Source organism: Archocentrus centrarchus, chromosome 9, assembly GCF_007364275.1.
Source record: "Archocentrus centrarchus isolate MPI-CPG fArcCen1 chromosome 9, fArcCen1, whole genome shotgun sequence".
NCBI classification, from domain to species: Eukaryota; Metazoa; Chordata; class Actinopteri; order Cichliformes; family Cichlidae; genus Archocentrus; species Archocentrus centrarchus.
Genome location: NC_044354.1, coordinates 4,489,830 through 4,611,101, shown reverse-complemented (window position 1 = coordinate 4,611,101; position 121,272 = coordinate 4,489,830). Strand labels below are relative to the sequence as shown.

General features: G+C 41.0%; 3 protein-coding genes and 1 long non-coding RNA gene across 6 annotated transcripts; 2 read left to right on the top strand and 2 right to left on the bottom strand.

Annotated features, from left to right (window-relative positions):
* Nucleotides 1-19,445: 19,445 nt before the first annotated feature.
* Nucleotides 19,446-21,955, bottom strand: LOC115786287 (uncharacterized). Its single transcript, XR_004020408.1, has 4 exons — nt 21,796-21,955; nt 20,815-20,924; nt 20,584-20,711; nt 19,446-20,461 (listed from the first exon to the last, which is right to left on the bottom strand). It is a non-coding gene; the product is annotated as an uncharacterized LOC115786287 (long non-coding RNA).
* Nucleotides 21,956-25,509: 3,554 nt separating this feature from the next.
* On the top strand, nt 25,510-37,737 carry LOC115785762 (calphotin-like). 2 transcript variants are annotated; one of them, XM_030737596.1, is made up of 13 exons: nt 25,510-25,895; nt 26,886-26,915; nt 28,172-28,579; nt 33,224-33,271; nt 34,295-34,339; nt 34,517-34,891; nt 35,020-35,052; nt 35,218-35,268; nt 35,397-35,501; nt 36,175-36,279; nt 36,383-36,496; nt 36,657-36,765; nt 36,897-37,737. In XM_030737596.1, the coding sequence occupies exons 1-12, from the start codon at nt 25,851-25,853 to the stop codon at nt 36,717-36,719; spliced, it is 1,422 nt and encodes a 473-aa protein (XP_030593456.1). In that variant the 5' UTR covers nt 25,510-25,850; the 3' UTR covers nt 36,720-36,765; nt 36,897-37,737. The 2 variants fall into 2 exon arrangements, with proteins under 2 accessions (XP_030593456.1, XP_030593457.1); XM_030737597.1 differs by lacking the exon at nt 26,886-26,915.
* A 1,098-nt stretch (nt 37,738-38,835) lies between these two features.
* LOC115785435 (cyclin-G-associated kinase-like) lies at nt 38,836-65,437 on the bottom strand. Of its 2 annotated transcripts, XM_030737059.1 has the most exons (30): nt 65,296-65,437; nt 60,531-60,592; nt 59,451-59,510; nt 59,164-59,278; nt 58,588-58,730; nt 58,247-58,372; nt 55,106-55,195; nt 54,774-54,909; nt 54,113-54,225; nt 52,297-52,375; nt 50,451-50,568; nt 49,653-49,661; nt 47,748-47,797; nt 47,432-47,580; nt 47,121-47,243; nt 46,873-47,006; nt 46,593-46,787; nt 46,357-46,474; nt 46,194-46,273; nt 45,812-46,005; nt 45,496-45,657; nt 45,209-45,375; nt 44,819-45,077; nt 44,528-44,722; nt 44,108-44,245; nt 43,905-43,991; nt 43,482-43,769; nt 42,920-43,068; nt 41,597-41,773; nt 38,836-41,205 (listed from the first exon to the last, which is right to left on the bottom strand). In XM_030737059.1, exons 1-30 carry the CDS (start codon nt 65,435-65,437, stop codon nt 41,104-41,106), a joined length of 3,960 nt encoding a protein of 1,319 aa, XP_030592919.1. In that variant the 3' UTR covers nt 38,836-41,103. The 2 variants fall into 2 exon arrangements, with proteins under 2 accessions (XP_030592919.1, XP_030592921.1); XM_030737061.1 differs by lacking the exon at nt 49,653-49,661 and having other exon boundaries at nt 41,065-41,205.
* Nucleotides 65,438-78,161: 12,724 nt separating this feature from the next.
* LOC115785439 (acetoacetyl-CoA synthetase-like) lies at nt 78,162-120,567 on the top strand. The gene is given in 19 exon segments (XM_030737068.1): nt 78,162-78,509; nt 79,541-79,644; nt 80,340-80,460; nt 81,615-81,728; nt 87,968-88,065; nt 88,527-88,641; nt 88,783-88,864; nt 88,984-89,137; nt 91,450-91,530; nt 93,232-93,356; nt 107,428-107,492; nt 110,593-110,741; nt 117,604-117,690; nt 117,693-117,705; nt 118,490-118,615; nt 118,909-118,978; nt 119,205-119,263; nt 119,551-119,753; nt 119,836-120,567. Coding segments are annotated over 19 exon segments (2,043 nt in total). The 5' UTR covers nt 78,162-78,370; the 3' UTR covers nt 119,974-120,567.
* The last annotated feature ends 705 nt before the right edge of the window (nt 120,568-121,272 follow it).

Below are 121,272 nucleotides of genomic sequence, written 5' to 3'. Positions count from 1 at the left end.
CAAAGCCTATCTCACCAGTGCCTGCAACAATACTGCTTAGATTTGTCATCACAGATTCAAGACTGTGCCAACTTGGACAACCTACATGGTGTGTGTAGTGGCATAAAGGAAGCGATTGGTCCCAGAAAACTGAGGTGGGTTTTGACCATGACGTTCCACAGTAGATATGGTTTTTGCTCTCTGAGTAGTAGAACAGAATCAACATTTGGTGATGGCCTTTATCGACCTCACCAAAGCATTCAACATGGTGAATAGAACAGCACATTTTACCATTCTTCAGATTGTCGACTTTCCCATGTGTACTGTTATCTATTATTTGCTCATTTCGTGATGGTATGCAAGCCACAGTAACTTTTGAAGACATGGTATTTGACCCTTTTGAGATACAGAATGGCACAAAGCAGGGTTGTGTGCAGGCCCCGACGCTATTTACAGAGACATGCCTTCCCAAATCCATCTGGGATCTCACTGTGTACCAGATCAGATGGCTCTCTGTTCAACCTGGCTAGACTAAAAGTGAAAACAAAGACTCGTACTCTCCTGATACGTGAATTTCTGTTTGAAGATGATGCGGTCTTTCTAGCTCACACTCAGGATGATTTAGAGCCTCTGCGTGATTTGTTTGCGTCAGCCTGCTCTTCATTTCGGTAGAACAATCAGTATCTCAAAAACTAAAGTGATCTATTACTGACTACAAACTCTTCCTGTAATCACCATAAACAATCAGTTGTTGGCGATAGTGGATCATTTCTGCTATATTGGATCTACGGTTGCCAACGTACCGCATCTCAATGTTGAAATTGGAAAGCTCATTGGAAAGGCAGCATCTACCTTTGGAAAGACCAGGCATCTAACAACAAGAAAACTTTATTAAGTACAAAGGTCAGTGTATTCGAGGCATGTGTTCTCTCTAGCTTGTTACGTGGCAGTGAAACATGGCCAACTTATATTAGACAAACGAGTCATCCCAACACATTTCACTTACAGAAGACTACAAAAGAAAGCTGGCAAAACAAGAACCCAGATGTCCAGATGATGAATGTTAACTTTTCCTGAGTTCTTTAAAAACATTTATTTTCCTGCGTTCCTCTCATCACTCATGTTTCTTAGGTAATAACTTTCAGCTACAGCAAGTTCTTGTAGATAAAGGTGGCTGTTTCTTTAAAAGTTATAATGCTGCCATAAATTCTTTTGATGCACCTTTTGCGCATACTAGTAAAAGACACTGATCATCTGACAAAACACACAGAAATTCATATGCCTGCATATAATCATGGATGCAGTTAAGGCTCAAACACTGCTAACAATTAAGAATACTGCATTTTCTCTGTGTATTTCTAACGTGCCTTTCTTTGCACTCGCCCCATGCTTTGACACACTGTACACACCGCCCCTTATCAGGACACTCATAATAAAAACTGCACTCTGCTCCGGCGACTTTCCCCTCCCAGTCTCATACCTGAGCGAAGTCGTGGCTGGACTGAAGGTAAGAGCGCAGACTTGACCGTTTTGCTTCTGATTCCTGGTTTTGAATTTTTTGCTCAGTTACTGAAAACTGATCAATCTGAATCTCAAAACAAAAAATCTCAGATAAAGTTGGAAGTTGTTTGTTTTAGAATTACCGACTGGGCTCCGTTCCCATTGTGCTTGCTGATCATGTGCTCGCCTCACTTACTTCTCATGTGATTGTTTTCTGGTCTTTTGTTTGCTTTTGTTTAATAATTTATAAAAAGTTGTAATGCTAGATCACCTCAAAACTGTACACAGAGTTGTTGTTGCCTCACGATCTTTCAAGTTCCTGATCCAAGAGTCTGGGAACTCTGATCCTTATCTTGTAATTTAGCTCTCTCTCTGCATTACAATTTTAGCAAATGTTAATATTTATATAACTCTGGCAAAAACCTAACTTTGGTAACTGAGCCCACGTTAAATCCCCGGTCTAGCACAGTGACCTACTTAATTCAAGGTTGTTATTCAGTTGACCAACAGCCCTTTTTCACCGTTGTGCCACTTTTTTTTTTTTTTTTTTTGGTGGGGGGGGGGGGGGGGGGGGGGGTGTACCTTAATTTTTGGCTTGATGCAGCACCTGTATTAATATTTTGAGTTTTCAAGCCACCTTATATATAAAATAGATTGAAAAAATGATTATTTAATATATAGGTGTCACATTATGATTTACTCATGAAAACTGAACTGTTTACAGATGTAATACAATGCAAGGTTTGTTTGATACATGCTTAATAAACATAGTGTGAGAACTTCAAGTCTGATGAGATGTACAACACATTTACAGCCAGGTACATTATTGTTTACATCATTTACCATAAAACCAAACACTTGTGCTTGTGGAATCAGTTATCCATCTCACTTCTCTGGCCCACAGTTTCACAGAAAACACAGTTTCACTGAAGTGCTTCAAATAAGCTTGATTGTGCTGAATTTAATTTTCTATCAGGCTTTAATACTGATACCTCTAACCTCCTTGTAATCTAATAACATAATATTCCTGGTCGTGATTAGTTTACAAGTATTGTGGAACAAGTGCAAACATCCTGTCCCTGACACGAACAGTTAAACTAAATGACTGCAAACCATAAAAGGTTACTGTAGTACAACAAAACTGGTTCTAGAAGACTCTTATCTTTCCAGCTACAACCAAGACAGGCAATAAAAGTTTCTTGGTGATTTCATAGTGCCCATGGCAAAACACTGATGGGTTTAAAGTTCAAATGATACATACTTTCCAACTGATACAAGAAGAGGATCTGAGCCGTTAATTTCTTTTATTGAAAGGGTGTTAGCACGGCATGATCTAAAGTAAGTCTATAAAATAAGCATGTAAAAGTCATTCATCTTAAACCTTTAAAGTTTCACCAGCTACACAGGAGCTGTTTTTGAATAATTGATGACAAAAATCAGTGTTTTACCTGTTTGCCTTTCAGGTTCATTCTGTGGTTGTTACTCCATCATTGTTTTGGCCCGTTAAGAGTCCATTCACCAGGTCTAAGGATGTTTATGCAGTACAGTACCTTTTTAGAGTAAGACACATTTCTTTTCATTGATAAATTTCTATGTATACACTTTTCTGTGCTGTATGTATGATGCATTATTGGTTAAATAAATGCTTTTGATTTTTTTTTTTTGTCTGACATTATTAAAACAGCAAAGTAATAAGTATCTTCCCTGCACCACCAGAGAAGTCTGGGACCGAGCAGTTTTAAAACTGTAAAAAAAAAAAAAAGTGTGATCAGACTTTTCAGATGACCTATCCTCCACTTTCTTCACAACTTGATCTTTCACCAAGGGTCTTCCTGGGCATTCTGGGCTTCGGTCTCGCCATCATGTTCTGCACCACTTTCTGCAGAGCATGTAGTCGCCTGAGGGAGGAGCAGATAACAAGAGAGGCCATAAGACGCAGCGAGCAGGATGGGCGCCTACAGTCTATATACTTCATTCCCTTCCCCAGGAGTATGTCACAGCAGGACAGTGAAGACCAGCATGATGGTGATGACCTCAGACCACCACGGTACAGCACAACAGTCTACCCTGGACCCCCACCTTCCTACAATGAGGTGATTATGATTTTGTCTGCAACACTTTCTGACAAAATAATGCACCACACGTACATCAGTGTGCTTTTCCTGTTATTTAATTTTTAACTGTGTTTTTTTCTATTTCAGCTAGAATTTAAACCTGATGATCTCCCACCTGCTTACAATGAACATAGCATCACTATGTATAACATAGAACCCCCGACACCTCACACAGACAGGGTTCATCCTCAGTCACAACCATAAGGCGAAACGGTCACAGTGTGTGTTATGGACACTTTTAATTATTGGAATGCCTCATGGACACAAGTAACTAGAGTTTATAATGTTTTCAGATTGATTTTATTGTCAGCTTAATTTTTTATTGTTTTAAGGCATGTGATGAGATGAAGAGAGTCCAAGCTGCTGAAATGAAGCTTATACACATGCTCATTCTCACACGCCACTGAAACCCTTGAAGACAAAAGATTTTATTCCCATGGATGATGGTTGTTAGATGTGTTATATGACAAGCATTTCACAAACTTCAAGGGTAGAGGTTATTTTTCTGGTTCTGCTTGTTTGCATATTTCTCTGTGTGTTCATTAGCAGGCTATCTAAGAAGCATCTTATTGGTTATTTATTAAATTTAGTGTTAATTCAGATGCAGAGCTGAACTAAAATGCACTTTTTTTTTGTTCTAAATTTTGAGGTAGAGATGCCTTTTTTTCACTGCTTTTACAGACACTTTCACTTTCACTAGCTAAATCTAACAGCACTTAGCATAACAGCAGAAAAACTGAAATGGCTTGATCAAAACTAAATATATAACTAAGGATTTAGATATTTGCCACCCTTTCTTTCATCAAAACAACAGCTTATGTTCTACACTGACATACACATATATATATGTATGTCATTTGTTTTATGTGAATGTAATGATTGCAGTAATGTGGCATTCAAATTAAGCTGGATTAGACCTTTTTTTTTTACAGCAGACATTTGAACTCATCATAGCAGGAAACGCACAGGTGTGATTCATTCCAGTAACTCAGCCATCATTAAGGTTATTCATTACACACATGCTTTTCCTGCTGTGACAAGTCACATTAGAGTTGAAAAAAATAGGTGCACACATTTAAAATAGATTAATGGTTAAAGACAGTAACGTATTCTGGTAATTGTCTCTGTTTTTGCACTCACCCACTCCTGGTGGGGAGGTTAGAGGAATGCTCTGAAGCTAGTCTGTTTCAAACGGTGCAGTCGCATCAACATCTGATTTAACAAATGCTTCAACAACCTTCTCAGTGACGGCTGCCTTTGAGAGCTCTCTGGAAACTTGTTTTAAGACTGAAGGAATGAACCTGGCTGACTGTCTGTTTTCATTAAACAGTGATCGTACTTGAAAGGAAATATTTAAATGAACAACATTCGCAAATGAATTGTTTAAATTGTTCTCAGGAAAAAAAACATGTCAATGATATTTATAGTAGCTGGTCTACTTAACGGTCTCTCAAGTCAAAGACAAAAAAATGTATGTGTCACTCCAGCAGTATCTGTAATATCACCTGGGAAATTATTACATTTGCCATATTTCTATGTAAATGTGTTTTTCATAATTATGATTATGTCATATGTACATATTGTATATATTTTTTTAATAAAGAATAACACCAAATCAAATTTGAATATAATTTTAACAAAGGTGGAAGAAAAATGTTTAAATATGTTAAAGATGAAAAAAATCTTCCAAGACTAATAAGGAACTGCATAAACTAACAGAATTATAAAAGCATTTAGGAAGATTTTTTTTTTGTTAATACTTTCTGAGCTTGAACTCTATGACTGCCTGAAGTCTCAAACCCATGGACCTCACCAAACACTACATTTCCCTGGAGATGTTTTTTCCTTCAATTGCTGACTGTTTGTGGGTCTTTCTGCCTTCAGTTTTGTCTTCAGTAACTGAAAAGCTGGTTCAGGATCAGCTGACTGACTCTGCCATTTCTCTTGGGTTGCTTTTGCAGTATGTTTAGAGTTGTTACCCTGTGAAGTGCTGTCTGAGATCAGTTATGCAGCATTTGGCTGAATTTTACACTTCATAATTCATCCAGCAGCCACACATATGCCATAACATTGCCTGCATCATTTTTGACAGGTGATATGGTAATCCTTGGATCATGAGCTGTTCCTTTACTACTAGTTTACATGTTATTTTAAACTCTTTGTATTTTTATTCATGAAGTCATCTTTTCATTGGAATCTCTTTGAGACGGTTCTTGACTTTGCTGAGATGTTGAGAAAGATTTTAACCAAAGAAATAATTTTTCAGTCATCCACTTTAGTTGTCTTCTGTGGTCTTTTAGGCCTTTTGGTGTTGCCGAGCACACCAGTGCATTCCTTCATTTTAAGAATGTTGCATATTATTGATTTGGCCGCTCCTACAGTTTTTGCTATCTCTCTGATGGGTTTTGTTTTTCAGCCTAATGATAGCTTCCTTTCACTTGCTCTGACATCTCTTTGGAACTCAGCTGCAGTCAAAATCTACCAAATGCAAGTTCAACAGATTTCCAGGTTGTTCATTGGCTTCATTTGTCACGGAATATCAAGGGAACAGGTTTCACCTGTCCACAAAACTGCCTGCCAGTCAATTATCCAAATACTTATGAGCCTCTGAAAATGAAGGTATATGTATAAAAATGGTTTCATTCCTAAACAGTTAATGTACTTTTGTTCAGCCCCCTTGAATTACAGTTGAAGGTCTGCATTTTGATCACATCTTGACTCTTTGATTTAATCTAGCTGTGCCTGACAACTTTGGATACTGATCACTTTTTAAATTAAGCCTTTAAAAATTTCCGCAGTATCTTAGCTGTTCCCAGGACTGCGCTCTTCTGGACGGAGATCTCAGATGTTGTTCCTGGAATCTGCTGGAGCCACTCTCCCAGATTGGGGGGGTCAAACTGTTTCAGTTACCACAGGGACCACTGTTACCTTCACCTTCCACATCCTCTCCAGCTCTTCTCTTAGTCCTTGGTATTCCTCGAGCTTCTCGTGTTCCTTCTTCCTGGTGCTGCTATCACTTGGTATTGCTACATCTATCACCATGGCCTTCTTACTCAGCTTTTCCACCAGTACTATGTCCAGTTGGTTAACTATCACAAGTTTTTTTTTTTCTGTCTCTGGAAGTCCCACAGAATCTTAGCGCTGTCATTCTCAAGTACCCTTGGGGGCGTATCCCATTTTGACCTCGGGACTTCCAGGTTATACAGGCACAGATGTTCCGTATACTATGCCAGCCACTTAGTTATGGCATTTCATGTATGCCCTGCCTGCTAGCATCTTGCAGCCTGCTGTTATGTGCTGGCTTGTCTCGGGGGCATCTCTGCACAGCGTGCACCTGGGGTCTTGTGCTCAGAGGTTGTTACTGCTGGATTTGGGGTGAAACCCTCCATGCATGGTAATGAGCTTTCTTGCCTTGATGTCAGTGGCTCGGATGTTTGGACACACTCGCCCATTCATAGCAATATAATATAGAGATGCAGAGAGAGTGTCTCTTCAAATGGTCTAATTCCAACACTGATCAAACTTAACACTAGGGGGCAATCTAAGTGTGTCAACAGATGTGCCCATTTTCAACTTCTGCACAACATTGGATCTTGAGAGTAAGTGTCTTACTGGAAAGAGACTTAATAGATTTTTAATGCAGCAGTCTGGGATTAACACCTGTCATGTGACATTAAAAAAAAAGCAAGGACCCCAAAGGCCAAAACTGCTGTTGGCCCTGTGTGGGCACACCCACCTGCGGCCCATGTGGAGTAAGTGTGGGTTTGCCCCACCTGCACAGCCCCACAGTTCACCCACATCTACCCGCTGCTCCTCTTCTACTGCGACACCATTTTCTCTTCCATCTGACTCAGATGAACAAGACATAGCTTCAAGATAATATATAGAAACTGTTTGTTTAACTTTACTGTATTCATAAATACATAAAAGTAAAGTATTTTTTTCTTTATTGTAACATTTTGACATGATTAACTGTCTGTCTTATTTGTGAAATCTATATTAAAAGGGCAGATGACTTGCCTACTGAAAACCAAATCTGCCTAAGGAGGCAAATAAAGGAACTTAAACCTGAACCCTCTCTACACTCCTCTCTCTCCTGATGTCAGTACAACCATCTCCCCCCTTTCTTGTCCTCCCTGGGCTGCCCTTTAGGACCCACAACAGGCTGATCCTGCACAAAGCTGTCAGTAACAATCTAAGTTGCTGCAACTGCTGTGACATCCAACCTGGCGATTGGATTTTATTGGGCTTACCAGATTTTAAATTAACTTGCTCTGGGGTTAGGTAATATAACGTACCCTGCAACTTTAAGCAATTTGCTTTCATTGCTTTTAAATTATTACATAACTGATACTTGTATTATACTTCCTTCCATTGTTTAGGAAAAAGTTTAGTAAAACATATAATCTAAAGAACTGAACTGCTGGTTTAAGTAATTTCAAACTGTTTCAGTCTGCTGGTGTTGAGTCTTCACTGTGTTTGCTCTGTAAGAGAAATGTGGAATGGATTTAGAGAAAGAAACTCCCTTGAGGCTGCACGGACAGCATGCAGATAATATAAAAAGGAATGCATGGGGATCCATCTGTGAATGTGAGGGTGTCCATCTCAGGAAAAGAGACTAGAGCAAGGGAGCTGCAAAAGAAAGACATGAGATAAAGTAAAGACAAAGTTCTCTGATGACTGACAGTCATGTACAGTTGATCCATCTCCCCCTGCTTCATTCTCTTTATCTGCTGCTTGTCTAATATGCAGGAGAGTCCCTGGCATTGCTGGCAGGTACTGTCTTAGTGAGTCTTTGCCTGTGCTGCTATCTTTGGCGTCTGTCACCAGAGGACTGTAACTCTTAATGAACACACTCTGCGCTATCTGTGAACTCATTTGCTAGTCACAGTAAATGCCATTCACACTGACACATGCCACCTCCAACTCAGTATGTTGAGCTGTAGGTGATCATTGCCACTATTAAGCTTATGTGGCCCGGTCAGCAAAGGACAGGACTGACACCAAATAAAATTTAAAATGGGTCTTTATTCCCCGACTGAACTCATAATAAAGAATAAGAACAGCGTTAATTCTTTGTTTTGAGGTTAATTAACAAATGTCTCAACTTTAACAATACACTGTGCCCCTGCCTCCTCCAGTCTCAACACCGCTCATGGACACAGAACTGATCAACGGCTGTAGATTGAAACAAAATGGAGGCCTAAGCTTTCCTACTGTGTACAAATCAGATTCCCTATACAGACAACAGCAGTGGCCTCACTTTTCTGATAAAGAAAACAAAGACAAGAAGAAAAGGAATAAAACAATCAAACACATTCACAATATTACAACACGACTAAACTCTATACCCTCAATAAAGTTAATCTAAACAGTGTTTTACAGCAAAACAGTACATAACACTTCACATCATAACACCAGGGAATAGTCGGTGACTTACTCTGACTCCAGTGGTCAGCCTGTGCTATAACACACCACCTCAGCCTATCACTGGATTTCTCCCCTCTGAAACCAGCAAGAGCAAACATAAGCTCAGTCTCTGAAAATAGCGCACACACCATGCACGCTGGATCACACGTATATGTTGTGCCTTTAGTCACTTACGCTGCTCCACTGCTCTGGCTTTTCCACACCATGCGGCAAACAATCGGTTTCTCAAGCAGCTTTGCGGCGATCTGATGGCGTACGGGACATTAGTCTGGCCTCTAGCCTCGATCTGAAATCTCGCGGGATTTCCGCATCCTCGCGAGACTAACCAGCTTCAGTGAGAATGACAACAATGCTCCACCAGGTGGGGCTGTTTAACCCTCTATTTAATCGCTTCCAATTTCACCTGGCTACATTCTCCCCTGCTAAAAGTCAACGTCCTCGGTGACTTCCTACTCCCCCATCCCTTCTCTAAGGTTGGATGTATAAAGGGCCACCCCTGCTAGTATCTGAGAGAACACATCTGGGCTAAAGGACACAGAATTACATGCTGATCTGGGTAGGTGAAACATATTTCTATGTCTCCCTGCAGTCTCTCTCTCACTTCGACGTGGAGGGGGAACGGGTGGCTCCACCTGGGCCTTCCTCTCCTTCCTTCCTCTCGGAGCGGGTACAGGCTGCGGTCCCCCTTTCTCCTCAGGGCAGCTGAAACGCCCTGATGGTGGGGCATGGTCCATGGAGTTGGCCCCCACATCACTATTAGGTGTCTCGCTCCTCCTTTGCTCAGGCACATCCTCACACTCTATTACTTGATGGCCTCCTGCTCTGTCTGCCAGCAGGTTCAAGTTGTCAGGCCCCACGATGGCCTCTTGCCCAGCTTGAGAACACCTGACTTCCTCCATCAACACAAAGTCTGGCTCCATGTCAGACTCCGACTCCGACTCCGAAACTAACATCCCTTCAACAGTGGGGGCAGCCAAACAGTGACGCTTGGTTTGCACTGGTACGGGCCCCACACATGGCCGAAGGTTGGACCTATGGACCCTCTTCTTCGGGCCTCCCTCCAAAGGTTCCACGGTATAGGTAGTCCCATGGACCTCGACAACCTTGTACACTGGAATTGCCCATGCATCCTGGATCTTATTCCTCCCAGGAGGCCTATGTCGGAGGTACACCTCCTGCCCCACCCCAACAGGTGGGCAGTACACTTTCTCCTGTTGCTGCACCACTCTTCCAGCAGCCTTTCTCTCGGCGCACTCTCTTGCTCGTGCGTGCGCATCCCGCAGCCTCTCTTGGTGGGTAATTAACCAGTCAGGCTGATCATCCCTCATTTGCTCTTGGCCCAACAGGGCATCAACCGGGAGGTGTGGATGGACCCCGAACAGCAGGTAGTAAGGTGAATACCCTGTGGTTGAATGTGGTGTGACATTGTAAGCGTACACAAGTTCTGACAGATGCTCAGGCCAACGCCGCTTCTTTTCAGGGGGAAGCGTGCGCAGGAGGTCATGTAAAGTTCTGTTGAACCTCTCACACTGGGGGTTACCCTGTGGATGGTGGGGTGTGGTCCTGGTTTTCTTTACTCCATACAACTTGCATAGCTCTGCAACCACAGCACTTTCGAAATTTCTGCCCTGATCAGAGTGCAGGCGCTCGGGCACTCCATACTTCAAAAACCATTCCCTGAGAAGGGCCTTTGCTGTCGTATCTGCCTTCTGATCTCTTGTGGCAATGGCCTGACTGAACTTTGTGAACACGTCTGTGATCACCAGCACATTCTCACGACCATCTGTGGCTCGCTCCAGCACTGTGTAGTCCACAGCCACCACTTCAAGTGGTCGAGTAGCTAAAAAAGGGGTATATGGAGCCTGGATTCTTGGGTGCGGCATCTTTGTTAGGACACATCTCTGGCACTCTTTAACCCACTGTTCAACATCCTCATGCATACCACTCCAGAAACACCTCTGTCTCAACAGTCCTAAAGTTCGTTCAATGCCCTGATGTCCCATCTGGTCATGCACACTCTTGAGGACTTGCTCTTTGAGGCATGCAGGTAGCAACAGCTGATAGCATTCTCCAAGGTGAGTATCCTCAATCACTCTGTACAAAAGCCCATCTCTTTCTCTCAGTCGGGACCACTGTTTCAACAAGGAGCGTACTGGTTTGGATAAGCCTGCTCTCTCGTGGTAAGTAGGTTTTCTTTGGCGGCCCCAGACCTTTCTCAGCACCCCCAACACTGGGTCAGATGTTTGAAAACACTGTAGTTCTGCTTTAGAGTACCCAGGCAACACAGGTATGTTATCTGGAATTACTTCAGATGCCTGCAACTGCCTGATGTTACCCTGTTCAATCCCTGCTGCTACCAAACTCATATCCAAAGATGTCCCTGTCTTGAGTGAGCTGCATATGGCTACACAGTGATCAAATTCTGCATCTTCACTATCTGGCTCGGGCTCATCAGCTGGCGGATGCCGGGAGAGGGCATCAGCTGCTGTATTGCACCGTCCAGGCCGGTATTTCACATCAAAGTCAAACACAGCTAGCTGAGCGACCCATCGCTGCTGGATAGCCCCCAAATTGGCAGTGGAGAGATGACACAGGGGGTTGTTGTCTGTGATGACAGTAAATTTGGACCCCAACAGGTAGCTCCTGAACTTCTCCGTAACTGCCCACTTGAGTGCTAGCAGCTCGAGTTTCATGCTGCTGTAATTTCGATCATTCTTCTCAGCCCCTCTGAGCCTCCGGCTCGCATAGGCTATCACCTTCTTCCCACCTGCCTGTTCCTGGTACAGAACAGCACCTAATCCTAGGCTGCTTGCATCTGTCTCAAGGATAAAAGGTAAGGTGAAGTCTGCATAGCCTAGTGTGGGAGCACTGGTTAGTCTGTCCCTCAGCAGCTCGAAAGCTTCTTGACACATTTGTGTCCAGACTGACCTGAACATCTTGTTAGCCCTCATCTGGCTAGTCTCCCTGATGCATGCATTCACAGCATCATGAAGGGGCCCTGCGATCTTGGAGAAACCTTCAATAAACCTCCTGTAGTAACTGCAAAGGCCTAGGAAGGCACGGAGCTCCCCTACAGTACTGGGGATGGGCCACCGTTTTACAACACTTATCTTGTCAGGGTCCGGGCCTATGCCTTGGGCTGAGACTGAGTGACCAAGGAACCTGACCTCAGGTTGAAGGAAGTGACACTTCACCATTTTGACCTTCAACCCTGTCTCCCTCAACCTTTTCAGGACCCTCTCTAACCTCACCAGGTGGTCCTGGAATGTTGATGAGAACACCAGCAAGTCATCCAGGTAAATCAGTACAGTCTGAAACACCAAGTCACTCATTGTTGCCTGCATGAGCCTCTGAAATGTGGCAGGCGCATTGCATAATCCAAAGGGCATTCTCTTATATTCATACAGGCCAAAGGGTGTGGTAAATGCAGTTTTGTGCCTATCTTTCTCATGTACTGCAACTTGGTGATATCCGCTAGCCAGGTCAATCGTTGAAAAGAATCTGGCGCCACAGAGTGCATCCAGACTTTCGTCGATGCGTGGGAGCGGAAACGCATCCCGCCTGGTCTTCGCGTTTAGCCTCCTGTAGTCTACGCAAAGTCTTAGACTACCATCCGACTTGCGTACCAGAACAACAGGTGAAGCATAGGAGCTTGAACTCTCCTGGATTACCCCTTTCCTAAGTAGCTCTGAAATATGCTCCCTAACTTCCTGGTACTGGTTGGGTGGTATACGGCGGTAGGGCTGGGAGACAGGCGTCTCCTCAACCACCGGGATCTCATGTTTCACTCGATCAGTGAACCCCAGGTCCTCATCATGCACAGCAAACACATCTGCATATCTCTTCAAGAGCGACTCAAGCTCTACTTTCTGCTCTGGGCTGCCGCCACAGTGCAGCCGATCTAGAAAGCTCTGTATGTCACTGGCTGATTTTTGACTGTCCCTCGGACTAATGCTAACTTCCTCCAGGTCAGCAGAAATCCGCTGAAACTTAACCTCATAGGGGTCATCTTCCACATGATGGCACTGGCTGAGAATGCCTAGCCTGGTTTTTGGGGACAACCAGATATCCTCCTGTGAGAGGTTAATAACCTGAACCGGAAACACAGATCTGTTGGATGAGACGGCAGTTGGAACAACCATCAACCCACAAGGCAGTGGTGAGTCTCCTTGCTCGAGCAGCATAGTGGAGTTGCCGCTGGACTGTCCCTTGCGCCCCCTTGCACGGAGTGTGGCAACAGACATGGCAGGTACACGCACCCTGTGCTTACTAGCAAGCCGGGCCATGGATGTCTTTCCAACTAGCTCCGCCTCTTGTACCCTACGGCAAGCTTCCCTCCAGATGGGATCCAACTTCCCATCCAGAGCTACATCAAACTCTGTGTGTATCAGCTGCCGGCATCTCTTAGCAATGTTCATTCCAATTATGCCAGGTACCGAAGTGTCTGGCTCCTCATTGTCCCCATCTTTGATTATCAAGAAACCACACTCAGGGAGAGCTACCCCAAGAACTTGTATGTCTAGCTCGACATAGCCCAAGTAGGGGAGCGGCAGTTTATTGGCTGCAGTCAGTTTGAGCCATTTAGCAGTACAGTGCATGTCCTCGTCTCCTCCATGGAGGTGGTTTCTGAAGAAACCCTCAGTCAAAGTGCTTACGTTACTTCCTGTGTCCAGTATACACCTAAGGGGGACACCCCCTATCTGAACATCTAATTCAGGACACTTGCCAACAGCCTTTTCCAGAAAACGTTCTTTGGTTAAAATGCTCTCTGAGCCTTCTGACCTTCCTCGCATTGCTCGGCTCACAGCAATGGAGGGTTCCTGTTTCCCGGCACCGTGGAGCTAGGTGCAGCAGGTGACTGACTTTCTGTCTTCCGCGGGGCAGTACACTGCCTGGCCATGTGTCCCACACTCTCACAACGCAGACATATAGGCTGACCATCACTTGTGTACTTGGGCTGGACCTTAGGCCTACCTCCCTGATTAACACTCCCTGAGCTGATATTCTGCTCAGTGAGCCCCCGAACTGCATCAGTTAGCTCAGTGATCGCCCTACCCTGCTGTGCAATCATTTTAACAACTTCCTGCAGAGTTATGGCCAGATCAGCTTGTATTTTACTGGTTGAGTCTGGTTTCTCTAAAGTCTCATCTCTGCTGTCTCCTACCAAGTTTCGGTTTCGTGCTACATTAATGTTACGGGGCCTGTCTTCAAGTGACCACATTATTGCTTCATCTCTGACATCAAATAGGTTAGAGTCGGGTTTCTCTCTAACTAGTTTACGCAATCCGCGTCTCAGGGCTGAGTCCCGAACCCCCTCAATGAACTGGTCTCTCAAAGCCAGTTGTGCGTCAGCTACAGCATTAGGGGATTGTTGGAGAGCTAGATTTAGCAGCTGAGAGAGGGCATGTGAATACTCACGAAAGTCTTCCCCATCCACTTGTCTGCGAGAATAGAAAGCATGTAAAAGCTGTGGTGTGGTGCGCTTCTCTCTGAAGGCTTCAGTCAAATATGAAAATAGGTCACTAGGATGCTTAGGCTGCCCTCCCATCCGTAATTTGACCTCCTCTAGTGCTGGACCCTTTAGATGTGACAAGATAAAGTCTACCTGTTCCTCTCTCTGTAGGCCCCTCACCCTCATTATTCGCTGCATTTCTTCTATGAACTCATCTACAGTGTACACATCTTTTCCAACCTCACCACAGAAAGGTACAACATGTTTTTCTCTTGGGATGTAAACAACAGACCGTGTTTGAACATTACCTAGATTAGCAATACTTGACATTATCTCATCATGCTTCCTGCCCAGCTCTAGGACCTGTGACTGTAGCTGTGCAACTGGGTTACCTCCATCACTGAACAGAAAACCTGCATCATCTCCATGGCTGGTTCCTGCCGTGGGAGCAGCTGCCCCCACTTCCTCTTCGGACATTCTCAGGAGTCTCTGTTTCTATGTCCTTAGTGAAGTCAATTATCACAGTTCTAGCCGTTATGTATCTCCACCGAACAGTCCCAAACCAGTCGAAATTAGTCCTCTCCAGCAGCCTCTGATGACGAAGTCGGCTCTCCTCCAGAACACCAGCAACACGCACAGTTGCCTCCAAGACACCGCGCCACAGCCGTCACCCTCTCTGGCTCTCTGGAGCTGGACCTCCTCTGGCCACTACTGTTGTCTCTGTACAATATGTTCGTGCTCACTCTCAGTACAATGACCTCAAAACTTAAAGAGGAATCCCACTTCTGACACCAAAATTAGTGTGGCCCGGTCAGCAAAGGACAGGACTGACACCAAATAAAATTTAAAATGGGTCTTTATTCCCCGACTGAACTCATAATAAAGAATAAGAACAGCGTTAATTCTTTGTTTTGAGGTTAATTAACAAATGTCTCAACTTTAACAATACACTGTGCCCCTGCCTCCTCCAGTCTCAACACCGCTCATGGACACAGAACTGATCAACGGCTGTAGATTGAAAACAAAATGGAGGCCTAAGCTTTCCTACTGTGTACAAATCAGATTCCCTATACAGACAACAGCAGTGGCCTCACTTTTCTGATAAAGAAAACAAAGACAAGAAGAAAAGGAATAAAACAATCAAACACATTCACAATATTACAACACGACTAAACTCTATACCCTCAATAAAGTTAATCTAAACAGTGTTTTACAGCAAAACAGTACATAACACTTCACATCATAACACCAGGGAATAGTCGGTGACTTACTCTGACTCCAGTGGTCAGCCTGTGCTATAACACACCACCTCAGCCTATCACTGGATTTCTCCCCTCTGAAACCAGCAAGAGCAAACATAAGCTCAGTCTCTGAAAATAGCGCACACACCATGCACGCTGGATCACACGTATATGTTGTGCCTTTAGTCACTTACGCTGCTCCACTGCTCTGGCTTTTCCACACCATGCGGCAAACAATCGGTTTCTCAAGCAGCTTTGCGGCGATCTGATGGCGTACGGGACATTAGTCTGGCCTCTAGCCTCGATCTGAAATCTCGCGGGATTTCCGCATCCTCGCGAGACTAACCAGCTTCAGTGAGAATGACAACAATGCTCCACCAGGTGGGGCTGTTTAACCCTCTATTTAATCGCTTCCAATTTCACCTGGCTACACTTATTTCCTTTTTTCTTTTTTTTTCCAGCTAAACCTCTGTTTTTTATTTTGACTGACTCTCACACTTGCTTCTCTTGTTTTTATATCTCTGGCATAAAATATCAGTGAAGTAAAGATCTTTCTTTCTTCAACACTGAAGTTGTCTTACTGGGTTTCATTTGTTTTTTCAGCCTAATGATAGCTTCCTTTCAAATCTTTGCTGTAAAAATGAATCTTCTCTGGTCCACTCCAAAAATAAGATTTGCAAATGTGAAGGTAGAATCACCGATTGCACAACTGGAAGAAAATGGATGGATGGATGGATGGAACTACAGACTATCAAAAAACCTTACAAAGTATTGAAAAATCAAACCAATAAAGGTGGTATGATGGTGCACATTAGTTGAGAGGTTGACCCCAAAAGACCTGCATTTTAGGTTAACTGGTGATTCTAAGCTGGTCATAGGTGTGAATGTGAGTGTCAGTGGTTGTCTGTTAGCCTCTGGATGGACTGGCGAACTGTTCTGGGTGCACCTTGATTACTGGGAAGTAACCAGCTAAATGTGTCATTTTTGTTCAATACCATTTACCCTGAAATAAACTGACATTGTTATACATGCTTTTATAAAATATCTGTAAATAATTATCCATTATTGCATCTAACTAGTAACCAAAGCTAAATATAGTATTAGGCTGTCTTTCTTTGTTGTGTCTGCGTGTGAGGTTGTGTTTGCTTCCATTAATAGGATCGAGCTGGTAACCATGGAGCCAACCTTCAGAGGGGTGTTTGTTGATGCATAACATTCGAGTGTGTGCCTGATGTGTGTATATGTGATAACCCAGTTTAGCCCAAGTAAAATCTGGGAATCTATTTAAAGATGGTGATTCACTTCTGACCAGCTGATAGCCAAAGTGTTTCAGCTCTTGTTGTGGGGCCCGGTCTGCCTTAAAGGAGACTTCTTGTCCCACTTTCCTGCAGTCATCATTTACCCACTGTCTATGAAATACACTGCAAGGTTTTTGAAGTCCGATCAGCTAATTTCAATCAAGCAGCATCTTCCAGGTCTGAACATTTACGCCAACACAGAAATCCAAAAAACTGCAGTTTCTCAAGTGACCACTTGAGTCTGGAAAAGCAAATCAGTCCATCTATGTTATGGTGCAAAATCTGTTTTGGCCTTTTTAGCTTATTCACTCTATGACAATTATTTTTTTTTTTGGTAAGGATAATTTGATGGTCAGGTGTGCTGACACAGGTGGCCCCACCTTCACTATTTCCAGTCACTGAACAGGACTTCTTGACCATGATTGTGGTGTTAGTGCCGGTCGGACCACTTGCACAAATAATAGCATGTCAAAGGAGTTTATGTTGTAGATTTTCTGAGTATTTTATTTGTATGTTATCCTGTCATCCAAATAAAGTAACAAAATGTTGAGGCTTAAAAATGGGATGTCACAAAACAGACAATAATGTCACTGTGCCTATGGCAGTCTTTTATAGCCTGGAGAGGTGAAAGTATGCACTGGAGAAAAGAGGAATGAAATTCAGAAGAAGCAAGACAGAATACGTGTGTGAATGAGAGGGAGGCAGGTGGAAAAGTGAAAATGCAAGGAGAAGAGGTGGTGAAGGTGGATGAATTTAAATACCTAGAGTCGGCCATGCAAAGCAACAGACACAAGAGAGTGCAGGCAGGGGACAGGGTGGAGTGGGAGGTATCAGGGGTGAGTTGTGACAGAAAGATAGCAGCAAAAGTGAAAATGAAGATTTACAAGATATTAGTGAGACCTGCTATGATGGTTTGGATACCGTGGCACTAATAAAAAGATAGGAACCGAGCAGGAGGCGGGAGAATTAAAGATGTTAAGATTTTCACTGGGAGTCACCAGAATAGACAATTAGATATGAGTATAGCAGACGGACAGCTCAGGCTGAGCAGTTTGGAGGCAAAGTTAGAGGCAAGGTTGAGATGGTTTGGACATATACAGATATACTGGATAAAGGATGTTAGACATGGAGCTGCCAGGCAGGAAGAAAAGAGAAAGATCGCGGAGGAAGTTCATGGATGCAGTGAAGGAGAGCACACAGAGGGTTGGTGTGACAGAAGAGGATGCTGGGGATTGGGTGAGGCAGAGGCAGATGATTCGCTGTGGTGACCTCTAATGGGCGAAAGGCAGGAAGAAGAAGAAATGGAAGGTCTGAGTGAATCTTCCACACTCACAAATTAAAGACCTGACTCTCTACACTCATCAGTGTAGAGGCATTTTTAAAATATTAGCCCTGTGAACAACTTCTATATGCAAATAAAGATATAATAGCTGAGTGTGAAACAAAAATCACTTCAGCTGACAAACTGAATTTTTATGACACATGCTCACAGAAACATAAACAAATAAAAAACTATATATATATAAAAATAAAAAATTATTTAAGCTTGAACTTGAACTGCTGAAACCCCCGACAGGCATCATGAACTAAACTGTTCCTGAATCTGCTTAATCAGCAAAGACAGGATCCAATCCACAACAGGTGATGAATAGCATAAATAGCATCTCATTCATGTATCATTTCACTTCAGTATCAACCCACAACTAACCCGAAATCTTCCTGTCTTCATAATGTGTGTCTGAAATGAGGTCTTCTTGATCTGAGATTTGAATGCAGGCGTGCCTTCAAACTGTGGTTTGCCCTTTTTTGTGCCTTGGGCACAAAAAGTTTAATGATGGAAATAAATCAAGAAATGTCAACTTTGACATTTGACTTTTAGTCTTATCACCAAAAACATGAATCCTAAAAGCTACCAACTGACTCAAACTACTACAACTACACAGTATATTTATTATCCCCTTGGACTTTTTATAATGCAGTGAGTGCAATGAACTTTCAGTTACATTTAGTAATCTGACATTATTTTAAGATTTACTGTCTGGTGACTTGGTTGGTGGTTCCCATTTAAAGCACTGTTTGCACGAGCAGCAAGGCAAAAGTGCCACAGTGTCAATGCAGCAGCGTTTGGTGTTTCAGCTAAACACTAAAATATTTCTCAAATAAGAAAAGTGATCTCACACATCCCCATCACTGTAAAACATATGTGAGGTATAGAAATGTGTTTATGGGACTATTTCTGACACAACTGTACACAAAAAACTGGAAACAATGGGTTCTCACAGCTAATGCAGCACAAGGGGGTGGTGGGCATAGACACACGTACAAGCTTTGTTTCTCTTTATTCTCTGCATGAAAAACACACACAATGAACACTATTCTTTGGCTTCATGATTTTAATGCATTCAAAAAAAAAAACAAAAACAGACTGACAGAGGCGAACACTGTTTTCTGTAGAAAAGGAGTGACTGTAGTTTTTTTCTTGTAGGTTTTCTCTCAAGAATAACTTTGAACTTGTGATATTTTACGTTCTGTTCTGTTCTGTTCACAGGAGAAATTGTACACTGTAAAAAAAAATCCGTTGAATTTACGGTAAAATACTGGCAGCTGTGGTTGCCAGTACTTAACTGTAAACTGCTCTACGGTAAATACTGTAAACAGATTCACGGTAAAGTACCGGCAACCACAGCTGCCAGTATTTTACCGTAAACAGGTTCACGGAAAAGTACCGGCAACCACAGCTGCCAGTATTTTACCGTAAATGGGTTCACGGTAAAACACCATAAAAAGGTTCAGGGTACATTGTTGTAAATGGGTGCAAGGAAAAATACCGTAAACGGGTCCAGGGTACAAAGCCGTGAAAGGGATCAGAGTACAATACCGTAACCAGGTCCACAGTACAATGCCATAAACGGGTCCACGGTAAAATACCGTAAACCGGGTCCACGGCAAAATACTGTAAACCGGGTTCAATGCAAAATACCGTAAGCTGGGTTCATGGTAAAATACTGGCCGCTATGGTTGCCTATATTTTACTGTATAAAATACGGTGACAATTTAAAACCATTTATGATAAACAATTCCAAATACAAATGATATACCTTAAACCTAATTACAGTCGATGAAAAACAGAATACAACTGTGTGATACATAACAGTATTTAATTGTAAAAATCAACATTACATTCGAACAGTGGCAGCTGTTGTTGCCAGAACTTCACCCAGAAAAAAAATAGAACACCAGTGGCTAAGATTTTACAACCAACTGCCCGTTGTTAATTACAGAGAAAATAACATATAAAGCCCATTACAAACAAAGACATTGTTGAAATATAAATAGTTTTTGCATTTAGACATTCTTTGGGAAAAGTATGTAACTGTAGTGTCACCAGTTCTGCTTGAGTACCCCGGTTAGTCATCAGGTGTTTGCTGTGGAATTGCAGGATCCTCTCTGCAGCCAGAATAACAAAATAAAATAAAGCAGTAATAATAAGAATGATAATATTATAGTTCTTACACAAATGAATTAAACAAATTTTCAGTCAACACACACTGAACTGTCCAACCACTTACCTCTATTTATCCTTGACAAGACTGGTTTCTGATCAGGCAGGTAGATTGGTAGGACAGCAAAGTAGTTGATTAAGTCCATCTGAACCACTAGCAGGTCAGAAGATAGGACTGACAGGACCAACATCCTCCTAAGTTAGAGAGGTATCAACACTGTCACTCTGCTCACTGCACATGTAGCAAATTACATTCTAATACATTTCACACTCAAATCCATAAACAGTTGGGCCTCACCTGGTACTACATGCACCACATGTCACGCTGGCCAAGGTTTGATTCCAGTTTGGGCCTTTTGCTGCAGATCATCCCCTCTCTCTGCTGTGTTTCCCGTCTGTCTACTGACACTGCTCAATGAAGTAGGCATGCCACATAAATACAAATAAAATAAAAGACAGAAAGCATAAATAAAGAAATGATAAAAATAAAATAAACAAAATAATTTAAAAATCTTTAACTATAACCATTTAAAAGTGTTAACAGCTGTCTTAGAGACAAACATTAACAGGAGCAGATACACTATGTCAGGGGTGGCCAACTCCAGGCCTCGAGAGCCGGTGTCCTGCAGGTTTTAGATGTGTACCTGATCCAACGCACCTGAATCAAACAGGACTCTGGAGAACTTGAGTGCATACTGAGGAGGTAATTCAGCCATTTGATTCAGGTGTGTTGGATCATGGACACATCTAAAACCTGCAGGACACTGGCTCTCGAGGCCTGGAGTTGGCCACCCCTACACTATGTCCTGGGGTTAACATGAGTTTGGCAGATTGGGTAAACCTAATATCTGGTGTAGCAGTGATGCAGCATGGGAAGAATTTTACACACTGATCAGCTGACATCTGCTGCTGCACTTTGGTTTACTGCTCTTTTGGATATAACTGAATTCAACAAGGTGTAAGCAGACAGATCAGCTCAAACACTCAGGCATTAAGTACCAGTCCAGTCCTTAAATTTAAACTGATGCCTGCTAACATTGGCCATTAACACCACAGCCTGCTCTGCACTAGTCCAACACACTGCATCACCGTACATGTCACCACAATACTTCAAATTAACTACTTTAGCCTGCACTAAACTGCGTGGTATTTCCATGCAACCTTTGAATAACAATTTCAGCTCACAGACACACTGTGGTCCAAACTGCACAGTTTGTCGAGCAGTTTGAAACATTTCAAATCACCTGCCAATTACAAACACTCTGTTTATGCTGCTCACCTTCTATAATGCTAGCAGAGCTCTAGTTACAGAGCTGATATATCAGAGACTGCCGCTTTTCCACTAGTACCTACTCAGCTCAGCTAGACTCAGCTTGGCTTAGTTTTTAGGGTATTCCATTAGGCGCTAGCATAGACGTATATCTATGGGCGCTAGTACCTTGTTCTTGTGGTTTTAATGGCAGTGGGCAAACCAGCTTATAGGTGCATTACCGCCACCCACTGGACTGGAGTGTGGACCAGGAGGTGCTACCACATACTTTTTTAGTACCTACTCAGCCGCGGTTCCAGGTGCACCAAGTTGATTGAAAATGTAGAAAATATGGCATCAACAGGCTGCATGCCACTGATTGGCCAGGCAGTGATGTCACTAGATGAGTCATGCAAGCGACTCCTTCACAAGAATCAAACCTGCCATTTTTGAAACCCACCAGCATGCTGATGTTTTTGTGCTCAGTGCCTGATGACAGAATCCATGGAAAAGAGACAAAATTGACCTCTGTACAGTATTAAGTATCAAACTACCTTTCATATTGATTACTCACTAACTGAAGATGCTCTGGTCCACTTTAACCCTGATTATAACTCCGGTAAAAATTAGCCTTAAATTTCTCCTTATCTACAACATGTCAGCGAATGCACCTAAATAAACAGTTCATTTTGATTAAGTTTGCAGTGAGGAACACAACATTTCAATGTCTTAAACAACTTCCCCCAAAATTACAGCTGAACATTTCCTTAGTTGATACTGGTTAAAGTTAACTCTGGCTTTACCTCCACAATGGTGGCTCAGGTCTTCACTGCTGCTAATGGTATCAGTACTGTTAAGGTAACTTACCTTACCGTGGTGACATAACTAGTTGTTGCAAGGTTGACACAAAACTGTAGTAAACCCTGGGGCAGGATGATGTACCATCGTGTAGTAATGTCGTTTATCCCACAGAGAGGGCAGAAAAGGTGCTAACCTCTGAGTGTAACTGCTCAGTCATGGCTCAGTCTGAAGCTGCTGATTGGATACTGTCTGTGACACATGCATGTATCTCCCTCAGTCTCATTTTATATTAGCAGGTTACTCTGCAATAAGCTGAATATTTTGGGACCACTCACGAGGTGCATGAAAAGAAAATTAGTATGATGAAATCTAAATCCAGTTATTCAGTTTACAGTTCAGACGCAGTTGATACACAGAATAATAAAACAATACAATGTTTTGCATTTCCTTTTCTGAAAAACAAACTATTATTTCAAATAGTTCCTGAATAAATTTCAGTCAACCTGGGAAATACATTTAAATGTACAATTCAGCAATATGTATAATTCAGACAGTAATTATTTTTATGGTATGAGTGTGTCATTTTTATAGAAATTTTACAGAAAAGAAAGATTTTCACAGTCAAAATATGTGATTTCAGCATATTTTGACAGTTATATCTCGGTTCTTGATTTATGGTGATTAAATGTTTCTGCGACGGAGATACACCCTTTTCGATTTTACGGTCTATTACTGTTGCCATTTGGCTGTTTTCCACTGTATTTTTTACAGACTTTTTTGCAATGTAGGACAAAAGATCTTCACAGTGAAAATGTGTGATTTCAACATATTATCAAAGTGAAAATTACAGTTATGTATTGTTTTAGGATTTACAGTAATCACATGTTTCTGCCACAGAGATACACCCTTTTCAATTGCACGGTCTATTCCTGTTGCCATTTGGCAGTTTTCCACTGTATTTTTTACAAACATTTTTTGCAGTGCAGGAAAAAGCCTAATTGAAACTAGGTAATAATTACTTACCAACTGACAGTTTATGTTTCTCTGATCTTTTATCATTTTTTTCAGAATACAACTTTCAGCTTAAAGTTTTTAGGGCCATAGAGGAGGTCAAGGCCATAGCCCTGAACAATGCCAAGATGCTGCAAGCACTTCTGACCCAACAGGCTGCTAATAATTCTGTGGAAGAGCTGGACCCATTGGATGAGCTCACGCTTCCAGCCTCCAGCTCAGAAGACTTAGAAGCTCTGAACCGGGCACTTGAGTTCGGAGCAGTCAGAAAAAAAGTGGTATGCGTAATTTATTCAATAAAACTGGATACAGTATGACAGTAAAAATGAGCCTTTACCTTCTGTGTAAACAGTGACTTTTAAATTTTTTGTATTTCACATTTTAGGTGCACCATCTGGCAGTCATTGGAGGAAGGGATCTGAGAGCTGCTGTTTATAATATTTTGCCAAAAATTGTCACAAACCACCTTGCAGAACAATACAGCCTCTATGGACGGAAAGGCAAAAAGAATTTCTCTGCTCACAAGCACTTGGTGGCCGTGATATTTAGTAAGTACTAAAAGGTCACAATTTAGACTGAAGCTTTAGCCATTGTGCACTATTCTCTATAGCCCATGAAAATCATATTGTCTTGCCTCCTGACACCAACCACGGTACTCCAATTCACACTTCCAATTCTTTTTTGTCTGTATATTTTTCAGGGGCTGTACGAAAGAACCAAGGGTCAGATACTCTGAGTGATACTGAGATCCAGGCTGTGTTGGGAGATTGGCTGAAACATGCGAAGTGTCGTAAAGACAAGTCAGCCAATCGAGGACAGGACAGGACTGATGAGGAGGACGAACCCTAAATCGGGACTATGCAGCTGCAACATTGCTAGTTTGACCTGTTTCTCTGTACTAACAAGTGTTCTACTGTAGAGTACAAGACGTGTTTTTGTTTAGTAGTGTTTAGTGGTGATCCAAAAGCATTGTTTATCATACTAGAAAATGTACATGTATATAGTAACAACAAAATTAAAGCATAATTGTTTATCAAATCATTGCATTGCCTTGGTTGTTATTAATGCTTTGATCTTATCTAGGCCTGCACTTCACACTAGTTTCAGGCAAGCACGTAGGGTCAAACATGGAAAACATTTGCAAGTATTTTGCAGTCTTGAATTATGCAGTTAAAATTTTTTAACATTGATTTTTCTTTAAATGGAATCATAGATCATTACAAATTGAACTGTGCACATAAATCTAAAAATTTTGTGGGAAATAGCTTATTCTGCAAAAAAAAAAATAAAATAAAACTGCAGCAAAATTCTTCCCTACCGGTTAAATTAAATTGTTCTTTGCTGAGTGTTAATTTTAAGTGGCTGGAATCTATATTCACTTTTGATTCAAGTGCGGATGAATCTCACTGGAAAATGGAGGACATATGTTCACAGGCAAACCTTAAAAATACATTCAACATGCCATGTTGGAAATATCAAAAGTATAACGGTCACTGAACATCCTCACAGACGTTCATTGAACGTTCAGTGAACGTTGTCAGTGAACGTTCACCAGACGTTCAGTGAACGTTGACGGTGAACGTTCACTGAACGTCATATGGTGTTGCAGATTTACGTCTGGTGAACGTTGTCAGTGAACGTTCACCAGACGTTCAAGGCGACGTTCACTGAACGTTGTCTGAACGTTCATTGCTAGCTGGGGTCATTTCAACACATTATCACAGTGGAAATTACAGTTATGTATTGTTTTTTGATTTAAGGTAATCACATGTTTCTGCTACAGAAATACACCGTTTTTGATTTTCCGGTCTATTACTGTTGCCATTTCACAGTTTTCCACTGTCATTTTTACGTACTTTTTTTACAGTGTATGGAAAACTATAAAGTGCATCGTTGCCCAAATTTGCGTCATAAGTATTTCTAACTGTTCGAGAGGTGGTGTGGCACTCTGCGGGACCTCTCTCTCTCTCTCTCTGCTTTGATGGAGTGGTTACATAACATAACTCGCCTTCCAGCTGGATAAACCAACTCTAATACAAAGATCTGACTGAGCTCTCGTTCACGTGCGTGTTTGGTGCCCTTTCTCTCTCTCTCTCTCTCTCTCTCTCTCTGTCTCTCCCCCCACGCCCCTGTCTTTCACCCCAGTCCTCCTATAGGTTCGGTACAAAGGTAACAGAAAGACCGTGGGCTTTATAAACATCCACTTTGTTCACTCCGCCTCGCTGTTCGTTCCATTTCTTCGGTTTTTCTTATTTTCCTCAACACGCACCGAAATGCCCAGCAAGAGGAAGAAGAACAAGCGTCGCATGAGAAGGGTGGTAAGTGATGAAAGGCGCACTTTTCCCACTAGGTGTTTATTCTTATAATAACTACAGAGTATGGGGTTGAAATGCTGCTGTTTTTATTTCTTTGTTCAGTTCATTGTAAAATACGTGCGCTGCAAATGATTTTTAACTCCTGTAAAATGCGTGTTTGCGCGTCGTTTTGCGTTTTTCATATTCATGTCAATTTGGTGTTTATTTGACTGCATAGATTCCCATTTTGTCCCACTTCTCTCAGTTGGTGGGAACGCTCCGGGATCCGCGCGTAAAAGCTGGCAGAGAGAAGATTGTACCAAAAACGTGCCAAAACTGCGCCCAAATAAACAGCGTCTAAATTACACACATATTTTTATTTAATTCACACCGATGCTTCTGGCTTTTCTTTTAGAAGCAAGAGACAAAGACATTGTCAGTTTTGTGGTCAACTGTTGTGCGCTATGCACTTTCTCAGTGAGCGCTGATAAATGGTTAGGGGTAGCGATTAGACGTTTATTTACCTACTGAGTTTATTGATCCATAAAATGTTCCACTTTCCAGTATTTTTTCAATGTACCAGAAAAGTAACACTTTCTATATTAAAATATGTCTCATGCTCAGGACCAAAAACACAATAAGGTACACAGTGTAGTACAGTACACAGTGTCTCCATTAATGCAGTGCCTTGCGTTTTAGATCGTTCAGAATAATGAAGCCCCTTTGCCTTTACTAAGCCAATTCAATGAATACAAGTGATAACTGACAGGAGAAATTTTACTTTTGGACATTCAGTGCCCAAAGAAAAGGCGGGTGGGTGTGGCAGAGACCGGAGGGGCGTGTAATCAATGAGAAAGTAACACACAAACTCCAGTTCTTCAAAGGGCAAAGGGTTACTCCATCACCCAACACTATTATTTTACATGGTTTTTGTTGTTGTTGTTTGTCTGTTTACTTCTAATGAATAAAATTGTTATAAACCCTGCACTCTTTTCACTTGCTTCACCACTCTAGTCTTACTTGAAGCCCAGTCACCCACCCCTGGTAAGCCTTTTCAGTGCTTCTTCTGGCATCCTTCCTCAGTGCCCCCACCCCTAACCCCCACCAAATTTAAGCCTCTGCCTGGCTGGTCAGTCCATGACTCTGAACACCACACATCTGTATTTGGTAATGTGTTGACTGAAGGAATGTCTTGCCCCACTTTTGCCAGATTGGACTCTGCACAGCCTCTCATTCTCCCACAGTCTGGCAGTGAAGTCGTTTACAGCTCAAGTTAATCATCAGTTACCTCAGAGTCCAGGAAGAGAATGTGTTTTTGGACGTTTTAAGATATCTAGCTAAGTTATCCTCTTTAGCCACATATGCCTTTGTATGTGTGTATGTGTGTGTTAGTTTCACAAGGCCTGAGAAATACAGTAAAAACCTTTGATTATTGGAAACGTATCACTTTGTGGTAGCGAGGTTTAGACTTTGAGATATCAAGTGATTTAAAGGGCAAACAGCCAAGGTTGTTTTGATGCTCCCTAGGTGGGCAGTCACATATATATGCACTTTCACACACATGCGCTCTTGGCTTACAGCATGGGTACAGCACTGCGAATGCCTTACTGGCTGCCAGCCTAACAAAAGCGTTTTTGGGGAGTGATTGTAACCTGATTATGATGTGATTAGCCCCACTGTCTGGCCCGCTGGGCACCCATCAGTGCTGCTGACTCGCACGGTTTCCGTTCCCGCTTCACCAGACCTGTCAGGACCAGTCTGATTCAACTAATTAGCTCCCATTATCTAACTAGCTTTGCTGTGTCTACTCCCAGTTTTCCCCTCCCTCTAGTGGTCTGCACTCCTAAAACCTCCGTTAAAGCCTCAGGGGGTTTTGTCCAAAGCTGAAAAGTATGTTGGACGTGGCTGGTATGGCATGCCTGGTATTCCTGTGTGCTAGACTGACAACAGCATCATTATCTGAACATGATAAAAGCCTCAGTAACATTCATACCTCATAAGCTCTCATTTGCCTTTCTTTGAATTTCACTTTCATCGTTCATCATCTTGTTTTACATACTGAACATGTCTATGAAACTATTTTGGTTTGTATGTACTTTCATTTGGAAAGGCGAAGGTTCACAGACTTCTTAGCCTTCAAATGTTAATGGTCACTTGTTTGATTAGTTCAAGTTACCCTGAACCAGTTTCTTGCACCAATTAACATGTCAGAAAGGGTTCAAATAACTGTATGACAAGAAACTTCAATAGTAACACACATTCATTAACTCAGATGTTATTGTGTCTTTCCTGCCTTGCAGCAAGCCCAGAGGCGAGCGCTTGAAGAGCAGCATGCAGCCAATCCACCAGTCAAAGCTAGTCGGGGAATTGCAGTGAGTGCACCCCCCGCAGGAACCACAAAGAAAGCAGCTAAAGCTCCAGCTCCAGAAAAGATCTCACAGCCCATTCTTGTTGCTGTCCCTATTGTGGAAACCCCAAAATTAGAACCAATAGCAGAACCTGTTGTGGAGCCCATCCCAGTTGAGGTACAGGCACCAGAGGCTGTGCTGTTGGAGCGGATTCCAGCAGAAGTTGAGATTGAAGTCCCAGCACCTGTCACTGAAGAAGCACCAGTTGTGGAGACTCCATCGGTGGAGCCCTCTACAGTTGAAGCTGCTATAGTGCAGGAGCCTGAACCCGAGATTCCTGAAACAGAACCAGCAACTGAGGTAAGAAAGCAATTTTTGTTATACCAGTGTTGATGTTTAATGTTGACTGAAGGGTGAATATAATTGCTTTGAAAAATAGATTTCAGACTCAGACTGTTACAAATCACAGGAACCTTTTTTCAAAACTGACCAGTAAAGAAATTCCAGATGTTCTCACCATTTGTCTCCTATGTGCATCTGTACCCACAAATCTGAACTTAAACTGTATGAATCAATGTTTCAAGCATTTTACATACAAGTTTCAACAGTTGTAGTGTTTCAAAAGGTGCAACTGTTACTTTAAAGGTGAACGGTTGCCGTTTCCAGGTTGTGTCGCACTTTTCACAGTTTCACTACTGCTTGGTAAGTAGTTTGCAGACAAGCCAGCGTCTTCCACGCAAACTGCTGGAGACCACGGCAATCTGCTAGAAAGTTTTCAGTGGAGCATCGTATACATCTTTGCAACCTCCAGCAACCATTTGCCAACTGGTCACAGATTACGCAGATTTCCCTAGTGACCAGCAGTTGCCAGGGCATTGCTGACCAGTCTCTAGGCCTAAGATAATGGGGTTTTACCAATCAGTTTCACAAAGACTGCCAGAAACCTCCAACAACCACCTGCCAACTGGTTGGGGAATCCATATTTTTCCCTATAGCAATGGTGGTCGCCAGATGGTTGCCAACTGGGCTCTAGGCCTGAGAGACTGAGGGCTTAATTGCCAAGTTTCTCTCTTTCAACAACTTTGCTGCTTTCTCCAGCATCCTTTTATTTTATAGAGAGAAATGGGAGCATTCTAGTATACTGATTACAACTAGTGGCCATGCTTGTATCACAGAATGAATCAGAATTACTGGCATAAACACTGATATATATATATATATATATATATATATATAGCTCTGTGCACCCATGAGTGAACGAGGTCCAGTGAATGCTGTGTTGGGTTCAGTCTCCTAAATGAACATCGCTGGAATCAAAATTGCATATAGTTTGTGAGAGATTATACAGAAACAGGCTGTTTTTGTAGGTGGTTGCTCTCAAATTTTCAGATGTTGCCAGGTCAAATAGTATTTGCTGTGTTTGGGGCCATGTGGGAAAAGGGAGCTGGAATTGGTGGAGGTACTGAAGCGAATGGAACAACATGTTCCATTTAGCAAAAAGGTGGAACGTAGGAGAGAGACTGAAAGATACATCACTGGCACATTGGGAACAGCTTTTTTTTTTTTATCAGCCATTATCACCTACACTAAAACATAACGGTGTCCCTCAGCATGCGTCTGTTTGTTTGTTCTTTTTGGAATAGGCTGATTTGTTAACACATATTAAGTTTGGTATTATAGGCATAATCAGGATGCTGCAGTACATTATTTATTTATTGTTGCAAGAAAATATTTAATATGTTACAACACGAATGTTTATAGCTTTTGCATTTTTACCCTGCAGTAATATTTTCTCAACTTTTTAAAATCTCACCTACAATTTATTATTTGCAATTTTAAAAGGCTAGATAAGCTTTGAGTCTTGCAACCATCTTGTACATATTTTGTGAACTGGATGTTCTGTTTTAGCCAGTAAATTGCACATACATGCAAATCTGTGACTTCTATTCCAACTGAGGAGTGCTTTTAGCCCAGTATTAACTAGTATAGACTTCAGTCCTACTCTACCCTAGTTAGATAAGCAATTAGGAAAATGCTTACATATGCTTACATGTGCTTACATGAGCTTATGCTTACATGTGTGCCAAGCCTAGAATAAGAGGAAAGAAGCAGTGCTGTGGTATTAATAGCATGGCCTTTTGTTAAGACTTCACTCAGTGTTATACTGTTTTCCAGTATTCCTGTGGGTCCTCATCCAGCTCACTTGTGTCATTTAGCTAGGAGTTGTAGACACAAATCTTTACATGCATGCAAGCACTGAACTTTACAGGCGCCATACAGACATTTGTATAGAAGAATGGCTGACTGCCATTATGTAGTTTTATACTGTGGTACTGTGGCCATATCCACTCTCTCCATGCCACTCACTCTTCTTGTTCCGACTTTCTTTCCTTTCTTTTGCTTCGCCACATCGTTGCTTGTAGATGAATCAGATTCAGGTCAGATGACAGAAACGGCACACATTTATGCACTTTTGCAAAATAAAAAAAAAAAACATCAGTACTGACTGTAATTCTATTACTGTTGTATTTTATGTATATATTAGGAACTTTTCTTAGTTTGGATCAAATTTCCAAGTTATGTTGTTGAGCTGTTGAGCTTTATAAACCTTTGCTCACAGACAACTTTTGCATTTGGCGCTGCACAAACTGTGACTCGTACCTGTAACACCATGTGTCCGCTGCAGACGCAGATGGTGACAGTTGGTTGATCAACTGGCTTCATAGGGCTTATATTCAGGTGGCTTTGGGGCCAAAGAGATGCCCCCACTCCCTCAGGATGTGATTACAGAAACTCAGGTGAGTATCAGCCCACAGCCCATTCCACAGACTGGCTGAGTGCATTTGATTTTTGTGGCCTGAAGCAACAGTGAGTGCAACTCACCCACTAGTGAAGCTGAACTTTTGGTACCTGCTTCCTCCCCTATGTTATTGCAGCCTTGCACTCCTCCTCTGTGCTATCTGCTGCCCCTCTTCTCCTGTCAAATCTGCACTTTCTTGTACAGGTCTTTCTTCTGCCTTTGCTATTCTCTCTTCCAATTTTCTCTTCTTTCAGTTCTGCATCCTACTCCTCCTGACCTCTCTTGGTACCCTGTGTCAGGCTATGAACCCTTAATAACCTCTGTGATTTCCACCTTTACTTGTTGTTTCAGTCCATATTTAATAGATTCTTTGCTGATGAGTTGAGAGGAGTCAGGGCTGTAGAAGGCTGATATTTAGCTCAGGGAGGACAGTTGCCTGTTTGAAGTGTGTCTGTACATGTGTGTAGTTTAGACTTAAAGATTTTATACATACAGATGTTCCAGCTTTTGTAAAGGGACCCATTATGCTAGTTTCTAACTTTATTTATCTGATATTGGGCCTTGCTAAAGCCCCTTCCCATCCCTGTAGGCCAACTTTCTTCTGATTGGATGCACCATTAATGCATAACCAGTGTACCTGTGATAACCATATTAAGAATATCTGCCCTCAATTACATTATGCAGAGCCAGGAGTAGAAAAAGTGGTGTGAAAAGGAAAGAAAATAAGGAAATGAAAACGATTGATCCCCTTTACAGCCTGTAACAATATTTACCTGAAGGATCTTTTAGTCACAGTGAAAATTCTCCATTTTGAGTCACTTTTAAGCAATTTAGAAAGACTGTCGATCTGTGTGCAAATCCATTTAGTACTCGTTCTGCTGGTGTGTATATACAGTGTGTAACCCCTGCTTTCTCTCCCCAGTGGCTATAGGTGGAGTTTATATGTACGTTTCTCAACTATATGTGCATATTTGCCCACTTGACTGTTAATTAGTAAGATATGTCACCCCCTAATAGCGGCACAGAGAAAAAAGTGGTCAAACAACCAGGCTGTGTCGCTCTGTTCAAACTAAATAGACAGGTTCGGGTGATTTGGGCCAAAAATGACTCTCATATTCCTGATTAGCAAAAGCAGCTTGCATGCACAAGGTTTTGCCCTACATTGAAGAAGAACTGGCACAAGACAGACTAAATAATTGAGTCAGACTGTGAAGATTTAAAATATTTATATACCACTCCCTGCGATTGTCACTATAGCTCAACACACTCGATTGCACAGTTGGTGTGCCACTGGCCATTGGCAGCATGGCTGCAAGATGGAAAAATATGGATGACTTCTGTCATTATGGGGGCATTTTGGTGAATCCTTGTCTGGATAATAACCACTGGTATGAGTAATACTAATAATATTGTGATTTGAATAATAAATAGTTGCACATGAGTATAAACTGCAAAACATTTATTTATTGACTCATTTAAACACATTTCAGTGGTACAAATATTTGCTTGTCTTTCCAGTGGCAAAATATAAAAGATACAAAAGATGAAATCAAAGATGTGAGTTTAAAATTTTAGTGGGTTTTGTGGATGAAGGATTTGGGGGAGAACACAGATTTAATGATGTGAAGAAGTTTTCTGGTGTTGGGTTATACAGAGGGAAGTGGAAAGAGGGAATAACTGCTTTTCACTGCAGTGGTTTCTAATGGTCCTGTAATTGCCCAACTACAGCAATGCTCACACCAAGTGTAGGAAGAGTGCATCCATTGGTGTTTGTTTGGACTTCCAGTCCAAATTCCAATTCTAATTTTGCCAAACATTTCCATTTTTGGACACAGAAAAGACTCACTGCAGTTCCTGTGTTAAACTCCTCGGGCCCGTCACAGCTACAGATTGGCAGATGAGCCGTTTTTACAGAAGATCATTTGGCTCTGGGCCCATTTTTAGTACTGCTATGTGTGTGTGTGTGTGTGTGTGTGTGTGTGTGCCCCTCCCAATGCTCAACCTCTAAAAAGTCAGTAAAGGCTGCAGTGCAACACGAGGCACATATTTTTCACTGCCTGAAATGCTTGTTAACGTATCCCAAAGTGGCTTTTTTCACATTATGTTCGTTTTTCCACCTACATTCTGTTTTATTTCAAGCATGTGTATCTTTATGAATGTTTTGCTACCTTGTAAATAAACTCTTCAACCTCTTGTGCTCTTAGGTCATACCCCCATCTGAAGCTCCAGTGGTGGCTCCTTCTGAGACTGAGGTAAGCTAAACATGTATTTTTATCTGCATGCATCCACTTTTCTCTCCATTTAAACTGAGCATAATTGCAGAGTCTATCTTTATAGTAAGCCAGAGGCAGATTAAACAGGTGGGAAAGTGTATGAGTTGGACAAAAGCTCAACATGACGGTTCACACGTGAGACCGGCTTTGATTTTGGAGCTGCTCATGTTTGTGCAGCAGCAGTCAGAAGCTCTGGTGCATCGTGGAAATGTAGCACTTGCATTACAGCTCTCTTTGGAAGCATTAGTTAAAACACACAAACACGCTTTATCAGCTTTTCCTAGACAAATAAAGCACACTGGTTTCATTAACTGGTTGCAAAATTTACCCTTTAAAAAGTAAAATGCATTCATTCAATAGAAAGTTTGAACTTTATGGACACATAGGTCTGTGTGTGTGCTGCTTTTGCTGACAGCGGTTGCAGAAATGATGGCATGCATTAAAAACAATTTCCACTCAAGTTTTACAAGTTCATAGCAGCAGTCACTGAGCAAGAAACAATCCTTTCAACAGAAAGGTGCTGAAAATTCCTGCGACTTTAGCCTCGCATCGAACAAGCAGCAAGCACACTTTCCCCCAGGAAAGTTTCCTCTTATGTAAGTGCTCAGATCACAGTCTGGCTCGACCACTCCAAACGTTTTCATGAGAAAAGAATCATATTTTTTCTTAGAGTTTCACCGATGTGCAAACAACTTGCAAACAAGGATATAAAAGATATCAATGATTTTCATTACGTTGCAAAAATGAATCAAAACAACCCAAAATTGCAATTATTATGGCCTTTTATATATCATAAAAGCAGCAATTAGGCAACTAATCCTTTGAACCACAGAAGTAAACATTCTTATAAATGTGATTTTTATAAGATTATAAGCTTTAAACTGTGTGCACAGCTATGGCTTTTTGTTTGTCTGTTCATCTGTCGTCCATGTTTTAATTTATTTCATTCCCAGCCATTCATAATGAAAATTGGCTATTAAGAGTGTTTTTGCCACTTTCCAGATTCACACAGTTGATTCTGCAGTCATAAAAACCGAGACTCAACAAGTAAGACATTAAAATTACATCATCATACGCACAAACATTATGACATCGTATTAAGTGAATGTATTTTTGCCCTGTATGAACTGTAAAAAACTTTGAGAATCGCTGTTGCTGCTCTCTGCTGTCGTGTTGTAAATGTCATGTTTTTAAATGCGCGCTGTGTTGATTTCGCACGTGCAGACGGAGGATGTCTACGAGGCACAGGACGAAGTGGACGCTGCGGCCCTGGCAGAGAGAGACACTGCGACCGAGGCCGCAGTGGAGGTGGCTGTCACAGAAGATATCGCTGCACCAAAACCCGTAACGGAAGCCTCTGAAAAAACAGCGGTAGAAGCGCTTGGCAGTGACCGAGTTTCTGCTGAAGCAGAAGCCGCTCCAGACAAGGTGGTTACAGAGACTGCTGCTGAATCAGTGGTGGAGGTTATCACAGACGTACCTGAGCATGGGCGACTGACTGAAGCGGCTGTCGGTCCTGCAGCCCCAGCTGCTGAAGAAGATGGTAAAGAGCTGCCGGCTGAGGAGGATGCACCTGCTGAGACTGCTGTAAAAACAGAGGTGCCACCTGATGAAATATTTCATCATTTCATGCATGTTTGTGTCATTTTTCAATCTATTTTTGTCCAAACTTTTAATAGCGAAGACTAAAGACGGTGTGTCCTGTTCTGTCTTTGTGTTTACATCAGCACGCGCCTGCTGAGTCTGTGGAGATGCCAGCAGTGAGTATTTTTACCTTTCTGCCAATTAAAAAAAAAAGTAGAGTAAAATTTCACTTATTATTATTATTATTTGGTAATTTCTGTACAAGTAATTCTTAAAGGGAAAAAAGTACAATCTCCATAAATGGCAAAGCAATGATATTTCAGCACCTGTGGTCTCACAAGGTGCCCGACACCAATCCCGAGGCTCCAGTACAAGAGGCTGAAGCCAACGAGGTAATAAGGTTTTCAATTTAATCCTCAATGCAGAAATTTAGGGGATATGCTATTCATATTATTAATTTAAATATCACGAATGCTTACTGTGGGAGAACATTTTCCTCTCGTTCTCCTCTGACATCTAGGGCACTGTTGCTGCGCTGCTTGCTGCCTCGCCACTCGATGAGTTTGTCGTCACAGCATCTGTCTCAGCAGTGGAGGTCGCCACTGAGTCTGCTGCTGTCCAGCAGGTGAGAACTAAGCCAACAGAAATTTAACATGGTGCACTGCACAGCAGCACAGCACTTCTCAAATATATCAACTGCAATAAAAAGGGATTCACAAGTGATTGAAGAAAATCACACATTTAGAGACTAATTCTAGGTGGAATTTATGGTATGTCCCTAACACTGTTCTGAAACCCCTCACATTGTCCCCACTACTAATCTGGAGTCTATCCCAGCCTGTCACAGGCTGGGATAACACAGAGCAACAGACAAGCATTCACACTCATATTCACATCTATGGGCAATTTAGAATCACCAATTAACCTAACCCCAGTAACTGCATGTCTTCGGACTGTGGGAGGAAACCCACGCAGACACAGGGAGAACATTCAAACTCTACACAGAGGCCCGGGCCAAGGTGGATTCAAACCCAGACCTTCTAGCTGTGAGGCAACAGTGCTTGAGTTGTAAATGATTGGGTAGTTGGCTCCTCAGGGCATGTGTCCACCAGGTAGCAGGTTGTAACATATAAAGCCTGATGCGTTATTGTCATTGTAAAAAGTCATTTTTCTCTTTCACTGTGTCTGATAAATGGAAACGGGCAGGAGGATTTTACTATGTTTACTTCAGAAGCTCCACTTGTGTAACCATTCTCATTCAGTCTTTTCTAACGTACCCCACCCTCTGTGGCATTTAGGAAATTTTGCCCACGAGTGACATCTCGAGCACACAAACAGGCTCCATGGATGTGGCAACTTCTGGAGCTGAACCTAGTGCTGCACCTGCAAAGGAAATGGTCATTGTAAGCGAATCTCTGAACACTGTAGCCTTATATGGCACACTGTCTTCTGAAACATATATTTTGCCCACTTCCTTTAGTTTTTCCTCCCGCTCTTCCTTCACAGGATCCTGCTGAGCCAACACGTCTGGATGGGCCGTCAGAAGAGTCGAAGTCGGACACCTGTGACCTGCAGTGTCAGATGCAGATCTCTGTGGACTCTGTGCAGCTCAACTCAGTGGTAAAAAATAGGGAGAAAAAAAAAAAACATTAATTTTTTCAACCTTTATTCAAGAGTCTATATGTGTATAAAAATAAAAATTTCCAATGTGGCTGTTCAAAGATGTGTGCCTGCCTAATTCTGTTATTAATAACAGTATCTTGTTAATACTTCTGACCAGGAGATGCCAGTGGAGACGGCACTGAACGCACACATTGTTCCAGAGGTCTCCATTGAGGGCTAGAGCCTCATCGCGCAGCTCAGAAGATCTTTTTTTTTTGTTTTAATTTGTAAGTTACTCACAATCCATCATTTACCAAAGAAAGTGGACTCTTATTCTTATTTTTCTTTTACTCTCTGATCCTTTTAAATGACTCAGTTTACACTGTTTCCAACAGTCTGTAATCTTTGTCTCTTTCAGTGTCCCCGTTTTGTCTTTTGGAGGACTCAAAAATTTGCAGGGAGGCAACCAGCTGACCTTTTCATTTTTTAAGGATTAGGATCGAACTGCCAGGAAATCAAAGAGACATCCACACTTTGAAGTGCCTTTTCCTGCCCTGCTTTCTGTTAAAACATCAAACCAGATGTCAACGTGCAAAAACTTCTGCGTTCAAGGCAGCAGAATAAAACACATTGTGACTCCTTTTATTCAACTTTTACCCCCAAAACCACGTACGCTGATTCTGTTTTAGCGGTGAAAGTAGAAGTGCTGAAGAGACGGGGTCTGATTTTTGTTAGCATGTTCCCGTCTCTTTAGAACATCTGCCTCCACACATGCATGTGAATACTGTAGCATTGATGAATGTGCCTGCAGTTTGTACTTAGGCCCGTTATCATAAGGAAGAGACGACTTGATGTGTTGGTTTTTTTTGTTACTTGTTTCAAAATAACTGATTTTGCTTACTTGTCTTTTTCACCATGCATTACATATACAAACTTCCACTTAGTGTCACTTTTCTCTGTCTTTGAATTCTCGCTGTACCAATGCTAAGGTTAGTTCGATGCTAAAACTACACCCTGAAGCCAGAATTTTAGGTTTTATGGCCATCGTACACTGGCAGAGTTTGAGGGAATGAGGTCAGAGGTCATTTCCTGTTTCTTTTTTTCCACTTCTTCCTTTTGTAATTCATGCGTGTAGACCACGTGATGTGCTACAGTTTTGTGTTAAAGCCCGTGTTCCGGAGGGGAAATATGGTCGGGGTTGCTGTTGGGCTGTTGATGGGCTTACCTGAACTTTGAAATAAAGCTGTAACTCATCGTGATGTAGGGATATGCATTTTGCTTTATTACTCTGCACCCTGTTCAACTTATGTAAATAGGAGCACCAGCCAGTTCTGGACTGGCAAGAACTTATTTTGTGATTGTGTAAGAACTCTGCCTGTCTCCTATGCATTGGGAAAATTATCAGTAAAACTCATTTCACTTTGTTGTACAGTTAATAAGTGCAAATAATAGAAAGGCTGAAGCTTCAGAAATTGCATCTGGGCAAAAAAAAAAAGATGTGAAAGCTGCATTTCCCGCTCCTCCCTCTGACATGTAAATGCTGCTGCTGCATCAACCCCTCATCACTTCCTAATCATACACTCACTGGCCGCTTCATTAGTTACACCTATTCAACTGCTCATTAACACAAATGTCTAATCAGCCAATCACATGGCAGCAACTCACTCCACTTAGGCATTTATACATGATCAAGACAACCTGCTGAAGTTCAAACTGAGCATCAGACTGAGGAAGAAAGGTGATTTAAGTGATTTTGAATGCGGTGTGATTGTTGGGCTTGTCTGAGTATTTCAGAAGCTGCTGATCTACTGGGATTTTTACCATAACCATTTCTAGGGTTTACAGAGAAACCCTACCACTCATTACAACCAAAGTACGCAGAAGAGCACGGAAGAGACATTCATGTCACATCCAACACAGCAGGTCGGGCTTGAAGCAGATGACTTCACCGGGTACCAGCTAAAAACAGGAAACTGAGGCCACAATTCACATGGGCTCACCAAAATTGGACAACAGAAGATCAGAAAAACACTGCACATCTGGTGAGTCTCAGTTTCAGCTGTAATATTCAGATTGTGGGGTCAGAATTTGGTGTAAATGACACCAAAGAACAGATCCATCCTCCCTTGTTTCATTGGTTCATGGTGGTGGTGTAACAGTGTGTGACATATCATCTTGGCACACTTTGGGGCCTCAGTACAAATGCCACAGCCTACCTGAGCATCATTGGCCATGACTATGTCCATCCCTTTATGACAACAGCGTAGCCATCTTCTGATGGGTATATCTATATGGATCAAGATGTATAACAATTCAGAACCTTTTATCTACTGAGACAAAAACGAGACACCAAAATGTTTGCCTCAGATCAAAATTATTTTAATTTGTTTTCACAATGAAATCTACATTCATATTAGTAGGATGTAATTTGGTACAGTTGTGGATGTGTAGATTTCACAATCAACACTCTTTATACTGTTGTATCATATTGTCCATGAGAGATTTAACTGAATTTCAAGCATCAAAATTATATATTTTTTTCCTAATTTTATTTTGCTGGCCCCTTTGAGTGAATGGTAACAAAATGGAGAATAGAACCAAAATTTGCAGTTCTGCATTAAGAGGAAAAAAAATGTTTAATAAAAAAAAAAAAAGGCAAATGAATGGACAACTGAAACACATACCACATAACCAGAGAGACGATATATATTTGTAAAAGCACATTCGTATTGATATTTGATACTTTGGAATGAAAACAGGAACAAAGAGGCTCACTGTGATTAAGTAACCACATTCCCATTTCACCTCAGCACATTCCACTTATATATTATGTCATTTGTGCCATTAATATGCACAAAAATATGTTAACCCCCCCCCCACAAAAAAAAGAAAAAATAATAAATAAGAAAACAGGTGATTTGATTGGTCCATGAGGTAAAATGTGAAATAAACAAGTCAGAGTTGGAAAGAGATGAATGTACAATAATCGCAAGACATGGGAGAGGCTGAGAAAATTAAATTAAGGAGAAAAGATTGTGAATGCTGACAAGAAAGCATGATGTTCAACAAGGTTTCTTTATGTTACACACACACACACGCACACACACGCACGCACACGCACACACACACACACACACACACACACACACACACACACACACACACACACACACACACAGCCAACCATGAAGCTCAAAAAAACAAAATGCCCAGCCAGCCATCTTAACTACTTGACTTTTATATTTACACTGAAGTGATGATTAACTGACAAACAGCTTAATGCAAACAGAGAATGGACCCCAAAATACAAGAAAACATAAAACAGAGCAACCAGATTAAATCACCATTTCCTTTTTCAATCCTTCAGTTACTCATCTTGCAAAAAAAAAAAAAAGAACTCTAAACACCGGAGGTGGGTGAAGCTTGAAGAGACAGAGAGGGGTGTAATGACAGTTGATGATGGATATCCCCTTCTCCGTTTCTGCTACAAGAAAAAGAGCACTTCCGAAAGAAAAGAAAAGCTGCTGCCCATTTGGACTACCCTGGTTTAAAAAAAAAAAAAAATCAAACACACCTACCTCGTGAGGTGTTGGTGTAGGAGAGCATGCAGTTAGCTACACGGTGTAGCCTGAGTGGAAAGGATTAAAAGAGCACTTCAAAAACAACAGACTGCCCACTTGAGTTTATAGCATGATTTAACATCAATCTCAGGAGTGTGTGCAGCAAAAATGATAATGGTAGAAGCAGCACTAGTAGTGTTCAGCAGGCAACTGTCTTCACTTTCTGGAGAAGAAACAGCTCAAGAACAAACCCAAACAAGTCTTCACCCCTAAAGGCGCAGCAGTATCTGTATTAGAGGTCATTTTCAATAGATCTCTCTCATTTAAGAATCCTGGGGAGATTTAAATCCTGCTTCTGTATCATTGCAGGATCTTTTTAAAAATCCAGTCCTGGCCATGGCAGGTATGTTCCTAGACTCAACAGCAGCCTTGGCTCTTTTGAGGCAACTAAACACAAAAATGTATCTTTTGGACTTTCACGTCGGCCGGCATGCTGACTGATTTACAGCCACATTCAATTTAGGTTCACCAGTCAGTTAATGACTGATTGTTTGCACAAGTGCCAGGCACAAATGACTTCAACATCCAGCCACAGCCGATTTATCAGCGTTGTATTAGCGTTGGGGTGTTTTATCAGACTACGATCATTTTAGAAGTCTTTTTATTTTCTGGTTTTTGTTTCCATTTTGTCTTCTCCGTGATTGTTGCCTAATCCTTCCTCCTGATGTTTGCAGCACCACTCAGGCAGTCATACAGGTAGGCAGTGAGTTCAAGAATGATCACGTTTATTTAACTGGCTGCTTATAGACCACAGCAAGGAAACTTTCACGACAGCCAGACATGAGGCAAAAGGTCTTTTTTTTTTTTTTTTTTTTGGATCGAAGAAACAGAAGAAAATAAAGAAGGAGGGAGGGAATGGTAGAGAGGACACCTCTCAGAGGCTTTTTGCCCCTAAGGCCCAATGTGGGCTCAGTCCTGTCCAATCTGGCCCAGTCTGCTGTTTTGTTAGGCCAAATCCAGTCCAGTCTGGTCTGGTCTGGTCTAGCTGGGATCCAGGCCAGGGTTTTAGAAGAGTGCTTTGGATCCCTGGTTCTCAAACTCTGACCAGGCGTCATTCAGTTCCATAAAGATCATCTTAGCGTACTGTTCATAAGGCTGGCCCGTTGCCTGAAGACAGCATAAAGATGTTGCACTGATTAATACAGCATTAAAAACATAAAAGATGAGCATTCAAATGTTTTTCAGAGGCAAAAATGCTAAAAATAGATAAACTGATAACTGTGTTTAATCTTTAAATACAACAATTAACAAAATAAGCATTATGCTACTTTAAAGAAGACCATAAAAGCATCAGGCACAAAACTCATCTCATATAATGAGGTCATAAATCAAGTGAAAAGGAGGGCTAGTTTTAGCGTTTTCGATACAATGTGACTACTTGTCACAACTCGAAGGGTTGCCTCCTGCTTGCTGGCTAATTTAAATAAATAAATAAAGCCGTTTAAGGCACTTTTGCATTGGCACCATTGTTCAGATCCAGCAGGATTTGATACTGTACCTTATCTGGGTGGACAACCAGCACAGCCTTCCTATAGTATTTCTTCACCTGGTCAGGTGTCACCAGGTCGGCCATGCTCACAGGCTTCCAGCGCATTTCACCCTCCCACAGCACTGTGTGAAGAGTTGACAGCAGTGCTCGAATGTTTCGCTCCTTCCCTTCAATCCAGTCCAAAATCTGCAGCATAATAACAGATTTTTACAACTTGGAAGCTACTGTTTCCCTTCACAGCCAAGAGGTTTATTGGAGGAGGATTTGGGATAAAGCAGTGTGCTGTTGTTTGCAGTTTATTCATCAGAAACTGTTCAATAAACTACATTTTTCAGACACAGTTTTGAGATATTGCAGACGGTGAAGACGACACTTGAAATAGTGGAAAGTCCAGTTTTCTGGGATTCTCAGTCTGCATCTTTGGCTGGCTTTATGCATCAGCAGACAATGGTGATTTACTCACTGCTATCACCCCTTTATTTAACCAGAGCAGCTTTTGTAAGAACTACACACACTGTAGTTCTTACAAAAGCTTTTTGCCCAGGAGCGCACACTGTGTTTTTAAGTATCTAACACAGGGGTAGGGAACTCCAGGCCTCGAGAGCCGGTGTCCTGCAGGTTTTAGATGTGTCCCTGATCCAGCACACCTGAATCACATATAGAAGTCATTAGCAGGACTCTGGAGAACTTGACTGTAGACTGAGGAGGTAATTCAGTCATTTGAGTCAGGTGTGCTGGATCAGGGACACATCTAAAACCTGCAGGACACCGGCTCTCGAGGCCTGGAGTTCCCTACCCCTGATCTAACAAAGTCATTCACATATTCTGTCCCAAGTCTCTTAGGTCATCCTCCCAACATCTCCTGTCAGCTCACCACTCTTGGCTAAAAAGTAAAGGTAACATTCACTGTTGCCTGCAGATATGGACCTTATATGACATCACATATAAGGTCTTATTCAATACCTGAGATCCACTTTTCCTGCTGTTTTCGTCCCCCCAGTTTTTGACAAGTTCACTCACAGTTTTTGATGCTTATTTATCGTTATCGTTTCTTTTTTTCCCACTAATGTATTTATTTCTTTATAGTAATTTACTGTGATATTATAGCTTAACTTTGTTTTTGTAAATGTATTCACTGGATTGTAATTTTTACATCCTCCATGTTTTAATATTTTTTCCTTTTATCTCTTCTGGCTGCAATCGTGGCTAAGTTTTTATTCTTACATCTTTGTACACTTGTTTGCTTTGACTGAAAAGCACTTTGAGACCACTCCTGTTTCTAAGTGTGCCGTATAAATAAAAGAGCCTTGACATATGTATTGAGATTGCTACCTGTAATTTCAGAGGATCCATGTCTTTTGTGATCTCCTGTCTCCTCATTTCAGCGATGGTTCTTGGTCCTTTCTTGTCAGGTTTAGAAGCAAAACCCTGAGTTGAGAGCAGATCCCCAAAATCATCTTCCTTTACCTTTGGCTTGGGGCCTGAGAGACAACAGCACAGAAAAATTATCTACGATATACAAACTTTATGGGTATAAAAAGATTTCATGCTTATTCAAGCAAAGAGAAGACCAGGGAAATACAAGACATTTGATTTCCTGATACACTTTAAAGTACCACAAACTACAAGCAAAAATCAGTAAACAAAAATAAAATGTAAAACACTTCATTTAACTTTTTTTTTTTTTGCATTTTTGGCCACAGTGGCTTTTATCAGCAGTAGAGGGAGACAGAAGACACGCCGGGACTCAAACCCACGCCACCTGCACCACAACGCGGCATATATATGTGGTCGCCGACTTCACCACTAAGCCATCTGGGCGCCCCACCTCATTTAACTTTTTAATGTTCTCTCCCAAATGTTTGATTGGTTATTGTATACATATTTCTCTTACCAAATCCAGGCCCACGAACTCCTCTCTCTTCTCTCCCACCGATGACACTAGTGAAGTTAAGGTTGTAGTTTGGTTTAGAGGACTGCGAGCCTGCAGGCTGAGATGCTGTAGACACTTTAGGGCCAGATCCAGACCCTGGTCCGGGCATCCAAGGTTTGTTCTGGGCTGAGGTGGGTCTTCCAGCCTGCCACGGCTGAGCTTGAGGCTTAGCAGAGGAAGAGGAAGAAGAAGAAGAAGAAGGACCCTTTGTGCCAAAAGAAGGCCCAGAAAAATGACTGCTGGAGGAACCTGCAGGAAAAAAAATTGAGGGGTTATAGTTAGATGAGATCAATTTATAGGATTATAAGATTGACAGCCTTCCTCTTTTATGGGCATAAACTGCTCGGCTTACTGTCAGCACAGCACCCTTACATGGGCTCCTACCTGGCAAGTTGGAGTTCAGGTTTCCCAGGTCAGCAAAAGGATCAAAGGTCTGAGACTTGGCCTTTGACATGGATGTCATACCAGAAGCTAAAAATAGTGAAAAATATGGAAGTCACAACTTTTTCAGATTTAAAATTTTGATTTTGTCTATAAAACACATTTATAGACAAATAAATGTGTTTATTTAGGAATGTTCCTCCTACCTGCATTGGTATAACTGGGTTTGCTAGCAGTGGTGCTCATGCCTGCAGTGGTCCCTGTTGCCCAGCTGTCCCATCCACCGAGCAGGTCTGGCTGGCTGGCTGAAGATGTCATCTTAGGGGTATCATTTACAAGTTTATCTGTTAAGAGAAAAGCATCTCAACAATGAACTCTCTTTCCCATGTAAATGAAAATGTTGAGAGGAAGGATTGTGAGATCAACTCAGTGTTTGAAGGAAGGTGAAAATAGTTTCTCCTGGAAAAGTGGGAATATTGTAAGATACTGTCAGGAAGGTTATCCCGTGTGTTAGTTCAGTGTGTGTGTAAACAATCATCATATATCCTTAATGCAAACATTGGGATTTGAACACTAGATAGTTGGGAGATAACAATGACTGATGTCACAGGAACTGATGTACTTACTGAGGTTGAAGAGGCTGGTGTTAGAAGCGGGAGTGGCGTTACTGTGAGCTGAACTAAATCCACTGGTGGCTGAACTATCAGAACCCAACAAGTCTCCAAACAGGTCTGGTCCAGAGGCTTGACGAGATGAACCAACACTGGAGCCGACACCAGAGCCAGATCCCATCCCAAATGGATCAAAAAGATCTCCCATTGCTGCAACACAGAAAAAGTGACAGGAAAACTGTATTAAGTGCAACTGAAGAAGTTTCAGAATAAAACAATTAGCACGTATTAAGCCTCGGTCCTTACGTTTTTGGTCTGGTGTGGCCCCACTGGCCGGCCCGCTGAAAAACAAATCTTCCTGCACTGCTCCTGTCTGACCAGCAGGAGGCGCAAATAAGTCATTGAGGAGGTCGCTGTTGCTGGAAGCAGTTTTCATTTCTCCCTGATCTCCTTGTTGAGGAGCAGAGGTGGTTGAGGACATGGATGGAGGTTGAAGGTCAGAGTTCAACCCCAAGAGGTCAGCTGTGTCGTCAGGAGGAGCCTCCGGTGTTGCAGGAGATGCCGTCTGAAGGGGAGACAAAGAAACCAAGAATATAAAGAAATAAATGGAGTCAAGAAAAAGAGAATTTTGGTACTACTTAATAGACGTATAAAGGGAGGAATAATGTATTAATATATTGATAAGATTTTCTGCACCTGAAAGTTAGAATCAAACAGCGACTCGCTGTGGTCACGTGACAATGGCTCCCCACTGGCAGCATAATACGAGTCAGACTCTCCTTCTGATTGATCACTCAGGTCCTCCTGCTCATTCATGGATCCTCCTCCTTGGTTGTCTGAGGTATCCTGAGAGCCACGCACATCTGTAATCATAGGAAGCTGGTCAGTGAAAAATTCAAGGTAAAAAAGGTTAAGAAAATGCTACATAGATTAATAAAATTATAGATTACAGATTTATAGAGTAGAATACAACAGAATACTACCTTCCCAGTCCAGGGTCTGGAAGAAGTTGCTGGCATTAGCATCATTGCTCATAGGAGACTCTGGTTCTGTTGCATTGGAACTGTCAGGGGTCTGAGCTAGCTGGGGCAACTCTGAATCATAAAATGCAGAAGAGCCTGGCTGACGAGGCAGCTCGGGCTTACCTGCAGCGATAAAGGTTTCAAGTTTAGTTCATATGTATGAGTAAATTAGAAAAACTGAAGAGCGGCTCAAGGGCAGAAAAGAGGGAAGATGTCTAATCTAAAAACAAAATAAGAAATAGATGAAAACACTATCACTCAAAGTAAAGCCATGCACCAAATTTGCTGAGGATCTCTTGCTGTTCATCACGAGAGGAGAAAAGGATCTTGGGGTTGAGGCCCTTGGTTTGGAAGCCCTCCCACGGAGGTGTCTTGGTGCTGGGTCTGTCCCTGGATTCAACCTCAATGTCCAAGTTGACCTGGAACAAGTCTGGGTACTTCTCCTGGATGTCACAGGCATCCAGATCATACCTGAGAGAAGAACAAGTTAATAAAAAAGAAATTCTGAACAAAGCATATTGAAAGCACTCTAGTTTAAATTACTTGTTACAAGAAATCCAGCTACAAAAGTTCAACAATCAAGACCAGCTTCAACTGTTAATGAATATTAATAAAAATAACTTGCAGCAGTATCCTATGGATTAACGCAGCATACATACTTGGCGAACTTGACAGTGGTCGCATTTCTTGGTACAAAGCCTGTGTGGAACTGGAACTGGAACATTTTCATGGATGCCATCTGAAGGAGAATTATAAATGCTGTGTGTTTCTTCATATTCATCACCAATTTGAGGCTTTAAGCAAGGGTGTCTGTGTTTATACCTTTGCCTGCAGACGTCCTCCCAGCGTAGATCTTGCATGATAGATCACAACCAGTACATCTCCTTGAACTGTAACATTGAGAGGAATCTCTGCTTTCCCATCTTCTATCTTAAAATCCCTGAAAAGTGAGATGGTGAGAGAGGAAACTGCAAAGTGAGTAACTGGATAACATTTAGATTAGATTGCTAAAGTAAAGGGAAACCTGTCAGGCCGTGCTTGTGCAGACAAAAACTTACTGCATCCTGTCATACTCCTGTGATGTGGTGAGGACCCTCTCATCTCCAACATAGACTTCACAGAACGGCCTGCACCCGTTACGCTGCTTGTTGAACAGTGGCACTGGCGTCATGGCGATGGAGCGTATAACTACAGGCTTGCTGTGAGGGACGATGGGCTCCTCCGCCATCATGTCACACATATACTCTATATACCTAACAGCAGAAAGCAAAATTGAGATCGTGGGTCCTACTAAGGATGGCCAACCCACAAATCAGCCTCCTTTTCTACACATTATACCTCTTGTGTGATGGTGTTATGCCCGGTGGGCAGCGTTTCATTGAAAACATGTAGACTGCTGCCTCAGCTGTGGTGAAAAGGCGGCAAAAACACAAGAAGGAGCAAACTGCCACTGCTGATGCTGCTCTGCCATCCTGCACACAGAAAGGGGTACACAGTGAAGCTGTGGCAGGTGGCATCCCGCTCAGTTTCACGCCATGTCCTTCAGTACTCCTCCCTATCTGAGCATGTGCAAAGGGCTAACTTACCAGGCAGTGTACTACACAGATGTTCCGCTGGTCCTGTTTGAGCCATAGATGCATGTTTTTACATACGCTGTAGAGACTGCGGAGGTTAGGGGCACGGCGCACCTGCCAGTTACACTCTGAAACCTACACACACAAAAATTAGGCATCACAACAGCACCTATAAACACTATTACACCTGTAATTACTGAGAGTAAACAGACTATCCAGACTAAGCTATAATTTACCCTTCGTTTTTAGGGATTTCCCACACTGACACAAACCCCATATCACAAAGATGCACGTACACACACAAGCACGCAAAAACGTCATACCCTGTTGTGGAATCGAGAGGGCCTGTAGGATCGTTTGGAGAGGTTGTACACAGCGTAGTGGCCAGCATGACGTGAATCAAGGAAAAGCCGGACATCCTCAATGTTGTTCTTTATTGCCGACTCTACTCCCTCTGCTGGGAAAGACATGACTACACACACACACACACACACACACACACACACACACACACACACACACACACACACACACACACAGCAAAGGCGTGTCTGAATGGGGGTCACTGATGATGCTGTACTTGGCACATATGAAATGACTGAATGGTGAAGTCTTTTCTATGGTTGACAGTATGCCTACCTGCAATTCGGGAGGTGATATATGAAATATCCAGGTCCCCTTTGGCATAGCTGTAACAGAAATTAAAAGGGCAATTATAAAACCAGTATGTACACAACAGTACGAGGACAAGCATAAATGATAAAACAGGGCTGAAAACAGCCAAATGATACAAACTGGTAGAGAAACGAAAGCTTTTCAACTCTGGTTTTGAAATCCAGATGTTGAAGGATGATCAACTGCTGGATATTCATCTCAGCCAGAGCCGCCACTCAATACACAATTTCAACCAGTTTTGATTAATATTGCCCTGGTAATTATGTAAATATAATTAAGACAGTCCCCAGTTTATCTTTCTTTATTCTTTATTGCAGCACAAGCATCTGGCAAATGCTTGAAAGCACACACACACACACGCACACACACACACACACAGGAACACTCATTACTGCCAATGGCTCCTGGGTATTAAGTAATACTGGCAGTAATATTATATACAAGTTAGGTTTCATTGGATCTTACTAATACACAATCATACTGGAATAATGACGACAACTAAAACAAGGCAACATGATTTCTAGTGCACATACAGTTTAGTACAGACAAACAAACTGTAGGCCAAACAAAGAAATTGAGCCATCTGTGATGATGACTTTGACTTGTATGATATTAGGACACAAATTAAGACACATGTAACTGAAAAGGTTATTTAGTAAGCAGTGGAGTCAAAATAAAACGTGGACATATTAAGTCAGGTTAAAAACCTAAAAAATATGCAGTGAAAGCATAAAAACTATTTGGCAAGCAAGCACGTAAATCACAAGGTGGTTATGTGTGATGAATACATGGTTCAAACAGGTGGCTAAAAGTATGAATAAACAGCTCAACAGATGCAAGAAAAGTTGCATGCAAATTAAATATTCTTTTAATTTCTGATGTGCATTTAAATTAAAAGTAAAAACAACCCCAGTGGCTACCCTGAAATTATTTCTGATGATTACTCCATGTAGACCTGAAAGCATAGCTACATAACACTCTCACACACACACTATTTTATATACACACACATAAAAATATGTGAATATTTTTAAATCAGTGGATAAAATAGTGGAATTTAAAGACTTAAAAGTAATGTGTTAACAGTTACTTTAAAGTAAGAAGGTAGATTAAATAAATCATGTAATCAAATTTGATATGACAAAAACAAGCAACAACAAACAAAAAGGGGCTCTTTACCTATAGTTATATTTAAATAAATACATTTTAAAAAATGATGCTTTTAATTTATAGCAACAAATATGATTGCTATGTTAAAGGCACCAAAACAAATGTCACCATTTATGGTCCATTTAAATGACTAAGAATCTGCACTGCTTTCTGTTCCATCACTACTATGACACCAATTCTAGTTTTCTCAAACAAAGTTTGAACATGTTAATATTAGTTCAATAGTTTCCTGAAAGACTCTCAGAGAGAGTTTGTTTTGACTACCGTGTATCATTTTAGATTAGATTAGATTCAACTCATTGTCATTGTGCGCACAAGGCACACAACGAAATGATGATTCCAGATCACTCATCCAGAGACGAGCATCTGCGGTCATGCAGCCAGAGACCGGCGCTACCATTAGGCAATGTGGTTTAAGTGTCTTGCCCAAGGACACAATGCAGCCCAGGGACAGAGGCTCGAACCTGCAACCTTCCGGCTGCAAGGCGAGCACCTACAATAAGTAAGGGTTTGTCCATTCACATCACACTCTGCATTCACTCAGCTCAATTACTGAATGTGCGATGTTAGGATCAGCAAGGTATGATGGTGGACACTGAGCAACAAAAGACATAAAATTTTTTCCTACTAAATTAAACACACACTACAGAACACACACAGTAACGCATGAGCTGACGCATTTCACTAACCCATATTTACCTTGGGCTGCTAGGAGATGGACACATAGTGGGACCATGAGAGTTTGGGACAGAGGGGGGAAAAAAAAAAACAAAAAATAAAAAAATGACCAAACAAATGGAGCAAACTACTGAAAGAAATAACCAAATGAGACAAACTTTAACAGATGTGAACAATGGGGCTATCAAAGGAACACTTTGCTGCTTAACCTGTCTATACCTTTCGCAGTCATTACATTTACACTGGTTGCTGCAGTGTAGCAGACTCCATTAGTCAATGAATGTAGCAATGGTCAGTAAGAGAATGGCAAATGAATAAGGTACGTCATCCTCTGGGACCATAAACACTGCAGTCTGAGTGGAAACGCACATTTAGACAATCACACAACAAAATGTTCCTTTTAAAAGGTAAATCTGGGACCAGGTTATGATAAGTGTGAGACACAGTTGCAGGTGTACAATAATCTACATTCACTTTAGGTTAACGCAACTGTGACGAAACAACTGAGAAACAGTGTTGCTTAGAAAACAGTTGCCATTTTCTGGATCCGTACAGGACATTAAAATTTGACATTTAACATTACCAAAGGAAATACTGTGGTGGAACTATGCATTATATGCAACTACATGTAACCAATGTAAAAATGTAGAAAGTTTAACTGAAAGTCAACTCCTCCAAAAAAACAAACACACAAAAAACAAACAAACCCCAAAACAAAAAAGCAACCATAATGAAAAAGATTTATTAAAATGTATATGACAACAAGTGAGGCATAAATAAATTGAAGAATGAAATTCATGGTAACAAGAAGCATCTTACCTAGCTACTGACTGGATGACCTTGGAGGAAGTGTCCTTTATGTTGGTCAGGAAGCGCTCTGTTCCTCCCTTTAAGATATCAAACAGGCCACTCCCAGACTGATCAGGATCATATACACCTTTAAAAAAGGTGAGGTAAATAATAGTAAATATAATGAATTTACAGGCAATGTCAGAGCTTAAGCGCATACACTTGGTTTAGCTAGTGAAATCACAGCCGCCCGCTATTAGCAGCAAGATGTGTGACACTTATGAAGAACGATCATGCTCATATAAACCTTTAATTACATTCTGGGGTTCATTAAAAGGGCTCAAACTGAAGCATTTAACTAATAAATGCATCAGATAAAATCAGTTTCTTTTAGCTGTAATGCAGCTGCCTGATGCTGAGTTATAACAACAGGCGGTTGGAGCCACTCCTCAAGGGAAAGAGCAAACATATTCTGCCCTTCGACAGATGGTTGACTGGTAGTGCAGAAATCCTCTTAGTGGACAGTAGACAGCTTGCAGGTCTCTGCGTATGTATAAGTCTGTGTGGATATTTATGGGAAAAATAAGCCTATTATGCTCATTATGAGATGAACAGACAAATATTATTTTCAAATATAATTTTCTCACCAAGTACTTTGAGCTTATGCTATCCATAATCTAAATAAGCTCAAAAACAAACAAATTAGTTATTTTTAAATCCTTCATTTTACTTTAGACATACTAATGCATGGTCTGTGGGTGTAACGTTTTCTTTTCTAAGAAGCATTTTAATCTATATTTTTTGCAACAGATTCATATAAAAAACAACTACTAAACTTGAAATCTGAGCACACCACTACCAGCTATGCTATAAACATTCAAATCGCACATTGCTTACTATAATACACCAGCAGCATGTGAACCTCTTTGCAAAGATCCATCAAAATTAGTGACAAAAATATCTGGTTATTAGATTGTTTTGCTGAGGAACATTTATCCTGATTCTATGACTCATCATGCCAAGAGCCTGAACATATATTATAACAAATATGAGGATTTGTTCTATTACCATTAAAAATAGCCAACCTAATGCAGTCCATCGTGGCCATTCCTCACTCAGAGAAGGAAAAAACTTTTAGTGACCTTATAGGACCTTGGATATGGAAGAGTTAGTATGTGTGTTAAATGCGTCAGCAGTTGGGTGGTCACTGGTATAACAATAACTGCAGTTTACTGCAGTTACTGAGTGAGTTGCAGTGGTAGGGTGGAGAAATTAAATGTCATGCTCAGTTACATCTAAACAGTAGAATTTGTAGGACAGATACGGATCTAGCCGTTTCTGATGGTGCTTCCCCACAGGAGCATTTCTGGACAAGAGGAGTCATGCCTTTTCTTCACCGTTGGACATCTGATTGGTGTTCTACTAAACAGTGAATGACAGGTGCTCCCTCTCTCTCTTTCAGCCTTCTACAATCAGGCAAACACCTGAGCAAATTTTTGCCAGGGATGTCTGTGCAGGGACTTTAAACTGAAATCAATCGACTGGCTTGTTTGTGAACTTATATCACAGAAACAATCCAGAAAAAGGTGTTTCTGAAAGCATCAGAACAACAACAACAAAAAAAGCCCTGCAGCTGCAATTCGGTTCTATATCTTTGAACAACAGCAAATACATAAGTTGTGACATTTCCATTTTGGAAACAAGGCACTGACAAAATGAAATATCAATATTGCTGTGCTTTCACACAGTTTTAATCTCCTATACTTAACTGTGAACACCTGAAACAAAAAAACAATAAAAACACAACCCAACCCACAACCTAACAAGCTTTGTCCCAATCCCAACCCCTACCATTAAAAAGGAAAAAAGCCTTTACCTGCATTGTTGTGGCTGTTGTGGATCTGCATGGATGGCTGTGCGCCATTATTGCCAAAACCGCCGTTCTGCTCCAGCAACTGCAGACATTCATAGCCATCATACACAGGACGCCAACAGTAGTATGTACTTAACATTGTAACAGGTAGGTTAATGACATAAAAATATATATATATAAAAAAGAAGAAGATTTGTGGCCTAGACGTCCTGTATTGTTTAAACAGAGTGGCTAAACCATCAGAAAGTTAAAGTTCAAATCAAAGCATCCTTGGAAAATCAAAATATCTTCAAAAATATCAAAGAAAAAATAAAGAATACTCCAAAAATACACAATTTTGGTCACACAGAATAAAAACAGAGCTTGATAGAAAACGAATGGTCAGAGCCAAAAAGTGTTAAGAAACACATCAGGTCCCGAAATGAAAAAATCCGTAGCTCCAAAAAAATAGACGAATTACAACAAATTAAAAATAGGCTGTGTCAGATGATTACTGGCGGTCTGGGTCTGTGTTCAACAGCCAAACAGCCTCTGCGTAACGTCTAGCTTATTTCCCTCTCAGTGTCTCACTTCCTTCACAAGTTTTCTCCTTTCCCTCCTCTCAGCCTCTCCATATGTCTGCGCCGAACTGCAGCAGAAAGAGGAGGAGGAGAAGTCCGAGGATCATAATCTCCTTAGATCCAGCAGGGAAACCCCTTCTTAACCCTAATCAGATCAGCAATCGCCAAATCTGCCTTCACTCTGCACACACTTAACAGCCTCATCAGGATTCAGTTTAGTGAAACATTTTTATAAATCCAAAAAACAAAAAAAACAAAACAAATCTCATTGCCTCAATTTCTTCATTTATTCCAGAACATAAAGTCATTTAACCAACATTTAGTTCAGCGTAGTCACACACCCAATCAGCACAAAACAAGCAGGCACACATTGCAGGAAAAAAATTACATAAAAATCAGTGTAAACCTGGCAAATGTTGAAACTGAAAGCAGCTTTATGTAAATCACAACAATGACTGAGGGTTTAGTGATAAGTACCTGGATTTTTGAGGATTTGCGGTGAGAATCGTGGCTGATAAGTTGGTCATGGTCGGCCACCACGCAGAGTAAAGTGGTTTTCGGTTCCAAAACCCGGAGTTAAATCTCAAATCTGATTGTGCTCAATTAGCCACTGTAGGTGGTGGGTGTCAAAAAGCTTTTCTTTAATAGCCACTGAAAATGCTGCTTTACAACTAAAGTGTTGGTATCACTTCATGTTTGCTTTAAATTTCAGTTCACCCATTTTCCACGTCTGTCTCTCTCTCTCTTTGGGCCCATTAGGACCTTACCAGCTGGGAAGAGAAGCGCCTGGGAAAGAGAATACAGACTCCTTTGTGCTTGTGTGTGTGTTCGCAAGTCTGTGTGTGTTGTATGTGAGGCTTAGCAAATGTAACAGCATCAGCAATTTGAGGGAGTTTAAGTTGTGTGTGCGCATTTAAACGCATACACATAGAGGAAGAAGCCGTGTGGTCGGTCGGGCTGTCAGTAGCCTCTTCACAGGCTGGCACACACACTGAGGACGTGCCCCACTGCCTCAGCCGATCAGTTTACTCTAAAATACACTTGTGAAAGCTGTCAGCGACTCAGAACGATACCTGAAGCAGAAACGATTTCACTACCACCAACTTGTCTGATGAACTCGAGATGTAGATTCAAGAGCTACTCTACACATACACAAGCTTTTTTATAAATACTGCATAGCAGGGGTATTTTTTGTTTGTTTTTATTATAGTATAGCTTCTCACACCAAGGACTAGAGCACTTTTAGAACACATATTCACCTCAGTAATGGGGGACTTGGGGTTGACGTTGCGGGCTGCTGCTATCTCCTGGAGCTGGTTGACCAACTCTGTAATAGACAGACGTTCCTCTGGGTTCACCTTCAACATGGAACCTGAGGAGGAAGAGGAGGAGGGAAGAATAAGGGGGGAGGGTAGAATGTGTGTTAAGTTAGCATGACGATGTAACTGATAAAAAAAGACTTATGACAAAGGTGAGTATAAATGCACTGATGTTTATGGGCAATGGAATAATAAAAAATATTCATGAAAATGGCAGAAAACTGTCTAAAATTAATTAATAACTAATTTGTCAGTCACATACATGGAAATCAATGTGAATAAATAAATATCACAATAGAGTTAAAGAACTTTAGTGTATGATTTTGTAAGACTCTTTGAAAGAGACGGGCATATTTTATTTGTTGTTTAACCAAACTAAGCTAGTTACATATTTTAAATCATTTACATTTCCAGTGCTCTGTATTGCATTTAGTGGCATGATTTTTCTACATGAATGCTATTTTTGGCAGTGCTGCCCTAAACATCTGGCAGGCTGGTAAAGGTGTGAAGCAGATTTGGCTTAGGGCATCGACTGTAACTTGTGAGCAATTAGCTGGAACTGATGAATCAATGAACTGACTGGTTGACAGGCAGTACATACGTATGAGGTCGTGATACACAGTGTACTTGACGTCGTTCTGAGGGATGGAGTACTTTCCGTTGACAATTTGTAGCTTGGCCCCATCCTCAAATGGATGCTGCTTAAAACACAACAGGTAGAGGATGCATCCCAGCGCCTGCAGGTGAGAGGACACATGATGAGTACGATAATCAAACTCCGGTTGTTTGCGGTAAAAAAAATACGCAAAAACATGCATCAAAAGATAAGCACAGCAAAGGCAGAAGAAGAGGAAGAGAAATAATAATAAATAGAGGTGAACTAATATCTGAAAATGAATATGCACATTTAGAAAAAAAAGTCAATGCTCTGACCCAGATGTCTTGCTTCTCATTGATGGGAAAGTTGGAATAGAGATCGATCATCTCTGGTGTTCGGTATGCAGGCGTGGTGTTCCTCGTTATCTATAAAAAAAAAAAAAAAAGAAAAAACTAACTTCAAAGCAAATATGAAGTCATACATTTGTAAATCTTTGTAAAATTCTCTCTCCTGATTACACAGAAGTGAAAAAGCCACGTGTTCCCCACTACAGAGCTAAGCATTATATAAGAAGTGCACACGATGCGTGTATATACTCACATCTATTATGTGCGACATGTGGCTGGTGAACGAGCAGTCTATTAGATTTACAAACCAAGACCTCTGGTGTCCTGCGTTCTAAGGTCATCTGGGCAAAGTGAATGGGCGGCTGTGTGGCTATGGTATAAATATAATTTACATGATTGATCGGGGCTTCCTGGATCTCTGGCTATTAATTCAATTAAAGGTTTCTGGTTTCTGCCCACTTAGGGCCACTGAGAGTTCTGTATGTGTCTGCTGTTGTCTCAATTAATCATCTAGCTTTTTATAACAAAACTGAAGCGTTTCCATGTTTTCTTAAACAAATGAAAACCACATAAATTGTTCACATGTGAAGCAGACTTCAACCTTCAATCTCCAAACATGATTTAAGGGAATAAACACAAACTTGGTCAAACCAGGACCATTAAGATTATCAGTGATGAAATAGATTCATTTACATATTTAAACTGTTCTAAGATGACATATTCTGTGTTTTCAGCTTAATCTTGTCTTTTATGTATTTACCATTTTTAATACATTTTTATCCACTTCTTATCCTTTGCTTTCAGTTCATTCTGAGGTTCCTTTATGGGTTTATTTTTATTTTGCTTTGCATCATGTTTTTTTAAACACTCCTTGATTCCTTTTCTCTATCTCTAGTACTGCGCAAAAGTCTTGAGCCACCCTCATTTCTATGTATTTTGCGAAGAAAAGGGGAAATAGGTGCAGAGATTTATTGAAATGGGGGAACAAATAAATCTTTGTATGATCACCTTTATTCTGCTGTCTACAACCTGAACTCTCTTTGGCAGTTTTGTTGAGAGTTTATTTAAGTAGTCTTCAGGGACGGTTCTCCAGGCTTCTTGAGGTCATTCAAAGACCTTCTGTGGATGTTTGCTCCCTTTCGTTCTGTTCTCTGCCAAGATGAATCCCACCTTGCTTCAATAATGTTCAGGTCCAGGTTGTGGGGAGGCCAACCCAGTTATTTAGTATTCTAGTTATAGTGTTACGTGTTTTTCTATCCAGGTATGCTTTTACTGCATTGGCAGTTGTTTGGGATCATTGTCATGCTGACAAATTAAGCCGCTGCCCGTCAGACACTTTCCAGATAGTACTACATGGTGGATCAGAACCTCACAGTACTTCTCTGTGTTCATAATTAAATCAATTTTGACAAGATTCCCAACACCACTGGTTAAAATGCAGCTCCAGACTATGACAGAGCCTCCACAGATGGCTGCAGACACTCACTGCATATCTCAGCCTTTTCTCCACATTTCTTTTTCTTAAGAATGGCTTCTTGACAACCACCCTTCAACTGAGACCAGGCTTTGGTGAACAGTAGATAGATCCACTGAAGCCAGATGCATCCACATTTCCACTGACAAGGCACCTGTGCCAATTTTAATGAACCGGTGAAATGCTTAAGAACAGGCCTGCATTTCCACTGCACTTTCTTTATGTATGAGTGTGGGCGGTTCCTCGTCTTGAAACAGAAGCCGAAGGGCACAAATGTGGCAGAACACACTCCTCTTTTACAAACTTTATTTCTTGTGCTGCAAACACGTTTTACAATCCTAACAAAACTGCAGCATCTGTGTGCGGCACAATGTAAACACAGACAGCGATTACGAACAAGACGACAAGCACGCACTTTGCATCTGTGATATGAACTGATGCAAAGCAGCAAGTTCAGCCTTGAAGCCCAACCTAATTCACGGCTGTGAAAATTGCATCGTTTTTCTCATGTAATAATAATACACACAATGCAGTGAAATGGGTGTGGAAAACTTTAGGTCGAGATGGCAGAGTCATGCCGTTCTGCCACTTTCGTCACACGTTCCTTCTTTCCAGACAAGCTAGTTTACGGTGCTGGAATGGAACCCATTTTTTTGGCCGAGTACTGAGAGAGTTCGCGGTGGGAAAAGTGCTGAACGGTTTGAACACTTGGCACCGGCACCGTGTCAGTGGAAAAGGGGCTTCTGAGGTCTCCGATTTTTTTCCTATTTTATAAGGACATGACTTTCAGATACTGTCAGTCTGCTGTAGATAATTTTTACTGCTTTTGTCCTCCACTTGTCCAGTTTCCTCAAATTATTTAAGGAAACACTGCGCACCATGCAGAGATATGCCAGGTTTTCAGCCAATAGCTCTTTGGGAATCACCTGGTTGGTGCAAAAATGCTTTTTAGCATGTGCCAAATGTGTTATTGTTTGGTGTTTTTCGTAGATTCAACTAAATAAAAGGAACAAATGATGTGTTTTTAAGACAGGCTGATAGTAACAAAGAGCCTAAAGATATAATTTAAAGTTGTTGTCTGTTATATGTAGGCACAGCACTGGTTCATCTCTTGAGTTAGGTGCCCTGTCATGTTTTAATGATCTACAGGTCAGCGTTAAGTGGCTTGAAAAAGACATTCATCTGAAAATGGTCAGATACAAGGACTGGACTGAAAATGAGTTTAAAAAAAGCAGCCAGCATTATAAGACCTTATAAAGAAATATAAAGAAATGAGGGGTGGCTCCAGATTTTTGCACAATATCGTAACATTTCTCATCTTTAAGTGGTTTTACATTTTTGCCCTTATTTCTGGTTTTAGTCCTTATCCTGTGTATTCTTATATAGTTTTACTGTTGACTCATCTTAAATGGAAACTCCTGTTGTTTTAAATGTGCTTTATAACAAGTGACTCGACTGTAATAACTTCAGAAGTCATATTTTTAATTTATCAATATGTTCAAAAATGGCCTTAGATTATTAGACTGATTAATGAAACCTAGAAAAATATGATCTCATATAATATTCAATACATTTTAATAATCAGTGTATTTTATAAGGAGGTCCCTGTTAAGATGACCAAGAACTGATGTTTAAGTGTGTGCATGTTTGGGTACCTCATCCTCCACCATGGACCTCTTCTGTGCCGACCAGCTGTAGTCTGGATAATGTGACACTGTGGTGGCGCTGCCAAAGTCACACAGCTTGATGGTGCCCTGGTTACTAATCAAGAGGTTCTCAATCTGTGACAAATTAAGCAAGCAGTGAGTTAGCATTTCATTTAACTGCCAGAAATAAGCCTCATAAAACAGAACTATGAACTGTCCTGTAAAATGAGGCAGCAGCACGTGATACTGTGAAAATGTAGTCATAGAAAAATGCACTAATTAAACAACTTTTTTATTCATCCTCCCCTGTAATACATCATTCACTCTTCCACTACCAGAGGCAGACCAACCTTGAGGTCTCTGTGTATGATAGCAGGCTTCTGTTTGTGCATATGCTGCACAGCACGGCACGCCTGGTAGAAGATTTTTAGCACAGTGTCACATGATAGAGGAGCCCTCTGCTCTACCCTCTTTATAAAGTCCACCAGCTGACCTGAGGCGGAAGGGATACAAAAGGATAAAAGAATGTAAACATGCAGATAAAACTCTCGTATTACCCATAAAATTACTAAATGAAAGAAAAAGTGCTTCACACACACACACTATATAAATGATTTATTTCTGTTAAGACACTTTCCTGTGGTAAGTTGTAAGGATTTGCTTAGAAAGCTGAAAAACTGCTGAATGAAAACCATATCTGTTGTAACTACACAAAAAGGAAGCTGAGCAGGAAGCACAAAGGCTACAGACAGGAAACTTTCATGACAAACGTCTTACAGTGGAAGTTACTCGGAAACAGTTCCAGCACCCCCGAATTACTGCGCATACATTTGATGAGTAAGAACTGATTCAGCACTGAAGAACCACAAAGAAGAGGAAAAAACTGAGAACAGTGCCTTTCTGTGTGTAACAGTGTGCACATTTACCTTTACACAGCTCAGTGAGGATCAGAAACTCAGCCTGCCCAGTGTCTGACTCCTCTTTACTGATCGAGGCCGCGGAGCAGAACTGAACTGTATTTGGATGACCTGACAGCTTTTTCTATGGAGCCAGCGAGTGAAGGAACATACAGAAAAAACGCTGCTGTTGTGACAAGCCTCAGGGTTCTAGCTCTGAGGGGCTACCAGAACAAATTGTTATTGTCTATAATGAAGATGATTTTAAAAAATGACAAAAACATTTTTCCCTTTATTTATAAATGATTAAAGGATACCATGAAGCAGACTTCCTGAATGATTTCCTTGTTCTTCTCTTCTTCATTAGACAGCAACCTCTGGGAGGAAAAAAGCATTCATTCAATCAATCAGTTTGTTAATGCTTTCTGATCAAAGTTACACAATCTTTACATAATACTTCCTTAACAAGACTGTACTAACATATTGCATCAATAAATAGCCCATAAAGCATTTAGTTTGAATTAAAAACAACAATAAAATTATAATTATTTTAAAACTCATAACTCCAATTGTGTGATAGATACACTCACTAGCCACTTTCAGAGATTCCTCAGTCCAAACATGGTGCTGTGCATTTATAATTCATTTGTCTTGCATTAAAAGCTCATTTACAATTAACTGCTTAACTTTTCTACAATACAGCACAGAGAATCCTGACAGTGAAGCAGTACAGACACAAAAACATGAATCCATTTGTTCTAATTCTTCACATTCTTAGTTCTTCAGCTTTTGAAGTTTTTATATTTAAATTAGAAACTGAAGAACGAACAGAATTAAGTATGTAGCAAACGGTGCGAGCATAATTCCCTGGAGCCACATCATTCTTTACTAAATGACTTGCAGTAATTATTGAATATGATCGTCAAAATAGCAGGATAAGCAGTCACCCGCAATAATAAGCCTACATTTTTTTAAAGTTTCTTTATAGCTTGTTAGCACAGCATACCATATAAATACAAAAAAAAGCTAAATCTTTCTGTTACACTGTGAAGGGTCACATCTCATTGGATGTTCAAGGGTACGTAGTAACACAGCTAGTATTGCATCCCACATACTGACTAGTGTACATTACTCATAACTTGTAGTATTTCCTTTCTATTGCATAATAGAAGCATATGCTGTAGAACGCAAAATCAGTGTGAGCAGGGCTAATGTGCCGGATTCTGTGTATTGTGTAATACAGTAAAGACACTGCCCTAAATATTAACAAATGGGTGCATGAGCAAATAAATGTTCAGTGATAAACAAATAAATGTTCAGTGGTGATTGATACAGCCAAAATGTAACAGTGACACACTTGCAGCATTGAGGGTGTGAGCCAGTACACCTTATCTTACCTTGAGGGCGTAGTCTTTACCACTGCTCATGTCCTGGGCTTCATACACAAAGGCAAAGCCACCTTTAAAAAAAAACAAATCAAAATACAGTAATGAGGATTTAATTGTGAATTTCCCTCTGGGATCAATAAATCAATTCTTATTATTGTTAATTTTTAGTGTTTTATGACTAAGAGCTCCTAAACTCACACACTCTCACCAGCCTCAGATGGTCACTGTATCCCAAAATTGTGTGAAGCTGACGAGGATAGTTTGTGTAATATTTTCTAGCTGGTGTCAAACTTCTGTGTCTGAACTGCTCTGAACTAAAAGTGATGGCTGGTGACATTACCCTGCAACATCACTTAGTACAGCCATTAACAAACCAAGCAGGAGAACATGTTCAATAGCTATAATCCATACTGTGTTTTTGAATGGATTTTCCTTTTTAGCACAGGAATACAACCAGCACACCAAGCAATCCATTTTATTTCATGGATCACTGAATTGATTACATTTCACCTCATGATGGTATACAGTACTGAAAACTTCAGCAATCCCCCCTCCCTCTACATATCCACAATCATTCAGGCTTAGAAGTCACAAATAAGCACAGTCTTATCTGTTGCAACCACAGGGGAGAGGCTCGAGCTTAAATTCCTTGCTGAAAAAAACAACAGTAACACTCGTTACGTGTCTTTCGCAAGCTTGCTTCTCTAACCTTTAGGCTCCTCTTTAAGCCCTGCTGATTATGTTTTTCACTGAATGTGTGGTTAAAACCTTGACTGCTTATTATGTGGTCAAAATAAGTTTCGCTACTATAATCAGTCTTTCACAGAAATCCATACAGAGTTTTCTGTGTCACAAAAGTGACTTTTTTTTTTTTTTTAATTGGTTAAATCACCTGGTTGGGAGCAGGTTACAACCAGAGTTTTGGATTGCAGTGGTTTGAACCTAACTGTAATACAGATTTTCTGCTAGGAGAATATGTTTTATCTTAAGCTGGACCTTACTAACATCACAAATAAAGCCCAGCTGGAAAGTTGCAGCATTGCAAACTGTACATTGCATTCTCACTGGAAAGTGTGTTCATGTGGTGAAGCAGAAAATGTATAAACATTGTTATACGTGATTCTAATCTGCTGCTAAGTCTCTCTTACACTGCTGGAATTGCAGCTATCAGAACACAGACCACACACCAAGAATACCTGTTCAATCACAATTAATTTAATTTTGATCTGCTTAACTAAAGCGATTTCCACGTCTCTTTTATTGGGCTATGGGACAGTAACCTTTAATGTTTAAATGAATCCAGTTTAAAGTTTCAGAGCTCTAATGAGAAGCTGTTATTTTAGAAATAAACAGCAGCAGAGTGCACTGAGCATTAGAATAATTAACTGAAATTAAAATATTTTATTTTATTCCTCTGTGTGCTAAGTCACCAAATTAATGATTTTCAGCAGGATTAATCTCTTGTCTTATTTGCAGCAGTGTTGCATTTTTCTGTTGTTTTTTATGTTCTTTATAGATTTTTATTACCATTTTATCTTTGTCATCATCTGATAATGTCTCTGATTGGAGAAGGCAGTTTTCACAGGGATCATTTTGTGCAAAAGAAGAGTCATACGACCTGTTAAAATGCTCCTTTTTATATGAGTGCACACATGAAACAGAAAGCCCGGATTAAAAGCAGAAATTGATAGCCACTGTCGTGATACCCGTTATCTCCAACTGGGGTTTCAGGTTTTGTTGAGCCTGCTAACACAAGGAAAGTCTGGCTGTGTTGAACTTCTGTCGCAGTACGCCCCTCTAGAGAAACCGTTTTCAGATAGTACCACACCATCCTCATTACGATGTATTTCATGAAACTATTCTGTGCTGCTTAAAGCCAGACCCTTAAATTGACATAGCTTTTTAATGATTCCATAATGGGAATGTTAAGTGTCTAAGCAGAAGATGCACATGTGCTACAAAAATTAAACTGATGTGCTGACAATCAGAGAAAAGAGGATCTAGTTTATCAATCGCCACAGAGTTATAGTTAATTTACATGACAGTACCAACATAACGTGCCCCTTCCTACAGTCACTTGTTTTTTTTCCTGACTAAAGCGTCACTGTGACTGGTGAACAAGAAACTCTGGTCTCTGTGTGTGCGCGTGCATGTGTGTCTTCTTCCAAGTAGTTCTACTTAACAAGCCTCAGGCAAACACGGAAATGCCAGGATTACCATAGAGATGAGTAAATCAACTACCAGCCTAGCTCTGCACATGAAAAACTGAAGGAATCCTTTCAATCTTTAACAGGTTACTTTACATAGACCCAAGTGTGTATGGTGGTTATTTCCCCAGTTCTTACAAACTGCCTTTTCTGGGACTCGCACCAACATCTTCATGCTACATTTCTGAGCCCATGGCACACAAAAAATACAACTGACATCAAACCGCAGCATAATGTGTTGTCCCTTACAGGATTCATGTGTAACGTGGTTCATTTTGAGAACGTCCCTGTAGAGCTCAAATGTCTTCCGCTGTTTTGTGAAGGGGAAGATAAGAGGCTGAAACCTGAAAAAGCTCAACTTCCTTTGCTCCAATTTCCAAACTATTGTAAGAAAAAAAATACAGAAAAGTACTTAAAAATACTTCCAGTCCTTCATCATCACAGTAATTTATTTAATCTCACTCAGAGACAATACTGGCTTGGGTAATTACAACCCTATCGCTGGTGCAGCAAACAAAAAAACTATAGCTCTAGAAACACAGAACCATCTGGTTAAAGCAACCCATTGTCTTTGTCTCAGCAATAAGTTCCAACAATGGCACCATTCAAATAGCCTGATGGGCAGCGTTTTAGTGTAAAATGATCTCCACTCCACCATCTGCTTTGATTTTAGAAGTCTTGTGTGTCTCCTTTAACCTGTCTGAATCAAACTATTGTGGGTAAGGAAGTGAAAGCACAACACCAATTATACTAATAAAGAGAGCGGAATAAGCGTTGGGAAAAAAAGCTCATAGGATATCTGAGGAACAGCGGTGCAGCGTGATTCCTGGTTCAAACCTGCCAGCCGGTTAGGGCCTTTCTGTGAATGTTCTCACAAGCACAACGGACCTGAAGTCTTTTATCACCCTATTTTTTCAGCCAGCTTAAAACTGATGTGACAAAACACAAACATCAGCCACAGACACTAGTAAATGCCATCAAATCAGCTGACAGGGCAATAACAATGTTTGGCTGATATGCTGTTTCACACCATAAAGACAGGGAAAAATCCCCCCAGCCCTTACAGTGAACTGACTTCCACAGTCTGTAAATTCATAGCAGCTTACAGAAGGCCTCATGCAAAATAAAATATACCACGAACAGTCTACTAGGACAGGTAAGAGCTGTCCAAAATAGATGTGTAGAGAGAGATGTGTTCAAAGACACCATTAAGGATATAAAGTGCACTGGATAAAAAGAAAAAGACGTGCCAGGTAGCTTTAAATGTGCCGGGAGAGTCTAGAAATGCCCATGGAAGAAGTGAAATCGGTTGGCCTGCCAGCTGGAGGTTCCTGCTGTGAAACTGGGACACTGAAGACACCCATCTGCCAAAATTTGAAAGCACTTTTCGGCAAGATACTAGGTGGAGTTCAACTTCAGCAATCATTGATCTAAGCAGCTTTCTTGATTGTTTATGTGAAATGTTGGAGCACATCAGATCGTGTAACCTGAGAGTGCACTATGTTCTCTTCTCACATGCCTACAAGAAGCAGAATATAATATTTATAGACCGGGCACAAAGCAAATGATCAGTGCTACCTCTAGAAATCAGGAAAATCAAATCAGCCTTTGTCTTTTTGTTGTTGGAGACAGTTTCAATTTAGGTTCCCATCCACACAACGGCTGAGAAAAAAGGATCTACTAATCAGATCACATTGAACTGTTGCCAGTTACCAATTCAAGCACTTTGTAAATCTAAACTACAGATTATATATGTGAGTCTGAATCTGTTTAATTGTGGTTAACCTGACAATAAAGATTTATCATGTGCTCTAGCCATGCAGCAAGATCCCCGTTTGTTGTCACAAATCTGACCAGTGGATTTCTTCATGTGGCATCTCTGGTATTCACTTGTTTCTACTGCAGCCCTAACTAAAGATGGGAGATATTTATGTACTTAAAAAAAAAAGAAGGATTAAATAGGCAGGTACCAGTGCTGACACTGGAACAGCCCTCTTGTTGACGCCACAAAAAACAATCCAGCCAAGCTTTTCAAATGCGGTGTTTCGACTGAGATTTGAAGAGAGTTTTCGGCCCACCCTGTTGTGTAAATGTTTGGCAACTAACAACAGTCATCACTTATATGTTCGCGGCCCGGCAGGCCTGACTCACACCTTTAAAAAATTTTTGATGGAGCCAAAAGTGCCATGTTTCTATGAAAGGTGGTAAGGTCAGGTGGACACGTAAAGTGTTGCTCTGCGTGCACACACGGAGCTCTCTGCGAATTAAAGCGGTAACACAAACATGTTAAGCTGAAGATAAAAATGTATTCATCTCCTTCAAGTACCGCAATCTGGGAACCGATATAACATTTACTAGATACACTCGAAACCAAATTATCTCCCGGTGTTTGCTTCGTTGTAACTCTTAATATCGTTGTCATTGGCCAGCACTTGACAACGACATTATCACTGACTCCAGTAGAGGTATTTCACAAACGCTAACATGTTAGCCAATTCAGCTAACTAGCATGACTAGCCGCAGAAGACGTGACCAAAATTTCTCGCTGTGGTACACTCCTATCTCACCTTCCGCGATCACTCTCCTGATCCTCAGCTTCATGTCACCGAGCTCCACGACTTGTCCGACGAAGTCATTCTGGTCCCGACTGGCCGCTCCGGATGAGCCGGGCCCGGCGAGGAAATCTAGTGCCGACTGGAACAGAGACATGTTTTCCAGCGCCTTATTTCAGGCTGACAGAGACCGCCTCCGGGAGAGGGAGTAAGCTATCTAAATCCTCACCGGCTCCGCAGAAAAACTCTACAGCTGTTCACTGCGTTACAAAGACTTATAAGCAGGTGATATTATTCTTTCACTGGAAGCAAACATTCTCTTCCTGCTGCTACACTAACGGCGACACCATCATCACAGCGTCGACTTCCGTGAAGGGTGATGACGTCGGGACACGATTCAGTCATGTGACATAGAAGAAAATAAAGGGGTCCTGACTTCTGTGTGGCGTGTTTTGAGCGTGTCGCAACTTTTTGAGATACATTAAAATGAATATTTGTCTAAAATTAATGGTAATTTTTTATGATGTTGTTTTGCTATTCCCTTAGAAAGCATTAGAAAAAAAATCAAACAAACGTTTTACAAGGATGAATTACAACCTTTTAGAAAGTTTCTTCTTGTAAGCAGACAAAAGCTTTTGATAAGGTTATTTATTTTAGGGGGGAAAGTATGAAAATATAATTATTAATTACACATGCAATGATAAGATAATCACTGAATATTATTATTGTTATTAGTCCGCCATCTACTGGAGCAATGCAGTTTATCCCAGCTGTCATACGGAGAGAGGCAGGTACACCCTGGGCAGGTCACCAGTCTGTCGTAGGGCGAACACAGAGAGAGAGAGAGAGAGACAACCATTCACACTCACATTAACACCCATGGACAGTTTAGAATCACTAGTTAACCTAACCGCTCTAACTGCATGTCTTTGGACTGTGGGAGGAAGCTGGAGTACCCGGAGAAAATCCACGTAAACACATCTGTGCCCGTCACAGCCTTTTTTGGTTTGTCTTTTTTGTCATTTCTGGCCATAAGGGGGCATCGGTTTACATTTATGCTGCAACTGGGCATAAGGTGTGTGTGAATTTGATGCTTCCAGTTAGAGAGGCAAACAGTTTCATGAACGTGCAGCGTGCATTGTGTGGATATGTAAGTGGACAGCGGTGGTTTCATTTTGTTCTCTTGTAGGCTATTTATTAAAGAAACAGTAAATAAACAGTATAGTAATGGTCAAAGCAGCAGTGGTGGATCTAGGATTTTTCTGAGTAAGGGGCCATCAAGGGGCCACAGTATTCATAGAGGGGCCAAGTATTTGTGGTAGATGTGGTGATATACGGACCAATAAAAATTAAAGCCATTACATTACAGTTATGCTAAATCTTATCACCATGAGGTGTAAGAATTCAGTGAACTTATGTGCCATTTCACTAAATAACAATATCAGACATTTCATACATTACAGCATTAACTGTTGTTGTTCTCCCTAAATGATTTCTGACCTGATGAAAAGGGACTGGAGGTGCCCTGCTCTTGACCAGCCTCTGGTCTACTGTGTTTTGCTGCTCTCTCCCTCCTCTCACCCTGCTCATTTTCAGCTGGCAGACTCACTCTTTTGCTCAAAAACTGCTGAATTCCCACCTGAGACTGACCCTTTCTTTTTCATATTCTTCTCTGTCACTGCCAAACATTATAGTTAATGTTAACACACAAATGCAAATTACAAAGAAGTACATGAATTAGTGAAATGCTAACATTCATGTCCAAACACAAGTATGGCCTCAGTTAATATTACTCTTAACTAACTTTGCTTCTTAATTTAATATTTGTCAGACTTATGCTATGTGACAGCTGTGAGTAAAAAGGGATTTATGAATTATCATTACCAACAAACTCCTCAAAATGTAGACTGGCATCGGTTGTGGGTTAAAAAAAACTTTCTCTGCAAGATCGTTCAAATCTTCTTTTTCTTCTGTAAGCTTTATTGACACTGAGCGTTCCTATTTGGCTCATTGGTGCTACTGGTGTTTCGGCATGGAATTGCATCCACCTATATTTTGATCCTCGCTCTCAAAGTGACAGGACAGGGGCACTTCAGGGGGCCAATCAGATTTCAGATGGGGCCAATGCCCCTGTGGCCCCGCCCCTAGAACCCCCGCTGCAAAGCAGGAAAATTAATCAAAGTGATTGCTCATAACCCCCTATGAGCAATCACTTGAGCACAGTGGGGAGGAAAAACTCCCTTTTAACAGGAAGAAACCTCTGACAGAACCAGACTCAGGGAGGGGCAGTCATCTGCCTCTACAAGCTGGGGGTGAGGGGAGAGAAACAGGACAATAGACATACTGTGGAAGAGAGCCAGAGATTAATCATAACTAATGATTAAATGCAGAGTGGGGTATAACACAGCAGAGGGGCCTGAAAGCTGAAGGCTCTGCCTCCCATTCTACTCTTAAGTATCCTAGGAACCACAAGTAAGCCAGCAGCCTGAGAGTGAAGTGCTCTGTTGGGGTGATACGGTACTATGAGGTCTTTGAGATAAGATGGGGCCTGATTATTCAAGACCTTGTATGTGAGAAGAAGGATTTTAAATTCAATTCTGGATCTAACAGGGAGCCAATGAAAAGAAGACAATATGGGAGAAATATGCTCTCTGTAGTCTAAGTGAGAAGGAGGCCGATTCACACAAATTTAAGACTTAACAGTTTAAAACTCACAAGCTAAATCCTTAAAGTGTTTTAAACTCTCTTCACTTGCATAATGCAGTTCAGAAAAGCTCACTCACCTGGCTAAACCTGAAAATGAAACGTGAAAAAGTTGGCGAATAATTGACTTGACTCTGAGCAAATTCACTGGAAGAGCTGCAGATTCAATATCAACCTGTACATCAGTCTATGCTATTTAACTTGACAAGAAATATTTTGATACTTACAGCAGGAGAAGGTCTTGATTAATTCTTTAATACAATAGTCAGTCATTTATTTGCCATACTTGTTACACTGCAGTTAACTATAACCAGTGCTTCAAAACTGTTCATGTTCTGTTTGATGTTGTCTTCCTGTTGTCTTTGCTGAGAAATTTGGTGTTTATAAGGTTTTCATGTTCCTTTGCTGCCATCTACTGGGGAACAAGGGTAGTGTTTTTATGCTTGCGGCATCGACTGATGACGTCATGAGCAGTGGACATTGTTTGTGCGGGAAAACAAGCTTGATGCGCGATTTCTGTCTGTTGAGTTTCAAGTCAGCCCTTGAAGGCATCGTCGGTATGTTGTATTAATTATATGCATATAAAACAAGATCAATGTTAATCCACCTAGTTTAGAGCCCTGCTAACCTTTAGTAGAGTTCGATATTTGTTATTTGTTGGTTAAGCTAATCTAGCTTCTAAGCTATTTTCTATAGCACTGTCAAACCACCCTCTGAATGGAATTGTATTTTGTTTCACAGTTTTACCCTACTTCAACTTACCATAAAGAGTTAACTGGAACCTGTCATCTGTGTGGTTTGTTGGAGAGGAGTTAACCAGCTGTCGACCCTGGCAAGGCGTTGGGGCAGGACAGTACAGTAAAACGACGTCTTCTGGCGGGCTGATTTTCGCAACTGGAGGACAGAACGACACCGTGTGAGTGACGGACCTGACAGAATCACAGTAACTGGATTGTCTTCTCAAGCAAGTACGATTAAAATCAGCGTCAAGATGTCGGAAAAAGCTTCGACCACACGATCCATAAAAACCAGATCAGATGCAGCCTGCTCATCTAAAAGGTCTTCAAGCTCCTCTGCTAGCAAGTTAGCTGCTGCTCAGGCGCGGGCAGAAGCAGAGGCTGCAAGGACTGAAGTGGCATTTGCTGCAAAAGAGAATGAACTGAAATTAAAGCAAGCAGAATTGGAATTAGAAAATAAGCGTTTGGAAATGACACTGAATAGAGTCCGCCTCGAAAAACAAGCTGCAGCTACAGAGGCCAAAGCAGACGTCCTAGAGGCAGCAGTGCAAGAAGAATTCAAGCAGGTTTTCAGCGACATTGATGTGCCAACCGAGAACTCAAAGGTACGCACAAAGGACTATGTTGAGGGAGCAGATAAATACTCTCCAGCAGAGCTATTAGAAAGCACTCCCGCCAGCATCCCAGACATTCAGACCCCTGAATATGCCCATCCCATTGCCTCTTACCACACCGCGAGTGAATTACCCCATCAGCAGAACCACATAATGCCACAATCACAGCACACTGACTATGTGCCTAAAACGACACCTCGCCCTGAAATAATGCAGAAGCCTTTAGGAAATGACTACAGTGACACTGCATATAACCAACCATTAGACAATTCCCACTTACTACCCAGTGTTGCTCACCAACAAAGAAGCCCTGTACATGCTCAGTTTGATGAAAACAGAGGAATATCAGACCTTGTCAGATTTATGGCCCGGCGTGAGCTTATCTCCACTGGGCTTGTGCAGTTTAATGACCGTCCTGAATGCTTTAGAGCTTGGAAAGCATCCTTTATGAATTCTATCAGAGACCTCAGCCTCTCAGCTAGTGAGCAGCTTGACCTTCTTGTAAAATGGTTAGGCAAGGACTCATCCGAACATGCTAGACGCATAAGAACTGTTCATGTGAATCACCCAGAACATGGACTCAGGGCTGTATGGAATCGGCTCAATGAGTACTATGGTGCACCTGAGGTAATTGAAAACTCCTTGTTCAAAAGGCTGGAGAGCTTTCCCAAAGTGCAGAACAAGAATGAGCTCAAACTAAGAGAGCTGGGGGACTTACTGATGGAAATACAGGCAGCAAAGGCTGATGGGGACCTGTTCGGCCTCAGTTATCTAGACACACCCCGCGGGATTAACCCTATTGTGCAGAAACTGCCATTCTACCTGCAAGAGAAGTGGCTCACATTAGGTTTTAATTATAAGGAACAACATAGGGTCACCTATCCCCCATTCAGCTTCTTTGTGAACTTTGTGTGCCTGCAGGCAAGGATGCGAAATGATCCTGGCTTCATGCTGGCAGCATCCAGCAACGAACAGTCTGGTTATCACAAGCCTGCATCAAAGTTAGAGAGCCAGAGGGCAGTAGCTGTTCTCAAGACAGGAGTGTCTCCTGATACCTCACTAACACCTTCTGACTCCCCATCTGCAAGTAAGTCCACCAGCAGAGAGGACCCAGCGAAACGTTGTCTCTTGCACAACAAGCCCCACCCTCTCCACAAATGCCGTGGATTTAGAGATAAGCCCATAGAGGAAAGAAAGGCACTCTTAAAGAAACATGGAGTGTGCTACAAGTGCTGCAAAGCCATACATTTGGCAAGAAACTGCAACGATGAGGTAAGCTGCACAGAATGTGGAAGCAACATGCATGTTGCAGCGCTACACCCTGGCCCAGCACTGAAAGGCAGCAGCTCAGAGAACCCTGCACCTGAGAATGGCGGGGAGACTCCTGTCTCGGCCACATGCACCAAGGTGTGTGGAAAGGACACCTCAGGGCGCTCCTGTTCGAAAATATGTCTGGTAAAGGTATACCCAGCCAACCACTCTTATGCTGCAGTCCGTATGTATGCCATCTTAGATGATCAAAGTAACCGATCACTTGTACGAACAGAGTTTTTCAGTATTTTCAATATTTCAGGACAGCCCTCACCATACTCCCTGAAAACATGTGCGGGAACAATAGAGACTGAAGGTAGACAGGCATGTGGCTTCATGGTGGAACCTGTGGATGGCAGCATTGTGCTGTCACTGCCACCATTGATTGAATGCAACGAAATCCCAAACAATCGGAGGGAAATTCCCTCACCCGAGGTCGCCTCCAGCCACACCCATTTGAGACATCTCGCAAAGCACATCCCCAATCTCGACCCACAAGCCCCCATTTTGCTGTTGTTAGGCAGGGACATAATCAGAGCCCACAAGGTGAGAAGACAGGTGAACGGCCCACACAATGCACCCTACGCCCAAAAACTGGATCTGGGTTGGGTGATTGTGGGTGATGTGTGTATTGGGGACATGCACAAGCCGCCGCTTGTCCACTCCTACTACACCAATGTGCTGAGAAACGGACGCCCTTCTCTCTTTCAGCCATGCCCAAACAGCTACACGGTGAAGGAGAGATACTGTGTCACTGAACCCTTCTCACACTTCATTTTGCATGGAGGCAGTCATGCAAAGGCAATACAGAACACTTTGGACAGTGATGCGTTTCAGACAACAAAGGATGATGACACAGAGGCACCGTCCATAGAGGACATGCAGTTTCTGAGCATCATGGACCATGGAGTCTACAAGGACGAGGGAAACAGCTGGGTGGCTCCTCTTCCTTTCAGAGCTCCCCGACCACGGCTGCCCAACAGCCGTGCCCAGGCGCTGGAACGCCTCAATTCGCTGCAGCGCTCCTTCAAAAGGAGACCTGAAATGAAACAGCAGTTCATTACGTTCATGGAAAGGATCTTTCAGAGCGGGCATGCGGAAGAAGCTCCCCTACTGAAACCCGGAGAGGAACACTGGTACCTACCGTGCTTTGGAGTTTATCACCCGAAAAAGCCTTCTCAGATAAGAGTCGTGTTTGACTCCAGCGCACAGCACAATGGCCTGTCTTTAAACCAAGTGCTCCTAACCGGACCAGATCTCAACAACAGCCTGGTGGGCGTTCTCCTTCGTTTCAGAAAAGAGAATGTCGCCTTCTCTGTGGACATACAGCAGATGTTCCACTGCTTCAAGGTCAGGCCCGAGGACCGCAACTTTCTCAGGTTCCTTTGGTTCAAGGACAATGACCCTGAGAAAGAGGTCACAGAATTCCACATGAATGTTCATGTGTTTGGAAATAGCCCCTCCCCAGCTGTGGCTATTTACTGTCTCAGGCGTGCAGCTCTGGAAGGTCAGAGTGAATATGGAGAAGATGCACAGCGGTTTGTGGGCAGAGATTTTTATGTGGATGATGGACTGAAATCCCTACCTACAGCTGAACAGGTGATCAGTCTGCTTAAAAGGACTCAAAGCATGCTGGCAGGCTCCAATCTCAGACTCCACAAGCTAGCCTCGAACAACAAAGAGGTCATGCAGGCTTTCTCCTGTGAAGATCGTGCCACTGACTTAAAGGACCTCGACCTGGCTGCTGACAGTCTACCAGTGCAGAGGAGCCTTGGTCTACACTGGGACCTGGATTCAGACTGTTTCACTTACCGGGTGGAGGATGAGAGGAAGCCATTCACCCGACGGGGAGTCCTCTCCACAGTGAACAGCTTATATGACCCTCTTGGATTCGTCTCTCCTGTGACAATTCAAGGAAAGGCTCTGCTTCGCGAACTCGCCACCGACTCTCCTGATTGGGATGCTCCTCTGCCTGCAGAAAAGGAGAAATTGTGGGACAGCTGGAGAGATTCTCTTCAAGAACTGGAAAAATTAAGAATTCCCAGAGCCTACACCCGCATATCCTTGTCTGCAGCTGAACGAATTGAGCTCTGTGTCTTTTCAGACGCATCAGAAAGGGCAGTTGCTGCGGTTGCTTATTTAAGAACTGTAGGTGCAGATGGTCAATGCCGTACAGGACTGATCGCAAGCAAAGCGAGACTCACGCCACGCCCAGAACACACCATACCCCGTTTGGAGCTGTGTGGAGCAGTCATGGCAGTGAATCTGGCTGAAGCCATCATGTCTGAAATCGACATCAAATTTGATGCAGTCACATTCTACACAGACAGCAGAATTGTACTCGGGTACATTTTCAATGAGAAAAGAAGATTCTATGTGTACGTGAGCAACCGAGTTCAGCGCATCAGGCGAAGCACACTGCCACAACAGTGGAGGTATGTAGACACTCAACACAATCCTGCAGACATTGCAACACGGTCGGTTCCAGCAAACCGCCTGAAAGACACAATGTGGTTTACTGGACCAGCATTCTTGTCTCAGCCTGTTGACATGCTGCCTGTTGAACAGTCCTTTGAACTCTCACAGCCAGAACGAGATCCTGAAATCCGGCCGCAAGTGACCACACTGTCTACGACAGTGTTCAAAACTCTTGGTTCACAGCGTTTCAGTCGCTTTTCATGCTGGAGTTCTCTCACAAGGGCTGTTGGTGTGCTGATTCACATCCTTCAGTGTTTCAGGAAAGACAAGAATAGCGAACAGTGTCAGGGATGGCATCTTTGCTGCACACCTGCAACAGTGGATGTTCTCAACCAGAGCACAACAGTCATCATTAGAACAGTCCAGCAGGAGACCTTTGAGAGAGAACTAGAGTGCCTCTCATCCAACACAAACATTCCAAAGGGCAGTCTTCTCTGGTCCTTGGATCCCTTTCTTGACCAAGCAGGCTCGCTGAGAGTCGGAGGACGTCTCACAGCTGCCGATCTAGAACCCAGTGAGAAGAGACCGCTGATCTTGCCTGGAGGTCACCATGTAGCCACCCTCATTGTGCGTCACTTTCATGAACAGTCACAACACCAAGGACGCCACTTTACTGAGGGCGCCATCCGATCTGCTGGCTATTGGATACTGGGTGCCAAAAGAGTCATAAACAAAGTAATTTTTGAATGCTTTGTCTGCCGCAAACTCAGAGGAAAATGTGAAGTTCAAAAGATGGCTGACCTGCCACCCGACAGACTCAGCACTGAGCCACCTTTTACTAATGTTGGCATGGACGTGTTCGGGCCCTGGGCTGTTGCTGCACGTCGCACAAGGGGAGGACACGCTGAGAGCAAGAGGTGGGCAGTTCTCTTTACTTGCTTATCTGTCAGAGCCATTCACATCGAGGTCATCGAGTCTTTAGATTCATCCAGCTTCATTAATGCACTCAGAAGGTTCCAGGCCATACGGGGGCCAGTGAAACACCTCCGCTCAGACAGGGGCACAAATTTCATCTGCGCCTCCAAAGACCTCAAAATCCCTTCAAATGCTGATGAGAAGACACTGGAGAGATTCCTCTCTGAGCAGGGCTGCAGTTGGACCTTCAATGCCCCACACTCCTCTCATATGGGAGGGGTGTGGGAAAGAATGATCGGTGTCACACGCCGCATCTTGGATTCAATGCTCATGCAAATAAGATCTAAGCTCACACACGAGGTGCTCACAACCCTTTTGGCTGAGGTCACGGCCATTGTGAATAACTGCCCACTTGTGCCTGTGTCTACTGACCCAACAGATCCTTTAATCCTCACACCCGCATCACTGCTGACTCAAAAGGTAGGCCCCTGCCCACCTCCAGCTGGCGAGTTTGACCACAAGGACTTACACAAGCAGCAGTGGCGCTTGTGGAGCAGTGGAGTTCAAAGCCTGTCTAACACTTTCTGGGACAGGTGGCGCAAGCAGTACCTGGCGACACTACAGCCCCGCAGGAAGTGGTCATCCGACCACCCCAATCTCAAAGAAGGGAGTTTAGTGCTTCTCAAGGACATTCACTGCAAAAGGAATGACTGGCCTCTTGGCATCATCACAGAGGTGTACCCCAGCAAAGATGGACGAGTACGCAAGGTTCAGCTGAGAATCGTCAGGAAGGACGGAACCAAACTGCTTCTCAGACCTGTTAATGAACTGGTCCTGCTGATTTCCCCAGATTAATAAGTGTGCAATGTTTCAAGTGTTAAGTAAAGAGAAGGTTTCTTAAGGTTAAATGAATGCATAACTGAGCCTATTTTGATGTTTAACATAACGTAGGTAAAGGAAAGAAAAGTGTGAAACCCCCTGGGTATCAGGCGGGGAGTGTTCTGTTTGATGTTGTCTTCCTGTTGTCTTTGCTGAGAAATTTGGTGTTTATAAGGTTTTCATGTTCCTTTGCTGCCATCTACTGGGGAACAAGGGGAGTGTTTTTATGCTTGCGGCATCGACTGATGACGTCATGAGCAGTGGACATTGTTTGTGCGGGAAAACAAGCTTGATGCGCGATTTCTGTCTGTTGAGTTTCAAGTCAGCCCTTGAAGGCATCGTCGGTATGTTGTATTAATTATATGCATATAAAACAAGATCAATGTTAATCCACCTAGTTTAGAGCCCTGCTAACTTTTAGTAGAGTTCTATATTTGTTATTTGTTGGTTAAGCTAATCTAGCTTCTAAGCTATTTTCTATAGCAGTGTCAAATCGCCCTCTGAATGGTATTGTATTTTGTTTCACAGTTTTACCCTACTTCAACTTACCATAAAGAGTTAACTGGAACCTGTCATCTGTGTGGTTTGTTGGAGAGGAGTTAACCAGCTGTCGACCCTGGCAAGGCGTTGGGGCAGGACAGTACAGTTCAGATATTGCATGTTTTACTTGTACATTTTATGTTGCAGGATCCAAAGATCAGTCATTGGGAAAGAGTTACACATAAAATTACAGATGTGGTCACAGCTTATTACAAAATATGGCTGGACCATGTTAGACATGTGGAGAAAGAATCTGATTAAACAGATAAAAGACACACTGGCTGTGGAGTGATGCCAGGGGCCTATTTCAGGTCAGATTCAGTGTCAGAAAGTTTGTCTCAGCAACCCTGAAGCACGTAGTCTTAATAAGCAAGTTTTACAGTAATCTACCTAAAGGCCAAGTCTTTGCAGTCTTTGAGGCAATCTCATATCTTGGCACAATGTTTTACAAATGGACAAAATCCACTTACAAGCCAAAATCCACTTAATGGTGGAGTTTGACCTATAAAACAAGCAATCCAAGAACTTATTCAAGAAAACAAACTCAGTTTGATTCAATCACTTTTGATGAAATAAAAGAAAACAAGAGAAAAAATAGCTGAAAGTTAAAAGACTGCTTTCTTAAGTCTGAATGAAAATGTTCTTCATGGCTCAGAATTTGATATCTAAAAAATAGAGGAGGTAAACACATAACACATATGTTCCATAGATGTTTTTAGATACTAGCTTTGCAATGTATGGGGTTATGCATGCATTGAACTGTCATCTAAGTACAAATTACACCAAATGCAGAGGTAATACATTTAAATTTTATGCAGTCAAGCTCCCAAACCCCAAAGTAATATGTTCAACTGAATAGCAACCCTTCAAAGAATTATTGCACTACTTATGCTGTTGCTTTGATTCATGTATTTCTCCCTGTGTTAAGATATGACAATAAAGCGCTTTGTAGATTTAGGGAAACATTTATACAAGAGTATTTGGACCCTTATTGGTTTCTTTTTTCTTTTCATATTTGTCACTTTTACTTGTTTCAGATCATCAAACAAATTTTAATCTATCCATCCATCTGCTTTCGCTTATCCTGTTCAGGGTCGCAGGGGGGCTGGAGCCTATCCCAGCTGTCATAGGGCGAGAGGCAGGGTACACCCTGAAAAGGTTGCCAGCCTGTCGCAGGGCTAACACAGAGAGACAAATAACCTTTCACACTCACATCCACACCTATGGGCAATTTAGTGTAGCCAATTAACCTAACCCCAGTAAGTGCATGTCTTTGGAATGAAAGTTTGAGAGAGGAAATGGGTGTACATTGGCAATTTTTTTCCCAACTGTAGGTATACCTGCAAATAATAAAAACTATCATTACTAGGAAATTAATATAGGAAGATAAAGATTATTGGGTTATTAATGCAAACTAGACTAGAACAGCCAGGACATGAGACAACTACAGGGTCACATTTCCACTCTAAGGTTAGATGACACCACCGCGCAATAAGGAGGGTCGTTCTTTCCCGTTTCTAATTGGGCACACCCCCTCAAAACGGACCCCTACATTCTTGCTCTGTGACTGGCTAACATGCCTTCAAATGCCAAACCTGAAAACGAGCCTTCCGTTGAGCAACCGAGACGCCTGTCGGACGACAGCTACACGCCTCTCACATAGACCGATCTGTCGGCTGATGTGGAGCGAGTGCGCCGAGGACCAATCGAAAGCCTTCGTTTGGCGTGCGGGGGATGTTCAAGATTTCTGCAGCCGAAGTTGCAGCTGCTCGGGTTAAAGCGATAAATGTAAACAAAAATAGATAAAAAGACTCGAGACCTTTCCAGGGTCTCTTCCACCTCCCCCCTACTCTCACTACAGATCAACGTAAATTCATAAAAGTTTTATCAACACAATAAATTCATTTAGCACAAAAAGTAAGGGTACTTATGTTTGGTCTAGCCTGGAGCTGTTTTGCATTGGGAGAGAAAATGTAGCAATTTTTTCATGGGTGCAACCCATATACTCAACTCTTTTCTTACAAACGTGGCACCATTTATAGGAAAATAAACAGGCTTTCCAACAGGCTAAGATTTATTGCCAAGAAGTATTGTTACAACAAAGAAATAACTGACTAAACACAAAAATCTTTATCCTTTTGTGCAGATTATTAAAAGTGAACGACGATAGAATGACCTGACAGTTTGATAAATACTGATGATTAATACTGTTTTATTACAGGTAATCACCAATATTGATCTTTACAATTTTTTCTAGTATTTGCTAGTTAACTGTGTATTTGCATCATATCAATATTTTTTTTAAATAGGTACTATAGTATATAGAGTATAGTGTATAGTGTGAATTACTTTTTTTTTATTTTTATTCTTCTTATTTATATGTGTGTGTACATATGGTTGCAGGTACAAAATACATTTCACTGTGCATTGTACTGTGTATAACTGTGCATGTGACAAATAAACACTATCTATCTATCTATCTATCTATATTGTGCAAAATGTAATATCTTGTTATATGCAAGGTTTTCCTATAAGTCATCATTTATAGCTAAAAATATAAACCCTAAGTTAATATTTAGGAAAAATTACATTGGATTATTAAAAATGTGTATATAGTTACCTGAGAGAAGGTTTCTCTATAAGAAGACGCTGAAATTAATTGGGAGCGTTTGCTTGTGTTCTGTGTAACACTGCCAAACACTTGTCAACCACTGCCGGTCTTGAACAGAACCTCCTCGACTACGTAATGACGCCGGGGCGTGGCCTCTCAGTTTTCCTTGGCAGACCCACGCTCTCCGCTGACAGTGAGCGAAGCTAACTGTCAAGTACTCGCGTGTGGTGCCATTCAAATTAAGTGGCTATCCTGTGATCTAATTTATCGGGAGCGGTCACCACACGAGCAGTTAGCTTTCATAAGGCGCTCGGGATTCGCTTTTACTCGTTGTTGACAGGCGACAAAGGGACGCAACAAAGATGTCTAAAGACACGGAAGGAAAGAGTGAGAAAATTATGGATATGGAGAGCAAGGTTCTGTGGTACCCGGACTCCAAGAGGAACACACAGATGGACAAGTTTAGGATACAGGTCAACGAGGACTACGGTCTTAATCTGGGTGAGTGGGGTCGGAGGGAGGGAGCCAGACAGAGAGAGTAGGTGTGTTGGAGAGAATACAAGTCGGATTATTGAGCCTACGAAGCTGCATAACTCAGGCGAATAGAAACAGAAAACAAGCAGCATCTCAGTTTTGCTATGTGTCAGTTCATGTTTTAAAGACAGTCAATTACCTCCAAATTACCCCTGTGTGGTGATGGTTTGCTGTGCAGCATTTCAAGCTAGCTTGTTACCATTTGAACAAATGTAAAGAGGGAACATAGACAGTGAATCAGCATAAACACATCTTTGCATTTAATGGCTACTAAGAATGCTATTAAGGATAGCATATTATAACCGCTTCACCACACCCTGTTCAGTAATTATTAGCCGTTTACAACCCTGTGCGTTCAGGTTTTGATTGCTCCAGGATGGAGGAGAGCGGCCTGTTTCAGTTATCTTTCTAGTACCGTGACAGTCTAAAGAAACAGGATTTAGAGGGAATGCTGAAAAACGTGGTCAGTCTGCTAATGAATAAATAGAGAGGAGGAGAGGAGCGAGGTAGGTACGAGAGTGGAGACAGCCGTGGGAAGTGTGTGTGAAATAATAAAAAATAGTATTGTCTTATTTTCAACATGGTGATTTTGTGTTGTGTTAAATTTGGTGGTCCTAATTGCTCCTCAGCAGGTGGAGTGATTTTTATTTTTATTTTTACAGTATTCCCACAGAGTGGTTGTGTAGGTCTCATGGCGAGCAAACCTTTTTCCTGTAAAACCAGATCTGGTTTTCAGGACTGACGATCACTTCCCTCTGCAGAAGGTTTTGACAGATACATTTCCAATTTTGTATTGATTAACAATTTAGGAAAGAAGAGAGATTAACTGTATTAGTATCTCATGAATTTATGGAACAGCGGCATCAAATTGCCTCAATTGGTTTAAGTGGTACTTGTTCTAATCTCTGGTCTGATCTTTACTGTCTTTTTTTTTGGTGCTGATTCACACCAGTAAAAAAAGTTTCTTCTCAAATAATGACAAATCGTCTGTCTTCTAGCCAACTACAGTGACCTGTACCAGTGGTCAGTGGACTGCTACGCAGAGTTCTGGACAGAGGTGTGGCGCTTCTGTGGAATCGTGAGCTCCAAGCCGTATGAAGAGGTGAGTCCATCCGTTTTGGATATAATATCCTAAAGATGGGAATAAAAATGGAAAAATAGAAAAGTGTTTTTATTTCTTAGCCTCTTTGAAATTCAAAGACTGTATGGCTTTTAATGGCGTATCTAGATAATTTGTTCACTCAAAACTATATATTTTATACTTGTATAAGTGTAACTGCCAGGCTACATGGAAAACCAAACTGGAAAAAACAGGGTTCACTCATTTTAAATAATTATTATTTCATTTCCTGTTATATCTTCTTAATGCTGCTTAGTTCTAGGATATACCTCCTCAGCTGGTTGTGTGAGGTAATAAATAGTGTGGCACTGTAACCTGTTGCTGACACGCCCCTTCTTTACACATGGATGTTTCCTCTTCATTCCATTGTGTAAGCAGACAATAAATAGAAGACAGGCAGACAATTAACCAGTCAATCAAGCATTTCGTTAAATCATCTACTGTGGGCTGCACTTCTATCTCCCAGTGTTGCCTTGGTGTTTTCCAGGAAACTCTTTATCTCACTGAAATTTTGTTGCAAGTCCAGCGTGACACATACACGTGCTAGTTACAAGGAAAGAGGAGAGCACAGCGGCAGTGTGTGATTGTGAAAAATTATTGTCCAAGCAATTTCACGAGAAAGAAAGAAAGCATCCGAGCCTTTCTGATGTGCTGCTCCCCTGTGTGCTTTTTTCCAGGTGTTGGATGTATCCAAACGGATCTCAGATGTTCCCGAGTGGTTTAAAGGGGCTCGGCTCAACTACGCGGAGAATCTGCTCAAACATGCAGACCATGACAAAGTGGCTCTTTATGCTGCAAGTATGTATATACTGAAGAGTATAAGGTGCTGATGAACGTATAAAAAAATGGGGATTTTTAAAATTGCACCACAGGGGACTCATTTTCTGTTTATTTATTTGTGCTTCTCCTTATGGTGAATTTTAACACTCTTTTTTTTTTTTCCCATTAATACTTCAATACCTGTGTGTGGTCACTTGTGTTTTTCTTCCCAGTGTCACACAAATTGTGATTACTTATTGTTTTATTTAGTCTCCATGTTTTTTTTTTTTTTGGTTTTTTTTTGCAGAGTTGGGAAGGTAGCTGGGCACAGGATTGATGCACTGCTGTGCATAAGGTTTCATACGTCACTTTGCTATTAGATTAACGGCTCTCAGGACTGTCAAGCACTAATGGATAGGTCTGTCTTTATTGCCGTGTGCGTGTGTAGCGGGGAAAGTGGGCCCTTGCTCATGTACGCAACCTCCCTCAGGAGCTGTAACACAATTATAAGAGGCTCCATCGGTCACAATGCTGTGGAGCCTCTAAATGTCAGTAAACTATTACTTATAGAGCTAAGAGGACTCTTCCTATGTGTGGTACCGCATCGTCTCACTCTGTTTATTCCTCAGTCTCTGTCTTTCCTTCGTTTTTCTTTTCTTGTCCTGGCTCAGAGGCTTCATTGTCACTTATCTTACCCGTATATCTGTATTTTTTGACATGTGTGACATGCAGGGTTATGACATTGGTTAGACAGGGCTGTCACTTCCAGCTCACCATTTTTAATGAGAAGGATTACAGGTGTAAATGGGTCTTTTTCTTACCCCAACGGCCTAAACCTAACCAAACACCTTTTGGTGCCTAAAGCTAACCAGGTAGCTTTCAGTGCTTTAACCTAACCAGTGACATATAAACCTGCACCACCGCTCTTACAACCCCACTGCAGCAATATTGTTGCAACAATGGCAAAAGACACGTTGTGTGTAATAGAGAGCCAAAAGTAGCATCTGACAAAACAACATTATATGACATCCTGGGATGGGAACAGCAGTTCACAAATTGATAACTTATAGGGAAAAAAAAAAGTCACAGAATTGCTGATTACTGATTTCCATAATAACTTTTTTTTTATTTTACAACTTTATCTTTGTTTTTGTGCAGATATCTTAATTTTACTTTGTGTTTCTGTCCACCAGAAGAGGCAAACGAGGAGATCGTGAAGGTGACTTTTGGGGAACTGAGGCGTGATGTGGCGTTGTTCGCTGCAGCCATGAGGAGGATGGGAGTCCAGACTGGAGACAGGGTTGTAGGTGAGTCTCATAAATTGTATTTGTGTTTTTATAAAGGATGGCTGCCACATGGTGGTTGCTTACTCACAAATACGTTGGTAGATGAAGTGATTTCTTTCCCCCCACTGTGATTTTTTTTTTTGTTACATTTAACTTCTTCCTTTACATTCTCCCCACTTCTTCCCCTACTTTACTTCTCTGAGACCAATTGCAGCATCGGTTCTGTGCAAGTATGTTCTGTGTACTCACTGGTAAGGATGGCTGGCTGTTTTGGCTCAAGTTTGCAGCCTCTTTCTGAATGCCCCATTTACCTTTTCAAAGTTTGTGTTTGTATAAGGAGATGCTTGCTTTTTTTTTTCTTTCAGTCACCACCATTAAGTAGAACCAAGAGTATAACATTCCACTGAGCAGTGTCATTGCAGTATTCCTAAAAGCATTAATGTTGCAGTTAACATCGCCCAACTCTTTTTTTTTTTTTAAATTGGCAGCAATTTGCCACCAGAAAGTCTAAAAAGTGTTCAACAATTCTTTAGTTACAGCCGGTTCATGTAGTGAAGCCTGACTGACTACACTGGGCGTTATCTGTCGCCATCTCTGTGTCATTTTCTGGTATGTGCCCCAAATCTAGCCTTGACACAGCACTGTACACGCACCGACCATTTTGTTAGGTACATCTGTTCGACTGCTTGTTAACACAGATATATAATCAACCTGCCTACTCGGGAGCAACTCCGTGCATTTAGTAACGTAGACACGGCGAAGTAACCTGTTGAAGTTCAAAGTGAGCATCGGAATGGGGAAGAAAGGGGATTTATGGGACTTTGAACATGGCATGGCTGTTCTTCCCAGAAGGGCTGGTATTTCAGAAACTTGCTGATCTACTGGGATTTACCCACACAACCATCTCAAGGGTTAAAAGAGACTGGTCTAAAAAAGAAAAAACATCCAGTGAGCAGCAGTTCTCTGGGTGAAAATGCCTTGTTGATGTCAGAGGTCAGAGGAGAATGGTCTTCAAGCCTGATCTGATTACCGTATTTTTCGGACTATAAGTCGCTCCGGAGTATAGGTCGCACCAGCCAAAAAATGCATAATAAGGAAAAAAAAAACATATATAAGTCGCACTTTTTTTGGGGGGGGGTTATTTGATAGAATCCGAGACTCAGAGCAGAAGTTCAATCTTGAAAGGCAATTTAAAATAATAATGGATTAAAGAACAGGGCGAACACGGTTACGCCTACGTTATGCTAACGTAACACATTCAGCTACATAACGCACAGCGAACAGAGTACGTGTCTGGTATGTTAACGTAACATTAACAGTTATTCAGATAACCATAGCATAAAGAACATGCTAACAATTTAACCAAACCATCAATCCACTGAATTCTTCATCCTCGGTGTCACTTCTAAACAACTCCGCACACTCCGTACGTAGACGAAGCGCCGCTTCCTCTTCTGTGTCGCGTTAGTCAGACTCGTCGTCAGCTGCAGTTCCAATTATTCCAGCCTTTCTGAATCCCAACAGGATGGTTTGGTTGTCACTGAAGCCCATGTTTTCTTGATCCATCCAATGACTTCCAGGAAAGTTGGGTGGCGCATCCTCCCAGTTGCCGTTAAGCTGTGCTCTCCGTCCATCATCCACTGCGCCCACAGGTTAAGCAAGACTGCCTTAAAGCTGCAGTTCACGGAGATGTCAAGTGGCTGGAGTATTTTGGTTCATGTGTTATAAATTTCACATATAAGTCGCTCCGGAGTATAGGTCGCACCCCCAGCCAAACTATGAAAAAAAGTGCGACTTATACTCCGGACAATACGGTAGTCTCGATTTCTGCTGCAGCATTCAGATGGGAGGGTCAGAATTTGGCATAAACAACTTGAAAACATGGCTCCATCCTGCCTTATATCAACAGTTCAGGCTGCTGCTGCCAGTGTGATGGTCTGTGGGATATTTTGCTGGCATGTTTTAGGCTCCTTAGTACCAATTGAGCATCATCTAAGTGCCACAGCCTACCTGAGGATTGTTGCTGACCTTATCCATGTCACAAAACTCAAAACATCTCAAACTGGTTTCTTGAACATGACAATGAGTTCACTTATTTAAACGGTCAGTACTAGCAAAGTGTGATTAATAAAGTGTGTGTATATTGACATGTCCATGCTGTGGTATTATCAGAGGGTTCAGTTACACTAAGATTTGTCATATCTTAGTATGTATAACAAAATATCCTGACCTTTGTCAGGAGACTGCTACACTTAAGTTATGAATGAATGAATCAAAGGGGTTTCCTGCTTTTGTCACGAGGGAACAATGTGACAAATACCTACTACTGTTTATGAGCTTATTGTTTGTTTTTTGAGCTGGCTCTGTTGAGGAATGGGCAGTGTGTATGAAAGTTAGAGGCTCTGCATGCTCAGAAGAAAGATGAATATTGTGGTAGGGAGATCCATTAGCTAAATGACCTGTGCTCTGTGGGAATCTCATTAGAAAGACGAGAGGGATGGAGGGGGGCTACAGAACCACAAGAAAATGGAGAGAGACCAGCTACATCATCCCTCCTTTCTCCTTCCTCCCAATTAATTTCTTCACATATCTCAACATGAATCTGTGTGTGTGTGTGTGTGTGTGTGTGTGTTTCAATGTGTTTAAGACAAAGATGTCCTTGTCCCCCAGGTTGTAACTAAAATGTCGCATCAGTGTCTGTAATCCAAGAGATATATAAGCACTTAGCTGATGAAACCAGCCATGCTCTATAGTGGAACCTGGGCCAACCCAGCACACACACATACACACGCATTGTCTCATTCATGCACCTTTCATTGCTCTCCTTGGTCTCATCATCTTCCAACATAATCCTACAGAAGCCTCTATCCAGCCTGACCGCCATTCAGCTGCTACTTCTTTTGATTTTGTGTCATTAATACTAAAACTAATCTAATTGTACAGAACAATTAAAATGTGTTTCAGTTAGAGCATTTTCAGCAGTAGTTGCATTTATGCAGTTAACTAAAAGGAGCAGAAGGTAAAAAATATCAGGACACTTCTTGCTGCTGTTTATCATTATTTTCTTGGCTGTTACTAATCTAAATGGATGTTACAAACTTTCTTTGTTTAATGTCCATCCATTCATTCTCTTCCGCTTATCCTGTTCAGGGTCGCGGGGGGGCTTGAGCCTGTCCCAGCTGTCATAGGGCGAGAGGTACACCCTGTACAGGTCACCAGCCTGTCGCAGGGCTAACACAGAGAGACAGACAACCATTCACACCTGTGGGCAATTTAGAGTCACCAGTTAACCTAACCCCGTTAACTGCATGTCCTTTGGAGGAAACCCGTGCAGACACGGAGAGAACATGCAAAATCTCTACAGAAAGGCCCGGGCCAAGGTGGATTTAAACCCAGACCTTCTAGCTGTGAGGCAGCAGTGCTACCCACCATGCCACCATGCTGTCTTTGTTTAATGTGCTTTTGATTATTCATATTGAATGTAGACATAACATTTAACTATTTAGAATCCCTTTCAAAGAAACCTCCTGTACAGCTTGAAAAGCTTCCTAAACCCATTAACGAGCTGTATAATCACAGATTGTTTTACCGCAAATGAGCTTCACAGCTGAGACAGGATTCACTTCATTTGACATTTGTCAGCTTATTTAAAACCCTGCAGACCACAGATCACGCTTTTGCTCTCCTGCAGTTATAACCGGCATTTTTATGGCAGGAATTATAGCTTCCGGGGTGGCCAAAAAAAAATTCCATCACACCAAAGTGCTCATTGTCAACTTGAGGTGCAGTTTGTGTCTAATTAAGTGCCAACATGCACTTATACCTGACAGCTTAGTATGCATGAATAAACAGCTGGGGCAACAAAGGCAGCATGTTACACTGATCTGTAAGCAGTGTTGTCACAATCCTAACAAAGTTTCATTATAATAACCACAGAGGTCGTCAAACTGGTTTTTGGAGTAGGATTATGATCCATGACGTAATGTGCTCTGGGTCAAGGTGCGAAGATATTAGTCAAAGCCAGTGTAGCAGGATGGTGATCCGTCAGCCCAAGATTTTATCAGGCGGGATCGGCAGCCTTGTTGCAGCAGGAGAATGCAAAGCAATCATAAAAGTCTGCCAGGAACTACCAGCTGTTTTATTAGATGAGATAAGATACATTATCAACAGAACAGCCCTGTGTTTAAAGGTAGCATGGGAGCTCCTGGCACGATTTTATCACTACTTCTCGTCATACAGTCACAATGAGCTATTTTTTTCTTCCTATTACGTGAATCTTTGATAAATCAAAAATTGAATGCAGTAACTTTCTGAACTTTTGCAATTATTTGTGAGGAGGGAAGACCCCCCCCAGAGGTGCTTTAGTTTTCAAGATGTCACTGCCAGAGTCAGAACAAAGCACAGCAATATTCCTCTAAGGTCTCCCTGCAAAAGTGGCTCAATTGACAGATTTTTGGAACGCCCCATAAAATAAACAAAACAAACTGCAAAATAATGCCACGTCGAATGGGAGATGTTACATCTGAACCCGTGTAGTTTAATAATTGAAACTGATTTATCCCAAAGGTCCTTCTACATGTCTGAAAACGCAGAATGTGAATATCGTGACGCACTGAGGATATACAAACACAGAAGTACAATAGGCAAAGATTTCATATGTGAGAATCTGTTATGAATGTATTCATATACGTTTCAACAGTTTACACTGGGATTGTCCCACAAACACCAACCAAGGTTAGCTGGAAAGGTCTGACTGTGCTGAATCCAGCAGTATCATATGTGACTGTATCATATGTGACTGTATCATATGTGACGTCAGTGTTCTACATTAACAGGTTTATGGCATGTAAAAATAAAGAGGTGCAAAGTGGTTGGATCTATCACATGATCCATTGCCCATCATGTAATGTTTACGTTAGTTGCGTAAAATATGCATATTTTATGTACATATAAAATATGTAATGTACGTAGCATCTTAAACAAACTTAGGTATAGTCACTGTATTAAGGGCTGCATCGATATCAAGCATTTCGCTGTATAATAAGTTTATATAGCGACATTTTAATGTTGCAAGTGTTGTGGGGTCACAATTACAGTTTAAACATACTGGAAAGAATTAGCATCCCAATTTAGCATTCCTTACTTTACCTGGTGAACTTGTCTATAGTTGTGTCTCCATCTCTGATAGTCTGAGTTTTGTGGTTTTGTGATTTATTCTTTTGGATTGAATATGTGATTTATTTTCAAGTTCTACCCTTTCAATATATTTCCTAATTCTTCGGAGTTTCGTTATCTTTAACGTCTAGTTCTTTGTTTCTCGTTGGATGATGTTAGTTCCCTTTCCCGGTCTCGTCTCTGTGTCCCGTCCTCATGATTGTCTGGTTTCCCCTTTTGTAATCCCGTTCTGTTCCTCCTATCTTGTCTCCATGTTTTCATCTGTCTCTGTGTCAAGTTTGTATGTCTTAGTCTTGGTCTCAGGGTTTGTTATATTTCCTGTTTTATTTTGGTAGTCTTTGTCCTGTGTGTTTGGTACTCAGGTGTACTCATTTCCCCAATGAGTTTCAGCTGTGTACTTCTGGGTCCAGTCCAGCCCTGTCTGTATTCAGTTTAATCTGTGAGCCGAGTATTTCTGAGTTCAGTCCTGTCTTCCGAGTCCTGCACTGGGGTCCTCTTCCTGCCTGCCATACACAGCAGTCCATGACAGTTCGTATATATTAAGAGAAAAGACCTGTGATGGCCGTGGTCACCATTTCACTTATTGATCACTGCCAGACAGCATCTCATTGTTGAGTGAATGAATATTCCTCCTTCACCAAATCAGTATTTCCTCTCTTCTTTGTATCCAGATTGTTTTATTTCAGTTTTTGTCTCAGTCTGCGTGTTTCTTCCTCTTGTTTCTTTGATGTTTTCCAATATTCTCTCATTTAAGTTTCCTACTGTGTGAACTTACCGCGCAGTACTACAGTACTACCAAAACTACAGAAGCCCAGCTGCTTTTATTTTACTGCTGTTGGATAGCACACGACTACAGAGCATGACAACCTAAACAAATTTATGATCTTGCTACTTTGAAACTTGATGATAAATAAATATGCGTTCAGTCCTCTGTTGTGTTCTAAATTTGTTACTGTGTGCTTTTTTTTTTTTTTTTTTTAGGCTTTTCTATATCGATATATTTTAAAAAGTCATAGTAATTTTTTAATAAAATGAAATTTTGCACTGAACCATGTTATCCTCCCCTCTCTCCCCTTTCTCCCTAGGTTACCTACCCAATGGTATCCATGCAGTGGAAGCAATGTTAGCAGCAGCCAGCATCGGAGCTATTTGGAGCTCCACATCTGTTGACTTTGGAGTCAATGTAAGGACTTTCCTGTATTTCTTTATTTACATATATTTGATTAATACTTTTCTTGTATTTTGTCTGCTGTATTAACAACAAATAAATATAAAGGGCTGTTTAATTTGCCACCTTCGGCATAATTTATATATTTGTGGATGTAAATTAAATAGTAGTGTGCCTTTTGAGTACTAGTGTTATATATATTTTTCCTCTTAAGTATTGGGCCATTGGTCTTTGATCAGCTCTTATTGGGGAAGAGGCCTTCACAGTTCCTTTTCCTGCCTTCAGTCTCAGCATTTTCTTTCTGATGTGCTACTACCCCCTACTGGCAGATTAGAGAACTACTATTGCCACCATGAAGTAACCGATGGATCTGCATTCTTCCCTACTTATTTTTTGTTAGAAAATGTTTTTCTTTTAAATTATTATTATAGGTTTTTCCTCTCAGAAATGAACTGAACTCTCTCATTTTATTTCAGGGTGTCCTTGACAGGTTTTCTCAAATTCAGCCCAAACTGATATTCTCTGTTGCTGCTGTAGTTTATAACGGGAAAACGCACGACCACATGGAAAAGCTGACCAGTGTTGTGAAAGGTTGGTTTTCCCTCTTGGGGAAAGATCATTACTGGAAAATAACAAATACGTATATCCTTACTGATGGTATTTAGAAACCTAAATGTGAGTGTAGAGAGAACACAAAGCATCAGCCCTTTCCTCTGTCTGTCGCTCTTCTAGGTTTGCCAGATTTGCAGAAAGTTGTTGTGATTCCTTACGCTCGCGCCAGACATGAAACTGACCTTTCCAAAATCCCAAACAGGTACACATCTGTAAATGTGATTACATTGTTACAAGTTTTTAAACTGAGAAACTAAAACAGACATCTTTCCTGTATTTCTCTCCATTTAAAAAAAAAAAAAAAAAAAAAAATCCCCACAGTGTATTCATAGATGATTTCTTGGCATCTGGGCGTGGCGAGGGTGACCAGTTCCCTCAGCTGGAGTTTGAGCAACTTCCATTCAATCATCCTCTATTCATTATGTATTCCTCTGGAACCACAGGAGCTCCTAAATGTATGGTCCACTCTGCTGGGGTAAGAAGCGCCTCTAAATTTAAAAGCTTTAGATCGTTTTCACTGAATTTGTTGTATCACACACTGCTGATAATTTTACATTTTAAAGTTAAAAAAATCACATTGCCATCATTGTTGAGTATACTTGTTTGTCCTTGTATAACATACAACTTCATTGCTGTTTTGGTAGCTTATGTTTTGTTACTGCTCCACAAGAGGCAGAGGCAGCTGTCTCGCTTACTGACAAAAAAAATATGACACACTGGTCACAGCTGTTTGCAAACCTCTCTTGGGCTGACCCGTGTGTAAAGAGCCTGATGCGCTCTAAAAGACTAGATTAATGTTTCCAAGAAGACAAATGAGGGGGGGAAAAAAATTAAGGAAGCATTTAAATTTGTTCAGTAAAACATCACCACAGGTAAAACATCAGATGGAATTTACTCAGTTGTCAGGCAGTTATGGATTACTAGATTTCCATCTTGTCAGCACTGAAAGCATTTCTCATTTGAGCTGAGGCTTGAAGCTAGTTCTCGACCTTGAAAGCAGAAAAATCAGCTGAAGAATTGTAATATGTGCTATAGAAATAAAATAACTTGACTGCACACATCCTACACATCCTATCCTGTTTTAATGACTTTGTAAAACATGAAGGATTTTTATTGTTGCAATAATCACTGTGTGAGTTCTTTGATTCTTTAATGCAGATCATTTCATGCTCCTGTCTGTATAGTTACTTTGTGAAATGGCATGAATCCTATTACACTCAATTTTTTGGTGCTATTCTCATCATTTTTAGTATCCCGTCACAGCAGCTGCAGTCATACAGCTGCTGACGGGCTCTGTAGTTTCATTTCACATCACAAGATGGCAGCAGACCTCCATTAGCAGATCCTAGAAAGGTTACTTGCTCTCCAGAGAGTGCATGAATGACATTTTCCTGCAACACACCACATCAGAGGTAGGGAGAGTGTGAGGAGAATATTTGATTTCAAAAAGACCACTGGACTTTGAAAGCTGGAGCACTCACCATTTCAGATGGTTTAACCCAGTCAAACAAATGCATTGATGCATTTTCACAAAACAGTTGGTGTCCCTCTCGTTCTGAAGGAGCCCCCAAAAAATCACAGGGAAAAAAAATTTCTTTTTTGGAGGATTTCTTGCATTGTTTAGCAGTAAAATAAAGGAGAGCAACACTGCGACTAACAAAACAACAGTAAGCTTGGACCAGCGTACCAAGTGTTCATATGGATGAAGAGAAATGGAAACCACATTCTGAGAAATGTGAAAGTTCTTACTGAGCGCTCAGTTACACTACAGGCCACATTCAAGCAGCACTTTATTCTACGCTTTAAAGGCTTTTACCTGTCACGCACACACTCACACGCTGATGGATGCATCAAGAGCAATTTGGGGTTCAGTATTTTGCCCGTGGCCACCTTGACAGCCGGGGATCAAACCACTGACCTTCCGATTAATAGATGACCCGCTCTACCACCTGAGACATAGCTGCCCTGTTTTCAAAAGAAAAAAAGTTTTGGTTTGATTTTTAATGGGCTCCATGCTTTCCCTGTCTGCACCTAGTTTTTTTTCTTTTTTCCATCTTGGCTTTTACTCTTACCTTCCTTTCACATTGGTTTTAGACTCTAAACTTGCATTCCTTTTTCTTAGGTCTTCTTTTAAGATTCTTATCAGGTTAGGTTTCCTCTGCTTTCCCCTCTCTCCTCTCTTTCCTTCCCTTATTGTCTCTCACTCTGTCCCCATCTCTTTCCTTTGTCCCCCCTCCCCTTCTCCCCATGCAGCCGATAATTGGACAGTAATGTGTTGGTGAAAACATTTCGTACTGTGACGCTGGCAGTCCTCTCTGGCTCAGCCAATTAGCCTGGGTACTGTTGTGCTTTCTGCTTTGTTATGGCTCTGTTAACATGCTGTCAGTAACAAGATGGCACGCACCAAAGGATGGGTATGGCAGCTGAGTCCAGCTAAAGATTATATGCACACACATACACAAATACTTGGAGCACCTGTATCTATGTAAGGATGGGCTCAAACACGGTCACATACCCTTCACCAGCAATAATAACCTACCAACGCTGGAGACTGTAAGAGAAGTCACACTTAGCACAAATTCCCCTTTTTGTATACAGTAAGAGTCATTGCACAGAGTTTTTCAGCATGGGTTAAACATGTCACATTTGTATGTTCCAGGACAGCTCAAATGAACTGAACTGTATTGACAGATAATAACTAGATAATTAGATTGGTGGGCAATGATACGCTACATTCAGTAGATGCTAATACGTTGCTTAAAAGATGGTGCACTCTTGTCTTTTTAGGGCACTCTCATCCAGCACTTGAAAGAACACATTCTCCATGGGAATATGACCAGCAGTGATGTCATCATTTACTACACTACGGTAGGTTCACAACATGTTTAAAATGCCGCACTCGTGGTTCGGGGGCTTTTTAGGAAATTCATTGTAAGAGCTCCCCGCCACTCATTTCATGTGGTTTGGAGTTTTGACAGATGTGGAGTGGGGTTCAAAATCCTGAGAGTACCCGTGAATCCTTCTATTTTACATTTACCAAATCAAAAAGTTTCATTACAAATGATGATACCAGCCTAACGGTTCATGTGAGTCCATGAACTTCTTCATATTTGGTATCCCCCCAGGTTTACCTTTGATGGACTCAAGCTGACACCGACTCTCCAGTTTTGTGCAAAATCAGCAAACTTATGTTTTTCCAGCACAATGATCCAAAGAGCTTCTTGGAATGAATGTTTCTTATTCATAAAGTGCCCCCTTTTAATGGTCAGTGTGCTTGAGATGATCAGGTTACTATGGAGGAAGGTCCGTGACAGTTAGTACAGTTAGTACTTGGACTTTTATGTGTCCCTGATCCAGCACACCTGAATCACATATAGAAGTCATTAGCAGGACTCTGGAGAACTTGACTGCAGACTGAGGAGGTAATTCAGTCATTTGAGTCAGGTGTGCTGGATCAGGGACACATCTAAAACCTGCAGGACACCGGCTCTCGAGGCCTGGAGTTCCCTACCCCTGTTCTAGAGGTTCTTGCAGACCTTTAAGGTGTGTCTTAAGATATGAATTCACCTCCTCAAAAATGCAACAATATCCCTCTTTGCTTGACACAATCTTCACACTTTGGCTTAGTTGTTTCCAACTATTGAAGTGCAGCTTGAGGCACAGACATATTTACAGCAGGTGAGCAACGGCTGGAAGTTGATACATGATGTTATTTGAGCAAAGCCTCTGATGAGTAGATCAAGTCCACTCAAGTGTCTTCTGAATACTTTCATACAAGGATATGCATAAAGGAAATCTGTGGCTTTGCCTACTTAACTCCTTTTTTACCAAAAGTCAGTGTTGCTTATGTTATAGTTACTGAGTGAAGAATTGTGAATATTATTTTTCTTAATTTTATTTTTAATAATGTCTTGTAGCTCTGCATGCTTTTAAATCTGGGATTTTGGATACATTTTTTTGAATATCCCCAGGATTATGTGAAAATCTGACCATTTTTTTGATGTGGTTTTAAATTTCCTTCATTCACTTGCAAAGTATATGGAAGTTTTCAGATTTTAAATGAAGTAGCTCCCATCCAAGAAAAATACTATTGCACACAATATTTAGCTGTGTCCAGTTCTGGAGTTCCAGCTCTTGCAATCAACTAATCTGCTGAAATACGCATAACATGCTTTAGGTGTTGTCTCTAAATAGCTTTTATTTATAAAAAGTAGTCGAAAAGGACAAATTCCATCCATCCATTCTCTTCTGCTTATGTTTGACATTATCTGCCTAAAATAATCAACTTGTTAAGAAATCTTCTGTAACCTGATAAATCAGCTGTACGTGGTATTGTATGCATTAGCACTGTAAACAGTTTCTCTGCAGCAGAACCAAAGTTGACTTTATTCACATGTGAAGACAGGTGCCAAAGCAGCATCTCAGCATGCAGTAAAATGAGAAACATAATCATGTGAATCACAGTCTGCTGCAGATGTTCATTTTGCTGCACTCTGCTTTATCCGCGTTATGAAGAAAGGTGTTTCATACCAGATAAACTGACCACTGTGTTTGCACGTGTGGTCTTAGACTGGCTGGATGATGTGGAACTGGCTGGTATCTTCACTGGCAGTGGGAGCCTCAGTCGTTTTGTATGATGGTTCACCACTAATGCCGACTCCCAATGTACTGTGGAACCTGACAGACCAGCTGGGGTGAGTTAGCCACACACACATACAAACACACATAGATACAAACAGCAGGAGAGGCTAAAAAAGGGAATGACTATCGGGGGGGGGGGGGAGGAGGAAATGGCAATGGCTAAATTGTGCTGCTGTTCTTTCTGTCATTTACTTAAAAATTTCTCTTTGCACTCATTATGAAAGATGTGTCAACAATTCTCTTTACATTTTCATAGAGTTTTAATGTTTTGACCTGCTGACACGTACTTTACTAACAGAAGGAGCTTTAGGTTTCGGCACCCAGGGCTTCTGAAATAACAAACTGTTTTGCTCCAATGGTCCGAAAAATGGACGCTCCAAATTCTAAATAGATTCTACTGACATCTGTTGTAGTTTTAACAGCATTTTAATAATGGGTAAGAACAAGGAAAGATTTTTCCTTTTATTATATAATGCTTTGGAAAGAGATGCATTAATAGTATGGCAGAAATCATACAACAAATGAATATAAAGTCAGAAAGAGAAGTTGCAATGAATACATGTGAATAGATGTATATGAATATAAATACATTTGAAAGACTTGTCATCATAAGCCATCAGGCAGAAGCTATATGACAGTTTTACTGTATAATGTACTGACATTTGGACAGAACATAATTGTAGTTTTGAATATCTTTAAAAGAAACCAGCTCAAACATACAAAAGAAACCCTGAACTCTTATTGATTGCCACAAATGAGCTGCCTTGTTGTCATTTTGAAAGTGCACAGTGAGGTGTTGCACTCAGCTGAACAGGCTGTTCCAAGCCAGCAGGGTCAGCAGTCCTTTAAGCTTTTTGATATGGAGATTGATGGTGATGTTCATTTGAATGAACCTAAAAACCCAAGCAACACAACCAGAGAAGCTGAAACCTAGAACTGGGTATCTAATTCAGGGGACGTTCACCCTCTAAGATGGACAGTGTGGATGCCACATACAAAGACAGGGATTGAATTTCATCTCATTACACCTTTGAATACATGCCCCCGATGGAAACATGATTTAAAGGCTTGTTTTACATTAGAAATATATTTGGATGCAACACATTTACAATGATAACAACATCAAATGTCTGAATTTGAATACTCTTGATCTAAAGGTGAGTTTGCTCCTGGGATTGGAGTGAGACATTGTCTAAACTCTCTGCTCTATATCCAAATATAAAAACAATATTTACAGCAGATCCTCTGTATCTTGGTAATACTCCTCCCACCACCACTATCAGCACCAAAAATGCTAAATGTTAAACCCAGTACTCCTCTCCATAACTGGACAATCTGCTCCATAGTTCAGTTGTTCTGTCGTACCCCCCCTCATGGCGTCAATGATCACCAATAGCGTCGGTGCAGAGGCGACAGAGAGGTTAACATACACCCATTAGGATAGCACTCTCTGTCTTTTTATGCTGGGTCTTTATTTTTTCCCTTAGATCCATTCTAATATATTGTCATTTAATTTTTTTTTTTCTGCGTAAAACATCTCCTCCGTCTCTCCCCCACTGTGCACACGCAGCAGAGCTTTTCATCGACAAAAGTGCTCGTTTGGGGGGAAAAAAGAGGGTTAAGGAGATAATCGATAAACGAGTGTCTTTACAAATGTACACTCCAGTTTAAAAATCAAAGCAGCGGTCTGAAATATTCTTCTGTTTTACTATCATTTGATAATGACGATGATGATGATTGATTGGTGTTGCTGTTCCACACAAAACATTCATTTCAGAGCGTGCAGAAGTCTGGACATGAAGTTGTGTGCAGGTGTGTGCACACTGAGACACATCTGTGGTGCACGTCTCAGTTATTTGTGGCGATGCAACATGAAACAGCAAGACAGATTTAATTCATTATGAATCTCATGATAATGATATTATTTTAATGCATGAATTGGTCGGCAGTCGCTTTGGCCATTGTCGTTCCCCGACCTCATCATCGATCAGCACAACCCTAAACTTTTGTTATTGTTCGACTGCAGAAAGAATAAAGACCAGCTGGTCAAGAATTCAAGTGCATGCGTGCAGAGAGGCAATTAACTGATTCAAATATGATAGAGGAGATGGTCGGCACATATTTTTCCTCATTTTGTACCGTGTAGTGTGTTTTTCAAAAGGTATGCAAGTTTTGTGTGCTCTGCTCCAGTAGCAACACTCATAGCATTTCCAATTAAAATTTCAGTTTTAAGACCTGGCATAATGTTCTGTGAGAAGCTGGAAAATAGCAGTGGATAATTGCCTTCAAAATACAATATACAATTAGTCTTGAGCAGTACGATATGCTAGTTTGACCAGCAGTATCTTTTATTATCTGTTACAAATGAAACTCATATATAGTGCTTTAGCTAGACCCTGAATACAGTCCTTTATTCAGTAAAAAATAATATATGATGATAGTCTTTCTGTAATAACCTACTGCCGCAGTGTTTTAAGGATGCAGTGAAAACACATTATAAGGTATTAGAATATATTTAATATACTTAATGAGTTAGAAAAATAGAAGCAAAGATTGCACAAATTTGATAAATTGTATAATGTAAAGTGTTCAAAAAAGATACACAGTAACACATAATGGTCTGTTGTTATACTTAATTGGCTACATGTACATGGATTGTGAATTGAGCATTACAAGGCAACATAGCCTATATTTCATTGTGCATTTTTGAGCATTGGCACAATTTCAGACGACAGTCATAGATTTTGTATTGTGGGGCTCCCGACTGTAAGAGTGTTATTTTGTACACTCAGTCTGGCTGTGGTTAAATTATGAAAAGAAATGTACTGTGGTCAGCAAAAGTAAAACCCTTAAGGGTAGTAGAGCCATCTTCAGTGGTGGCATATTGCTTTCAGCAAGGACTGGAATAATGGGGAGAACATTTTGACACATGGGGAATATCTCAGGTGCCAAGAAAAAAATTCTCCTGCAGAAACTATTAACAGGATCAGTGTGCAGGTCCTAAAGTTAAACTTAATTGTTATTAGGCATTTCAATTATTAAATATAGTAGGATCTTCAAATGATGATTGGCTGCTTTGTAACTTTTACAAAAGTTTGAACTGTTTAGGAATTATAGCCATTTTTATACACAGTGCCCAATTTCAGAAGTTCAGTTTTTAATTGGACAATTGACTGACAAACAGTTTCATTTCCAGATGATGTCTGTTCTCATATTATTCCATCACAAATTACAGATAAAAGAGCTAGAGTTGATTCCAAGCGTTGAACTTGTAGCTGTTCACTGAAAATTAGGTACAATTAGGTACAAAGAGATGTTGATGCAAGTGAAGGAGGCTATCATTAGGCTATAAAAACTAAAATAAACCTTTCAGAGAGAGAAAAAACTTTTAGGAGTGGGCAAATCAACCTCTGGTACATTCTTGAAAATAAGAATACACTGGCCAGCTCAGCAACAACAAAAGGCCTGAATGACCATAGAAGACAACTAAAGTGGATGATCACAAAATTTTCCTTAAATAAGAAAGCCCCCTTCACAGCATCTAGCTAAGTCAAAAATACTCTCAAGTCTACAATCAAGTGCAAACCACTGGTTACACTAAAGAACAAAAAGGCCAGAGTAGATTTTGCCAGAAAAAAATCTAAAAGAGCCTGCAGAGTTCTAAGAACAATTCTTTGGACAGGTGAAACTAATTACATCGTGTCAGAATGATGTTAAGAGAAAAGTATAGAAAACGAAGGTAACAGTTCATGATCCATGCACACCGCATTATCTGTCAAACGGGGTGAAGGGATTGTTATGGCATGGGGGTGTACGGTTGTCACCTGAACCTGGTTGTTAGTGTAATGACCCAAAGGATTCTGCAAAAGCAAGTCAAGATTTTCTCGAGGCAAAGAAATTGACTGTTCTTCAATGGCCAAGTCCGTCACCCGATCTCACTCCAACAGGGGGATGCTTTTCAGTTACTGAAGGCAAAACTGACAGCAGAGAGACTGAAAAACAAGCAGCAGTAAAGACCTGATTTTACAAATTACCTTTAAGAGCATCTCAAGGGAGAAAATGCAGTATTTGGAGATACCCACGGGTTCTAGACTTCAAAGGACTTTCATCCAAGTATTTAAAAAAATTACAAAGAAATGTGTAACTGTCCAAATACTTATGGCCCTGTATGTGGTGGAAATATTCAGTGAACAAGGCAAGAGTACTGTTAGCAAAAAAATACCCACATAAAACCATCTAGTGAAGGGCTACCAACATGACAGAAGGACAGATAGAACCTTTTAAACTGTGCAGAGATTTTTGAACCAGTTAAGTGCTGATGTCGGCACTATTATTAAGTTTCTTGAGCTCCTCTGGGAAAGACTGACATGAGTTTTTTTTGCAGACTGATCTTCTGAATTGAGGCTGGACATTTTAATTGGGACTAAATCTGTCAGAGCCACAGGAAGTGTAGAACCTATACTGACGCTTCCCCCTTTTGTCTTGAATTATAATGGATGATTGTGGAATGATAACCATTTAACTATTGACTTTATGCTAAACAGATTAAATTCAAGTTATAGGAAAAGAGTAGCATTTGTAGCATGTTTGCTGTTTCTATCAGGAATAAAGAAAAGGTGAGGGGAGGCTGAAGTTTGTTGAACATCTAAGAAGGCATTTTTATTAGGGCCCGAGCACGAACTGTGCGAAGGCCCTATTGTAATTGCTTCGTTTATTATTATTTTTTTTTTTTTTTTTTTTTTTTTTTTTATTATTATTCAGGCAAATGAATTGGCTTTTTGGGGGCTTTATCATATTCAAAAACTCATGAAACTTTGCACATGCGTCACACCTGGTGAAAATTTAAGTATTTTAATGGGCTCGGGCAAGGGCGCGCCCAAATGGCTCGCTAGCGCCCCCTAAACTGGAGCCCCACCGCTGTGTTTCACGTACATGTATAAAACTTCATACACATGTATATCATGTCCAGGCGCACAAAACATCCTCTTGGAGCCATGCCCTAAACCCAACAGGAAGTCCGCCATTTTGAATTAATTATGCAAATTTGGCGATTTGCAGCCCTCACACTTTTTCTAATAACTCAGACGTTTTAGACGTTATCATCTTCATATTTGGTTTGTCTAACCTACACCCCCAGGGGAATCTAAATCTCGAAAATGGTGAGTTTTTGGCAAGGGGGAGGGGTCCTTATGCCCCTTTGAACTTTGATCATTCGCCATGAAATTTTGATTGCCTCTCATTCATACCTACATGATCCAATGTGCATCAAACTTCTCCAGTAGGATGAGGGTGCCCCCCTGAACACATACATATGACAATATTTAATATCAGTCGCAGCGCCACCTACTGGGAACAGGAAATGTCATATTTTACACTTGGAGGTCCAGCTCCAAGGTGGTTTAGCAGAACCATCTCAAATTTCACCTGGAAAGCCTTAAGAACTTGGACTTACTGTGTTTTCAAAACTGTGAGTTTTTGACAAAAGGGCGTGACCCTTATGGGACGGCAAAGTTCGATGATTCGCCATGAACACAAAAATGGCTGTAACTCAAAGCCAACTTGCCCAATCTGGCTCAAACTGCAGTGGTGTGATAAGCATGCTGCCCTGAACACACTGATATGCATAAAGTCCATAAACGTTAGAGCGCCGCCTAGTGGCAGCTCGGAATATCTTAAAATAGCAAGTTTTTTGAGTAGCCCCGGAGCTACGTTTTATCTACATGTATGAAAATGTACATGCTCATGTAACATACTAAGACGTACAAAAAAGTCTCTTGGACCCATACCCTAAACCCTACAGGAAGTCGGCCATCTTCAATTGAAGGTGTCAATTTTTGCGATTTCCACGCCTGCTATTTGAACGAACTTGTCCTAGGGCATTTCACCCAGTGACACCAAATTGGCTCCAGATCATCTACACAAGTAGCCCATCAAAAGTTATTCAGGGTTTTGTAGAATATTGAACGGTGTTGCCATGGCAACCCTCTGAATTTGGACTTTTTTCAATTTCAAATTCACAGAGATTCTAAACATCAGCCCCTGGGCTGTGCTTTCTCTATGTACCTGAAAATGTGCCTGCTGATGTAAGATGCTAACGTCTACAAAAAACTCTCTTGGACCGATAGCCCAAACCCAACAGGAAGTCAGCCACGTTTACTTTAAAGTGTCATTTTTGCAGCATTTTTCGCCTTTTTCAGGCCTTTTTGCCTCAACTCCTCCTAGGGCATTTGACCCAGTGAGACCAAAATGGCTCCAGATCATCCACACAAGTAGCCCATCAAAAGATATTCATGGTTTTGTAGAATATTGAACGGTGTTGCCGTAGCAACCCTCTGAATTTGGACTTTTTTTCCATTTCAGGCCCAGATAGGTTCTAAACATCAGCCCCAGGGCAGTGCTTGGTCTGTGTACCTGAAATCGTGCATGCTGAAGTAACATCCTAACACGTACAAAAAAGTCTCTTGGACCGATAGCCGAAATCCAACAGGAAGCCTGACATGTTCTAATTAAGGTGTCATTTTTGCAGCATTTTTCACATTTTTCAGGCCTGCTATTTGAATCATCTTCTACTACAGCTTTTCATCCAGTCACACCAAAATGGCTCCAGATCATCTACACAAGTAGCCCATCAAAAGATATTCATGGTTTTGTAGAATGTTGAACGGTGTTGCCGTAGCAACCCTCTAAATGTGGGATTTTACTCATATACCACAGTGCACCAAATTGTTACATCTCTGACATACATTGTCCGATCTGCCTCAAACTTCACAGGCTTAATGGGAGGGTAAGGGAGACCGGACACACCCCTCTATCAGCTTTGTTTCACACTCATAACGCCACCTAGTGGCAACAGGAAATCAGTAGGACACTGATACTCATCATCCTATGGTCATTACAGTTTCATTGATGGCTGCAGGCATTACATAGAGCATTGTGACATATTAATTAGTGGGCACTCACCGACGCCACCTAGTGGAAGCGGGAGACGATCGACGCGAAGTACGGCTAGCCTGCTGAGCCGTCAGCAGCCGGGTGAGCCAGCTACTCTCTCGTCTGCGAGAACCTCCGAGCGCGGTTCGGCTGGAGCGTGCCACGGGTCGACGCGCGGCTTGGCTGGAGCGCGCCAGGGGTCGACGCGCGTCGGGTGCGAGGGCCCGCTCATCGCCGCTTGCGGCTTTAATTTTAATTGGTTTCACGTATTGATTTTGAAAGGCTGTCTAACAAATATGAGTAATTTTACTAGTTCTCGTGTACAAGTAAATTTGTTCTGGTTTACTTGAGCTAGAATAATCCACCACCAGTACTTGTCTTTAAGGGATGAAGGTTCTCAATACCCACATCTTTCCAACCCAGTCAACTTGCCTATAAAATGCCACATATAAATCACATAAAAATATCAGTCATTAATTCACTCTCCTGTTTTAAATGTCACGAAATCCTTTCAGAGCCTCAAAATTTCTGTTTGTGTTGCCAGGCAACATCAAGATAAACTGGAAAGGGTTGACAAGGCTGGGAGACGAGCGCTGCATTCCACAACACATTATTAAAACAGTATTATGTTTTCACGTCGCCCCTCTTCTTCCCTGTAGCTGTTCCTCAGAAACATCCTATAAGCTTCATTAGAGATAATAATATTTTTAGATCTCTGCTGGGATTTAGGCAACTATCAAAGACATTCAAGTTCTGATTAAAAAACTGTTTGTTATTTTTGTAGTTGTGGCGGTTATACAAAGCTAAGCATCACATTTGCCGTCTTAGGTTAATTGCAATCAAACTTTGCAGGTGTGTAGCTATTTCCTGATTACTACCAAATCAGAATCTCAGTGGCCATGGAATCAAATTCGAGAATTCTTAGAGGTGGGAGTGTAAAATTACTACGAGCGATGGATCACAATGGAGCTTTGATGAAAAGTAGAAACCTGTATTTACTTTGGCAGTGGTAAAAGCTGCTGAAAAAGTTATGAAGGGATCTGAATACCTGAAGGGACCCAGTGATGAAACTTGCAAAACTAAAATGTGCAGACAAGAAGGAAATAAAAACATTTCATTAAAAAAAAAAAAAAATTCCTTTAATTGAATAAAATACTTTGTAAATCTTTTCAGGGAAGAAAGTCAGTCACAATTGTATTACAATTAGTTTAACCAAAGTATGACACCTATCAGCCACAGTGAAACTGCAGTTAGCAGGGTTGAGCAAGAAAAATTAACATTTTTGTTCAGTGGGTTCTATGTATGAAGTGGGCACAGTTTTCTTTACGCCCCCCCCCCCCCCCCCTCTGTCTTTTGTCCGTTATGTTAGAACTAATATGTCTGAGAATACTCCTCCGCTCTTCTGCCAGCGCATACTTTGTGGAAGTCTTATCTTTGGTTAGTTCCAGACGAAATTCTCAGTCATTTATTAATTTTATTCTTTAGAAGAGATTCAGTACAGTACAGACAGTTTAATAGATTGCATCTTGCCAGCTCAGCTACAGTTTGAGACAATGTGGGCTTAATGATTTAAAATATCCTATTGTCTTCAAGCTGCAAATACAGTTGTGGTCCAGAGTTCACATACACTCATCATGGGCATGAATGTCGTGGTAATTTGGGAATTTAAATGAATTCTTTGAACAGTTTTTTTCCAGGGTGGAATGATTGTACAGCATACATATTTAGTGACTTTATAAAAGAACTGGATGCACAAGTTTGAATTAATTTAGGATTTTCTCTAATCCACACAGGGTCAAAGGTAAACATACACCCCCACTTATATATATGGTTAAATGTCACTTCGTAGGTTCTGCCACAACCAGAAGATTTTGGTAGCCATCAACAAGCTTCTGGCTGAATATTTGAATGCTCTTCTTGGCAGGATTGGTAGAGTTTATTTAAATTGGTTGGTTTCCTGGCATGGACCCGGCTTTTAAGCACAGTCCACAAATTTTAAAGAGGGTTTTGGAAGGCCATTTTGGCAGCTTAATGTAAGCCTGCTTTATCCATTCCAAAACCATTTCTAATGTTTTTGTCCTGTTTGAACACCCAGTCCTGTCTAAGTTTCAACCATCTAGCTGTTGATTTATGAGTGAAGTGGAAGAGTTTGCAGGTATTCCTCATTCTTTATTATTTGATCCACTTTTTGCAATGTACCAGTACCACTGGCAGCAAAAAGGTCCAGACCATGATGCTATCACAACCATACGTCACAGTTGGCACAGTGTTGTTAGGTGTGAAAGCCTCACCTTTACTCCAAACATATGTCTTGTCATTGTGGCCATATAGCTCAATATTTGTCTTGTCTGATCATAAAACATTTCTTCAGAAGGCATTTGGCTTGTCCATGTGGGCAGCTGGAAATTTCAGTTGAGTTTGAAGGTGTCTGTTTTGGAGCAGGGGCCACTTTCTTGGTCAGCATCCTCTCAGTCAGTTGTGACATGAAAGTTGCTTCACCGTGGACAGTGACACAGGTGTTCCAGAAATTTCCAGCTCATGGCAGGCTTGAACCTTGATGGTTCCTGGGTTGTTACTGAATATCCTAACCAATTTGCTCTCATCTGAGGGTGACAGTTTGGGTCTTCTTCCATACTTTGGCAAAGTGGTGACTCAGCCAAATAACTTGTACTTATATACTGTACAGTTGTTTCAACTAATTTCTAGTTTTATTTATTTGGGACAATGCACATTAATTAAACAATCAATACTTTGTACAGATTGTAAATGAGCCAGATTATAGCATATTTACTAATTTGCATCTGTAGTCCCCAGGCAGAAGGACAAACAACAGAAGACGTCATGAGTATACAATAACAGTAAAAAGACAACACGTTGACAAACATTCAAACAATATACAAGTGAAAATGAAAATTATTGAAAGTGCGAATATGTCTGGGAACTTTTAATAAACTGCTTAAGGTGCTTTTTAAAAGTACTGATGATCCTGTAACATGCAGTTATTTGGAAATGGTCCATTGTACTTCTGGCATGGCCTTCCCAAAGCCCTGACCTCAACCCTCTTGAAAATTTGTGGACTGTGCTTACAAGCTGGGTCTGTACCAGGAAACTAACCAATTTAAATAAACTCTACCAATCCTGCCAAGAAGAGTGTTCAAATATCCAGCCAGAATTATGCCAGAAGCTCGTTGATGACTATCAAATGCATCTGGTTGTGGTGCAACTTGTGCTGTGACATTTAACCATATGTAAGTGGTGGGTGTATGTTTACTTTTGACCCTGTGTGGATTAGAGAAAATAAATTCAGACTAAGGCCCCCCTAATTCAAACTTCTACACTCATTTCTTCTTTTTTAAAGACACTAAATATGTATGCTGTGTTATCATTCCACCCTGGACAAAGTACACTTCAAAGAAATCATTAAAAGCCCAATTTCACCATGACATTCATGCCCATGATGAGTGTAAGCAAACTTCTGAACACAACTGTATCTGTAGCTGTATTTTCAAATATTTTTATGGAGAATCAACAATTCTGTTATATCTAAAATGCAGCATTTATTGTTAAAAAAAAAAAAGATCCTTACAAGATTAATTTGGAAACCTAACATTCTCTGTTCCAATGTTTTGACTGTATCACCAGGTTGGATTGAATTTAACAACTTTAGAGTGTAGATTACAGCAATTATACTAAGGCGCCCTAATTTTTATGTATGAATTTAAAAGAATTTATATACATTTGCAAAGCTGTAAACAAATGCACTGTTAAACAAGAGTTACTCCATTGTTCCTCCTAGCCTCTCACACACCTGTGAAGAGAGCAGTACTTAATATCTGCAACATATTCAGACAACTTACTGTGATGGAGAACAAGTGTGAGAGTAATTTGTAAACTACACTGACAAGTGGAGCTTCAATTGGTACATCACGACACACGTAGGGACACATTACCGTAATAATTGCTCAGAGGTGCTCTTGTGTCTGATTGCTCCTGAGTGTCATTTATTGACTTAGTAACTTCCAGTAACACGTCTTCCCTGAAACAGACACAGGTACATTTACACATGCTGTCACACACTCTGACAGAGACTCACAGCTTCTCCTCCTCCCTCCATCCTAAGCACCCAATTAGCAGCCACACCTGGCCACCTGCCTCCAATCAGAATAGAGTGACTGTTTCCATGGTAGTCAGAAACCAACAAATTCGTATGCGCATAGGAGGTCAGAGATTATGAATAGAATCACAGTGACTGTCTGCATGTGGGTTTAGATAACCCAAAAAAGGGTCTTTGTATTTGAATTTTGCTTACATCAGGTGGGAATAAGAAAAATGTAGAAAAAAGTTCCATCAATCTATCGATGTATCTAATTTCTTGTGTGGGATGTGATCATTTTTTTTCTTTTCCCGCTGAAACAAGCACGCTGTGTTTAATATTAGAAGAACACAAGTAAACTTGCAGTGTATGTCACTGGAAATTATTTTCATTTGATAAAGCATAGATGCTATGACTAAAATCAATTTAAAAAAAAAAATCAAACCTACTGACAAAATTACATTTAAGCATTATAAAGAATGTTGTTTTCTAGTATTTTCTTCAGTTTGAATATTCTTAGATTTCTAATATCATGACATCTATGAAATCTATCATTAGGTTATTGTGAGCCATGTTATAAGTCAATGAGAAGGGCAGCTTGAAAGCACACCTGTAAGATGTAATCTGCAGACACTGTGGACACATTTTTCTTCCTTTTATACTTCTTTCTAGTCTGCTTGTAGGACGTGTTTTGCTAAGGTCTCGGCAGTGTCCATGTTAAATTATTGCACATTTCAGAGTCTTTATATTCTGTGAAAAACAGATTGTACAAATACTGGTAGAGAAGGACCTTTTCACACTGCGTCTCTTAAAATTCAGCGTTCATTTTGGTTTGTCAGCATGCGTACAGTTGGTGCCCTTAAAGCATAATGGCTGCGCCAAGTGGGAGGTCCACACAGTGTCATTTGAACCCTGGCATATTTTCAGATGACAACAGTAAAACAGTTGCCTAATTTTTTAGGTTTTGTATGAATTCATAAACCACCATTACTGGTCACAGTTCTTGTCTCCAGGATTAGCAGAAAATGCCCATCTAAGTCTGGTCAGTCACCAGTTAATAGTTCATCACTAAATTGAGTTTTAAATTAACCCTAGACTCAGATTTTCATGATTTAAAGTTACACATGATGTGCTATAAATTTAGACACACAAGGTAAGACGAGATAAGACACTTTACAAGCTCAGGCTGTGAGTTGGCAGAAGCAGCACTGACAAGAGTTGACTTCATATTGATCTTTGAGACCATAATTTAACTCTCATATTTAACACTCGGCCCCTTCATTCACCCTATCTGCAATCTCTATCACTACTAATCAGTATGATCCACTGAGAGCAAAGAATGTTGTGCATTTTAAATCAATTCCTGATTATTGGGCATCAAGCATCAGTTGTTTTATGTCATAGAGACAGCCTCTTTATGATTGACATAAATGGTTACCATAGTGATAGAACAAAATTTGATTGATTTGGTGTCAACAAAAATAACTTAAAAAGACAAGAAGACATAGACTGAGACACAAATAGACCCATTCACAGAGGCAGACTTGAAAGGGTCCTTTGTTTTAAAATTAAAACCGCAGGGGAACACAAAAGTGACGTTTTGCCGCTTCTTACCATCCACATGTTTTCCAACTGTTGTCAGCTGTCAGGGTGACTTCAATTCACACAGATGAAACTTTCTAAATTTATTTTATCTCAGGATTGCTGGGAACAAACATTGTGTTGTTACATTCTCATCTGAACAATTTTCTTGTGGAACATCTAAAAATGAAGCAATTTGTCTTTGTATTCCAGACTGTCCATTATTTTGTTCAACTCTCTTTTGTGTTTGCTTAGTTGAAAGTTGTCCTTGCAAGTTTGTTTTCTTTCTTTCTTCCTTCCTTCATTCCTTCCTTCCTTCCTTCCTATGAAGGCTAAGCACACACAACACGCTGTGTTTTAACATCACCTTCCTTTACATTTACACAGTGACGCCCCCCGCCCCCCTGCTGGGAGCTTCCTTGTGCAACCTGGCCTACTGAGCAGCTCCACTGGAGCAGATGGGTTTAAGGGCAAAGACTGCTGAATAGCTGTTGCCCTTTTTTATGTTTTTGCATTCAGAGCAGATACAATGAAATGATGCCTTGTCATGCATAGATTCAGGGCAACAAGTGAAGCACCAAAGTCGTTAGCAGACCGGCATCTGGTCTTTCAAGTGTTTAAAATCTTGTATTGAGAAGTTACTTGACCATTAGCTTAATAGTAGTGTACAATGATGTTAATACAGATATATAAGGACCATTCAATCTATCATGTATGTGTTTACTGGCAGTGATTTTTCATATAAAAACTGAAAAAACTGCATTAAAGATTAGACAAAATTTGCCAGATTTCTTGAGAATAATGAAGAAGCTAAATTGCAACAAGTGATCGACAGTACCCAGACTTTACAACCATGACTGCTTTTATCTGAATTCATTGCTTTTAACAAGTAGCATAAGTGTTAAAGGGTTAAAAAAGCATATAAAATGTTTTCACATTTAAATGAAGCTTCATACAGAATCTGAATTGTCATATTTTCAGAATCCAGATTTATGAGGGTTTTAAACACAATATTCCACAACCATTTAAAAAGCCCCACAGTGCCTCTCTAATATTTGGAATTGTTTATCACTGCTCTCATGCAGAGAAATTAGTCAAAAGCATCCAGAGCCGAAAGCAGGGTATGTTTAATTGTGATTGACACACTCAGGAATATCCCAGTGATGTTAAACATGGTAATGTCACAAGGTTCATTGGCAGGTTTGTGCATCTTATCACTTATTCATCCATCACTTTGTCCAGCAGCATCTTTCCAAAATAGCCAGCCAGATTGCAGTGAAACTTGGCAACAATATTTATGCCACCCCCACTCATAAAGTCTGCTAGCTTGGTTCTGTTGTTTGGAGTTCCTGCTGTCACAATGCAGAATATAGTACATGTATGTAGGAGGGCTTTTGCAATGACTGTCAGCGTTGGCAACACTGACGCAAATTCTTTCTTTTTTTTTCTCTCTCAAAGTATATGAGAATATTCTCTACTCCTGGCAAGCTAAATAATGTTTATTGTTTTTTCTTCATCAGCATCACTATCTTTGGTACCGGGGCCAAGTGGCTGGCTGTGCTGCAGGAGAGGAACCTGAAACCCTGTAAGTTGTGGCCACAGACAGAAAAGTGTGCGAGCATGGTCACAGACATCCAGACACACATGGACACATACGCAAACAACAAGCAGGCATACACGGACCCACTTTATGAGAATAGAATCTGTAGCAGCAAGAGCAGATGGGCACAATAATGATTATAATAGTAATGTTGTTTGACTCTGAATGTCCTTTATTCCATTAACTGCATGAATTAACAGTTTGCCCTGTGTTCTGGAGTTTGACACCATACCGAAAGGATAAAAGTGCTGTTATGATTTTTCATATGAGTCATGGATAGGTCCACCTAATTGCTTTTAGTGACATAGCTTTGTAGAGAAAGGAAAAACATCTGTACAGATGAGCAGAGCTGTGCTGGTGCTTTTTTGCCCTTTCTGCTAGTCTTCATGTATTTGTGCACCAATAAACAAGCACTGTGCTGTATTGGAACAAAACACTAGCATAGTACAGTTGTTAGTGTTCATTATGGCATAACTTCAAAATTTTATACCTGGTTAACATTATCGTAGGTGTTGTTCATTTCACGGGAAAGCAACAGAAATTCCAGTTAAATTAGTTAAGCCGCAGTTTGGCTTACACAGCCGTACTTCAGTCTGCACCACTGTAGTCATAGGAACACGGTTATTTCCATCTGCAGTAATTTATATTTGGCTGTATGGATCTGTTCTGGGACAGCACACCTCCCGGCCCTTTCACATGCATAGACCTCAGCGCAGAACAGAGCAGGCATCAATGAAAACAGATATTACATTGATTAAGTGAAACACAGCATAAAAGAAGGAGCTGTGGTGGAGGAGGGTTGTAAAGCCACCGGCAGATAAGCAGTCACTGTATGCAGGCTAAAGCAGATGAACTATATTGATATTAATAGATTTTCCAATAAGCCATCAGTCGATGTGGGCTGGCATTGAGATCTGATCAGTGTGCAGCTGAGCTTGACTTCATGGTCCGCATCCTGACTGCTGTGTTAGATGTGTGCTTTGACACTTCTGTTCCTCAACTTTTTTATTGTGCTCTTCTCTTCATCGTATTTCGACTCTCAAAAAGTCCTTTTTATCTTCGTGAAATTACCTGGTAACTAATGAAGGGCCTCTTGGAGGAAGTAGCTCATTTTTTTTTAGCTCCCTCTGGAGGAGCACAGTGGTTTGCACTGTTGCCTCACAGCAAGAAGGTCCTGGGTTCAAATCCACCAGCACCCATGTCTGCGTGGGCTCCCCTCTAGGTACTCCACCTTTCTTCCACAGTCCAAAGACATGCTTGTTAGATCAACTGGTGATTCTAAGTAGGTGTGAATGGTTGGTTGTCTATCTGTGTTAACTCTGCTATAGAGCAGCGGCCTGTCCAGGGTGCACTCCACCTCTCAGCCTATGATAACTGAGATAGGCTCCAACCCAACTGCAACCCTGAATTGGATAAGTGGAGGAAAATGGATGGATGCAAACATCAGCTACCAGCTCTAAAAATGTAATCGAACATAGAGAAATGGACTGACAGTGAAAATCCAGGCTTTATTAAGCCTCAGTGTAATGTAATGTGCATTTGCTCTAAATTTTCTGCATTGTGTATCCACACACAGGAGTGCAGTCCAGAGAATACTGAGAAACAGAAACCGGATTCCAAGAAAGTAAAATACCAAACCAACTGCCGATGAAGCCTGGCCGTTCCATTTGCGTCAATCACGCACATTCGAGTATTTATAGTGTATGGCTAAATTTCAGCCACCGGGCTTAACAACTTTTCTGTCAGAAGTGCAAACAGGAAAAAATGTATGGGATCAGTTCCCCTCAGGGAGTCTCTAACTCTTTGATCTGAAAAGGCTTTATGTTATCTGTCCTCCCCTAATTTTAACTTGGTACTTAAAACTAATGTTTACGGCATACAGCATATGTAGCCATGTATCCCAGTTCACCCTTGTAATCACCACAATCAATCTTCATGGCCTATTGTTTGTCTGTCTATAACTTGAAATTGGCTGAATCCATTCCTAATTCTGATGCTAAACAGAAAAGCATAAAAAAAAATTAAACATTGTTGTGTCTCTGTGCTCGTCTCTCTTGTTCTCTCTCGCTGCCCCACCCCTATTAGTCAGCCAGCCACTTGATCCAGTTGGCACTGTGTGTGTGCATTTGGATGCTTATTAGAGAAAGAGAGCGTGGCAAAGGGAGATGTTGGGGTGTGTGTGTGTGTGTGTGTGTGTGCATGCCTCCACTGGGCCGAGGAGGCTAGAGGGAGCTTCTTCACTGGCTGCCCCAGCGGAGAGGCCCTTTTCCCTAGGATGACATTTGGACTGGACACCTGGAAGCATGGTGGGGGGTGGCAAAAGTCCCACTGTGTGTGTGTGTGTGTGTGTGTGTGTGTGTGTGTGTGTGTGTGTGTGTGTGTGTGTGTGTTTACAGAGTAAGGGGCAGTTTCTGGAAGCTTATTAGTTCGCAGAGTGTTATTGGCTTGTGGTTTGGGCATATGTGTGTGACAGAGAATATGCACATGGATCTTGAGGATGATGGCGACAGGGGTGTGTGTGTGTGTGTGTGTGTGTGTATGTGGTAGGTTATGCTCTGTCACATCAGGGTGGTAAACTGCAATAACACAACAAGTTGAGGAGCAGCAAGCCACAGCTGTTGAAATGTGAATGCTCAGTTTATGTGTGTGGATTCTTAATTTGGTTCAAATGATTAGTTTTTTTTTGTTTTTTTTTGGTAGCCATTATGATAACTGAATTTCTGCACCAATTCCAGCTCAGTTGTCTGAAATATGCGCAGCCTCAATATAAGCTGTATATAAAGTATGATTAAAAAACAAAAAACAGTAAAGTATTTTAATTGCTCATTTAGATCCCAAATAATTTGCTCAGCTTTTTAGTTTTGTGTACATCATTTTTTGATCAATCAATCTTAGTTTTCTGTACATGAATTTTCAACACTGGACATTTTGAGGAACATTATTTAAAATGTGATTTCAGTTTATCAAACACAGTGATTTTATTAATAGTAGTTACACTACATAGTGTCTATTGCTCCTTGTCCTTTTTCTGTTGTTTCTTTTTTTTAAAAAATTTTTTCATTTCTTTTGTGTCGTTCTCTCATAGCGGAAACACACAATCTCCAGTCTCTCCACACTATCCTCTCTACTGGATCTCCTCTCAAACCTCAGAGCTACGATTACGTCTACCGCTGCATAAAGAGCACCGTGATGCTGGGCTCCATTTCAGGTGACTCAATAACACCAATAACATCTGTCTTGGGTTACAAACTGAAACACTGTTTTTCTAAACTGTGACACTAACACCAGACGTTCAACACTACATGTTATTCGTAAGAGCTGGGGAAAAAAATCCTACACATCAGCACTACAAAAGAGTTCTTAGTGTTTTTTCTTTTAGAATTATAACTCAAAATGCCTTTTTTCAATAATTAAAAACACTGTAGCAAAATAACAAACTATTGTAAAACTAAAATTGGTTTTACAATTTTGATTGGCTTAAACATGTCAAGCTTTAACAATAAATGTGTCATGGTAAAGACTCATTTAAATTAAATTTTTAATATGACAAGACTGGATTTTCTGCTAATTATGTTTAATTATGTTTTGACAAAAAATACATTCTTTATAAAATTTGGCACACACAGTCTCTGGAGCTTCAAATAAATAGCTGTTTAACCAGGAATGTGATGAATAAGATGTCTGTGCAGTAAGCAAAGATTCTCTGTGCCAGCTGCTGTGCTCTTGCTCCAGTTATTGTTGTCGGTTTTGTTCACATACAAATTAGAGCCAGTTGTGTTTATTTTTTATTTGACTCAGCCATCAAGCATAAGGGATACCACGGCATCTCTTATGCTTAATGACACCTTTCACTAATACTCACTGCATTGCACTTTTTCTTAGGGTTGTCATGATACTAGACTTTCACCTGGATACAATACCTAAAAAACTACTTAATACAATTTTTTGATACCAGAAGAAGTAAAAGTTTTTAATTAGCATTTAAAAATAAAGATATAAGAAATAAAGAGACGAAACTATTTTTAAGTTGCCTGATGTAGTGCAAAAAAACCCCCAAACCCAAAAAAACCATAACTGTAAGGAGTATGTGTTCCAAAAATACTGCTCAAAAAATTAAAGGAACACTTTGAAAACACATCAGATCTTAATGGGAAATAAATCATCCTGGATATCTGTACTGATATGGACTGGGGCAGTCAGAAGTGTTGCATTGAATTGAGGTCAGGCGTGCGTGGGGGCCAGTCACTGGTATCAATTCCTTCATCCTCCAGGATGAAGGAATTGCCCGCATACTCTCACCACATGGGGGCAGGCATTGTTATACACCAGGAGCAACCCAGGACCCACTGCACCAGTGGAGCAGACACCGGTCCTGCTGATGGGTTAAAGACCTGTAAAACCATTGCTGTTTTTGGGGGGCGGGGTTGTCTCATTGTTGCCCCTCTAGTGCATCTGTTATTAATTTCATTAACACCAAAGCAGCTGAAAGTGATTAACAACTCCTTCTGCTATTTAACTGACCACATCAGTATCACAGAAGTTTAATGACTTGATGCTAAACTCTGATTTAAAAAGTGTGCCTTTTATTTTTTTGAGCAGTATATTTTCTAATTCTCCTTAGTAGTGACAGAAAACCCCCAAACAAAACAACAACAGTATTTTAAGTCGTCTGACGTGTTTGTATACTTCTGGTGACTTGGCTCCACATTTTTGTTACTGATCAAATAAAGCTGGTAAGATACGCTGACACTTTTTCTGGTCAGTGGATGCCAGCTTCAGTCTGAGAAAAGGTAACATAAAGGTTTATGTCTAAAAACTATTAAGTTTTCTGACATAAATATTTGTATTATCCTGTTAAATTATCATGTTATAGAGAGGCAGGACTGATAGCATTTGCTGCCTAGCTCCCACTTAAATGCTAATGGGATGGATAAAAGTTCTTCAGCTGCCCCTGTATTTCTACAGGGGTTTCCGTAACAGATGGATCTGCCTGTTTGATTTGGCAAAGATTTTATGCCGGATACTCTTCCTGATGCAACCCTCCCAATTATCTGGAGTTGGGACTAACTAAGGCACTAGGAGAACATTAGCTTGTGGCTCCCTCAGTCGCGCTTTGTGGCTGTTGGGTAACTGCTATTAGTTAAGCAGCTAACATTAAAGTGTGTGTCGGCCAGGTTAGCATTTATGTTCAATACTCCAGTGAAATTCCTCCTAAAGTGCCATTCACAAAACAGAAGAAGAACATATTAAACTAACAAAATAACTTTGTGAAGATGTGTGTCCGTTAGTAATTTTTAGTATTGATTAGTATCTGAAAATTGATATTTTTGACAACTCTAGTTTGTGTTGTCGTTTATTGTTGTTGTTGTAATTTTTTTTCCCACACAGTAGTAGGCTTTGGGTTTGTGTGTTTTTAGTGTATAATCTCACCTTTCCACACCGGTTTTACTGGTCCACAGCCTGGAAATGATTAATGTGCTCTTCTTCTGTTTTTTTAGTTCAAAGGTGGATGGCAGCTGCCATCACCTTCTGGCAGTAGTGATGCATTTCGCTCTATCAGGTGCCATTTTACTTTTTAAATAGCTATTCAAAGATGTGAAAATCCTGACGATTCCTTATTATGTTCCAACACCTTCCCGTTAACTGGAGCTGCAGCCCAGACAGACAGTCGCACCGCTGTCTCTCTCTCTGTGATGGGGAGTTGTAAACGAGTGAAGTAAAAGTAGGCAAACGACACCTGTGTGAATCAGGTGTCAGTGGTTCTGCAGTGCTTAGAATTAGAAAATGAGTGACTATGTGTTTGCTGTCCGAGCGTAAACTGGCATATAATCATGCAACCACTCCTCAGCATAACCACAATCTGTGCAGAAATGTGGACGCACAGATTTGAACAACAAAGATTGTTGATCCCAAATACAAACCCAGTGTTTAACCTTGTTCATTAGAGTGAGTGCTTTATTTCTTTTTGTATATACTTATATATATACTTATATACACAGCAAGTACTGTTAGTATTTTTCAAATTTAAAAGCTGTTTATAACACTTCTTAAGAATTGTGTATGCAAACTAAAGCAAAAAAAGCATCTGCGACACAAACACAAAAGGAATGATGCATAATAATAATAAAACAATAAATTGTATGGAACTCTACATATTACTCACCACCCACAACTGTCGCACATGCACACACACGCATGAGTCTAACGCACACAGTCCTTCTCAGTCTATTGTGATGTTGTCAGGACAGTAGAATGCTATCTGTCTCTTTCTGTGAGTCCTGAAACGTTTAACATTTAGCAGAGCCCGGGTGACTGACGTATTAAACACACACACACACACACACACACACACACACACACACACACGCACGCAGGCTGAGTAGCAGCTTGGAGTGTCACGCTTGCATACACATACACGCAGCCATTGTGAATGACAGCCCAAGTGGGTATAGCAGATAGCCTCAAATGAACAAGCAAACAAATGGAAAGTCGCACATGCTCACAACGACATGTAAGTCGAAATGCTGGACACAAGCGTCAACTGAAATGCCAATCACAAGGCAGAAATCTGGTGAGGGTTAGAGAGAGGAAAAAGAAGAGAAGATACAAGCAGATTTTCTTAGGTTATTTCTGTCATCCATATCTCTGTCTCTGCAGACTCTGTATGACAAGTGAAGAAAAACTGTTTGTGAGGAAGGTCTGTGCCAGATTTGGTGAAGGTTTAAGAGTGTTTATGGATACTGAAAACTTTGGAAAATTGTTGATCAAATGCAATATGGCAACTACACATTTTTGTTTAACAATATAGGTCGTCAGACTCTGTCCTTTGAAACACATTTTAGTGAAACATAACTTTTATAAGGCAAACACATCAAACGACTCTAGAAAAATCTGTTTCTGCTTATCAGCTCCATTTCAGTACGATGCTGTATGCATTTCCCTTTTTAACAACTTTAAGTCAATACAGCAAGTTCAGTATTAAATGACATCACTAATTAGAGGCGTTTGTAATGCATCATTTGCAGTCATTAGCTGAGCAACCATATTAGCTGAACAGGTAAAACTCTCAGTCATAGCGTTACCTGTTTTCTTCTTCCTCTTTAAAGCTTATTTATAGACACTTTTTAAATTAGTTTCTCTATGTGGCTCACAGGAACAGTAGGCTTATAAGATATATTTGGTAACTGAACTGTTGTAGCTTTTGGTAATAAAAAATGTGTTTATGCCCAACATTGAGGTGCATTGGTGAAACTTGCTCCATTTGTCCAATATATGGACTATCCCTAACTTTCTCTACAAACAGTCCTGTCCCTCTGATAGGATAGTGTTAGAATATTTGAATATAATGATGGGTAAAGTTGTAAGTTGTGAAGACCCGATATGTTATTCATTTGGACTTCTCCTGTTCGAACTGTAGCGCTGGTTCTTTGTGTGTATGTGTGACTGAGAACAGCAGGTCCTGCCCCAGTCACTCTCAATGTTGCTGCCAAGGGCAACAGAGGGCTGCAACCCTGTTGGCTGCCAACCGACCTAACCTTGACCCATGAGGTCAACACTGTGTGTGTGTGTGTGTGTGTGTGTGTGTGTGTGTGTGTGTGTGTGTGTGTGTGTGTTGTGTGTGTGTGTTGTGTGTGTGTGTGCTGCTGGTACTGTATGTGTGAGTCTCTTTGCTGATTTCACTCTGTGTCACCGTGTATCTTTATCCATAAAACATATGCTTTAGTTCAAAGTACTTGGTTAATGAAAACTCCTACAGACATGTTGTGTATATCAGGGAGAGTGTTTGTGTGTGTTTTGTGTTCAGCAGGGACCTCAGACCCCTGTTGCTCTTCAGCGGGTGATTTTTTAACACTTTCACTGCTGGATTTCCTCAATCCTAATATACCTCCATCTGACTATCCATATGTCACTTCTCCACACCCATTTTGCCTCTTCTCTTCTCTTCTCTCTTCTCTCTTCTCTTCTCTTCTCTTCTCTTCCTCTTCTCTTCTCTTCTCTTCTCTTCTCTTCTCTTCTCTTCTCTTCTCTTCTCTTCTCTTCTCTTCTCTTCTGTGTTAGTTTTGAAGAATCAAAGTATTTAAGAAGCCATCTTGTGACTTTCAGCATGAGTTTTCCTTTAACAATTCATTTTGGATATATGAATGCATGCGTAGGTTAGCTGTGTAGGTTGCTTGGTTTGTCTCGGTTGGCGGCTTTGTCTGACCCCAAACTGTGCAGGTAGATGCTCAAAGCACTAACAGCTCGACAAATGAAAGGAGACTTGCGCACACAGACTCACATGTGGTAAAAATCTATGAACACTAACTGGGGAGTTCAAAAACCCTTTTTCTTCTCTTCAAAATAGTCACTGCTGTTAGGAGCATCAGAGCGGTGTGACAAGCTACACACACCTTACTCACACACGCACACTAAATGTCAGATGATGGAAGGCATCCCAAGAAAACCACAATGACTTTTGGCTTAAAATATACTTCTGTTCATGTGTGTGTGTTTTTTTTTAATGTGTTTGTACTCACCTATTAAGGTAAATGTAATAATAACTAATTGCGTATCTTCCCACTATAAGTGTGTGTGTTTAATCAGAAGACAAAGTTTCCACTTCCTCCTGGGAGCCAATTAGAGCTCAATAAAGAACCTGGCAGAAAGAGAGAGAGAGAAAACGAGTGTAAAGAACAAAGAATGCAAGAGAGGAGGAAGGAGCAGTAGAAGGGCATAGAGCAGCTGAGAGAAAGCAAACATGATGGATGGATGGTATCTGTCACACAGAGTGGAGTGAAATGGGGAGGTAGAGCACAAACAATAGGAAGGGAGATGAATAGAACGTGTCAGAAATGGTATATGATTGGAAGGTAGAAAGAGATGAATAGATATGTGTGTGTGTGTGTGACTTCATGACAGTTTTAGCAAAGGGGAGGAACTCCTATATAGGTCAATGAAGCTGGAGCAACCTGCTAATGCTGCTGGTTTGTGGAGCCAAAATAGCAGACACCAGTACTCAGTGTGGGAATGTCTCTTGGTCAGTGTTTGCTGATGTTTTACTCAGTTACTCGATACGGCTATGATTCTGGATAATCCAAGCATTGCAGCCTGAATGAAATAAGGTAAAAAAAAAATGTACAGATATGGCCAAAAGTAATCCTCAAAGTTGTTTAAACGATGCTGTAGTCCCTTCGTGCAAAGTGTTGAAATTTAAATTTTATACATTGTGCATATCTGCATGCATGTGGTCTGCCAAATGGCTTAAAAATGTATTCAATTATTGGGAACTCTCAGAAGTGGTGATAAATAAGTGGAATATGGAGATATTTTAAACTAACTGTTGTCTTTATCATAGGTGTCATAAGTGTATAATTGGTACTTCTGTCTACAGGCAAGTAAATAATGCCTTAAATAAAGAAAACTACTGTGTGGCATAATTGTACACATCAGATTACACGCAGACACTTAACTACAGATGACTTGTCTAAGGAGGTAAGGAAGAAGCAAATGCCAGCATGGTCAAAGTTAAGGCTAAAAGAATGACCTAAGCAATTTCCTGTTCCTGAGGCCACAGCTGCTACTACTAGCAAAAATAATGCTTAGCCCACATTTGAAGTGGGCTCCATTTCAGAAGAGCTGGGGAGACTCCACTTTTGAAACAGAAATATAAAAGCCAGCATAAAGTTTGCTAAAATGCATGCTGACAGGTCACAGTGCTTCTGTGAGAAATCAAATTTAGAGCTTCTCATCAGCTCTGTGTTTCACTGAAGGAAAGGAACAAACGAGAATCGCTTTTAAAGAAAAGAACACTTCTCTGTGAAACATGGAGGACACTCGGTTATAATGGGAAAACCATGCTAAACTTGGCACAGAGTTCACTGAATCTGTGCACGGTAAAACTGAAGCTATGAATTTATTAAGGCAGATCTATCTTATTTGTAGGTCATAATTCCTCCAACAGAATTAAAGGCAAAAAAGTTAAGACACAAGTTGAAACATTTATAGTAGCCTATTTTTGTCATCTTTACCTTCTGAGAAAAGATATCTCTGTAGCAAAAATATAACAGAAAACTTTCTGGTTTTCTCTCAACTCTTCTCCAGGTGGCACTTGATATAGTGTCATGTTTCATTGGGCCAGAACCCAACCGTTCCAGTGTATCGAGGTGAGATCCAATCAAGAAATCTCGGCATGGGCTGTGGAAGCCCTGGAACCCTGACGGTAGACTCGTCGGATGTAACGATCCCTCCTTCCACTTTCTGTTTAGTCTAACCTCGATAGCAATTAAGAGATTTACTGGATGGAGACACAGGAAATTTCAGGTTCAGACCATATTAATAAGGAAGATGAATCACGAGCACATTAAAAATTGTTGCCAGAAAATAAGAGTGTGTGTGTGTGTGTGTGTTTACATGGCACTGAAGGGGGGAGCTCATGTGTGTAAATGTCAGGATACATTGCAGTTGGCAGAAAAATAGCTGAGGGAATTAGTGAACTTTCCCTGGAAAAATACACTGACCACTTCAGGGAAACACGTTTTTTTTTTTTTTTATTATTAATCCAACTAAAAAGAGTGTTGTTCTTTTTTTTTTTTTTTTAAAGAAGTCTTCAAAGCCCTCCAGGTTTGTGTCATTGATTTCAGTCCCTCTTCCCCAGCTCCCTGCTGCAGGCTGTGCTGGCTTGTCTCCACCACCTCAAAGGAGAGTGGATTGAGGGATAATTTAAAGGCAGTTTTGTAGGAAGAGTTTGGGATTATTTTAGTCAGTCTTTAAGCCTATAACACCGTCCTGAGGGAGGCGGTTAGGGTTGTGTGAAACCACACACTAAAAGATGGCAGATTCTCTGAGAGCAATACACATCGTTTGTTTTTAATCAGAGAAGCATTTATAGCACGTCTCTTGTACACCTGTATGTTTGTGTGTATGGCTGTGCGCCCAGGTTTATACGTGTTGCAGTGAAACACACAGTAACTTTTTGTTCCTGTGAAATATGTGTATTTTATCAGGTAAGCCTGTGTGGGGAGAGAGTGGGGAGCTCGTCTGCTTGAAGCCAATCCCCTGCCAGCCAACGCACTTCTGGAATGACGAGAATGGAAGCAAATACCATAAAGCTTACTTTTCTACATTTCCTGGTAACTACACAAATGTTGTGTATAAATAGAAACATATATATATATATATATATATATATATATATATATATATATATATATATATATATATACACTGCCATACAGTAACCCTGTAAGGGATATTTAAATATATCTATGTTTATATTACTGCATATAGCATTATAACTGTTAACACCTTTTTCTATACCGTTTGTATTCACCTGCTTTTCATTGCATTTATTGTTACTTTATTTTTTAAGTTTGTTTTTAATGTGTGTTTTCCAGTATACTTATTTCTTTTTGTCCTTGTGTAGGGGTGTGGGCCCACGGAGACTACTGTAAAATCAATCCAAAGACACGGGGCATTGTCATGCTGGGCAGAAGGTCAGCCATTAACTACAATCAATACATTTTATCGATTCATTAGGACAGACTTAAATATACCGTATACATTTATTTCTTCTGTGAAAGAAAAGGAAGGCTGTTTAAAATACTCTATTGCCTGAGATTTTTGCGACAGCTCAACACTCTTCCTGTGGAAATTTGTGGCAAACAGCTCCCATTGACAGGAACTACAGCTGTGAGTTTAGAACCTCTGTTTTTTTTGTAGTGACGGTACGCTGAACCCCAACGGAGTCCGATTCGGCAGCTCAGAGATCTACAACATTGGTGAGTCTTGAACATTACAGATGGAGCAGGGTGTGGGTGTAATGTAAAAAGAAAAGAGTTTTGCATCATGGTTCTTTTTAAGTTGTTGGAAAAAATATATTGTGCCATCCCACTGTCCACTTTTTAAAGTTTGTTCACTTTTCATTCTTATTTATTCTGCTTAGTTTTGACACTTTTTGTCTTTTCTGTTCTTTTAATCTTTACTCGCACATTCTTTTCACCTCACATCTTTTTCTCTCTTCCTCGTTTGTCTTCTTGCCCTCCGAACTGCCCTCTCCTTACTCCAGTGGAGGCGTTTGAAGAAGTGTCAGACAGTCTTTGTGTACCACAGTACAATGCTGACGGAGAAGAGAGAGTTATTTTGTTCTTAAAGATGGCGCCCGGTAAGCCCTTCTGTCCAGAGTTGGTGGCGAAGATTAAAGGAGCCATTAGAAAAGCCCTGTCTGCCCGACACATACCCGCCCTGCTGCTGGAGACCAGAGACATTCCTGTAAGGAAAAAAAAAACTCTGAACATCAGTTAGTTATTTAAAAAAAGTTATTGTTCCAAAACGTTATTTCATTCCTCTGCAGTACACCATCAGCGGGAAGAAGGTGGAGGTAGCTGTAAAACAAGTGATCGCTGGTCGGGAGGTGACGCAAAGAGGAGCATTCTCCAATCCTGACTCACTGGACCTCTACAAAAACATTCCTGAACTGCAAAATTATTAGAGATGTGGCTTCCCAGAGCTGGAGAGAAGGTCTGCAAAGACAAATAGCCTAAAAAGATTTTAGTTTTGATTTTAGACTAACTTTGTTTAAAATTTACAGGTACAGGGTGATGTACAAAGTGGGTAGCTTAAAGAGGCACCCTGCTCTGCATACAGGGCGAAAGGGAGATAATGTGTGTCAGAATAATATATAACACTACCATATAACATAATAATAATAATAATAATAAATCGATTGTTATTTAGACAAAGAAACTTACTGTTCCATTGACTAGTTTTCATTTAAGTCATCAAGTAGCTGCTCATGGTCTACCATGCTGTGCAGGTAAGTGTTAGGAAAGGGAAGACTGAAAGACTTTAGCTGTAATATCAAGTGTTTAGCAGTGCTTGTGAATAAGCTCATACTTTGAAGCCCTTGAAGAAATGAAACGTAGCATGGAGTGCTTTGCTTTGGCTTCACGCTTTGATTGCTATCAGTTACTGAAGAACCATATCTCCCTTTGTCACCTGCCGCTAACCCTGATAAAAATCCATTGAGGTGTGCAGATAAACATGCACATGCATCTCAGATTTACGCCTCAGCTTCCATATCGTCATATCGTTTTATGTGGTGTGGATCGCTTTATTAATGTGCATATATTTGTATATGAATAAATATTTTGGGACTGTGAAACTGTGTTAAATGCATTTAATGATAGGCCACCCAAACTTGTTAACCAAAGTCATGAAAGTCGTCATGTGTTGGTGTAACAGTTGCTTGAGTAAGGGAGCCGAGAGCCTAATATAGCTTTTGTCTGGCTAAAAAGCTATTACATATTACATACTCAGTTCTGAACCTTTGTTTTCTAATTGCTCAATTCCACGTTGTTCCCCCGAAAACCAAAATTGGTCTTCATTTATGACTGTTGTATGAAGAATTCAGTCGAGATGTACATGTTCATTTCACTGCCGAAACCTGTATGCACTGGTTTATATCTACAGTACCAGTCAATGATTGTCATAACACTAAGCCTGTTTTGTACTTTGTACATAGGAAAACTGAAGTATTTATTTAAAATTTCCTAATGATGTGTGGCAAATTCTGTAGCTTAATTTGATGCTATTAACTGTAGCGGTTTTGGTCACTAGTAGCTCTGTTGAGCAGTACACAGTAAAAAGTACTATTCCTTTGGGTTTGATTTCCATGAGAAACAAATGCTGACCAGAGTCTAAATTGTGGAACAGCACATACAAATGTCAGAGGCACATTTGATCTATGGATAAGAATTAAACTGGAGAAAGCATTTCATACTGATACACA

Excerpts from the sequence above, each read along its gene's own strand:
- LOC115785435 (XM_030737059.1), bottom strand. The coding sequence starts at position 65,437 with ATGTCTCTGTTCCAGTCGGCACTAGATTTCCTCGCCGGGCCCGGCTCA. Across the intron at positions 58,731-59,163 it reads CCTCACTGAGCTGTGTAAAG|GTCAGCTGGTGGACTTTATA; the intron begins GTAAATGTGCAC and ends CTTCCGCCTCAG. Across the intron at positions 58,373-58,587 it reads TCATACACAGAGACCTCAAG|ATTGAGAACCTCTTGATTAG; the intron begins GTTGGTCTGCCT and ends AATTTGTCACAG.
- LOC115785762 (XM_030737596.1), top strand. The coding sequence starts at position 25,851 with ATGCCCAGCAAGAGGAAGAAGAACAAGCGTCGCATGAGAAGGGTG. Across the intron at positions 26,916-28,171 it reads AGCCCAGTCACCCACCCCTG|CAAGCCCAGAGGCGAGCGCT; the intron begins GTAAGCCTTTTC and ends CCTGCCTTGCAG. Across the intron at positions 35,053-35,217 it reads AGTCTGTGGAGATGCCAGCA|GTGCCCGACACCAATCCCGA; the intron begins GTGAGTATTTTT and ends TGGTCTCACAAG.